Source organism: Spermophilus citellus, assembly GCF_964194105.1.
Source record: "Spermophilus citellus genome assembly, chromosome: 11".
In the NCBI taxonomy this organism is placed as follows: domain Eukaryota; kingdom Metazoa; phylum Chordata; class Mammalia; order Rodentia; family Sciuridae; genus Spermophilus; species Spermophilus citellus.
In genome coordinates this window covers 101,425,547-101,543,718 of record NC_138192.1, presented here as the reverse complement: position 1 = coordinate 101,543,718, position 118,172 = coordinate 101,425,547, and the positions used below count along the sequence as shown (strand labels likewise).

Genomic DNA, 118,172 nt, shown 5'->3' with positions numbered 1-118,172 from the left:
CTCGTGCTGAAATTCTTTCCAGTCATGTATGCCAAGAACCCCGCTAGTCCTGACTTGAGTTTCCCCCCTCTTCTCTGACTCCTTCAAAAATGTCTCCGGAGACATCCCTTCTCCCATGTTAACCTATAATATAAAAATCTTCACATATTGGGCTCACTCCCATGTGTCCGTTTACGTACTTTTTGTCCCGTCTCCCAGTCTTTCCCCTCCCAGGCCCCTGAGCAGCTGGCCAAACCATTTGCTACTCCATTAATATTTTTGACCTTGGGTGCTTCTATTTTCCACATAAAGTGGATAACCAGCTGTGCTACCCAAAGCTCTGCCTGTTGGGAGACCTGCCTCTCACCTCTTCTTAAAGGGGCCAGAGTGCACATAACACATAGCTAGCTTATACCTACATTTGGAGCCAAACCACTTGAACCAAGGCCAGCCTCTCCTCCCCTGTAAGCCTGTCATGAGAAGCCCTCCACCCCATCCTGTAGCTCTAGTTGCCAACTGAGGGAGAGAGGCTGATGCAACAGCAGTGAGGGATTGGGGACTGGGGACCTGCTCTTGCTATTTGCTTAATCCTTACATTCACATAGGAGCTGGATTCTGCATGCTCTGCTTTCCACCTTACCTTACCTCATTGCTTCTGAGCTTTCCAAGACTTTAGGACTTGCATTCTAACAAGATCCTTCATTTGCATTTGCACATTTAACTATAGAGAAGTTAAAAGAGGGTGAAAGTGAGAGCACCTTCCATGCAGAGGACACAGGCAGAGGTTCCAAAGTGAAAAATAGAATGGGAAATCCAAATGGCGAAAGAGAGGGGATCCTGAGACAAAGCTAAAGAGAAGGTCAAGGGCTGGACTACACAGAGCACACATGCCACCTTAGCGAATTGGAATGTTGTTCTGGTGGGATGAATAAGAAGTCATTGAAGGGTTTTAGGCCAGGGCTGAAAACATGATTGTGTGGGCGTGTTCACAAAACTTTAGCTTCAATGTAGAGAATATTTAGAAAAGGAAACAAAATATATGCAAGGAATTCAGAAGGAGACTATTACAATCATCAGTGGAAAGATTAAGGTAGCTTGGAATAACATGGTAGCCATGGAAATAAAGAAAGTGAGAGGCAGATTCAAGAACAGGTGTCTGAGTTGGGATTGGCAGGATGCCTGAATAGATTCATACATCAAAAGAACAGAGCACCTTGAATCACTTCTCTATTTCTGGCTGAACACCCATGCAGGTTGTACTGACAAGGAAATCTGTTTGGGACACATTAAGTCTGGTGAACTTTGAGACAACTAAGTGGCAGTAAAAAAAAAAACCAAGAATTAGGTTTAGAGGGCCAGAGCTAGAATAAGAGAGTGGTTCCTGGCCATAGGAGTAAAAGTCACTTACTAAGAAGAAGGTGGGAAATCCCAACATTTATACAGATGTGATAGAGGGGGAAGAGTCAGCAAAGGGACAGAAAGAAGACACTCACCAAAGATGGGGGAAGAAAGCAGAGAACTATATCTCCCGTCTACCCCAGCTCTCCTCTGGACTATGTCAACTCAGCACTCGAGGTGATCCCATAAAACAGAAGTAAGTTTATGTTGGTGCTCTGCTCTGCATCCACCTAAGTTAAAAGCCCAGGTCCTCATAATGACCTGCTCCCTCTTCACTCGTACCAGTCATGCACCATTGCTGCTCCACAAACAGGCCAGGCTGCTCCCTCTAAGGAACTCTGTTCCACTGCTCTCTGTTTCTGGAATGTTTTTCTTCTGGACACCTGCTTGGCTCACACCTCCACCATCTCCATTTCCTCAGCAAGGCCTTCTCTGACCTCATCCAGCTACACGCTGCCTCCTGCCCCCATCCCACCCCACTGGCCTTCACCTGCTTTATTTTGACTTTTCCCCTTAGCGCTAATCGCATCAATCCCACTCCAAACTTACTTGTTACGTTTTTTATTTTGTCTGTGTCCCCTGAGCAGAATATGATTTTTCCAAGGACAGGGATCACTGTCTATTTATTTTTCTACTTATATACCCTGAGAGCCTGGAACAGGGCTTGGCATTGAGTCAATGCTCCATAAATCATTGTGAACAAGAGAATCCGCTCTTTAAAGGGAGATACTTATGGACCCTAACAAGATGACCTCAGTCATTAGTCTGAGCAACCGATGAACTGCTATAATCTCAACCTGACCCTGAGACAATTCTGTAGTTGAAGATGTCAGAGAAGAAGCTATGACAAGATGTCTCTAGCACTTTATATCTATATGGGGATTCCTCTCATGGCTATTAGTGGGAATGGGGTTTTTCGTCGATTATATCTTGCTGTTAGCCTCCCTTTGAGGTTTCCATATCTCTGACAACAGTGGAATAAATTTCTTATGATACTCATAACTTCTCAAACTTTTCCAAGTTTTCTTTTTTTTTTCTTCTACAGATGCATTTCTAAAAATTTGAGATATGATACAGGTACCATAAAACTCACCTTTTTAAAGTACCCAATTTAGTGGGTTTGTTATATCAAACATTACCACTAATTGCAGAATGTGTTCAATACCACAAAAGGAATCTCATGCCCAATACAGTAACAGTCACCTCCCCACCTCCCCTATGCTTTATCTCCTCAGTCCCAGGCCACCACTAATCTATTCTCTGTCTTTCTGAGTTTGCCTATTCTGGACATTTTATATAGATAGAATCATACAACATGGCCTTTTGTGTCTGTTTTCTTTCATTTAGATAACATTTTCAAAGTTCCTGTGTGTTGTAGCTTATATCTGTACTTTATTCCTTTGTAGGATTGAATAAATTCCCTTGTATGAACATAACATATTTCTTTTATCCATTTTTTAGCACTGATGGAAATTTAGGTTGTTTCTACTTTTTGCTATTATGAATAATGCTATGAACATTTGTGTGTAAGCTTTTGTGTGAACATATGTTTTCAATCTCAAGTAGTCATATGGCAATTATATGTTTAACTTTTTGAGGAATGGCCCAACTATTTTCCACAGCGTCTAAACCCCTTTTTATTCTCTCCAGCAATGGATAAGGGTTCCAATTTCTCTACATCCTTGCCAGCACTCACTATTGTCAATCATTGATTATTTCCATCCTCGTGTGTGTGGGTGTAAAATGGTGCCCATTGTCATTTTGATCTGCATTTCCTTAATGACTAACAAATTTGAGCAGCTTTTCATAGGCTTATTGGCCATTTATGCATATTCTCTGGAAAAGTGACTATTTGATTCCTTTGCTCATTCTTCTATGTTGAGTTATTCTCTTTTTACTGTTGAGTTGTAAGAGTTCTTTATATATTCTGGATATGAGGCCTTTATCAAATACATGATTCACAAATATTTTATTCTGTGGGTTTCTTCTCAATTTTTGGTAGTATCCTTTAAAACACAAACTTTTAATTTTCATGAAGTTCAATTTATCTGGTATTTTCTCCCCTTTGGTCCCACAGACTCCTTAGATACAGTGTCTATATCCATTATGACAAGAAAAGGGGGGACATACCAGATAGGAATAAATGAAAAAAATGACAACTTCACAGTTCATATTAATAAAAAATTATTTATAAAATTGCCTTTCACTAGACAGTATAATTGCTGTTGATGAATATAAGCCAAATATGAATCACTTATAAGTCATTATCTTTCCATTTAGCTGGATGGATCCAAGGACAGAGCAATGAAGACTATCACCCTAGAGAAAGCCAATTAGTATTTATACTATTTCAAAATATAATTTATAAATGGCTTAATCATAGCTTTCAAAATCTGAATGGACTATTTCAAATCAGCCTTCTATAAAAGCAGTGGAATGATTAGAGCACAGAGAGTGGATTGATCATTAGGTGGGAAGAGTTGTCCCATCATCTCCAGAAGTCTGCATTTGATTCAGATGTATACATTCCAAGGGACAAAGGACCCAGGCTCATCTCTTGGAATCTAGAATAAAAGAATAAATTTGGGAAGTTCACAACTTAGAAAAAGTTTGTGATTTAGGCAAAAAAAAAAAAAAAAACATAAAGTAAGACCATAAAGTAAGCCAAACCCATTGGGGGGCAACCAAGACAACAAGGGGCTAGGGAACAACTGGTGTGTGATAATTCTAAGACTCACTTATTACACACCATAATGGAACAGCATGTGAAATGAGGAGGGATCCAGGAGAGGATTCAATGAGGAGGAGTTACAAGCCATCATCTCACACTCGAGGGACTGATGAAAAAGTCTGCCTCTCCAGTGTAAAAGAGGTGATTCATGGGGGCTTGGAAAGACCATAAGGGATGCCACCTAGAGCCAGCACAAGAGTGTAGGAAGGGTTTCCCCTCAATGTGAAAAAGAACTTTCTTATAGTCAGAGGAATAACTGAATGGTATGACTTTCCTCCATAATTAAAAATCCTATCACTGACTATAACCAAGAAGACCCAAGCTGTATGCTCCACAGGGAGGTCATGGGAAAGACTCCTGTAGTCACCCTCTCCTGTGTGGGGCAAAAATGGAAATAGATTATTGGAGCAGCTTACTCTTGGCCCAGGAGTCCTAGGTTCTGAGGACAGTCCCTGAACTCTTGTTTCTGACACAGATGTCTTGGGAAGGACAGAGAAAAAGAAAATACATAAAAATAAGGGGAATGAACCTCCATTTTTCAAGTGGCATAGAACTGGGCCCCAGAACAAGCCAAGCAGGGCCAGGCTGAGGGAAAAATGAAACCGAAGGGGTCCGTGTTCAAGGGCCATTCTGCTCTTCTCCTGCTCTGATGCCCTCAGGATTCCAGTTCCATTTTCTTCCATGGAAAAACCACAGTAGTGGGTTAAAGAAATTTATGGTTACCAATATGAGTCCCAAATTTAGAATTTTATCATTTTTTTCTACTAGGTAGAACATACCATTTTTGTGAACTTGTCCTCACAAGCCATTCTGATCCTCTCTGGAGTCAGTGGACTATTGAGCTTCAGTGGTCCAGACAGGCCCCTCTCCTGTCTTGCTGCACTCACTGCATCACGGATGGCGAAAAACACGGAACACCCCAGAAACACTCCAGACTCTCCCAGACCCTTGGGACAAACAGACCAATCAGATGATGTCTCTTTCTCTAACTCTGCACATAAATATATAGAACAAATGTGACTGTATATTTGTGAAATGTTATATATGTAATTTTTTATTTAAAAAGTAGATTAATCTTTTGACCCAACAGTCCCATTCTTAGAATCCTAAGAAAATTATCCCAGGTAGAGAAAGCAGATACAAGCATGAAGATGATCATTGCAAGATGGAGAATGAGACACAACCTAATGGCACTAACACTCATGTTAGGCTCCAAGATTTGCAATATTTAAAATGTTTCTTATTATGTTGCTAGATTACTTTATACTTAAAATGTTTAATAGGGATGTTTTCTTCTGCAATCCTGGTGAAAACACCAAACAAGAAAGAAGTGACGGTAGGCCTCTCTCTGCTCAACAGATATCATATGAACGTGCATTTATTCACAGCTTACCTTAGATGAATACAGGGTGTTTGACTTTTCAGATGGAGGCAAAAAAGAGATGTGCAGCTCTGTAGGGATGTCACAGATGGCAGGAATTTTATATTGGTTTGGACCACGTGTGTGCAGAACACCCTGAGGAGAATATTTCAGTTCCTCTATTGTATAAAGTCCCATGCCTTGAATAAAGGCACCTTCAACCTGAGGCAAAAAAGAAGAAGAAGAAGAAGAAGAAAGAAAAAAGAATTTCCACATATGAGAATATTTTCAACAGTAAACAGCATTTCAACCTCATGCTGTTTGTTTGAATTTTTAAATTATGGTTTAAGAGGACTTTCAGGGTGTCTTAGAGCATGTTGCTGAAAGTCTACCTTAAGGAATTTCTATACATCTCATCTGGAGCTAAGTTTCAAAGTCAAGTGACTTGGATTGTAATCTTGTCTAACAGTTAAAATTATAGCTCAAGGAGAGTCCTCACAGAGCCTGTCATCCAAATACCCTCATTTTTCTTGCTACTGAGGCAGGTAAAGACCTCTGACTGCCTGGTCTACAGTGAAAGGCTCTCAGGGCTCCAGAATCCCATCAGGTTGCTCCACATCCCCACTCCCAAGGGAGCCTCACCTTTATGGACTCACTTTTCTCCCCTATAATGAAGAATTTGAACTATGTGCCCTCTAAGCTTCCTTTACAACTTTAAAATGCTCCAGTTCCTAGACATGGACTCATGGCCAAAAGCATCTTCTGACATTCTTCCTCATTTCTGGGTTTCTTCCTCATTTACTTCCTTCCTCTGACCATGGGGAGCCATCATGATGTTAGTTGAGACTTCCTAAAACTCCAGGACATTTCCCAAGCATATCACCTGCATTCACTAAGCTAACTGCCTGTCTTTGGAGACCCATCACTAACCAGTTCCTCTTTGACCATGGCTCCAGTCTCTTTGCCTGCTGCTCCCACAAATGCACCACCATTCTCAGCCCTGGACCTGTGCCAGCCAGGAACAGCATGTGATTCATTCCATGTCCTTCTTTAGGTTGATTTCCTCTAGTCTTTTTCCACCTGGAAGGTCTTCTCTTGGTCTTTCCTTGACAACCTGGTCCAAGCTCACTTCTCCCCCTGAAGCCTCTTGTGACTCCTCCACCCCACAGATTCTTCTCATTCTCCAGGGCTGGAGAGATGCTACACTAGGCTCTATGTCATAGGTAGTGAGCTGAATTGGCCACAAGTTCAAGGCAGGTAAAGCAAGCGTGTGAAGATTCCAGGTGGGTTCTGTGTCATTGGTGAGTGTGTGACTTCCCAAAGATGCAATGAATCAAACCCCCTGCCTTATAGAAATGCAGGTCCAGCATTGGCAAAAATTTTTGTTTTCAAGAGAAGCTAGATATTTTTGAGTTTTCAATCTTGTCAGTTATTTCAAATTTAAATGAAAACTGTCTGTGGCTAGAAATCAGCCCACAGGCTACCTGTCAATAGCTACTGTTATAATTATTTGAAGTGTGGTACTCTAACCTAACTTTAAACTCTTTCAAGCTAGAGCCATCATATGCCCAAAGCTCAGCATTCAGCACTAGTTCTTCTTATATCTAAGAGGTTTGGGGCCCATTGGGCACCTGTAGGCTTGGTCTTCCTTCAATCAAGCTCCCCAATCAGACCATATATGTCTTCAAAAACTATCTAAAACACCGTGTTTCCTTCCCCCTTTAAAAGTAAGAAATTTGATTCTGCAGCTGAATGAACAGACTTTGACTAGATGGGTAAGAGAATAGGTAAAGCACACAAAGCCACATGGAACACTTTCCCTGCAGACCTTGAAGCAGCTTTGGCTTGTATGAGGAGGAAGAGGAGCAACTGAGTTACATACCTGGCCAATGTCAAGGGCTGGATTTATACTGTAGCCAACATCCATGACAATGTCTGTTCTGATGTTCTAGTAAAAAAAAAAAAAAAAAGTTCAACTGTTTATTTTTACTGCAGGTAACTTAGAAGAAGCTGAGGCAACTTCCTGCCTGGCTGGCTTTGGGATAAAACCTTTCTTTGGGTCATATTATTCCAGGAAAGAGAAGCCATGGCAATTTTATTATGTGACCAAGTTTTATTATGTAAAACTTTTAAAGTTATACAAATACTCCTGATCAGCTGAAGCACTATTTTCTCTTGGAGATGGTAAGAAAATAAAATATTTACTTGATTTTGATTCAAGCTGAGTGATGCAGCAGATTGAGCTTAATCCACTACAACAAACATAACAGATGACATGATAAAATAAAACATCTATGGCCTTCAGATCCCTATTGCACAACTTTATGGCTACTACACAACCCAGTATCCAGAGTTCAACTGACTGAGTGACGTTTACAGAAACACAGAGTTCAGGATGCAACAACAGAAAGTCTTTGGACTGTAATCTGCTATTCTAGATTTTTCATTTTGGGAGTGGAGAAGATAATAAATCTGACATTACAGCTTACTCTCTGATAACCTGTAAATGAGGAAAAGAGCAGGCCCAGCCAGGGTGCTGCTAACACCATTTTGCTCTTTAACAAGTCTGTACCTTCTTTGATGTGACATGATGGTCTCTGCCATGACAAACAGATTCTATTTATAATTATTAATGGAGCAAAGGGAAGTCATCAATTTTCTTGTTTGATCTGGGAGTTTCATCTAACATTTTTCTTAAGAAAATTAGATAATGATTGAGAATGCCTAACTTCAGGTGCTTACCTCTCTTATTAAAAGATACAATGAAATGTAAAATTCTCTTTGGCACCAGTTAACAAGACTGCTCTTTCAGGAGGCAAGCAGTCTCAACTGGAGTTAATAGGAAGCCATCTGAAGTCCAATGTCAGTGAAGGTTCTGCTTTCAGAGGTTTGGACTTGATACAGTCTGTCATTGTATTCTGACCGGGCTGGGCAGTGGGTCTAGACTGTGGTATCCTGCCCCCAAGAAGGCCCTCACTTATCCCCACCATCTGGTATTCACATTCTACACAGTCCTCTCTATTCCTACTCTCTAGGGTCAGTCTTGTGACCATTAGGATGCAGCAGAAGCAGTAGTACAGTTCTCTGGGATTAGGTTATTAGATTATTGCTCTCTCACTTGCTCACAATCTCTTTCTTTTGGACTAGCACCTCTGAGGGGAGCCAGTGGTTATGCCCTGAAGCTTATGCAACCTACAGACAGGTTCATGCAAGGAATAAACCTCTTATCAATAACAATGTGATGATGTTGGGTGCAGTGGTGCATACCTATAATCCTAGTTTTGCAGGAGACTAAAGCTACAGGACCGCAAGTTCCAGATCAGCCTCAGTAATTTAGCAAGACCCTGTGTTGAAATACAAAATAAAAAGGGCTGGGGCTGGGGCTCGGGGAAGAGTGCTCCTGGACTCAATCCCTAGTACTGGGTATGATGGGGGACAATGTGATAGAGTTTAGAAGCAGACTCTCCAATCCCTACTGAGGCCACCAAAATCTTGACCATAGCTTCATGAGAAACCCTGAGACAGAATCACCTAGCTAAGCACTTCCAGATGTCCAACCCACAGGAGTGGTGTGAGCTAATAAACATACGTTGTTCTCAGTTGCTAAGTTTAGGAGTAATCTATTATACAGTGATAGACAACTAATATATAGAATTTTGCAGGAATCAGAGAAATTCTATTAACACAAGAAGAATGGCTAAGAAACAGGTCTCCAGGGAAGACTTCTGGTAGAAAGGCACATAATGGCCTTTTGCCTAGGGGTGACACCTTCCCTGAGCATAGATCAAGCTTTTATGATTAGACTATTTAATACATCTCTTAAGATTGTTCAAATAAGTTATACGAACACATCTTAAAAGCTAAGACCAAGGTTAATTATTACTTTGTTCTTGGATCTTGACAAGGCCAAGGCATATATACAAGGTATAAGAAAATCCAAATGGTTAAATTTTCACTAACTTTCTCTTTGAGGGAAAAGGGATTTAGAAATCAGTTAGTGTGAGAACTCTTCCGGGTGGAGTGGGACAACCACTCTTGGATGAAAGCCATGCTTACAGGGATCACTGTGTTGTCTCAGTCCAAAGTCTCCAAAAGGGAGATAGTCTGAGTTAGAGCCCAGGCAAGCCAGATACTGGAATAGGCAAGTACAATACAGGTAGACATAATTTTAAAGATCAGATTGACTATAATTTTTAAAACACACATATTGGTGACAAAATAAATAAAAACTTACATGTGAGCACAATTCAAGAATGTAGGCCCAAGGGATATTTATTAACATCAAGAATTAAAGCTTGCTTCTGGGTAAGGTTGGGACAGATTAATACTAATATTAATACTAATTAATACTAAGGTTGGTCCATGACGTTAGTGAGAGTTATTCCAGAATCCTTTATTATTATTGATTATGTATTATTATTTATGATTATTGACACTGACCAGTGAATGACTTCTTTAACTCCAGAATGTCCAAGTACAAAAAGACAAACTGAATTCTTGAAGCTGGTGTGTATGTGTGTGTAAGAATCTAAGTGTGCATCTCTTCATAGAATCCCTTAAAAACCCAGGGATGCACTTAAATAATCTAAAAAGAAGGACCTTTTTGTTGTTGTTATTACTAGGGGTGCTTAATCACTGAGCCTCATCCCCAGTCCATTTTCATTTTTTATTTTGAGACAAGGTTTTGCTAAGTTGCTTAGGGCCTTGCCAAGTTGCTGAGGCTGGCTTTGAACACACAACCCTCCTGCCTCAGCCCCCAGAACTGTTGGCATTATAGGTGCGCACCACCATGCTTGGCAAAAGAAGGACCTTTAAAAAGATTTCAAAAACTGGCTACTGTCTGCCCTTGATTTTTCTGATACAGAGAAATCACCCTTAGCCAAAGGCATGGTGCAGTCACCCCACACTCAATTACACTCCAACAGATGACATAGGTGGAGTCTAGATGCATCCTAAGTGCAACCTGCAAAGCTTCCCAGTGGGTACTGACCTTATGATCCCCTGTCAGGCAGTCCACTTCAACCTCTGAACAGGCAGCTCCATAAACAAAGTATTCGAAGGGATGGCCTTCGCCTTTCTCCCAGTTCATGTGTGATTCATAACCCCTGAAGGAAACAGAATCTTGAGGTGCATTGTTAAGCAATCAAGTCCTATAATCACAAACCATAATGATCAAACAGACCCATACGGAGCTGTGCAAATCAGAGGGACATATTTGTACAGTGAGAGCCCAGCATGTAACGCATGTTCGACAAATGTGCTAAGTAAATAAATATTTAATTCTTTCCTCTTCAACTCACATTGTCTGATAAAACACTCAATTACTTCTGACCAGTGAGTGAATCCTTACTCCCATAGGTTCGATATTGACTTTATGATTATTTATCCTACAACCTTTAGCTAATCTTTTTTGTCATCAGATTGGGGGAATCCCATCTGCATTTTACACCAAACACTATTTCAAGGGTGCACAATTGCCTGCTTTGTCTCACTTGCTGGCTTCAAAATTCAACTTCTTTGCAAGAGTTGGGGTGCATGGATTAGATTTCTTAGCTCTCATTCTTTGCCTCTGCCATCTATGATGGCCTGTTCTGTTCCCAACTCTTCTTTCTTTAAGGATACCAGGCAAATGTTAATGATACAGGACAGAAGCTTGCCAGTCCTCTCTAGCCTCTCTACCCTGCTCCCGCAGCTGGAGAAAGCCATTGAAAATGCTCCCAGTGCCTATTCCCAATCTTTAGTCAGTGGCCCAGAACTCCTACAACAACAGCAAAGTGACAAAATCAGGTAAGACTCACTATATCATCCTACTCTCCAATGGCATTAATTCTTCACTAAAATAATTTGATAAATTATTTCCCAAAGTATGCTAGTTCTAATTGCTCCATATCTCGACACCACAGTTATTGTCAAGTTTCATTTTTTGCTGCTCTAGAAGATGCAAATGGTGTCTATGTTGTTGTGCATTTCATTTGCATCCCTACCTTTGTTTCTTAACTTAGGGGTAGATTGTGTTTTCAACAGTCAGCCAGCCACTGCCAGGGGTTCCAAGCACTAACTCCCAGAGAGCCTAACTATTGCACCCAGGATGAGCTGAGTCATTACTAGGTTGAATTTCATTTGTATGCCTATTTTGCCCAGCAAAAGCCTTTCTAGACATGGATTAACTAGCTGCTAAAATGTTCTTTATAATAGTGGATTAATTAAAGATACAAAATCAATACTTTTGTCAAAATTGCAGACAGAACTGAAACTCTTCCTCATAATACCACTTGCTATTTTCCATAATCACAATACCACTTGCTAATTTCAATCCACAAGTGATTGAAAGGACTACTTACCTGAAGAATCCAACAGCTGAAAGACTGATACTTTCATCAAAAGCAGCCTGTGCCTGTGAAGAAGGAATACAACGTGATGTAATAAAGATATCCAAAGAAAGAATCCCTCAAGACTTCAGTTTTAATTTTACTAAGCATTACATTCAGCTACCCAGAGCAATAACTAGGGAGGACAAGATTAATTTATTCCTTTCAGCAATAATTTATTCCTTTTATCACTCCACAGGCATTTGTAGTTCACTGCAGGTGGTAACTACATTTGTTCAATGTGTGTGACTGTAATAAATGACTACTATGGTATGTTACACCTATAGACCAGACTATATTGGGCAACCCATGTTCTGCTTATAAAAAAATTCATTCAGTCATTTGGGAAGACAGCCTATCAACAGAGGGCATTTTAGGAAACAATGGTTGGTTAGATGTTTAATTGTAACATCATGTATCCATAACAGTTTCAGTTGAAGAGAATAATTTTGCTAAATCACACCATTTTTACTAAAAGGTCTTCTCACTAACAGTGCACACAGTTGGATACTACATAGAAAAATTAGGATTAGGTCCACATCTCCAGGATGAAGAGAGAAGATGAGAAGTGCAACCCATTACAGGAGACAGTGGGCGGATGGCAACATTCTGCAGTGGACTGCAGAGGACTACTCTGCACTGCATCTCTGCAGCTTCCTCCAGCCACTTTCAGCCTTGCTGGACTCGGGCAGCACCAGGCAGAGAGCAGAAACATTGAAAGCCTTTTAAAGATTTCATATCCTTAAATATGTCCAGAAAAGACCAAAAGCTTCCATAAATATGAATCACAGAGTTAGTCCTTACTCTATCAAATAGCAGGAACATTTGTCGGGGGTGCTGGGAATTGAACCCAGGGCCTTGAGCATGCTAAGCATGCACTCCACCCTGGGCTATACCCCCAGCCCTGGAATCATCTAAGTAGATTCCCTAAATATTATCTCACTAAACCTGTGTTTTGATGTTGCAAAGTTGATATTTTAGAATAGTATGACACATGCTCCCAGTGTTTATGGATGTCTATTCCATACCATCTGATACTTTATACTCTATTATTTTGAAAAGTTTGCTAGTTGACTTGAGAATGTATATTCTCTTCCAACTAGACTTTAAGTTGATCAAAGGAAGCAGCTGAAGGCCTACTATTTCTAAATGAGTGCCTATATGATTTTTACTTTTATGGAATTATTCCAGTGCTGTTTTTCTATTTTAGGAATGGTGAAACCTGAAGGAAACACATTTACAGATGTTATCCAAAAAATGCCTAGGTTCCATAGAAAGAAACATTAATTAATTCTAGTTTAAAATAGGAGTTTTGTCAGAAAAAAAACATCTCTTTCTCCAATAGAAAATTTTCCAGATGTGAGAGTTCCTCTATCATATTATGATAGGACCTTTACATACGGAGAGCCAAAGGATCTCTCATTTACAATGAAGCAGTGGTGGTGCCATTTGGAGTGCCTTCCTGAAGACATTTAATTCACACATATCCCTCTCACACACACCCTCCTGTTTTTCTAACATAAAATACAGAGAACCAGTGATTCTCACCCAGTCCTTCCAAGTTCCTTGAGGATTCTTGCTGATGATGGGTTCAAGGCGTTTTAGAAGAGTTTGACAAGCATCCTAGGGGTCATTTTTTAAGTTAAAAGATGATAACAATTTCATGAAAACACCAATTTTAAAACAACATGATATGTCATCCCATAGGCTTATCTGAAAGGTCATAGGAAGACAAGTAAGAGACCAACCCTGTAAGAGGATGCTGTGAAAGATCTCACATGGGTACACACCACACGTGTGTCAATGTGAACAGGGTTTCAAGATGGTGATCTTGAAAGCCATGCTAAGTCAGTGCCTAACAGAAAAACTGTGGGCAAACCACTGACCACTGTCTTCAAACAAGGTCAGATTTCATTTGTGGGAAAGTTCATTCAGGTAGCATAAGACAGAGTGAGAGGAATGAAACTGAAGTAAGAGACAGAAGTCTTACCATAACCCAGGCAAGAGGTGAGAATCTGACTCAAAGAGATATTAACACAATATGGAAATGAAAGATATAAAGACAGTTTCAGGTAGAATTAAAAGGACTTGCTGGCCAGCAAAATGTCAAAAGTGAGGGAGTGTGGAAGCAACCTAGATGCTCTTCAATAGATAAATTGATAAAGAAACTGTGGTATATATACACAATGGAATATTACACAGCATTAAAAGAGAACAAAATTATGGCATTTGCGGGTTAATGGATGGAGTTGGAGAATATCATGCTAAGTGAAGTAAGCCAATTCCAAAAAACCAAAGGCCGAATGTTCTCTCTAATAAGTGGATACTGATCCATAATGAGGAGGGAAGAGGCATGGAAAAAAATTGAGAAACTCTGATTGACCAAAAGGGAGGGAGAGGAGGGGGGAGGGAATGGGGGCAGGAAAGATTATGGAATGAGATGAATATCAGTACACTAGGCACATGTATGACTGCACGTATGGTATGACACTATATCGTGTACAACCATAGAAATGTAAAGTTGTGCTGCAGTTGTGTACAATGAATCAAAATGCATTCTTCTGTCATATATACCTAATTAAAATAAAGAAAAAACAAAAAAGTGAGGGAGAAAAAGGTGGCATTTCCAGTATAGGAGAACTGTGTGCTGTGAAACTGACTGAGCCCAAGAGTCGGGTAGGAGATAAGAAATGGATGACTCAACATCTTCTGAGCTCCACTCATATATTTGGTCCTAGAGGGCTTAATGATTTTGATGCCACTACAGTGACATTTACCTTTACTGCCAACCCATTGAGATCTGCCACTACGGATCCTCCAGAGATATTTGTATTAGGAACGGTTTCCGTGCTTGTTCCACGCAGGTGGACATTCGACATTGGCATCCTTAACTCCCGACTGGCCACCTGGATTTTAGAAGAGAGTTTCTTTTCAAACATTTTGGTGAGCTGTAGATCTGTGCACATGCCCAGGTGGTACAGTATGTATGTGAAGCCCTTTTACACACCACGGGCACAAGGAAGCAGGACCATAAATGCCTCCCTCCAGTCACAAAAGTTTGTCTCTTCTAAAAGTCCTATAGTTTGTTCAGGCCCCAAGTTATGAAGACACTTTATTTTTCTTTGACCTACTCATGTGCAATAGCATCAGGAAGAGGAGGTAAGGACCCAGCCCAAAGCAGGAGGAACTGCTCTACTCATGTCTTTATAGTCATGAAATTAATGCCTTTGAGGCTGCTCATCCCACCATACTGCAAAATTCTAACGAAGTCAATGTTATCAATAATAAATGCTTATCTACTGTGCACATAACTGTAGATGCTCCATGAAAAGCATCTCTCCTGAGACAGGACAATGGCTTTGAAAAAGCAGCAACATAGACATCACAAAAGAAGAGGATAATGCTGGGGTTGAGTGCCAACATGAGAGCTTAGTAGGCTGCTTTGTTCTTCACTTTTAGTGCTGGAGACAATTATATTGTGAACTCTAGTTAATCCAAAATTCTCCTCTTTTCTGCTAGCAGTACAGCTTAATAGAACTTGCCCAACACTCCAAGGACATGGGTACATGGAGCTCTTCCACAATCCTTGGCTCTCAGAAGAGCATGGGCACAGAGTGCACAGGCCCACAAGGTAAAGGTGTCTTGTGGTCTCATAAGGAAAACATTAAAATCTCACCCACAAATGGGAAAAGGAATGACCAGACAATTCTCAAGTGATTGCAACATAAAAGAAAATATGTACTCAACATGTCTATAATTAGAAAAATGTAAAGTAAAATAATAATGAAGCATTTTCATTTATCTAGCAAATTATCTAAAATTTTTCAACAATCCATCATATTTAGTGTTTGTTAGGATATGATAAAATGGATGCTTTCTGGAAAACAATTTGGTAATACATGTCAAGCAATTTAAAATACTTATATCCTATGACCTACTAATTCTATTTCTGTAAGCTTTTTTGAGAAAACAATTACTTGTAGGATCATAGGGTAATGTACAAAAACATTAATTGAAGTGTTCAACAATTGGGGATCGTTAAATAAATTACACATACACCCACATGCAGCCATTAAAATCATGATTGTTAAGAATTCTTAATGACAGGAGGAAGTGGTCACTAAAAAGTACATAAATAACATGTCACTAATCTTTTGAAAAAGAAAAAAAGGCAAAATTCAAAGATGCCAAAATGGCAAAATTATGTAGGATCTTTTTCCCCCCAATTTTCTGCATCTTTGACATGTTTCATAGACTCTAATATTATGATCATAATTAGCAAAATAGAAACAGTAGCTTCAAATTAATCTAAAACAAGTGAGCCAAAAGAAAACCATTAGAGTTTGGTTAGAAATACTGAATGTTATTTGTATTATCAATTGTTCAGAGCCCTTACCATAAAAAGGGCAAGAAATAAAGCAATAAATAAGAATTTGCAAATCTTTTTATTGCCTAGCAAAGATTTGAAAAAAGACAACTCAGTTGTTTATATATATATCAACAAATAAAACATGACATTCTTTTAAATAAAAAACTTGAGTCCCTTCTACTATATTCTTTTTAGGGCCTCAGTTATAAAATTGGTTTATCTACCCAGTTTCTGCTCATAACTTAGCAGCTTATCTATCTCTTATCCTTTAATTTGGAACAGAAAATATACATTCACAGTTTTCTTTCATGAACTTATCAGTGAGGACACACCCAACAGAATACAGTTATTGGTATTCTTACCTGAATCATTTTAGTGTGAACACCCTGCCCCATTTCAATCCCGCCATGAGTGACCAGCGCAGAGCCATCCAGATAAATGTGAACCAGGGCAGCAGCCTAAGCAGAAGAGATGCAAGCAGATGAAACAGAAGAGAATTTTTTTGACTGGTGTTATCACATACCATGTCAATAAAAATGCTTTCCTCAGAAATGATCCTTTTCCTTCCATCCCCCCTAGACCCTGCCAAATATATGCACAACCAGAGCAAAGTCATGGCAATGGTGGGGCAAGCAATGCCTTGTGATCACTACACAAGAAGCCATACTGTCCTAGGTGGGTCTGGGTCTGAGGCAGGACTATGCACCTTAAGTTACTGTTTCTTAGTTAGGGCCCTTGAGCACATGGGTATCTCTAGGGGCCCCTCTCCCTGCCTCGGAGTGGAGCTTGGGGTCATATATGTGTGCACGCACAAGCCCTCCATTTAAAAATGCTCAGTTAAATATATGTAGGTTGAGGGAGAGAGAGAATATTCTCATAGTTGTAAGCATACTGCAGAGAAGAAAAAATGAAAACCCAACTAAGAAGGACAGACAGACATGATTTTTTTTCTTCAAAATGAGCTAAGCCCATCTTAATTCATCTTGGCACAGAATTACAAGCTTTGGATTTGAAAAGAAACTTGCAAGGAATCTTATCTAATTATATAGCTTCCCACAAGGACCCAGAAGCAACCAAACTGCTAACAAAATTAAAGATTCCTCTAGAAACACCAGTCTGCAAACTAAATATGCTTTACCATGAACAAGAATGTGCTTTCTTGCAAGTCTGCAGGTGCTAAAGTATGGAGCCTCTAGCCCAGGGGACTGCAGAAAATAAGGATGACTTCTTCAGGGAGTCTCCAATATGAAAGTAACATCAACACCATACAGTCTACAGTCTAAGTGCTTCCACCTGGTTTCACTGTGGTCTAGGAAGGCCTGAGAGGCAACCTGTGCAGCTGTTCATGGGGGTGTGGGTGACCACCACTCGTGGGTCACTAAGGCTCTGTGAGCTGGGTTCCTTAGTATCTAAGTTTCTGTACAGAGTGGCATAATAATCTATGATTTGAAAAGAAGATCTTGAGAAAATTCTGGTAATTTCTGCTTGATGAACCTCATATTTTATTACTATTATATTATGATTTACCTACTTAGATTACTTAGAAGCAACCCTGGTTATAAGTGAAAGTTAAAGGAATTGCCTGTCAATCACCAGATAAACCCAAGAAAAGGATTGTATTTCTCGGCCAATTCTCTGCCCAACAGAAGGACCTTCACAGACATTTTTTGGGCTGTGAACCACACTTGGGGAACAACTCTTTTTTGATATCCAAAGGTTCACATTACTCCAGTGACAACCAGAAGCCCCCATCATTCCAAATATGACACTTTGGACAATAAAAGTAGATTTTTCAGCTAATCAGCAGGTGTAAACTGGGGATGTATTGTCAAAATGGGGACACCAAAGTACACTTTCTCTAAGAACAAAGGCACATATATTCATGGTCCAATGGAGAATTTTAGACTCTTGTGCCGTAATAATCATATCTGGGGCCCTGAGAAGATGTAATGGGTGATTTACTGTCAACTAACATATGACTTCACCATCCTGTGCTCCTGGCTGCATGATAAAGAGAAAGAGCGGTGTCCTCTACCGATGGCCCAGAGCTGGCTGCTCTGGGGGTGTGCATCAGATGCCAGGTGGTGCCTAATGTCAACAGTCACTTCTGGGCTTTCTTCTATTGCACTTAATTGTACCTTGCTGGCATGTGAGCCCAGGAGAGGTAAGAGCATGTCCTAAGGCATCCCTTGAAATGTGGGGTGGTGTCTTGCCTGTGGTAGGTCCTCAAGAAGTATCCAATGAATGAATTTGCAACAGCATAGTGATTTGATTTGTTTCTTAAGTTTGCAGACTCTGTATTTGGCCTCCTTGACTCTGCCAAGCACGGATGGACTTAGCACCTGTGACTAAGCTGCAATTACAGAGGATTGTGCCTGTCCTCCATTGTGTGAACCTGCTGGTGACTGTGCTCTGCCTGTGGGGTTGGGGCAGTATTTCTATTGTAGACCCTGATTAATTTGTTCCATGTGGCGCTGCAATCTCCTCAGGCTATTAAAAATGTCAAATTTGGTTCAGTTAAGTGGCACCACTGGATGGTTCATTGTTAGACCACAAAAGATAATTCCACAAAGCTTCATCTACAAAATTGGCACAACTGGAGCACTGGAACAGATGGCTCTCCATTATTAATAGAGAACTTAGTTGATACAATTTAAATCTTCAAGCTATGACTGCTAGTATTGGTGAAAAGTTAGTTCTAATCCTAAGATTCCCCAAAGGCACAACCATTCAACATTTGAGCTCCTCTTCTATGCCAGGTGCCTTAGCAAGGCCCCAGAAACACAGAAGTTAATTAGATACTGTCTGTGTCCTATTAGTGTTCCCACTCTAAGAATTAAGCCTACTGTAGGTGAGTTACATAGAACTCCCTCAGCTGGTGCTTCTGCTTAGGGAGGCAGTATGGGACAATGAAGACCCATGGGACCTGAGACCAGACAGGTCAAATCTTCGTTCTGCCACCCCTTACTGCATGTCCTTGGGCAAGAGAGCAAATCTCTACCAACTTCAGTTTCCCCATCTATAAAACAGAATCACACGTACTCAGTAGAGACAAGATCAGGGTAATCAAGTGGGAGATTACAAATCCCACCTCAGGGCCTTCTGCAGAGAAGGCGCTCAAATATTTCTAGCTCCCTTCTCTATTTTATTTGCTTTAGAACAGAATCTTTCAGGATGTGTCTTTCGGGAAGCAGTTTGTGACTGATCTCAAACTCTTTTGATTTAGTCCTAAGCAAAGCTTTTGAGCACAGCAGTTCTCTGGCAAAGACTTCCCAGTAGCCTCTGAGAATGAATTTGTATTGCTGGCTCTCATCTAGTTTCTTCTCGGCCGAACTGAATCCCAGCTCAGTTCCCATCAAAAAGTGCTCCAGGCAGAAGGTTTCAGAAGCTGCCCAGACCCGAGTTCCAGCCCTAGCCTAGCTTCTACTAGCTGTGGGACTTTGGGCAAGATATTTAAACTCTTTGAGTCTTAGTTTTCTTATTTATAAAATGAAAATACAAACCTTATAGGCTGCCCTGAGGGTTGAATGAAGTAAAATCTTAAAGGACTTATAACAGTGGGTACTCAACTATTATTACTTTCATCTACTTTTTGAGAAATTTCTGATGAGGGAAATGATACAGACCTGGTCTAGACATTAAGTAATGGAAGCCACTAATTAGAGGCAGCCTGTCATGTTTCCCCACAGCCTAACACTCAAGATTGCCAGAGGATACTGGGTGCAGTGGCACACACTCAGTGGCTCTGGAGGCCGAGACAGGAAGATCTCAAGTTCAAAGCCAGCCTCAGCAACTTAGTGAGGCCTTAAGCAACTTAGCCAGACCCAGTCTCAAAATAAAAATTAAAAATGGGCTGGGGATGTGGCTCAGTGGCTAGTTCAATACCCAGTAACAAAAACAAAAACAAGAAAAGATTGCCAGAGGACCCATAAACAATAGAGTTGTGTTTCTTGACAATCCTTTCCAGTCTGCTTAAGGACTGACTAACTTCTTTGCTATCTGCCAACTAATAAGTTTAACCCCAAATTGTATACCAAGATTCATTATTCACAAACCCTTTTCTCAGTTGTAGTCCTCTCCCCCACTTCCTTTTTAATAACTTTGTTTTTGCCTTTGTTCCTCAACAATGGCCTCTTGAATATCTCCACCAACCCCCTTCCCCGATGTCTGAGTAAATTGTGTACAGATGGCCAAATGGCTCTCTGTTAATTTCTGTCACTGCAAACAGGCAAGGAATGAAAAGGCTGCAGTAGGACAACCACTTGTAATGAGCAGCCACTTGCCTACAATCAAATCTGCATGAAAATGGTATAAAGATTACACCAAAGTTCAACTAGGCTAGTTAGGTGTATGGATGGACAAGGGAATGGGGCAGGGACCTTTTTACCACTTTTCCTGTCTATTTCCTCAACCTATACACTGATGCTCCTCCCACAATCTATCCACCCTTATTTTTTCCTATTGCATCTTCACTTAACACACCTGCCACTGTACCTTCTTCATGGCTCATTTGAAGTGTGAATCCTGCAGAGGAAGAATCACCAAGCTCTGTGAGGGCCCTGCTGGATATCTACATACATGGAAATTTACATTATGGAAGAAGAGAGAAAATGGGAGTCTGCATCACTGCTGTCCTCAGTGAGTCAGAATACAGCAGCCCTTTGCCAGCTGTTAGGAGTATTTTCATTCCAGAATGAAGAAGTGGAAACAACTAGTGGGATTTAGCAACCAAGCAAGGGGATTTATTTAATCAGTTAAAGAAACTATAAGAGCATATTCTCAGTCTTTCTGTTTATACTTTTAATAGCTAGGAGGGGGAACAAACTCTTAAATTTGTGTTTAAAAGTTATTGAAATGATTTACTTTTCTGGGTTTAGTTTACTGCAATCCACCCATGGGAGTTGAGGCACCCCAACACCTTGCAAGCCTCCATTTCCATTTCCTCTCCAGAGACACAGAACCACAATAGATGGAGGAGTCCTGGAAGTCATTGTTCCTACCCTCTTACTTTCCTCATGAGCCATCTGGAGCCCAGAGAAATCGTCTCAGCTGCTTTTTGACAGGGCCAGGAGTAAACCTCAGGTTTCCCAATTTCCCAGCAAGAACGTTTTCACCAACCATGGGAGCTCAGTCTCCTCTGGAGCAAAGCTGATGTGACTAAGCACAACTCTGGTTAAGTTTAGCAACTGGAGACAGCAATCACGTGGCTGGTGCAACAGAATGGAAAGTTCCTTCCATGCTCTTTGTTTTGCCTGGGCCACCTCCAGATGGCACGCCCCTGTGTTTGAACTGACCTGAGAGAAGGCAACCGAGCCAACTCCAACAGGATACTTCAGGGGAACCATGGCCAGCCCTTTCTTCTTCCAGTAATTCTCCGCATTAAATTTTTCCACGGCTGCTCTCCTCACGGAGAAGGAAGACTTGGCCATACATTCTTTCCAACACTGGCTGAGATTCTTGGCATTAATCTCTTGTTTGTAGGGTGTCTGATCTATTTCTTTGTACATATTTATCGTTCGAACCTAAGAAAGGAGATTAAAAGTGAGAGGAAGTCAGAATATATGGTCTCATCCATGTACCATCTTCCTAGTCCAATTCTGCCCATCCTGTGCAGTCCAAGCTGAGTTCTCCCTGGTTCTTGCTGAATGAAACCTTTCACAAGACACTGAGTTCTCCTCTTCCCCACCTGGAGCATCCATCAACGATGTGAGCACTGACTTGTATGTTTCTATGCTGTTCTTGTGCAAGTTTAAAGGAAGGAATCCTTCCCTGAGATTTCTTTATCTCAACACTACCCAGGTCCACTCGATTCTAGTTGCCCTTGTGGGTATCCGTTGAAAGTATTTGGCTAAATGATTTGGTTTATTCAAAGGCTGTGTCAAAATAAGACTTACTTCCAAAACAAACAGGAAAGTTTGTTTACGTATAACTGACATCTAGGAAGAAGAACAAATTAGAAGACTCTATTCCAAGATATCTGATGAGCTGAGTACAATTCTTTCATCACAGAATTGGCAATGAAGACTTCCCAGCTGAGAACAAAAGATGCCAAGTACCTTACATTCTCAGCTGAGAAAACTCACAGTTGTGACCAGGCCCCTCTCCAAGCTGACAGGGGCTACTACAGAGATACTTGCCTCATTCTATCCCCCCTAAAACTTTCTCAGATCATTATTAGAGGAAGACTAGGAATTAGTGAGCTGAGCCATTGCAGGGAAAGCAGAGTTTTTAAGAGGTTATTCTCTGGAAGAGGAAGGAAGGTCTTCACATGATTCTCCTCCTTCATGCTATCAAGTATGACAGAACATCAAAGAGAGAAGCTGGGTGGGGGGACAGGAAGGGAGGAACAAGTTCCAGAGACAAGGATGACTCCTATCTGTGGCTATAGAGTCCAACACTGTGAAATCTAGAGGGGAAAGTAGGTACATGAATTGGGGACTGGGGCATGGGGCAAAGAGGTGTGGTCACTAGAGGAATGCTAAATGAAGTGCCAAAGAGAGGACAACACTCACTGGCAGAAGTCACATGGGGAGGGGCCATTTGTATTCCCAGGTCCTTCTCTTCTTCCTCCCTGCCCCAGTGTCACAGCAGAAGGAACAAGGGAGGGCGGGAAGAGAGCTTACCACATCTCCCCACCCAATTCCACTCTAGGATCTGAGGGTGGAAGAGGCACCAAGGAGGGAAACATCCTTGATGATGACTGAGCTGAGACTCAAAAATCACCAAAAGAAAATCATGTTAGCCACTGAAATGACAAACTTCATGACAGCTGCTATCACATTAAGGAAAGAAGACTTTGACAGAATTTGGTGGTAGGGATTATATACCTGCTACAGTTTGGATGTGGTTTAATCCCCCAAGAGTTCATGTGAAATCTTGGTCCCCAATAATAGTGGTGTTGAGGTGGTAGAAACCATCAGAGATGGAGCCTAGTGGGTTAAGTCATTGAAGGGTGCTGCCCTCTGAAGACATGAAGGTAGTTCTTATGGGATCCTGGTTAGTTGACATGAGAGTGAGTTATTATAAAAGAATGAGCCTGACCCCTGAAGTCAACACCATGCTCTTGAATCTCTAGAACTGTGAGCTAAATAAACCACTGGCATTTTGTGTATCAAAGGAAAATAAACTAATAGAGCCCACCAACCAATGGAAAATTCTCACTAAACAGGTAAGAATCTATTGCTTACTCCTCAATGTACCCTGTTTCCTGGATTTTTGAGAAGATATCTGGGTATAGCAAGCATCATTGAACTTTGGTGTCCTGGCTCTATATTAGCCAGTTGGCTAGGTGACCTCAGGCAAATCATATATCCCTTTGGATCTCAAATACCTCAAACTGAATGATTCTCGAAGGCCCTCCCATCTCGGATATTCAACACCTTTTATATGCAAGACTAAAACAGTGTTACCTTCTCAGGGGACAAACCGCATTTGGCTGCAACTTCGACAATACAGGACTCGGTGATCAGCGCTGCCTGAGGAAAGCCAAACCCACGCAGAGCTGTGTTGGAGGGAAGGTTGGTTCGGCATGCCCAACCGCGGCAGCGCAGGTTGGCAAACTTGTAAGCATTGTCCATTTTCAGAAGCCCCATTTCTATCACCTAGAGAAATCCAGAGTTGGTGTGATAAGGGCCTTGTCCTTCTGGACCTGTTTGACCATCCTGATATCTCAGACCAAATCAGTCTGGAAACAGCATCCTCTCTTCATATCACATCATACATGCTAAAAATATGCCATGCTCCCAATTAAAATGCATTTTACTGTTAAATTATTCTAAAGAATTTGAATCATTTTCTTTTAAAATTATTATTTTTGTATTTCTAAGTTTTAGAACAAATGTATTATTATTTTTTTAAAGAGAGAGAGAGAGGGAATTTTTTAATATTTATTTTTTAGTTTTTGGCAGACACAACATCTTTGTTTGTATGTGGTGCTGAGGATCGAACCCAGTGCCACGCGCATGCCAGGCAAGCGCGCTACTGCTTGAACCACATCCCCAGCCCCAAATGTATTATGTTTAGGCTTCAAATATTTCCAGAAGCCTTGGAAATGTTCATAGGCCCTAAACCCTGGGGTCTATGCATTCTACAGAAGGCAGTATTCTGGAAAACAGGGAAAATGAGGGGTGGGGGGGTTGGCATTTATTTCTCCATCAGGATTAATCCCTCCCTCCACCTCCTGAGAACAATTGGTGAGGTCTGGGGCTAGTTTTGGTAATTAAGACTGGGGGGGTGAGCCCACCAGTGACATTTACTGAGTAGAGGTCAAGGATACCCACACATCCTCCTTTGTATAGGGCAGCCCCCACAAGCAAAAGATATCAGTCCAAAATGTCAGTCTGGCTAGAGAGGAGAAAGTTGGTCAATGCTTGCATCTGAAAACAGATCTAAGTATGGAAGGACAGAAATAGCACACATATGGAGACTTAGCCAAGATCTCTGGGCTTACTCTGTGGGTGCCAGTGAGTGACACTAGGCTATCCCTGCAATAATAGACTCTATGCTTTTATAATTATATATTATTTAATGATTGAACATTTTTTCTGATATAAATCATATTACATAACACTCTTTGAAAAATGCAAGAAAGCTTGCTTTTTAAAACACTTACCCATAATGATTCATCGAGGGAACAGCCCCCATTGTTATAGTGCTCCATGTCCAGGGCCAAGATTCTGCCATCGTTCATGAATCCAACCTGTGCAGAGAGAGCTGATCTCTGATACTGACACTAGAAATCAAATATCTAAAGTTTACTTTGTCACTTGTGAACTCTCCACATATGGAAAAAACTTTATGATGTAGACTTGGCAATAATTTCTTGGATATAAAACTAGCTCTGTGACCTTGGAAAAGCCATTTACCCTCTTAGACTACTTTTGAAATGGAAATAAATAAAGTAATACATGGAAAATTACAGGCACATAAACAACACAGAGCAGATGTTCTACATATAAATTATTAATATTACTATTATAAATATTAATATTATCTCTTGTTATCACAGTACTCTCCATTGGAAAACATTATCTTCTCATGGTTTTAGTCACCGCAGTGGTGATAACTTCTATAATTATAATCTAGTCCTTTCAACGAAGTCCCATATTGGTGAAGGACATTTCTGTTTCAATGTCCTATCGTCACTTCTTCTCCAACATTTACACAAACCAGCTCATTGTTATTCCAGGTTGGTTCTCCTTCCAACTCGACTCTTTCTTCTAGAAATTTCCAAGTCATGTTTGTGGTTTTTATTCTCCATTGTATTTTGCCAAATTTTTCACCAAATCCTATCTTATGTTACAGAATAATGACTCTTAGACTCATCTCTTCTGCCTCTTACTATCATCTCAAATGCTTCATGTCTGAATGCATTAGCTGCTTTCTACTGGTCTATCTGCCCTTCTTCCTCTCTCAGGCCATCCTGCGCTTTCTCATCATGTTACCCTCCCTGATGCACCCATGTTTAGTTATGGCACTTGACTGAGCAAGAATCTATTCAGTCTTCCTGTTTCTTGTGAGAGAGTTTAAACTCCCCATTTTGGAACTTTAGGCCCCTCTTGGTCTTGCATTATCTAATCCAACCCATCTTATTTACACTACCTTCTGGTAATTGCTCTGTGTTTTAATGCACCCCTCCCCTTACCCCTACCCCTATCAAACATGCCATGCTCATTCCACCTCTGCATTATTGGTTCCACCACCTAGTATGCTTTTTTTTTTGGTACCTATTCATTCTTGAAGATCCATTTATGTTTCACCTGTTCTAAGAAGTCTTCTGTACATACTCCAACTTATATTCACCTCTCTTCATAGATTTGCTACATGTACCTCACCTTTTAACCTTCAATTTTTAATGTTTGCATAATGATATCATGTGTGTAAGTTTTATTCCTCTCCTCCTTTCGCCAAAAATAATCTCCTCAAAACAAAGTTCACTCTAGCAAATTCTTTTGAACTAAACTGAATTCAAAATGTAGCTTAGAGTAAAATAGATTTGTTTGCTAGTTTCTAAAAATATGTGTTCAGGGAGACATTTGTAGAGACCATGATATACATTCAACAAATCCTGTGGTCCCCATCCTGTGCACACAGGAAGATGTATTTCCAGCTACCTTTTTAGTTAGGGGGCAAAGTTCTGGCCAAAGACACCAAGGTCCTTGCAAGGTCCACCTCTTACTGACCTGGTGTGAGAAATACCTTCCACATCACTCCATGTGCTTTCGCTTTCCTTATCTACTGCAGAAGACCCTGCAGAGGACTCAATGTCCTTGGGCAGAGTTATCCAGTAGAACTTTCTGTGATGATGGCAAGGTTCTGTGTCTATACTATTCGATCCCAACCACATGTAGCTATTGAGTATTTGAAATAAAGCAAATGCAACTATGGAACGGAATTTTAGTTTAATTTAGTTCACTCAAATGTGAATTTCAGTGGTCATTTAAATGGCCTACTGGCTACCATATTAGATTCTGCAATCCAAAGGGATGGTGGTAGCACTACTTGAAAAAAGCTTGAGTCTCTGAATAGTTTTGTGGAACAGAGTCCTCCTTCCTCTAACCTCTGCTGATTACACTGGGCTGTTACTTGATCAAGAAATAGCATAATAAAGGCTTAAACTCCTGAGAGTTTTTAGTTGTTAGAGTAGTTAGCTCACTTTGATAAGTAAAACTACCTCTTTTAAAGCAAAATAATAATCATTTTCTACTATGGAAAGTTTTCTAGGAATTTCTAGAGCACAGTTTTACAAAAATACCCTTGATACGTTAAAAAAAGAGGACTCCATTTGCAAATAAATGCAATTTCACATAACACCATTGTTATGAGAATTATTCTATTTTTTACCTCTTTTATTGTGTGAGTGAGTAGTTATTAGACCTACTTTCATAGACACATATGCTCACAGGTTTTCTAATTATTCACTGTGTAATGTCCAATGCCAGCTAGTCCTTTTTCTCCAATTGACATCTTTGAGTGAAACAGAAAAGCTTCATTGAACCAGCCAGTAATTAAACAATCAGCACAAGGTACAGAAAGTTAAATAGACGCGCCATTTGTTAATTTGTTCATTGTTACTCCCCATTAGGGAATAGATAAATGCCGCCTCTGCATTTCTGTCATGTTCTGTTTGTAGCAAATCCTTCCCTCCACCCATCTTCTGCTCACTTTGTACTTTGCAAAGTATGGGTTTCGGCCTCCAGTTATCAGCATGTCTTCTCCTCGTTCCAGAACACAGCGGACTGCACGACCATGTCTGAAACAGAAAAAAGGCATGAGAGGTAAATTCTTACAGTGAAGGTTAGATAGCTCCTAGTGAGACCTTGAGTGGCATTCACTCACATCACAAAACACAGAACTACTACCCACACTTGGCCTCTGCTGACCTCCAGGAAATGTGGTAGCCTCCCCTCCCTTTGGTGAGAGCATGACATCTGGCATTTGCTACTTGTCAAGGAAGTCTCCAGGGTATTCAAGGGGACATTTCCCTTTGTCATAAAGACCTCTGGCCATAGGTAAAGTCTCAAGGTCACACTTCAATCTGGTTACAAATGGAGAAACACAGGTGGGGCCTGACTGCCAAGTACTCCCAAATAGGACAGGTCTAGAATCAAGGTTTCTGCTCCTGGGTTAAAGGAACTGACCTACATTACTCTGCAAAGGAATTAAGCCTTTTAGATGTGCCTCCTCCAAAGACAATTTCTTGACCAAGAAATAACATAATAAAGGCTTAAACTCCTGTAAGTTTTTAGTTGTTGGAGTAGTTATCCCACTTTGATAAGTAAACTACCTCTTTTAAAGAAAAATAATAATTATTTTCTACTATGGAAAGTTTTCTAGGAATTTTTATTGGTCAAGAAATAATTGGTATTATTATTATTATTTCTTAGATTCTCAAAGGAAAATGACAATATAAATAAATAAACCTAACAAAAGCAAAGTCTGTTTAAATCAATCAAGAAAATATACACCTAAGCATACCTATACACATAACTATACACACTTTAAAAATGTGTGTGTGTGTGTGTGTGTGAATGTGTGTTTACCTCAAAAGGTGATACACATTCTTCTAAAGGTCTAACAGGTGCTAAGAACAACTAGCCCCGTTCATTCAGGATCTGTTTCTGTCAACTTTCCAGGTATTCTAATGATTTTTCTGTGGCTTTCATTCTTTTTAGTAATTGATTTTTATTTTGGTTCTTATATGGATATAGCTTGACGATAGAGAGAAAGAAGTTGCCATAAGCTGGCAGCTAATTTGGGTGCTTGTATATCATGTGTGATTTTTAAATAATCTTGGCCTAAATTCTTCCTCATTAATCCTGATACTGAAATTTTCAGTCTGACTTTATTTTTAATATATTCAGAAGATTTTTCTCCACTTACTTGCTGGCAGCAAGCGCAGTGATGGCTGCCATTGTGCTGGTTTTGAGCACCTTTCCCCCAAATGCCCCACCGACGCGTCTTACGTGACACATGACCTTATTAGCTGGGACCTTCAAGACTGAGGCAACTACATCCTGTAAATGATAACAGATTTCATTAATCTGATCTATCTTCAGCAAGGACTTAATTGTGACCACCACGCACACCCATAACCTTAGCAAAAAGAAACTGTTTCCTGAAACAGGAGTGTGACAGCCACTTTACATTTTGATTCCATCATGTTGTATATGCTACATAAACTGTGTGGCTATGCTAAATGATTAAAAAAAAAAGCCCAATAACCTTAGCATGCATCCCCAGTTGATCTCAGCAATATTTGGTTACAATGGCATTGCCAAAACTATTATTAAATAATTCTTGCAATAACAATGGATAATTTGGGACTATCAATTTTTTTTGCCTGTTTTCCCCATGAAACACCCAAAGTATCCTTTTCACACTATCCCTAGGGATGTGTTTCCTGAAGCTGTAAGATTTTGTGGCTTTCTGAGCCTCTCCCAGCTTGGAGGTTTCCCTTCATTCTGCTGTCTCCACTGAAGCATGCACACTTCTCACCCCATCTGTATTACTGTGAAAGTGGACCCTTTGGTCTTCCCTGGATGCAGGTGCTATTCTTTATGCTTTGAGGTCTTAGTCTTAACAACTGATTTTGACAGATGGGGTGCCTGAGACAGACGGGCCCAACATCACACAGGGAGTGAAGAGCAGATGGAACTGGAACGGAGTTCATCTGACCCTTTCTTAGTGTTCCAACTTCTGTGAGGCCTCATTTTCCACTGTCCATACTCTGTTTCCTGCTCTTCTGGTAATAGCACTGGCTCTTTTGAACCTGCTGGATCAAGACCCTTTGCTTTCCTTACTTTCACCCTGATGCTTACACCTAACCTCCCCGTCTTGCACTCTCTATCCCAGCTCAGAAAGTCATTGTGCTGTTCCTCCTTGCTGGCATGCATGTTGCCGGAGAGAGGGGACACAAGCAACAACTGTTTGCAGAGGATATGAGTAGTGAATAGATGAGTGGCATTTGATCTCGCTGTGAAACGGCATGGAAATGCCCTCTCTTCTCTTACCATCTAGACAAACTTTACTCTGACTATAAATCCAGATTTAAGGCTCTCTCTCTCTCTCTCTCTCTCTCTCTCTCTCTCTGTTTGTGTGTGTGTGTGTGTGTGTGTGTGAGAGAGAGAGAGAGAGAGAGAGAGAGAGAGAGAGAGAGAGAGAATATGAATATCCTGGGTCATTCTAGCCCTCAACAAACCCCCCCTTTCTCTTCATTCCTCCACTCATGTAAATTTTGACTTAACTGATTTAGCACCTTGATATACTTTTTCCAATATGGCTCCCTAACTGTTTCTTGAGAGTTGGGTACTATAAGCTTGGGAAGATAGGCCTTTCTCTTTTTTCTCAACAGTACTAAGGGCAGAGCAAAAGAGACCTGCTGATTACATAAATGGTTTTAAAGTAATAGATCTATAAACAACAACAACAAAATAGTTTGGAAATTACATGGCTCTTAATTCCCTAATCAATATAGCTACTAGTACTGAATATTTCCTTGGTTCCTAAAGAAATGACATTTTTGTGCTTTGTACATTTGATCTTGTGACTTTTTTGACAGACACAATTTAGCTATGCCCCCTTCACAATGGCCCCATATTACCTGTATGTATTTGGGACTCTGTGTAGACACATAGACATCTATTTCTTGATCCTCTCCTTTGGGAACAACAAGCATGCTTTGGGTTTCCATATAAAAATGTTCTTGACCTCCAATGTGTATTTCACCTATTAAAGGAAAATTCTTGGAAGTGAAGGAAGCATTCACAAAGAACAGATAGTGCCCCCCAGCTATATCCTGTTTTTCAGGAACTCCAATGACAGGCAGTTTGCTGGGTAGTGAAGGGTAACAATTAACAATGTTTAGCTTTCTGCACGTCTGCAGAGTTGAAGGAGAGTTCTGTAGAGAAATATGTGGTGTCTGCTGAGCCAGGCCACAGAGCCCTAGGGAAAGATATGTGACTTTCTAGAGTCAAAAACTGATAGCTAGGCAATGTCTAGTTCCAAGGAAAGATGGAGTCGCTATAGTTCTCCCTGTTCCTCCTGTTAAATACACTATGTATAAATCAACACAAGAAGTATGAAAGCTAATTACACAAAATGGAGTCATTTTTTATGTCATTCCCCAAGTGATAACAGTGTCAAGAGGCCAATGAGGAGAAAAGCTCAGGTCATAAATGCCTGTCTTGCAAGCTCAACCCAAAACTACAAGGGACTAATTGTAACCCTAACATTGAAAGATTAAAAGTCTAACCTACCAACCACTGACATTTGCCAAAATCAGAACACACCAGCTGCCAGTGACTCTGCTGTGCCTGGGGGCTTACCTTTAAACAGCCTGTGTAACCTCCTCTGTCCTCAGTAAAACCTTAACATTTTCCTTCATCCTCTGACAAACCAAAGGCCACCTCTAGTTGGGTGCATCTCCCAGACTTCAATTCTTCTTCTTGTATTTGATTTCCCAGTAAATCTTTTGCTTGGTGATTTGTTGTTGTTGTTGTTTGTTTGTTTGTTTTGTTTGATTTCAAATTGACAGAAGACTTAAGAGGAGAGAAGAAGATAGACTGACTAGGAACTCTGAGACAAAGTGTAAATAGAGCATTGGATTCAGTGGGTTTTGCAATCATTGTAAATGCTTGCCACATGCATACCAGCCTTGGATCTAGAGAAGCCAGCCATCCAAAAATATCAACGGACAAAGACAGAAAAAAAAATACCTGTGAAAGTCTGCTATTTTTTTAAGACAAAGGATCAAGAAAAGGGAAGCCTCAGAAGACAAAATACTTTGAGACAATAAACACTCTACCCCAACCAAACACCACAGAAAAATCTGCAGCCTCACCTCTACCTGCAAAGGTTAAGTGGGAAGCCAACCTGTAATGAGGCACCCCAGCCCCTCTGCTGGGCTATGTCTGCAGATACATGGGGAACCTGTATTCCCACTCTCTATGGGCAATAAAAAGACATCACCCACTTGTTTTCCACCAACAGAGTCAGTTCTAGGAAAATAGAAGATTTAAATAAGATCCAGACATTATAACATGATATCCAAATGTCCCAGATACAATAAAAAATGGCATATCACTCCAAGAACCTGGAAAACCTCAACTTCAATGAGAAAAGAAAATCAACAGATGCCAACATGGAAATGATACAGATGTCAGGATTATCTGACAATGATTCAATTAGCAATAATGAAAATATAGAAAGTCTTAGCAAAGAAATAGAAGGCATAAAAATGTCAAATGGAAATTTTAAAACTAAGAAATAAAACAAGCAAAATTTAAAAAGCTCCTTGGATGGGCTCACCAAGAGACTAAGGAGAACAGAGGAAATGATTATTGAACAAGAATACAGAACAAGAGAAACTGGCCAATCTGAATAACAGGAAAAAACAAACTGGAGAAAAAAGAACAGGGCTTTGAAACCTGTGGGACCAAAACAAAAGATCTGACATTTGGGTCACTGAAGTCAAGTATTTGAAAAAATAATGGCTGAATATCTTCCAAACAGCAAAAGACATAAACCTACAGATCTGAGAAGCCAACTGAACCCTAATTGGATAAATTTAAACAAATTCCATGCCAAGATACATCACGGTTGAACTTCAGAAAACTGAAGAAAAAAAGCAATATAAACAAAAAACCGTCTTGAAAGTGGTGAGAGAAAAATACTACCTCATCTGTAGGGAAAACACACTACCAAAGAAAACAGGTTGGGCTGGGGATGTGGCTCAAGTGGTAGCGCACTCGCCTGGCATGTGCAGGGTGCTGGGTTCGATCCTCAGCACCACATAAAAATAAAATAAAGATGTTGTGTCCACCGAAAACTAAAAATTAAACAGTAAAAAAATTTCTCTCTCTCTCTTAAAAAAAAACAAAAGACCACAGGTTTCTCTTGGGCTAGGTTGCACGCACCAGTAGTCCCAGCTATTCAGAGGCTAAGGCAGGAGGATCCCAAGTTCAAGGCCGGCTTAGGTAACTTAGTAAGACTGGGTCTAAGAATAAAATAATAAAAATGGTTGGAGTGTAGTGCAAGGCCTTGCATTCAATCCTCTGTCCAAAAAATAAAAAATAAAAAACCATAGAGACCAGAGGAAGCGGCACAAAATTTTCTAGCTCTAAAAGGCCTATCAACTTAGAATTCTATCCAGTAAAAATATTCTTCAAGGATTAAATGGAGACCATGTCATTCTCAGCTGAAGGAAAACTAAGAGTTTGTTTACAACTGACCTACCCCAAAATAATAGCTAAAGGAAGTTTTTGGAATAGGTAGGAAATGACTTAAAAAAAATAAAAGGAAACGGGAATATCTGTAAGGAAGAAACAACTTCAGAAAAAATAAAAATACAGGTGAATATAACTCTCCTCCTGAGTTTTCCAAATTGTGTTTAAAATATAATTATAGCAATACTTTGTGTGGTTCCCAATGTATGTACAGGAAATATTTAAGACAATTATATTATGAATAGGGAAGAGTAAAAGGATAGAAAGGGAGGTAAGGTTCACACTTAAACTAGCAAAATGTTGATATTATATATAAAATATCACTGACTGTAAATATATGTGATATATAAATATATCATGGTTATTACATATAGGATATATATCATAGTTATACATATATATTTATACAGAGAGAGTTTTCACTAAAAAAGTCTATACAAGGAGATATACTCCAAAATACAGATAAATCAAAATGGAATTCTAAAAGTTGTTCAAATGAACCCACAGGAAGGCGGGAGGGGGGTGATAAAAATCAGAGGGAAGTGTTGGATGGAAGGTAGAACTTTAAAAATTTTTTAAATGTACCCAATAACAGTGACTTGTAAATTGTTTGAGGAATATTCCCAAGGAAATACTTTGTATTTCACTAGAGAGTTCCTATCTTATCCAAAATCCGAGTAAAGAAAACCTGAGCACAAAATCTAATATGTATAGTAAATATCACATATACACACACACATACACACATACACACACACCCAAAGAGAGAACAGCAGAATGAACAGACTGCCTCATTTACATAATATAAACATTAAAATTTCGAGAACTCAGATCTTAACTTCCATTAAAGTTTTTTTACAACTTATGAGAACCCACACATAGCCACGAGGCTTGAGTTCAGGGCTTGCAGTAGTACTAGTTTATTTTGTTCAATATTCACTTCATTTAAAATAAACAGAACTGGAACAATATTAAATAGAGCTGATCTTCCTTAAACCTGTAAAGTTGGCAAAGTTTGTTTTTGATACTAGGGATTGAACCCAGGGGCACTTTACCACTGAGCCACATCCCCAGACCTTTTTATTTTTTATTTTGAAACAAGGTCTCACTAAGTTGCTTAGGGCCTCACTGAGTTGCTGAACCTGGCTTTGAACTTGCCATTCTCCTGCCTCAGCCTCCCAAGCAGCTGGAATTACAAGGATGTGCCGCTGTGCCCAGGAATTAACAAAGTATTAACACCCTGTTTCACTGTCTGCCCATCCCTGCAGCCCCATCCACAGCCCCCTCCCTTCACCTTAGGGTGTTGATCTCAACTCTCTAGGATGGAAACCAACTTGATCAAGTAATCTCTGAGATTCAATTTTATCCCACTATTGGCGTAAGAATGATTTCTCCAGGCACATTTACATTTTCATGAGGTCCTTAAAAACCAAAAAGCCACTAATATGAAAGTGTCTAATGGTACTTTGCCTGACAGGACAGGGTTAGGAAAAATAATCTCAGTTTCAGGGTCCCTTGTAAATCCCCAAAGAAACAGGGAAATCCATATGTGAATGAAGTGCCTGTTTCCAAGGGCAACACACACTGAGCCTGTCAGGTGATTTTTAGAAGGCAAAGGAAGGCTTAAATTAGACCTGCTCAAAAGGCTTTCCTGGTTATTTTCTCTCCCCCTATTTTTTTCAAATAGTTTTACCTTCAAGAATTTGATCAACCACTTTAAATGCTTTATCGATATTTCCATATTCCAGTTTCCTTTCTGTCTTGAAGAAGGAGTTATGTCGTATAGCATCCTAGAAAGAGAACAGAGAAGGCTGCAAGGCTGCAAGAGATCCAGTCCTAGGGCACTAGCCACACCCTAGGGTGCCAATCAAGGCACTTTCCCACAATCCTGTGAGTCTTGAACCAGGCCTGGAGACTCCCCAGCCAATGGAAATCTGCCTGTTGGGTCCAAAGAAACAGTATATTCAGAAAAAAACCTGGCACTGAGGCAATCCCAGAATGGAACTAGTATTTTGCAGGCCAATTATTGTCTTCAATCCACAACATATTTTATGTATCCAGGGCCACATAGCACACTGGTTCAGAAATGCGGCTGCACCCAGAGTTATATCGATTTTCTCCACTTACTAGTTGTTTTACTGTGGACTTTTACTTCCCCTCTATCATCTGTAAAATGGAAGTAACAGTTGTGCATATAGGTCCAAGGGGGTTGTAAAATGAAACATGTAAAGGGCTTGTATGGCATATAGTTAAGTGTTCAATAAATGCTAGACAAAGACACTAATGATTGAGATCGTGGTGGCTTTGCCTGCTGGTCTCGCCCTCCTCCTTTGGGGACATAAGCACTTCATTTGTAGAGGGAAGTGGAGCACCTGGAACCACTAATCCTAGAAGTAAGTCTCTATTATCAGCCTTGTCCAGGTGCCACCAATCCACTTACACACTGGCTTCCCTGGTCCCCAGAGAAGGAGTGCAGTGGTACACATAAATAAAAATGTAGCTACAACAGCCTAGGTTGGTTTTTTGTTACCCAGGATTTTCTTACCTATCCCTGGGAATTTATCTTACTATGATCCATGTGTTTGTCGGTGAATGGGCCATGTGAGTTCCTGCCAGCATGATCCACCATGGATTATCATTCATCCATGAAATTCCTACCTGCTGGCAGTTGGGGGTTCTCCTAACTCTGGATCTCTCAAGCCATCAGTATCTGTCTGGACCTATCCTGTCCACACACCTTATAGGGATGTTCTTTTGTCATCCTGTCATTTTCTCCACTGAGAAAGTGGGCTGGTTTGTTTTTTGCCACTGTGAGATCCAGGCTGTTGGACAAAGTGTTTGTTGATTGCTATTACAGTTAGCAATGTGACCCTGGGTAACTGTCTTTGAGTTTCCTCATCAGTATGGTCATTGCAGTTGTTTGGCATCATAGGATTGCTGTGAGCATTTAGTGAGGTCATGCACAAAACCACCTTAGATCCATGCCCCACACGCAGAGCTCTTCAAAGCTGCCAGCTGATGGAGCTGTGGATGATAATGCTTAAGGAGAAACTCTAGTGGGGAGCACATTTTTTTCACCAGGGCCCTCAGCTTTCCCCCCACCCCCGCACATCCAAGAGTTTTGATAGAGTTTCCCAATTCAAACTACCAAAACCAGGCATAAGCCAGGCTCAACTTTAGTGTTAGTGACAGATATATTTCTTGTTATCCTATTTTGTTCTATAACATACTTCATACTGGAATTAATTCACACTCCAGTGCTTTTCTTATTAATTGAAGATTCAGATATTCCAAGTTGAAGAAAGAAGCTACCTTTGTAAACTCCACTTTTTAAAATTTAAGCTTTTTCAACTTCACTTCTCCTTGCTCTTTTAATAATTTTGAGTCAATTTCCTGAATATTCATTGGTTAGGAAAGTGTTAGCAGGACTTTAATGTGTAGGGAGCCAGGCATAGCTTCCTACTATCAACTTGGATTAAATACACTCTGATCCAGTTGACTGACCTTGGAGAATTTTATCTCTGACCAAGAGGGAGGTAACTCTTTTCCATAATTCTGATATTCTCTGGCAGACAATCAGGTATCTGCTGGCTGAAGTGGGAAATTCAGGGGAGGAGGGTATCTATTTATTTATTGGACTTTCATTTGGCTGGAATGTGGGGAAGGGAAGGGTGGATACTCAGCCACTTGTATTGGGAAAAGAATTACCAAAAAATGTATGGGGTATTATGTAAATAATTTCTTAAGAAGTAATCCTAACTCAAAAGCAAAATTTGGGGAAAGGAATACATACAGTAAGTAGGAACAGCAGGCAACATAAGAATGATAGGGCCTGAGAAGGGAATAGAATGTGTGAATTTGAAACTGGCCAGGGACATCTGCAAGGCCTCACTCAAACTTCTGTTTTTATCTTCTTAACATTATTTTATTGTAATTTTAAAATGCTAAGTAAAATTTCCAGAAAAAAAATGCCATGTTCCTAGGCATAAAGTCTCATGACAGAAAACATCCTCAAGGTCAGGTTCTCATGATGACACTCACCTTGGCCAAGTCATTTCCTCTTTCCATCTCGGACCATGCTACTCACCTAGAGAACCATGTGCTCATTATATTGTGAGGGTAACACTGTGTTCCCAAGAGTACATGTAGCCTGCATGGACTGAACCTATTCTACTCAGGAGGTTTCATGCTTTCCTTATTATAAGAAGCAATGGAATATTCAGAACACTTACCATTTCATGGAGATGGTTCTTACCACCTCTATAGATTTCCAACGTCTGTCTAAAATTAGGATAGAAAATGCAACTCTCCAATTTGTTCAAGTTGCCAAAATTCCTGTAGGCATTTTATGATCTATTTCCACATTCATTTAAGATATGCATTTAAGAATCTAAAAGTAGTATCTCCCAGATTTGCTTCATAGAAGATCTAATCAGTCCAGATCCTGAGAGGAGGTGAATCAGAGCTAAGGATAGACCCACAGTCTTGGACATTGCTAGCTGTCCATCTAGCATTCTTCTCACCTTCCCCTTTCCAAGCAATGCTCAGATTTCTGTATAGGTTTCCTGCACTCCCTCTATAGCCCATGCATTACCAAGAAATATGACCCCACCCTCAGTTTCAGTGTTAACAAACAGCTCCTACATTTCTCTGACCAGTCATTAATTCACCATGTGACCCAAGTGGCCTAATTAGGGTTGTCTCAGGACATGTGCCTGGAATGCTGAGACAATAAGGTTCCTTTTGTCACTGAACATGAACAAGGAAACCCATGTTTCCCCGCTGCCATCTGTGTGCACAAGGGATGAGCCTATACTCATCCCTTGAGAGGCAAAAATAAATTGGAGAAATTGCTCATACTGATCTAGTTTGAGTTGATAGAGTCCCTGTGTTTTGGAAAGTCACTTTGAATCAGGTTCTACTGTTACTATACCAAAAACATTTTAACTTTTAACTGATATACTTCTGATGTCTGCTCTTCCATTCCCTAAACTGGCACATCTCAAACTCATTACCTCAATTGTTAGGATCAGTGGCTCCACGTCTTGGTAGACAATCTTTACTTGCTTAGCAGCTCGTCTTGCCTGAATCTCAGTATCTGCAATCACGGCACAGACAAGCTGACCCACACAAAATACCTATGACACAGAAAGACCTTTGATGTCAAGGAGAGCAGGTATTCATTCATTATCTCCCTCCCCCCCCCATAGCACAAGGCTTGATACGCACAATAAAGGACCCCTCTCCATCTGCCCATGCCTATAGAACCTGCTGACTCTAAAGCACTGTACATCTCTGTGCTATATCATGGGCAGAGGCAGCTGCAGAGGGGGAGGGGTGATGCAGCCTTGAGCGGACTCAGGCTCCAGCACAGTCAAGGGGGCTTCTTGAGGGCCAGCTGGCTTATGAGAACCAAGCTATGATTGGCCTGTGGCTGTCCCACCACATTTAAGGCCAATCTGCAGAAGGAACCTTCTGTTTTCAAAGACAGGGAGAACCAAGAATTTGTAGCTCATCTACAAAAGGGGGTGATTTGGGAAAGAGACTTCTCATGTGATTACACCACACTGCTGGTGAGCAAGTCACTGCCTACAAACTGTCCTGGAGCTCAGGCTTCTCAGGAAGAGATGTGAAAGACTCAACTGCCAAGATATGACCAAGCACAGGGCATCGCTTCCCTGGGGGGCTGCAGTCAATATCATGTCACCTGCAGATGAGGTAGGTGGACTGGGGAGCTCACACAGGGACCAGGACAGAAAGCTGGATTGGGTGGGGGGAACAGATAACTAAGGCTCACGACAGGTAAAAATAGTCTGAACTGGGTGATTTGAGTTCTCTCTCCCACCTTATTCTATGGTTCACACTCAAATTTAAATATTCATTTAAAATATTCTACTTTAGACCATTGTGTCTTCCACAGTGAACACAGAAATGTTATCAGAAAAATATGATACCAGGGTTGGAGAGCTTAGTCAGTAATAGAGAAGTTGCCTAGCATGTGTGAAGGCTTGGGTTCAGTCTCCAGCAGCGTGCGCGCGCACACGCGTGCGCGCACACACACACACACACACACACACACTAGTATTTAAAACATTAGTGTATAGTTGGGTGTGGTGCACTGGGGGCAGAGAAGAGAGAGAAGTGAAACATGTTGATTGTTGAAGCTGGAGGATGCTTCTATGGAGTCTCTATTTTGTGCATGATTACAAAAATGTCTGCAGTGAAAAGATGTTTAAAAGTCATAAAGTGCCATAAATGAGTGTTAGAAAAGGAGTGAGGCCAGCTAGGCAATCCTCCAACATGGCACTACTCTCCACAGATGCTCAGCTTTGCCCCTGTGACCTGGCACATCAATCCCTAAGATGCTCACAGTCTGCATAAGCACACTTCAGAGAGCAGGTTCTAAGGTGCAGCCAGGAAATCCCGCTTGTTTAGTTAACATTTATGCACGGACTGTAATTCTCACTGCCCCCTGCCAGTGATATACAACCCTACCCCAGGGGAGTTTCAACCTTGAGTTCAGATTTCTGGTCATCAAGCTTTCATTTTTATTCACTAAATCTTCCAGCAAGAGCCAGAGTTAGGGACTATTTCAAAGGATGAAGCTCTTTTGTGTAACTATTGAACTGAGAAGTCTGAATTAGTTATGCAGAAAACCTGCTAACCACTGTCCTTGCTGTATTTTCTAGTAACTTGACATACAGTAGACCAAGTTAAAGCTTTCAAATGGTAATGGTGTTTTCACTGGGTTTTTTTTTTTTTACTCTTTTACCTTGTTACACAGAATATGCAGATGGCCCCTCACTCAAGAAATTATATTAGGCAGGGGGAATAGATAAGACACACAAATAAATAAGCTTAATGCAAGAAGAAAAAAAAAGTTCATTGAAAGTCCACTTCTTAAAGACAGACGTGAAGCTCTCTGAGGGCAGGGACCACATGTCTTGTTCAGCTATGATGATCATATATAATAGATCCTTAAGAAATGACCACTGAATATATGGTAGTGTGACAGAATGAGTCAGAATTAGTTCAGAGAGGGAAAGAGAACTTCTGAATTCAAGGATAAGAAAAGGCTTCAGAGTTACGATACCAGTTGAACTCAAAATTTGGACACGGTGGGACTGGGGTAATGACAAGAGATTTGCTAGGGGCAGGGATTTGCAAGTAAACCTTGCCATAATCCTCTGTTCATTTATTTTTTTCATACTGTGAGCAGCATACTATATAATTATTACAAAATATAAAACGCCAAAGTATCTTTCATATAACTAGTAAACTTCTTATGTGGAAAGGAATATATTTGAGTGCATTCAATATCTATATTATAAGATAAAAATATCTTATTATATTTGATAATAAGCATTCAAGAATATTGAATACTTTTATGACATATCAAATTAGATGGTAGCTTTAAGAAAATATGAAGTGCCATGAACTGAGGAAGTCATTTTTCAAACAGAAAGCAAAAGTGAAATACCTCATCTGTCGCCAGCAATGTCTCTGTGGAGAAGGAATTTACGTCTTGAAGATGATCTGCAGTCACAATGTCCACTACACCTGGCAGGCTGAGAGCTTCTGATAGATCAATAGACCTAGATGACAACACACACCACAGGCTCCTCAGAGCAGCCACACACCCCACAGACCCTTGAAAATGTGGTTAGTTTGAAAATAAGGTATGAGAGAGGTAAAAATATGTTAAAGAACTACTCCCATAATTCTCTGCTAGACAATTAGAAAGAATTTGGGAGACACAAAAGTTATTACATGGAGGGAAAATTTGTAGTAAACACTAAATTTCAATCCTATTGTGTCTCCAGTCTACATTGGAAAAAACCAACAAATAGCTTACCCTCTTTATACCATTACTCTCCATTAATGTGACTGATTTAGATAAAAAGGCAATCATTAATGCCTTTTGAGTAAGACCACTTACACAATCTTAGCATGAGCTCTTGAACTAGTTACAAAAGTCAAAAACAGTTCCCGGTCCACTGCAGGCATGTCATCACAGTAGATGGCTTCCCCTGTGGCATGCTTAATACCAGACAGATGCATGATGGGACGGCCAATTGGGTCTCTTGGAAGCTGCTTTGGGTCTACATTCTGTTTAATAAATAATCAACATATAATTTTTACATTTTTATAGAGAAAACAAGAATAATCATATTCTTGTTCATCTCCTATAAGAGGGTAACAATATGGTTTACACCCAAACCAGAACACTTCAGGGAATGAAAACAGTCACTATTCACAATAACACCAGGAATAATAAGCCTATTACAATAATTAGATAGGAAAACCGGAATATGTAGCCATCATGTGGTTTTTAGAGTTTTTCACTTTTTTGAATATAGATGTCAGACATCTCTAATGGAAATTCTATTTGCATATGCAAATTAATTTAAATATTTCTTCCTGATAATATAAAGTTATGTTCTTTCGCTAATGTTCATGTATTTCTTTAAATTTTATTATCAAATGTTCCTACTTACATATGAACATGATGCATGTAATATTTTGCAAGAATGTGATGATATGGTGACAATCTTTATAGAAAATATTGAGAGTATGTTTTTAACCAGAAGAGCCCCACCATCACCACCATTTTGAGTGAAGAATTCTAAGAAATAACCGGTAAAACTCTTAATTTAGACAATTTGGATAGACAATGGACTTGAATTTAAGTGATTCATTGGTGTTTGAGTGATTGACTGGTGTTACTCTTTTTTAGAGAGCCATAGAGTAAAATGACTTGCTCCTGGTTCTGTGAGTACCTTGAAGATGTTGCACCAATCAAAACAGAAACTAAGCAACATGACATCTCCCCTGACATTTCAGATACAAGAGCTGTTAGCAATCCTAGTTGGGCCGGTACTGGGAAGAGAAGTGGAGGTATGAAGAAAAGAGGAGAAGGGGTTACAAGACATGATCTAGGCTGAGCTTAGAGACCAGGGTAAAGGCTGTGGCTGAGGAGCTGCCTGGCAAGCAGTATTGGGCAGCCTCTTCCATAACTCAATGTATTTGGTGTTGAGCTGAGGCCAAGTTCCCCAGAGGCTTCCTTGGGGCACACAGTCAGGTCAGTAGAGTGAGGTGTAGGCAAAGTTAGGGACATCTCCCCTTCCTGTCTCACCCACTGCCCCATTCTGCATTCACAGGGTCACCCTGAACTGTGGATCAAGAAGGGATTCTTCTTTTGAGATAAACCCATAGCACTGGCCTATATTATACAGCAGGTGGGAAGAGAGAAGTCACAAACAGAACACATACTGGTTGAAAACCTTGACTGGGAGGAAAAAGAAACTCTACAACCTGACCTATTTCCAACTTAGTATAATTTAAGGCATCTGAGGGAAAGAAAACCTAGATGTTTTTGTACTCAATTACCAGAATGTGCAGTTTGAGAAAATCCGTTCAGTACACAGTGGCAATGAATGAGATGTTTAAGTCCTGTTTCATTTATAGGTACATATTTTCCTGGTTTGAAGTGATTCCTGGTTCAATGAAAATGCCCCAGGGCTCTTGTTCTATGGAAGCCAAGGGAAAGTTGTCTGAGATCCTATGGATCCAACATGTTTCCTTTTCATGCAGACACCTGGCTTTCTTGTCTTTTTTGAATTTGGATTAACTGAAGAAATCCCGTGAGTGGAGGAGAGACATGTTTACAATGGAGAACTTTATGTAAAGATAGCTATGAAATATACAATTCCCCCAAAGCCCTCTCCCACCCACGGGATTAGAGAAGAATGGTCCTCACCTACTGACCACCCACTGGAGGCACTCAAGGAAAGAAAACTTCAGCTTAAAATAGATCAGAAATTCTCCAGGCAGATAACAGGCCCAGAATATCACAAGGGAAAGAGAGAGTGGTGTGCATAATTTGGGAACGTGTTGTGGATCATCTGGGAAATGAAAATAACCCAATTGTTTTCAAAATGTAAATAAGAAGTGAAATGTCAACCAAATTTGTGCAGAAGTTGGAGTGCTTTTTATAACTGACTTGGCATAAGATGTGTAGAGGATGCACTGAATTTATTTCTATTTTATAAAAATGTACTGTTTTACAATAGAATAAAAGCTGATCAATAGCATTTATTGTTTTAATATCCATGTTCACTTTACTTAAATGCAAACTTCAATTTGTAGTGACCATATTATACAGCACCAAAAAGGAATACTGGCTCAGTGTTTTTGGTTCTTGTTGAGTTCATCCTGATTCATAAGCTAGAAAGCAGAGAATTATTTTTAAAAAAAAGTAATTTAGGACTGGAACCATGCACTATTTAATCAGTCTATGAATGCAGAGAAATACAGGAAAATGAAAGAAAATTTTACATGTGGTGGTTCAGATATGAGCAGGGATTTGAAGAAACCCCAACACACACCAACTCCACTGATAGAGCTCATTGCTCCCTTCCTATGGCCAGAACCTTTCAGTAATTCTCTTCTTCTTCTTTAGGGAACTGAGGTGATGATCAAAAGAAAAAAAATGTGAATCTTTTATCAGGTATGTTTTTCCAAATGGTACAGATAATAGGAATTGATTCCTCTATAAAATATCCCCCAAAGTGCTGAGTTATCATACTACATTGGGCTCTCAGCTTGCACAACATTTGAGTGAAAAATTACGTTTTTTAAATCCTAAGAGTTGTTTTTTTTTCATTCCCAAAAGTAAAATGTTAGGCAATTCATAAGTTTGGACACTAAGAAACACATTCATATGAATCTATAAAGACTCTGGAAACTTTCTATTACTAACACTTTTTTTGGTTTTAAAAAAAAGTATCATAGCATTAAAAAAGTCTTTTGAAAATGTTCTGTGTAAAAGCTACCAAAAGATCGAGGGAGAATTCCAAAATATGTCTTTATCTTATTGAGTAACCAAGTATGAAATTATTTTGGCTGAGTTTATAATTTTTTCCAATCGGTTGTGATGAATATACTGGAGAAAGGTGGTGCTGCATGCTGTATGCTGTAGTTTAGGTCTGGAATGTCCCCTAAAGTCCTATGTGATAGAGGTGATTGAGAAGCAGGGAAACTTGAAGAGAAGGGGCTGAGTAGGAGGTTTTTGGTCATTGGGGGTACGCCCTTAAAGGGGATGTGGGACACTAGTATCTTCCAAAACCAACTCTCATCTGTGTAGGAGATATACTGCATCCAAACCTTTATTTTGCAATCTATAATAACAACTTCCTTCAATGTCATCCACTATGTGAAGATTTTCAGTTTTCTTTGGATGGCTTGAATGCCCACTAATTTGTTTCTTGCTGAAATGTATTCCATTGCCATGGCAATCTTAGGGTATTTATAAGTTGAAGATTGTGAATACCATATTTTACAGAACACCAGGGAACATGGCAGTTTTCAGCTTTCAAAATATTCACTTCCAATGCTGTTTGGCATATTTGCATTTTTGAACATATTGAACCTAAAACCTCAAGGGGTATACAGCAACTTCAGTGTTTGTTATGACATACTATAAGTTTTATAACTGAATCTAACAACAGATTCACTGAACTGATGTTTTAAAGACACTCTTCCTGTTTTTAACTTAATACAACTCTCAAAGTCAAATTTCTTCATAATAATTTCAAGGAAAAACACATCAGATTGTATCCAGTTTACCAACAGAATGACTGCTGGTGATATTTTTAGGATGTCATGGCAGAAAATTCTATTTGAAAGATGTGAGCAGCTCTGTTTCCCCATACAGTCAGCCAATACTAAGAAAACTTGAAAATAGTTCTTAGAACTCCTGTGTGATTCAACTCTAAAATGGAACTCACAGAAAAATCACTTGGACAGGTGGAAGGAACTGGGGGAGCAAAGGATCTCCACGTTTGAACAAAACAAATCAGTAGCTCTCATAAAAAGTTGTCATTGAATTTTCACCAGCCTCCAAGGACTGTCTTCTGTTCCTCTGGAATAAAACCAGAGCAGCCCACAGTCCTGACATGGAACGCAGCTTTGATTGAGCTTTGACAACCACAAAGCCAAGGGCAGAAAGCACACAGCAAGCTAGCAGCTCGTTCAAGTCAGCAGCACAGGCCACAGTACAAAACGTGTGGCCTTGAAAATCAAAACACATTATTCTTTAAAATAACCATTGCTAAATCTGTTTTTAGTAATGATTCTTCCTCATTGGTTTACAATTCTTTTTCTTTTCATGATACTGGGAATTGAACCCAAAGCCCAACACACGCTAGGCAAGCACCCTACCACTGAGCTACAGCTCTGGCCCAGTTCTGGGCTTTTAATTAGTACTCCAGGAGGCTGGGAGTTCACCAGAAGGAGCACTTGGGCTTATGAAGCTTGAGAGTCACTGAGAGACTCTGGGAACCTCCCAGAGTGCTGTAGCACAGACTCTGAATTTAAAAAGAAAACATAAAAGGCCACTAACCTGGTACTGTAACGTACTCCAGTGATGTCTGGAATGAAGATCTTCTAAAGCACTCTCATAGTTGTTTGCTAAGCTAGGATAGTGACCTGGGTCCTGAAAAGGAGAACCATGAGAGATATTTAAATGCTCTCGAATGTTCCAAATTGATTTTAGAAGGGAGGCTAGAGTTATTCTTAGCAAGTATCTACTTAGGATTGAACCCAGAGGCACTCAACCACTGAGCCACATCCCCCACCCTTTTTTATATTTTATTTAGAGACAGGGTCTTTCTGAGTTGCTTAGGGTCTCACTAAGTTGCTGAGGCTGGCTTTAAACTCATGATCCTCCTGCCTCAGTCTCTAGAACCTCTTCAATTACAGGCATGTACCACTACCCCCAGCCTTAGCAAGTATTTCTACTCTGAAGTCTAACATTTATTAAGTACTGAACCCTGGAAGTACAAGCAACTCCCTGACTTCAAGGACATGTACCCTAGAAAGTACATATGCATCCACCTAGTAGAAAGAGCCCAGTAAATATAGTAGGTCACTGGCTTCCACCATCTCTACATTTCTTGTTCTCTACACACTTTCCTAAATTATTTGAGGACTTACACACCAATATGATAGGAAGCTAAATAAAATAAAAAAGAATACTTAAGCCAGGAAAAAGTCAGAGACAAAGCACACAATTGCAAAAATCATGAAACCTTGCCATGTGGGCAGAAAAGGGGTACAGAGGCAGAACCTGGCCACCACTCCACAGGAGGAAGAACACCCCTAGGAACAGAAGGAAATGGGGCATTTGGGTTTTTACACAGACTTTAAGCAACACACCTGGTCATTTTTTAAAACTTAAATAATTTCAATAGAAAATAAAGTTAATAAAGGCTATTATTTTTAAAGAAAGGAAGTTTGATGGAAGGTATAAAACATCAAAAGGCAGAAGTTTTAAATTATATCACTGATTCACCAAAAAATTGTATTCGTTGGCTCTTAATTAAGGGAGTCTACAATTGGCTATATTTTTCCCCATTTTTGATGATCTAGTGCCAAATCTCATTTATATATGACTTCAGACTTCCATTCTTAAAATTCTGATACAAACTTTCTGGTTCTTAGTTGTTCCCATTCATAATAAGAAGGTACTTTCAAAAGCAATGATAAGAGAGGACTTTGTGTCTGTTATTTAAGGTGAACACACTTTCCATACCACAAGAAGAGTCATGGCTTCCAGTCTCATCTCTAAGGCTGGCTGTAGCAGAGGGTTAAGGGAGGCCAATAAAGTTCAACTTTCCTTGGGTCCTAATGAATTTATTCAGAGAATTTATTTTCAGTTGTGTCCTCCCTAGCCAACAATCTTGCAACTAACTGTCACAAGGAAGACCAGGCAAGAGAATGCTAGGATTATCACCACTATCATCAGGACCACCACTAAGTGGTTCCTCTGAAGCACCAAGGATCATATAAGCCATTTTTCTATGATGACCCATTTCACAATAATCTTGGACAGTGGCTGCCACCATCACCATATGGGTGCGAAAAATAGAGCTGAGCCCAGAAAAGAAAACCAAACATGGGTGAGCTTCAATAAGTGAAAGAAAATGTATTCAAATCATTAGCCAGTTTTCTAAACATTATCTAGAAAAACAACAGGTCAGAAACAAAATAACCGAGTGGTGTTAAATAGAATCCTGCATAACACTGTGCTCCACCTGCAGTTCTTCCCCAAACTCACACCCATCCACAGACAGCCAGATGGAAACCTAGTAAGTCCTAGCATTTCTGATTTGGGTCTTCTTTCTATTCTACTCAACAGAGCATTTGGGTGCCCCTCAAAGCGCCCAGTCTTGGGAAAGCTAATACATGACCAGTTCCACTTACCATCCTCTTCAAAATCTGTAAAACTTCCAGGTAGAACTTGAAGAGAAAGCTGATGATGAGGGTCCTTTTGAACTCCACCTTCCCACCTGGAGCTGAGCCCGGAAGGGACACTTCCTCCAAAATGAGCCTGCAAGCTGTATCCAGCATCTCTTCACTCCATGGCCTGGGAGAAGCAAGTTCTGCTTTAAGCACTGTATATACATTCTTTTGTTTAATCATCTCAACTTCCCTATGAAGTGGATATGATTATCTCTCTTTGACAGATAAGGAAACTGAGGTACCATAAAGTTAAGTAAGATGACTGAGCCGAGTGTGGTGGCGCACGCCTGTAATCCCAGCAGCTTGGGAAATGGAGGCAGGAGGATTGCGAGTTCAAAGCCAGCCTCAGTAAAAGCGAGATGCTTAGCAACTCAGTGAGATCCTATCTCTAAATAAAATACAAACAATAGGCTAGGATGTGTCTCAATGGTCGAGTGCCCCTGAGTTCAATCCCCAATACCCACCCCTCAAAAAATGATGACTGAGATCATGTAGTAGTGCGGGGCTGAGCTGAGAGTTGGATCAGGCAGTCTGGCCCACCAATAGTTTAAAGCTCATGTTTTAACCACTATTCTCTATTAAATGCTAGTAAATGCTAGTAAGTGCTCAAGAAATATTAGCTATTAATGTTTTTTTAAGAGAGAGAGAGAGAGAGAGAGAGAGAGAGAGAATTTTTTTAATATTTATTTTTTAAGTTTTCGGCGGACACAACATCTTTGTTTGTATGTGGTGCTGAGGATTGGACCTGGGCCGCACGCATGCCAGGCGAGCGCGCTACAGCTTGAGCCATATCCCCAGCCCCTAGCTATTAATGTTACCTGTAAATATAAGAAGTCAGGTAAGCAAATACATTTAGGAATTAATTTTAGAACAAACTCACATAATCTATTTCTCATCGTGGTAAATGATCCCCTACAATAAAGAATGTACATGTACTATAAGAATATTGGCATTCTCTCTCCCTTCATCCCTCCCTCTCTCCCTCCCTCTCCATCATGACTCTCTCTCCATCATGCCTACTTGAGAATTCACTAAAAACAAGACATGGAAATAATCATGAAGTATTATTGGGATTCCCTGCCATAAAATAGAAAGGTACTAAGCATTTTTCTTCTCACAATTACTTCTCCCCATAGATTGGGCTGCTCTGTTACTTGGGGTCTAAGGACATGATGCCTTACCTGCCGATGAGTTTCTGGCAGGAATTCTTGGCACTGATGATGGTCGGACCAACACCCCCATACAGGATGGACAGCTCTCTGATAATGCCATCCCCTTCTCCAAAAAGGACCCTCATTCCTGAATTGACTATTGCCAGTGCATTCTGCTGCCGCTGGGCCTGTCGGAAGGCTGACACAAATTCCCACTGAAAGAAAAGTTAAATGGCACATGTAGAAACATACTGAAAACGATCTGTACCAGGAGGAAGTATGTGTATGTTGCCTTATATGATCCTTGTCACATCCTCTTTTATGGGCAGAATTATGTCCACCCCAAATTCACATGTTGAAGTGTCCTTTGAGAAGAGGAATTTTGCACATACGAATGAAAGAGGGAAGACCTTGCAAAAACAGAAAGAGAAGAAAGCAATTTAAAGCCCAGGTCTGAGGTCTTAGAAGAAATGAACCTTGCTGATGCCTTGATAGAAGACTCCTAGCCTCTGACGTTTGTAGAAAATAAATCTATGTTGTAACATATGCTCAGTGTGTGGTTCTTTGTTATCACAGCCCAGCAAACTAATATATCCTCTGAGGCAGGTGTAATCTATCCCATTTTGCAGATGAGGAATCTAAGGCTCAAGGCGATTCAGTAATTAGTTCGGGCCTTGAAACCAGGTCTGAAATCTGAGTCCATCTGTCTCCAAAGCCCTTGTTTTTTCTAAATTCTACTGCAAATATATCTTTTAGCCTCTTTCAAACCCCAACACACAGGCAGAGGTATATTCTTTGTTTTTCATTTAGGGAAAAAGTCTTATGGGACAAAAAAAAATTTTTTTAAATGTTAGGAGCAAAAGGAACTGTTCACAGGTCCTGTAAGATAAAGACCTCATACCACTTTCTAAAGTTGATTTTTATCTTCCCTATCAACACTCAATGTTTTTTCTTGGCCCACCCTATGCTGGAATAAACCACTGTGGGCTCACAGGCAACACTAAGGCAAGAAGGACCCTCTCACCTTGCTGGAGTAAGGGATGTTCACTGAGATCAAGATTTCTTGAGGCTTAAGATCTGCACTGGGGTCCTTGCTGAGAAACTTCTCATTTAAAGGGATCTGTCGTTTTCCTTCTGTGGAAAGAAATGACACTTGCCCTGAAATCTCCAGCCTTTATTGAATAAAATCACAGAACTTGGGAAATAATTCTACCATATACCTGGGGAAACTGTTTCTATGCTTCCAAATCTCTTACCCTCTGTGGGCATCTTGCAGCCCTCCTTCCAGCCTATTCCCACCGTTTTCGCCTTCTCTGCTTGCTTACAGGTAGAAATACCTGGTAAAGAGCAGCTCAGAATTTAGAGTAGGACAGGACCTTAGCAGTCCTCTTCCTGCATGGCATGATTCAGCTTGAGCTTCACCAATAGGGAGTAGATATTAATATTCCTTTTGATATTTTGATCAAGTCATTCAATAAACAGTTACAGTTTATAACTAGCAACCCTACTAGGTTCAGTGGTGGATTTTAAAATTCCCTTTAATTAGTTTATATACCAGTGAGGTGTTGTCTTAGTTGTTTGTACCTTTTCCCAGCACTTATAAAAATTCTGTTCTTTAATCAAAATATTGGGAGATGGAACAGTTTAAAGCCACATTAAAACATGACCTGGGGATAAAAACTAAGGAACTTTTGATGGATGTAGTCCCATGACAAAACCTGCTTCTCATGGTATGACTTTTTAAAGTGATATTACCTAAATTGAAAACTCTGAATTCAAACCTTCTTAAGATAATTTAATAGGTCAGAGGATATGAGGAGTAAGTATTTCACAATGCAGGTAATAGAAAGTTCATAATTTTAAGAGAAAATACCTCTAGATTTATAAAGGATCAATTAGAACTTTTTAATAATTGTTGCTCAAATTGGAATAAGAGAAATAAACTTCACAAGTGAAGCACAATATCATGTATATCCACAAGACTGTGATCCTAATTAGAATAAGGTATATGCCATGTTTGTATAAATATGTCAAAATAGACTCTACTGTCATGCATAACTAAAAAGAACAAATAAAAAAGAAAAATAAAACTCCTGGACTTAGTTTCAAAAATCAAATAAATAAATACATAATGAGGCCCAGCCATTGGTTGGCTAGAAAAGACCTGTAGGCATCTATCAAGAACAAATTAAATAGGAGCCCAAAACATGATGTGAATGCAACACACTCCTGCACCCTTGAGGGATCTCTCCAATAATAGGGTCCAAGATTTCTCAATGGTTTATAGTTCTTTCCAATAATCAAATCACATTAGGACATTAACCAACACAAGCATGTTCACCATAGGGTGGTCAGTATGTGAAAATATCTATCACAGGATCTCAAAAAGAAGCAGATGAGGTTGGGAGTGTGAGATTAAGACAAGACTGACCATCTTTCCAGCCTCCAGAAAGACAGACAGAAGCATTAACATTATAAGAAAGAGTCATTTCCAGAATTGGACTTTCTGCCTCCCCAGAGAGAAAGAGGGGTCAGAGGAGCAGATTTAACAATCTCCAACTAGGAGCTGTCACTCACCTTTGGACAGCAGGTTAAGGGTACAGTTACCCACAGCCAGGAGGGGATTCAGATCTGAATCTAGATGCCTGCTCACAATGTGGCCCCCTAAAGACTTTTAAAAATAATAAGTTATTTTTACTTTAATTTTATAATTATAAAAACATGAGCACAAAATAAGGATTAAACAAACTTTGGAGAACTATTCTTTTTGTTTGTTCTTAAAGAACAAAATGTTTCCTGAGGGAATAGTCATCCACCAGAGTTTATTGCCATCAAATACATACAGCCATGTTCCTGATCTGGGACCCAGCCAGGGTTCTCAGATGCTTCAAGAGAGCATGGTACATCTTAGTGTTCTCTTCTGGGAGCTTCTGGACCATATCAGTCAGGATGTCCTTCACCTGAGCCAGGCTGAGGCCAGCACCAAGGGTCAGTCCTAAAATAAGGTCATGCATAAATAATGCCATGTGATCACTTCTTACTTGAAAATGTCCAGTGGACCAAAGCTTCAGACAAGGAGACTTTATAGTAGATACATGTTGTCCTACTTATATGTGGTGGTGGTGGTAGTAGAGGTGGTGATGGTGGGAGTGGTGGGGCGATGATGGTGATGATGGCAGTAGAGGTAGTGGTGATGATGGGTGGGGGTGATGATGGTAGAGGCAGTGATGGCAATGGAGGTGGTGGTGGTGACAATGGTGATGACAGAGGTAGAGGTAGAGATGGTGATGGGTGGGAAGGTCATGGTGGTTGTAGAGGTGGTGGGATGATGGAGGTGGTAGTGGTGATAGAATTGACTGTAGAGATGATGAAGGCTAAATTCTTTGAACACCCACTGTATCAAGCACTACTCATTCTATCATGCTTAATCTCCACAAATCTGAACAAATTTATGATATATTAATTGCCATAGTAAACAATTAGATTCCAGAGACTATATTTCAAACCCACACTCATGTTGCTTCTCATCATTGCCATTAAATCAACTTCCTTTCAGGAATGGAGAGGACAGTGCATAAGCTGCTTGATACATAAACTTGCTTTGCCTGCTTCTGGAGAGCAGAGGTTGTACCCTTTTCATCTTTCTCTTCTGTTCAGTACTTAGCCCAGAACCCTCATTGAGTAATTCTTACCTTCTCTGGTGTTGCAGACAAGGAAAGTTCTTCAGTAAAAACATCTGACTATTCAGACAATTAATATCTGGTATAACTTTAGAGAATTCTTCCTAAGCCCCTCTCCGAATGTTATCATTCTTAGAAGAGAATTCCTATTAGGAAAAATTCTGTCTGCTTGTTTGCAATAACAACTAAGTTGAGGGGCTGGGGATGTGGCTCAAGCGGTAGCGCGCTCGCCTGGCATGCGTGCAGCCCGGGTTCCATCCTCAGCACCACATACCAACAAAGATGTTGTGTCCGCCGAGAACTAAAAAATAAATATTAAAAATTCTCTCTCTCTCTCTCTCTCTCTCTCTCTCTCTCTCTCTCCTCTCTCACTCTCTCTTAAAAAAAAAACAACTAAGTTGATTAATGTGTCTTAACTAAGAGAGCAAAGGCCTTAAGAACTTACCATTGCATGAATGATTCACAATATTTAGTTCTTTAATTCTATCAGGAGAAATTATAACTGGGTGGAAGACACCTTTAAATTTCATTTCAGGCCCTAAAGAATTAGGGAAAAAAAACCAAGAAGATTAGAATAAATGGGGGCTAACTGTCCTTTTAATTTTGAAATTACAATCAAAATGATGATTTTAAACATATTAAAGTTATATATCTACTGGTCTAGTTATTGTCAACCCAGACCCAGAGAAAATGGCTGGGTACATTTTCATTAAAATTGGAGGACTCTTTGGAATTATCAACCCTAAAACTTGGGCCTTATGGCATGCTCAGAATTCTCGTTGGAAAGACTCTGGGGTGGGGGTGAGGGCATGTTCTTAATGAATGGGGTAAACTGAACCTACATTTGCTACCACAGAAGCCCCTGAAACTGCAGCATCAGTAAAACATATTATCTTCATTGAGACACCACCCAGAGAAGGAACAGAGAGAGAAGCTTCAAGATGAGGCTCAGATTAATTCCCAATGAATTGCAAGACAACCATCCTCAGCCCCTCTGCTGCTGGCTTGCTACAGAGCTAGCTTGTGAGGCACAACTCTGGGCACTGAAGGACACAAGGGATTTACTTCTGCCGTTATAAAAAGTCTCTTGAGGGGCTGGGGGTGTGGCTCAGTGGTAGAGCGCTTGGCTAGCATGTGTGAGGCACTGAGTTCAATTCTCATCACCGCATCTAAATAAATAAAGATCCATTGACACCTAAAAAATATTTTTTAAAAAGTCTCTTGAGCAATGATGAGGAAGTTGAGTCCAAAGGATTAAAAATGCTATTCCAGATTATTATATTTGAAAACACACATATATGAGGCTGTTTTCCTTCTAAGTCCTTTCCCTTGATTTCCCCATAAGAAGTCCCTGGGTGTCTACATACCCACAGAGGTGTTCCCCATGACAATAGGGGCCTGGGGATACTTGAATTTAGCTTCCAGAAGTTCCTTCAGGGTCACCGGGGAAATCCATGTCATTCTATCACCATGAAAAACCCTGGTTTGGGGGGGTTGTTTCTCAGCCATTATCTATTGAAAAAGCAATGGGGATTCAAGATACATATGACAACATTTCCACCCATTTTTGCTTTATCATTGTAGGAACAAAGAAAAGAAATACAGATTTTCTGAAAAACAAAATAAATGACCTAAAAAGTGGAGCTTTACAAGGAATCAGAGTTCGAGATAAAAATATGACAGTATTTTTCTCCTTCTAGAGGCTCTCCATGTAAATCCCTTTGGTGCTCTTATATCTCAAAGAAATTCATTTTAATGTTAAACATGCTGAATTTTGTCAAATCATCCTATGGAAGAATGAACTACAGCAAAACTGGAAGCAGAAAACGTGTCTACATTTATAGGCATTGTGACTGCATGGCTTTTTACAGACACCACCAGTTCCTTCTTTCAGTCAAATGACCCCTCCACCCTCATTCCCCCACCTCTTCCTTGGTCCACACTTTTTAGACCTTGAGATAAGGATGACAAAAAGGTGTTACCTATTTGCTAGTCAGCTTCTGAAAGAATCCAGAATTCCTCTATAAATCAACCCTCTAGACACAACATTGCCTATCTTACCATTAGCTCTGGAGGAAATATCAGCTCCTGGGTTGGATCCAATGGCAGAAACTCCTCTTCTGAGAAGAGTTTTGAATTTGTCTTAAAGAGAAAAAGTACCGGAGGTTACAGTAGTTCCCACTTTTCTAGAGGGATATGTCCCAAGACCCCCAATGGCTTCTGGAAACTGTGGATCATATTGAACCTTATATATGCTGTCTTACTCTATTCATTCTTACTATAAATCTTAGCAATCGCAGCATACAACTTTCTTTCCTTATTTTGTTGAGAACTTTCACCTTTTCACTTAAAGGAAGTACTTTATAGTTACCATTTGGTGTATCTAAATTACCAGCATCACTATTCTTGTGCTTTGGAGCCCTTATTAAATAAAAGAAGGGTTACTTGAACACAAGCAGCACAATACTTTGACAGATGACTTGACAACTAAGATGACTACTAAATAAATGACAAATAGGTGGGTAGCATATACAAAGTGGAATACATTGGACAAAGGGAAGATTCATATTCTGGATAAAATAAAGGAGGACAGTATGAGATTTCATCACACTACTCAGAATGGCATGTAGTTTGAAACTGCAGGATAACTGACATACCTATCACCTCAGATATTTATCACTTATTTGTGTTGAGAACATTCAAAATCCTCCCTACTGGATATTTTGAAATATTCAATTAATTGCTGTCAACCATAATTATCTCACTGACTATTGAACAATTAGAACATATTCCTGCTATCTAACTGTACCCCTGTACCTGTTTCCGGTCTTCTATCTGCCTGCTCCTTCCTGGGCTGATTTTTTAAAAATAGAAATGAAGTGAGAATGAGAAGGAACATGTTAACACAGCTTGGGGAAGAAGGTATTCTTTCTAAGAGCAAGTCAGTCATTGCACATGTCCTGAGAAAACTTTAAAACAACTTTACATTTCACTCACTTTATTTCCTTCCTCAAGTTCTGGTAATCCGTTTATTCCTTGATCCAAACAGCAAGTCCCATTTTCTTTACCTCGACAACAGCCAAAAGTCTAATGAGAAAAAAAATCAATAGGAATTTAATGCTGATCCTACTAAATATTAAATAAAGTGGGTAACTACCAGATAAACCTCATAATATAGAATCATTATGATTAGGTGTCATAAAGGAGAATTGTTTGTACTTAAACACATCCAAACTAACTCTAATGAAAAACCTGAGCTTATAAGGAATTTGGAATAGCAGTGTACATTAAACAAGTTAAACTATGTGAAGCTCTTATAACAAAGCCTGGCACACAGCAATTACTATTATTAATGATTAATTATTAAAATTAATAATATTAAATATTTCAAACATTTAACAATAAATATGCACAACTATTGGCATATAAACACTCTGTTCTTATCTATGACATCATTCTTTCACAGGTTAACTTCCAAAAGGCTGTCTTTTGTCTTCCATTCCAAGGTTGTTTGTTCATTTACTCATTTAATAAATATTGATTAACCACTCAATTAGAACATGGTGACCAGCCATGGAGACATACAGCCTCTGCTGCAAGTAGCACACAGTCTAGTGAAGAGATGGGACAGCATATGGGCAATGGTGCCACACTATCACCAATGCTATGCAGGGCATGCCCATATACATCCCAGGTGCAAAGGAGCTATAGGAGCTCCTGGGAAGGTACCTGACCCAAACAGATCAGGAATGGCCTCTTGCAAGCAATAACTGCCACCAATGTCAAAATGCTTAGGTGCTCACGATGAAACTACTAAGGCAAGCTCAATGAATGAGGGTAACCCTCCTGCCCAAGGCTAAAGAGCAAATAACAATTATAGACCTCGAGATAGGAAGTAGCCCTGTATTACAATGGCTATTCCTCTAATCACACCTGATGAACCCTACAACTTTGCTTCATTGGGGAAAAATATACTCATTCACAAGTTCTTTTCTACTTACTTTACAGAAAGTCTTGCATGTGTCAATTATGGGCCTGTATCCAGTGCAGCGGCACAGGTTACCTGAAAGAGGAAACCCCAGCTCTGTTAATTGAGTAACCTAGACAAAAGCACAAGCTGTCAAACACACAATAAAAAGAAGGACCTCATCCCAGAAGGAAGTTCTGTTGGACATTTCAGTCTACCTAATCTGCACAAATTATTACATCAGCAACTTGGGATATTTAATTGAGAATCCTGAGGTAGATTTTAACAGCTCAGCTACCTAAGTTTCCTCCTGCTGCTTATTTGTTCATTTTTCATTCATGCACTCAGTCATTCAATAACAAGGATACTTAACAAAAGATCTGCCCTCTTAGCAAATGTTTAGGTATATAATACAGTGGTGATAACTATGGGCACCATGCTGTACATTATCTCTCTAAGACTTATTTATCTTGCATAACAAACTTTGACAATCACTCATTTTCCCTTTCCCCAGGTCCTGCTAGTCACCATTCTATTTTCTGCTTTGCTGAATTTGACTATTTTAGGTTCTTCATATAAGAGGGATCATGAAATATTTGCTCTTCTGTGTCTGGCTTATTCCATTCAGTTAGCATAATGTTTTCTAGGTTCGTCCATGTTTTTGCAAATAGCAAAATTTTATTCTTTTGTTGGTGGTGATAACTGGGGATTGAACTCAGGGGTATGCAACTACTGAGCCACATCCCCAGCCCTATTTTGTATTTTATTTAGATACAGGGTCTCACTGAATTGCTTAGAGCCTTGCTTTTGCTGAGGTTGGCTTTGAACTTGTAAACCCCTATCTCAGCCTCCAGAGCCACTGGGATTATAGGCATGCACCACCACACCCGGCTTTTATTCTCCCTTTTTAAAAGAAGAAAATCCCTTATTATTAATACTTACTATGGCAATTATCAATTTATTGCAAGAGAGGAGAAGAGAGAGATGTGTTAAGAGAGTATGTGTTAAGCTTCAGTTGATAGAAAGATGGATAATGTTATATAGAAGCAAAGGTAGTTATTAAACTTTGGAAGCAATTGGGCCCATAATTCATTTATAATAAATCACTACCAGGTTAGTGTTTCTCTCACAGTGGTCTCGTAGGCTTCCGCCACCCCCATCTGACATATAATTTTAAAAAAAACAAGACCTTAGAGCCAAATTCTATGGTTGTGGGTTCCAAAATTTTTCATTATTTATAAATTTCCCATATATGTCTTTACCCTAAAATTTGAGAACCCTTATCAACTGTTTACATTTAAAAACAGCCATGAAATCAAAGGCAGGATGAGACTAAAGGAAATTAGACAGAATAAAGTTCATATACTGTCTCTTCTGATTCTGTTTGCCCTAGTTTTCCCTGGAACATTCTGCAGAGGAAGTGTAGACATGAGCTTCAGTCTCATGCTCGGTGAGCAGAGAAACAAGGTTTTCAGGAGGTCAAAAACAAAGACAAATTGAGCCATGGAGAGTATCAACAGACATAGGATTTGAGAGGCTGTGTTTTTGTTTTTGCTTTCATTTTTTGTTTTTTGGTACTGGGGATCAAACCTAAGGGCACTTAACCCCTGAGCCATATCCTCAGCCATTTTTATTTTTTATTTTGAGACAGGTCTTACTAAGTTGCTTAGGGCCTTGCTAAGTTGCTGAGGCTACCCTTAAACTTGTAATCCCCCACCCTCAGCCTCCTGAGTCACTGGAATTATAGGCGTGAGCCAGAGCCTAGCTGTTATTTTTTTTAATTTTTGTAGAATCTTGTTGATGAAGACCACCCCCCGCATGCACACATATACACTGAGATCTTGAACTTGATAAAATCTTTCCAGAGTGGCCTCAGACAGTTCTCTGAAATAAGAATCATCAGAAGATCTTTTCATGCAATGTTCATCAATGGTCTTCTGATTTGTGAGATGTTGCTGAGATCACCTACCCTGAGCAGTAAGAGAACAACTTGTAGAGGTAATTGGTTTCTTTCCAAGGGCAAATGAATAACCTGGCTTTTTAATGATTATAAAAATAGGCAAACAACTGATAAAAAGAAGAAAATCTTAAAGACAGAAGACTGAGAAATACATTGGCCAAATGCGATGTGCGACCTAATTGAAGCTTGATTTCAACAAACCTACTCTTCCACACCTAGGTGGCATACTTTAAATGACTGTCTCCAAACTTCAGCTTCTCCATCTATGAAATGGGGATACTAACAGTACCTGTCGTATAAAGTTATTGTAAGATAATCTTAAAACAGCACTTGTGTGGCACATGGTAGGGTGTCCAATATCAGCTGTTGTCATCATCATTACAATAACACGCACACACACACAACCTACCACCAAGGGCTTCCATTAACTGATCAAGAGTGGGCTCTGGATGGTTCCTGAGCAGCGCGTAGATGGACATCACCATTCCAGGGGTGCAGAATCCACACTGGGTGCCGTGGCACTTGGCAATCCTCTCCTGGAAGGACATAACATTTACAAATGTAGATCTTGAGCTCCATTCCAGACCTACTAAACCAGACCCTCCATTTTAGAAGATCTCCAGATACTTCTGGGCATATTAAATTTGGAGAAGAGGCCCCTGAAAGCCCTTCTTATCCCAGAGGGCCTAGCATCTTTGGCCTGGGTTGTCAAGATCCCTGCTTCTCATCAGCTTTTTTTAAAATATATTTTTTTAGTTGTAGATAAACACTATATCTTTACTTATTTATTCATTTTTATGCGGTGCTGAGGATTGAACCCAGGGCCTTGCGCGTGAGAGGCAAGCGCTCTACCACTGAGCCACAACTCCAGCCCTCTCATCAGCTTTTAAGCTTCACTTACAGCGAGGTTCTCAGCCTTTGGAATCACCAGGAGGGCTCAACACTTCCAAGGACCCAGCTGTACCCCAGACCAATTAACTAAGAGACTGTGCAAGTGAGGTACAGGAATAATATCTTTTAAAGATTCCTAGATGGTTTCAAGGTACAGTTGCAGTTGTGGGTCAATTATATCAAGGAAATCCTTCAGAGAAATGAGTCAAATTACACTCAAATTGAGAAATTAACGAAGAAAATTTTTCTGAGTATTTCTTTCTTTCTTTCTTTTTTTTGGGGGGCTGGGGGTGGATATCAGGAATTGAACTCAGGAGCACTCAACTACTGAGCCACATCCCCAATCCTATTTTGCATTTTATGTAGAGACAGGGTCTCACTGAGTTGCTTAGCACCTCCCTTTTGCTGAGGCTGGCTTTGAACTCGCGATTCTCCTGACTCAGCCTCTCGAGCCACTGGGATTGCAGGCATGCGCCACCACACCCAGCCTCTGAGTATTTCTTGAGAACAGTTTTATCTGCCAACTACTGTACTGATGCTGTTACACACAGTTTACAAAGGCCACCACTAATCCAGATGAGGAAACAGGAAGTACTGTCTTAACTGTTCTGGTACTTTTTGCCCCTCTTTGGAGTCTAACTTCCAAAGGACAGGTCCAGTTTGCAAACTGCCTTCTGGCAACATTGTGAAGATGGGAGCTCAGCAGTAGTTGAGGATGAAAGAGTTTCCATGCTTGTATACAGCCAAGTCTCACAGGGACACCCAGGAGAATCCTCTCCCACTAGCTAGTGAGGTTTCAGAGAAATAAACAAAATTCCTTCATGTCTAGAGAATCTGAAGCTAGGCTATTTTCTAGGCTGCTCCCATGTTTTACAACTTTTGTCCACTTCTCATAAATGACCTTCCTTAACTTAGATCAAAACAAGTATGAGTGGCCCTTTGGGGGTTCTGAAGGTATCTTTCACTTGGGGGACAAGCTCTAAGGAGATTGTTTTAGGAGAAAAATCACAAAATTCATTGTCGGGGCCTCTCAGCTGTCTTCTGAACAAGCCCTATGTTTAACAAATCTTTTTGGTAGCTGATACTTCCATGTAATTTTCCACTGTACAAACAAAAACAAGAAAAAAAGAAAATTATATCCCTCAATGCACATGACTCTTCTTCCTTTATGAGTCTGGAACATAAGATGGTCAGGTCCCACCTAATTAAAACAGAGAAAACATGAGAGGTCATGTCAGTATTTTTTTAGGGAAAAGTCAGGCACATGCCTGTAATCCCAGTGGCTTGGGAAGCTGAGGCAGTAGAATCATGAGTTGAAAGCTAGCCTCAGCAAAAGCAAGGCACTTAGCAACTCAGTGAGACCCTGTCTCTAAATAAAATACAAAAACAGGGCTGGAACTTGACTCATCAATTGAGTGCTCCTGAGTTCAATCCCCGGTACCTCACTCCCCCTCAAAATAAGGGAAAAGTCTTCCAATCTTCCAAAAGCGCCTTTCCAAGACAGTCACAAAGTCATATCACAGCATGCCAGGTTTTACTCTCAGCTCCAGCTGGGTTTAACCTGTTAGCAGTGACCAAGCAGCAGGGCCCAGATGGCTCTACTCTCAATCTCGGGACTCACAATGTCATTCGTGGCTTTCCAAGCATAGAGACCCTGTGAGAAAGAGGCACATCCACACCTGAACAGGATGAATTCTGGTCTTGGTGCTTCCTATGCCTTCAACCGTGGTGATGGCGGCACCGTACAAAGAACAGATGGGGGTCAGGCAGGCATTGGCAGGGTAGTGTCTTCAGGATGCAAAAAAGAAGAACAGAGTATAAATAGCATCATGTCTAGTGGGAAAGAGGACTGGGTCCTCATGGTACCAAGTCCTCATTTTCTACAGGGCAGGTTTTGTATGACCTCCCCAGGCTTAGAATCTGCAATTGGTCCTTAGCTCACACTCATTTTACAGAAGTATAATCTGAGGTTCTGAGTGATTTACTCAAGGTTACAGTGGGAATGTGGACAGCACAGTTAAAATTCTGCCTCCTAACTCTAATTCCAGAATAGCTTCAGCTAATCTTAGTTGTTTTTCTTCTTGAATGAGGGGCTGACATTCTCTAGTTATATGTAACTACCTATCCACCTAAGGCCTTGTTCCACCTTCCAGGCAGATGCTGGGCTAAGGTTGTTGGTCAATAAAGTGCACTTTGAGATCATTCTTCAGACAGATCGAGTGTGGGATACAGAACACTTAATCCCACAAAAGCAAAAAAAAAAAAAAAACTGCTAGAAAATGTCTAATTCAAAATGACTCCTACAATGTTCTTATTCACCAAACAGAATTACAGGTGGCCATGAACACTTGCTGTGTTCCTCAAACACTTGAAGTGAACCTCAAAAATGATCACGAGGGACTCAAATTAAGCAATGAGAAATACTGTATTATCAAAGAAAATGATAAATGTTTTTAAAAATTATAGAATCTATTATCAGCAAAGATTTGGAAAAATGGGATTTATATACTATTTACAAGAATGTAAATGAAGCTCTCCCAAAGTTCTTCTGGAAGACATTTCATTGGAAAACATTTTTAAAAGCTTTAAAATATGCATACTCTTTACTCTGCAATCCCACCTCTATAGATGTTTTATAAAGAAATAATCACTGACACAAATATAAGAAGTTTCATTGATGTATAGCTGATATTAATGAAAATTAATACAGTCTAAGTTATTCCTATTTGGGGATGAGTTTTAGTCCACCAAAATGATAGAACATACATAGCCATTGACATTTTATTTACTAAAACATATCCATGAAAAATTAGGCAAAATATACAGGTATTTAAACACTATGTGCAGTATGCTTTCACATGATAAACACAAAAGAAAGACTGGAAGGAAATTATTTATTGATAAGTAAATATAAATATTCATTGAGTGCTTACTATGTGCCAGGCAGATTTCTGGGTGCTAAGATTCATTCACAAAATAGAGAAAATCCCTATAGCTGCAGAATGTATATTCTGGTTGAAGGAAGAGGAAGAACATGTACATAGACAATACACGATATACTTTGTGCAATCGAGATGATGAGAAGTGCTGTGAATAAACTAGTGCAGGCTAAGGGAATAGAGAAAGTTGTGAAGGTGAAGGGGGCACACAGTGAAAGAGAGATTTTTGAATATTGGCTTCAAGGCAGCTGAGTTTGCAGTTCAGATGTAGAAAGTTGTAAGAGACCATTATTCTTGTTCTAAAGCCAAAACAAGCTACAAAAACATATTTAAAAAAAAAAACCTCACCCCATACTGAGTATATAAGAAACCTAAATAAAATCTCTTATGGGACAAAATCTTGTAAGACAGAAGACACAGCTGCTGTCATCCCTAAGGTACAGTTGTTCTCTTCCTGAAATGAAAGAAGAAGGAGGAGGTGGAATCTGCCTTAGACAGGAAGGAGGAGAAACCAGACTGACTTTTTTTCTTTTCACATACAAAAGATCTTCAACAGGATCTTTTCCTAAAATTCTAATTAGTTATATATGACAGCAGAATGCAATTCAATTCATATTATCCAAATACAGCACAATTTTTCATGTCTCTGGTTGTACACAAAGTAGAGTCACACTATTCATGTTTTCATATATGTACTTAGGTTAATTATGTCCGTCTCATGCCACCATCTTTCCTACCCATATGCCCCCTTCTCTTCCCCTCCTTCTCCTTTTCCCTATCTAAAGTTCAAACCAGACTGATTTTTAATAAGCTATCAATGGTCACTTGTAGGTGGATGTTAACAGATTAAAATACAAAGCTAGACTGCATTATCCCCTGCTGGAGGTAGAGACCAAAAAATGGAGGTGGGGAAGGAGAGCTGAAAGAAACTCTCCAGGCAAAGAAAGAAGACTGTGGAGGAAGAAAAAACTTTAGGCACTCCACCTTCATGGAGTGTAGGATTGTTGCTATACTTTAGAGGCTAAAAACAAAACAACATGGATGCAAGAGACCCCCCAGAGCATGGACAGGAAGAAAGGAGAGCAAAGAGAACTCCCAGTGGCCTAAAAAGCTGGCAACCAGGCTGAAAAGCAGGGTGAAATCTCCCCAGAGTTCAGAAAGCAGGTGGCTTGGCTATGGTGCACAGGCATACCTGAAATCAAACCAGTGCTAGACCCTTAGCCCACATCCAAGCTCTGTGGAATAACATAAAATGTCTTAACATGTATAATGGGAGTTGCAGAAGAGGGGGAAGAAAAATAGCAAAGGTAAAAATTTGAAGAGATAATGCCTTGAGAAGTTTCTAAAGCTGATGGAAGACATCAACCTATAGAGCCAAGAAACTTGGTGACCTTGAAGGACACACACCAAACACAGAGATGTTAAACATAATGGGAAGCTGTTGGTGTGCTTTAAGCAGAAGCAGGATAGGATCTGATTCATACTTTGAGACAGATCTCTCAGCTGATGGAGAGAGAATGCACTGCATGGGAGCAAGGAGATGAATTAACAGGCTGTAAGAGTTATTCTCCTCTACCATTTCCACCTGGCCTTTACTGCCCAAACAGCAGAGTGAGTCTAGCCTGAAAATAATTGTGCTACATACATAGTAGGTGCTTGATACATATTTACCAAATGAAGACATTAAACAAAATTGTAAAAATTGAACCATATCTGCACTTTGCTGCAAGGCACCTTATCCTCTTGGTGATGGGGTCATACTGTGAGATCATCACTGTGCAGGCACCGCAGCCTCCCCCGCCACAGCCATACTTAGTCCCTGTGAGTCGGACTGCAAGAAGCATGGTTAAGAACAATGTGTTTTCCGTGATTCTTTTTCTAGAATAGCCCTGACCTTGTCAAACAGCACCTTCACAGACTCTTAACATATTTCTAAGTTCAACACATTTGTCAAGTGATATACTTAGCTACTGTTTTAGTCTTGTAAATCCTTGATTTCCTTGTGTGTCTTTATAGCATGTCTTTGAAATAAACTGGACCTCATGTTGCCAAAAATAGGGCCAAACTGAAACAGAAAGAGTCTATACATGTACAGCTTTGAGCATATTAAGGTATAAGGACACTTCACATTTGTTCTCATCTTTATTTGAGTCTGTAATGACATACAAAGTAAATGTTAAATTATGAATGACTTATGGACTATTTGTGTCATATTAGCCATGTTTATCTGCCTTTCAGGGGCAGAAACTGCTATTTGTGACCCCGTATCTGTTCCCTCATTATTATTCAATAGTTGAAACCTCAAACTTTAGACACATGTATGGCTGTCCAGAATCAAAGTATACATTTTTCCAGCCTCCTCTGTCACTACATGGGGTCATTAACAATGCTAGTCAATGGGAAGTAAATATAAGTACTATGTATGATATCCACAAGAGAAGTGTACTCAAAAGAGGGGTGCCCCCTTCTTTGTCCATTGCTCCTTTCTCTCTGCTGGAATTCAGTTGTAACAACTGGATCTCAATTAGTCACCTCTATGAGGTAAAAGCTTCATGCTGAGGAGGGTGGAGCAGACATAAGCATTCCCTGATAACTAGGTTCTCTGATAACTTTTTGGCACTCCTTCTTAATTCTGATCAATCTATCTTTCATTTCCTCAAGGTGAGCATGACAGTCACGGGAACAGACTTTCTTCAACAGGGGATGGTGACTGACTAAGCCATCCGGCTGCTGTACTTAGGAAGTGATCACCACCACTTTCATGAGATTCAAACCTCCCAGGGGCTGATCTCCACAAGGGACTCTGTGTTGTGGAAAGACGTGGATTCCATGTCAACCATCCCCAATGCTTTGATGTCCATGCTTTGTACTGACCAGAAGCCCAGAGCCCTTCCACTCAAACTTCCCTCAAGGGGTAGGGAGAAGGACTTCCTTCCTTGGGAAGGAAAAACTGCACTTTACAAAGGCTCCCCAAGCCTTCTCTGAGTCACTCCTTACCTCCTGTCACACAGGCATTTAACCCTCACATATTTAGCTTTATTTTTGGTGTCAGCTTCCTGGAGATCCTGAACAAACACAATGAGAAACAAATACACTTCTGTCTTCCATCCTGTCTACTACTATTTGGGTTTTCTGTCACTCACAGTGAGCCAGACTTCAAATATTACACATAGGAACTATGGTTGACTAGGAAGTCAGCATTCATTGTTTTTATGTTTGAAGATCTTGGATGACTTTAGGAACATGCTCACGTGTCTGAGATTTCAGGTTGAATTTCTCCAATTTTATTTTACTTTCATTTCATGAGATTCCTGTGCTTTATTTTGTAATGGAAATGATGATTAATCATTACAGACAGAGTGAAATCTTGTGTCCCTAAAGGATATAAAGGATGCTTAATTAATCCCTTTTAATATCAACTGCTTTAATTCCCATTGCTCATTTCACTGTTTAAGCCATCTACTTAGTGCTAAAATAGAGATCAGAAAAAAACTTGGTTCTCTTGACAGCCACAATTGTGCACTGACTATAAAACTAAGATGTAGGACTTCCTCAAAGATGAATATAATAGTAGGGCATATGTCTCGGTGTAGTTCTAAAAACATTTGAAATATCATCTGATGAGAACACTGCATCTAAACATATACAAGCATGCACGTGCTTTCACACACACACACACACATTTGAAGCAAAGAAAAGGATACGATTCTTCCTCAGATACGGTAACAGCATTGTTTCTGGATTGACATTTTTTTCTATGACCTGTACAATAGAGAAAATCAAGAGTTATACACGCAAAATTGAGAGAGCTACTTTGGTAGGCTCATGCAAACTTGAGGAAAATGCACGGTTTTTTTTTTCATTTTCTTTTTTTTATTGGTTGTTCAAAACATTACAAAGCTCTTGATGTATCATATTTCATACATTAGATTCAAGTGAGTTATGAACTCCCATTTTTACCCCAAATACAGATTGCAGAATCACATCGGTTACACATCCACATTTTTACATAATGCCATATTAGTAACTGTTGTATTCTGCTACCTTTCCTATCCTCTACTATCCCTCCTCCCCTCCCCTCCCATCTTCTCTCTCTACCCCATCTACTGTAATTCATTTCTCTCCTTGTTTATTTTCCCATTCCCCTCACAACCTCTTATATGTAATTTTGTATAACAATGAGGGTCTCCTTCCATTTCCATGTAATTTCCCTTTTCTCTCCCTTTCCCTCCCACCTCATGTCTCTGTTTAATGTTAATCTTTTCCTCCTGCTCTTCCTCCCTGCTCTGTTCTTAGTTGCTCTCATTATATCAAAGAAGACATTTGGTATTTGTTTTTTAGGGATTGGCTAGCTTCACTTGGCATAATCTGCTCTAGTGCCATCCATTTCCCTGAAAATTCCATGATTTTGTCATTTTTTTAGTGCTGCGTAATACTCCATGGTGTATAAATGCCACATTTTTTTTATCCATTCATCTATTGAAGGGCATCTGGGTTGGTTCCACAGTCTAGCTATTGTGAATTGTGCTGCTATGAACATCGATGTGGGAAAATGTACATTAACACTCACGTTTTCAAGTTGATTTCAGGTTTACGGAACCTGTGACACACCAATTTGCCTCTCAAGTGTAGAGTTTAAATCTTGCCCCAGCCCCCAGTCCCCACCCTGCCACTGCCCTTGGTCCTGAATTATCACTGTTCTCTAAGGTAGTGGTTGTTTCTACTAACAGGAACAGCAGGGACTTCTGTCCAGATTCTCCTAGAAACTCTGAAGCAGCTGAGAGGAGCTGATGGAACAGATGAGTCTCTGAGAAATCAATAAAGTTAACTAAAAGACTTGTTTGTTTACCAAATAATTAGCTTCCACAAAGAGACCACAACCAACCATGGCCCCAAATCAAAGAAGCCAAGGAGAAGATATGATGGGTAGGCCAGCGATGCCAAGCTGTGTGGCAGGGCACACCTGAGCAGGTGTGTGTGTGAGCTGCAGCACAGCATGGGACAGCCATAGGAGTGGCATGACTAAGATGTCACCATCGGTCATGTTTTTCAAAGTGAGACCATGTTATCTCATTTTTCATTAAAGGTTGGAGATTTCTTTTAGATTAACAGAACAGATAAAAGCATATTTTGCTTCCCAGATTCAGAAGCCAAAATCATCTTTCATAATGTTGTAATGTTGAGTAGTTTGCCCTTCGGGGAGGAAGGTAAGGAGGGGCAAGAAGGATCTCGGGCTGCCTCCTCACTCTCTCAATTCTGATAGCCATAGGGCAGACAAAAGTGAGGGTTATGCCAATTGCCACAGTCTATACCCTAGGGGACTCTGCAATACAGAAAGAGAGATGTGTGTATCACGCACGCACATGTACACATTCTACAAGAAAAATGTGAGGTATGTTCCAGGCATCCTCCAGATAACTGGCCCTCCGTGGAACTCTTTGCTTTATTTCCCCAACTTCTTTTTTCCTCTTCCTCAATCTATTTTGTGGCCTCATTATCTGCTGGGTCATCTAAGCTTAGAAACCTGAGCCATTTTCAATTTTTCTTCCTTTCAGCCCACTGCGATCAGTGTCACCTAGTTCACACCTCCAAGATGATTCTCTAAACACCCTTCACTTCTATTGCCACCACCTGGCACGAGCTCTTACCACCTTGAGTCTGAACAATTAGTCACTGCCTAGTGTGTCTTCCCACATCTACTTCTTGGCACCTGCAGTGCCTCCCTGTACCCCACTACCAGAGTGATCACTCTAAAACCCAAGTCCTATCATTTCATGTATCTGCTTAAATTCAGCATAACTCCTGGCTGCCAGACTGCCATTCTGGGACTTACTGAATCATCCAGGTGCTTGTTAAAATAAAGCCCCTCTGGAGAGAGGATTTCTGGGAGAGAAAACCAAAAATATGCATCTTTAATGAGCAAGCTGAATGGGTCTTAGTGAATTTATACTCAAGAGTTCCCACAGTCCTAGAAGAAATTTAAACTCCTTGGCAATGTATCTCTGACAAACTGCCCATCATTTCACGCCAACTGACCCATGTATCTTGAATCAGATACAAGAACTGGCTGGTCCCAGAAGTTATATACTTTTAATTTTCATTTAAATTACATACAGGTTTCCTTCTGTCCTGAAAGTCCTCTCTCTCTCCCCTCTACTTGGCAGAATTTTGCATGCCATTCAATGTCCTGCTCAGAATTCTCTGTGGAGAGTGCTGCTACCTAATATACCTTCCCCACTCCATATGGCAAGGAAGCATCCTCCTCTGTGAGCTCCTGGTCAACGACCTCACCTCTCATTGCACTGTTTACCCTGCATCATAATTATCTGTGTTTGTACAGCCTCTTTTGATCTTGGGAAAACTACCTTATGTTATTCTTTTTTTGCTTCAAACACTGAGCTCCATGCTGAAAATATATCATAGGGACATAATTAATGTTAATTAATTAAATAAATAAATGGCATATGATGTGTCCAATTTGCTATGAGAACTCCAAGGAGGGAGGGATGATGTTTTACACAGAACAGAAGAAAAGAAAGGATAAAAGAAACAAAAGAAGTTATTAATGGCAAAGACTGTTTACAATCCCAGGGTGCTTTCTCCTTTTTTTCCTTCTATCTTCCTGGAATAGGGACGAAATGGCTGGAACTCAAGTGGCTTTCATAGATCAGTGGGAAACAGAAACGTGGGTCCCAGATAACACGATGAACCTTCTGGAACACCCTCACTACTTGTACCCACGTATATACGTTCTTCAAAAAAGGAAAATGACTCCTATCTTATTTGAAATACTCTTACTTATTTTTTTTAGTTATAGGTGGACACAATATCTTTATTTTATATTTATGTGGTGCTGAGGATGGAACCCAGTGCCTCATGGATGCTAGGCGAGCGCTCTACCACTGAGCCACATCCCCAGCCCAACTACTGTTACTTTTAAGCTTATACCACTGAATCTGAAGCTAATCCTAATTTATATATATGATGGTGAATGTGCAGAAGCCCAGTTTTAATGGACAGAAAGGATCTGGTTAGCCTGGAGAGTAAAGCATATTAGGCTTGAGGACATTGACATATTTTAGGAAAAAATTAATAGAAGCAACCTTGCTGGTTTGGAATATTTATTCTAGTAAGTGTTTGAGGAGATTACAAAGCCAGCAAGTATCCTTCCTGTAAGCTCTTAGAGTGAAACAGGGAGGTCAGAACTACCACGGTGGCCAGGGGTGGGGCAGGGTGCAGAGCAGAGTTATTCTCAAAGACTCTGGACTAGAAAGTTAATTCTAGAAGGGCCTGGCTTCACTCAGAAGTGAAGTCACAGTCACAGAATGTATCTATCTCAGCATAACTTTGGATGTTGCAAGGGTGAAATCTGTCCCTCTGTACTTCTGCTAGTTCTTTCAAGAAAGTCCAAGTTCACACAGTACAAGGCTTGGCCAGATCTAAGATAGAGGCAGAAGGAAGAAAGAGAAAAAGGGGGAAAGAACAGAAAATAAGGAAGGGAAGGAAGAACATGCAGAAGGACAAGGCCTGAGAGATAGAGGATGAGGGGAGACTGAGGTGAACATTGTAGGACACAGTAGAGAAGGACAAGAATCCACAGCAGAGAAGAAGACGTGAGGCACAGGCAGTGAGGACACTTGGGTTGTTTTAAAATCAGCCTCACTTGCTGCATCTTGCTGCCTCATCTGCATCCACCCCTTCCACTTTTCTCTGAAGCACTGCAGCCATCCCAGCATCCCAGAAATTTCTTTTCTCTTCCCGGTAAATCAAGGACACTAACCAACAGAGAGCACTTTCCAGATTTCTGCGCTAACGCTAAACAAGTAATGAGCAAACCGTGCTTATGACCACTTGTCTGTCTTCCTGGCTCCTCTGAGCAGATGCTGGCTATACTAAGGAAGCCGATTGCTTTCTAGCTCAGGTATTAACAATAGTTCACGCCTTGCTAACCATGGAATTAATTTTCATCCTAGTTCCACAGGAAAAGGTATGGTTATTAGTTTCATTTTGCAGAAGGGAAGGCTGAGACTCAGAGATATGAAGCACCTTGCCTGAGGCCCCAGAGCTGTCTAGTGGTGGAGTAGCTACACAGTTGAAGAATTCAAACTTATTTATGCCTTGTTAGTTCCAAAGCCTACACCTTGGGTCTCTTAGGCTTCACTCCCTGGTGGAACAAAGTGCTTCAGTTTCCTGGTTGAGATTAGAAAATGGTATCTACAGTATACTTGATCCATGGGCTTTTCCTCCCTTAAACTCATGTTCAATGGGTCACTGTTCTTCTGGGGTCCCCTGGAAAAGTGAAGACGGTTTCATAAATTTCTCCATAATTAGGTCTCTAGGCAATGTGAGCTGGCTTTGTTTTCCAGATGGCTTTAGCTCCTGCCTGATGACAACTTTTGGTGACATGGGGAGATTTTGCAAAAATCACAGACCAGAGACCAACCACATCACCTAAAAACTCTTAATTAGCTTCCAAGATTCCTTTTCAAAGGCAATGTTTTAATCCCAGAGGTCTTGTTTCACTTTAAGACACCTCTTTCTTTTGGGTGGTTTCTCTCTCACACCATTCTCCACAATCCCTCACTCTTGGAATCAGAAAGTTTTTTCTAATTCTATCCATCTAGTAATTAGGCTTGCTTGTCAACGTTGGAACACCTAACAGAATTTGGAAGAGAAAGAAAGGGTAGAAAAAGGCTAATGTGATTTTTCTTTTAAATGAGGTAACTGCAAAAACTGAACTAATATCTCCAGAGTGTACTTTACAAATTATCTCAGGACATTTGGCCTATAGATAGGGTGGGCCCATTGATAAGAACAAGTCTATTCTTCTTAAATATCAATGGAGCACGAACTTGTATTAGTCATGATGTTAAAAATCCCAATACTATTTGTTTGGAAGAAAGGGAGGAAAAAAGGGGAAGAAGATGTTAGATTCGAAATGCCTATTGCTTCACTTAATAAAAACTTTTTTTAATTATTAGAGCTTTATAGTTACACAGAGCATTTGGGTTCATCCCAACAAACTCATACATGCCTGGAATTCAATTTCAGTTTGTGATCCCCCTTTTCCCTCCATCCTCCCTCCTCTCTCCCATTCTCCTTCCTCTACTAGAGTTCCTGTGGCTCGGCTATTATTTTGTATTTGATTGGTTCTTTATGTAATCTTTTTTTTTTTAAAAGAGAGAGTGAGAGAGAGAGAATTTTAATATTTTTATTTTTTAGTTCTCGGCGGACACAACATCTTTTTTTGTATGTGGTACTGAGGATAAACGCATGCCAGATGAGCGCGCTACCACTTGAGCCACATCCCCAGCCCTCTTTATGTAATCTTATCCTTCCCTTTCCATTCCCTATTTCACTCTAGCTTCTGCATAAGAGAGAAAATATTCAAACTTCGAGTTTCCGAGTTTGGCTGATTGCACTTAGCATGATATTCTCCATTTCCATCCATTTGTCAGCAAATGCCATCATTTCATTCTCTTCTTTGGATGAGTAGAACTCCATCATATATATAGACCATAATTTCTTAATCTTTTCATCTGTTGACAGGCATCTGGGTCGATTCCAACACTTAGCTATTGTGAATTGTGCTGCGTCACTACAGTATGTCGTTTTTTAGATTGGTGAAATCACTAACTAAAACCTTTATCACCTAACACTCCTCTTCTAATCTGACCTTTGGCCCTGCCTCCAGCTCTACTGACCTACCCCATAAACACACAGAAGTCCTCCTGATCCCAGATCTTTTACCTGCAATGCGCTCTGCCTGAAATACTCATTCCCTGGTGTTTGCTTGCCTTACTCCTATTTCCTCCCTGTTGCTGCTCAGATGTCACCCTGAGAGGCCAAAATGTCCATCCCATCTCAAGTATCAGCTTCTGCCTATCTCCATACTCTCCCTTTGCTTTGTTTTCATACCAGCACCCATCACTGCCTAACATCCTACATTTCTATTTATTTATTTGCTGTGGTCTGTTTCCCCCATGCAGTGTAAACTCCATGCTTACAGGAACTTTGTTGTTTCCCACAAATGTGAACATGGGCTGGCATAATGTAGGCCCTTAGAAATAAAGCAGATTAAATAGTCACTCTTTATAACGTGTATTGTCCCCTTTTAGGAGAGGGGCTGAGCCTCTGAAAGTCCTGGTTGGATCAATGAGAGAGCTGGAATTGAATCCTTGTTTGAGTAAATACCATCACTACCACCAACAGGATTGTGTCTACTCTACCATTCTGTCATAAAAAAAAAGGGGAAAAAATGGCATGCTGTCAATCTACCCCATTATCCTAACTCTCTCATATTAGTCATGTGAGGGATCCTAAAGGTCCCTCATTACAGTTTAGGAAAAACCAGCTTATTTTATCTGCTATGGAACCTAGGCAACAAGGGCTTAAAACATGTGTAATTTGGGGGATCCTCTTTTAAAAAATATAATACAAAGCCAGCCACAAATACAAAACCCCTCAACCTTCCTGCCTTGGTTTCCCCCTTCAAAGTGTGTCAGACAGTGCTGAGAAAACATTCAGAGCAAGTAGTCAATGCCAAGTCCAAGGAATGTTTCAAAGGATGCTCACAGGGCTCTATTATACCTGAATGACTCAAACCCTGCCTGGATCAGTCCCAGAGTCAGAACAACCCGACAGAGCCTCAGGGCAGAGGGCCCTACGAGGACATTGGTAGTCTCCAGAGTCTGGCTTTGCTAAACTCTGCCAGGAACTTGCTGTGACTCCGGAAGGTCATAATTTCTTCATCTGAGAGACGATGGGGAGGGCTTTGAATTAGTTCATCCCTGTGGTCTGACTTGAAAGGCTTTCTGCTCAGACACGCTGAGAATTAAGTCTCCTCCATCTACTTAGATTGTTCTCAATCTATTGGAAGACATTCCTTCTATCAGCTGAGGTTTCCAGGAGCAGAAGATTTGGAAGTGTTGGCCTTGATGGGTAAGAGAAACTCTTTTCTCCTTGTTTGAGGAGGGAATGGGGTTAGTAATCAGATTGTGAGCCTGGAAAATAGAGGGAACTGGCACATCCGGGGAGTAGAGGCCAAAAGACAGGGCAGTCCCTGAAAGGCTTCCTTTTTCTGCCCCCATGTGGAGGTGGGGACCAGAAGGCCCGGCCCGCGCATCGTGCCCTAAGGGACCAGGAACTTGTGGCAGGAGCCACTACAGCCCCGCGGGCGCGCTCACCTGGCGGCCGTTCACGTAGAAGAGCAGCTCGGGGGCCGAGTCCATGGTGGCAGCCGTGCGGTCCCAGTCCGGGTTTGCAGAGGACAGCGGATCCCGGAGGCGCGGCAGCTGGACGGGGTGGTACAGACCGCCAAGCCAGACGGGTTTTAACGGAGCCGAAGGTCCACCAGCCCTCCGGACCCGGGCCGGGCTGCTGAGGCCCCGGGCGCAGAGCTTTAGCTGGGAAGCCACTCGGGTTAGCACGTTTGTGGGCGTCCCCGGCGCTGGGTGGGCGGAGGCCTTTGGCCCGGAGGGGACTGACCCTTTCAGGCCCTCGGGGGTGGTGCTAGGCGTCTGCGTCGCTCCCTCGGCAGCCACTGTGGGTCCAGCGACAACGCCTTGGTCGTTTTAGGGTGATATTTTAGGTGCTTTCCCACTGATTTGAAGTTCTCCCCTCCCAGTTCGCCTGCTGCCATCTGGTACTCTTAATGGTCAACAATCTCACACTGATTATTCAGATCGGCAAGAAAGCAACGTGATGGTTTTTTGTTTTGTTTTGTTTATTTGTTTATTTCAGGTACCGGGATTGAACACAGGGGCACTTACCAGCCCTTGGTATCACAAAATTTTAAGTTGCTTAGGGCCTCACTAAATTGCTGAGGCTGGCCTTGAACTTGGGATCCTTCTATCTGAGGCTCTGGAGTCACTGGGATTGCAGGAGTGCGTCACCACGCCTGGCAACAACGGATGGTTTTTACAACTTTACCTTCTGTCTTTACAAATAATTATACAAATTTATGATTTTTAAGCCAAGAGCTACTTTGATATGAACTTTTAAGAAAAAGTTTTATCATAATTGACAAGATATCCAGTAATTAATCATAAAATTTACCTGACAAATGACAACAGATGTAAGACATATTGGAAAAATTCAACGACTTGGAATTGAAAAGTACAAAAATTAAAAATCATCCAAAAACAAATGCTGAGAATTTACCAATGTTAACATTTTTGCTCTGTTTTGCATTTTTAAAATCCACATTAAAACTTATTAAAACTCAAATAGGATCAAACTCATTATTTCCCAGACTTCTTTTTACTTAACATACTTAGAATATTTTCCTATATGGTTTTATTTATCTAAACACCAAAAAAAAAAATTATTGTGAAAAATTTTTAAATCTGTATGTCGAAGAGAAGTGTATAAGTAGCATCTCCCTCCCTCTGGCTGAGCTGTAGCAATGGTCAACACTTCATTTCTTTCTGCAATTTTTAAAACCGATCCCAAACACATCTTTTTACTTCAAAATACTTCAGGATACATTAAAAACACACACACACACACACACACACACGCACACACACACACAAGTTTTCTTATTTAGGCATGATACCATTCCCCATGTCTAAAGAAAGTATTTTTACATTTGATTTCTTTGAATCAAGCAAAAGATACTCAATGTATTTGCTTGTGGTCTCTTAATCTAAAACAATCTCCTCACTCCTCCCCTTTTTCATAGTATTTTTTGATTGACCTATAATAATTGTACATACATCCAATGTGATGTTTTGATTTACTGATTCATTGTGTATCAGTCAAATTAGGGCAATTAGCATATTTATCACTTTAAAAATATCATTCTTTATGGTAAGCACATTTAAAATCCTTTCTTCACACTATTTTGAGATATACAATACAATATATTATTCTCAAGTGTTATTTACCCTAGAAAACCAGAACTTACTCGTCTTTTCTACCTGTAACAATTTGCTAGAGGACCCCATACTGGCCTCCCTCTCCTGTCTGATTATCCCATAGAAATGATCCACATTTTAAATATAACTGATTACTTCTTCCTGGAGTTATTTGTTCTTCCATACATACTACTTATTTTCTATACACTGGATATTAGACCCAAAGCCTTGATTTTATTTGGGTTCAATTTTGTGTGTGTGTGTGTGTGTGTGTGTGTGTGTGTGTGTGTGTGTATGTCAAGAATACTTCATAGGGGGCTGGGATTGTGGCTCAGCTGTAGAGCGCTCGCCTAGCACAGGCGGGACCTGGATTCGATTCTCAGCACCACATAAAAATAAAGGCATTATGTTGTGTCCATCTACACCTAAAAAATAAATATTCAAAAAAGAATACTTCATAGGTATATTGCAGCACACCAGGAGGTGTATGAAGTCTGATTATCTCATTCTTAATGACACTAATATTTATCAATGAGTTTAATAAGATATCTCTGTCTTGATAATGATTTTCTCTTCAACATTTCACTGGTTTCACATCCTTCGTTGAATATTGCCAGTTGTTATTATATATTGCCAGTTGTTATTATGAGGCGGTTGCAATTTTTTTAGTTCTAGCATTCCTTCTGTATTCATCAGCTGGAATTCTTTTTTTTTTTTTTTTGACAGGGAATACTTTATTTAAAACTCATCAGAGAAATGGCCAGCCTGCGTCTGTGACATAGCATTCATGTTTTAAAGCATGGGTCAGTAATTATATATGAGAGCATACAATGCTACATACAGATTAATTGATCAGACCAAAACTTTTCAATGTTCAAATCAGAATAAGCTTCCCTGTAAAAGCAGCACCTTTGGGACATTTTAACTTTAGTATTCCTTTCCTTATTCCTCACCCTCTCCTTCAACAGAATCTACACCAACCTCCTCATAATCTTTCTCTGGGGAAGCCATGTCCTCATGAGCCCCAGAAAACTCTCCTTTCTCCACCCTCTCACCCACGTAGCAGTGAACAAAGGCATGCTTGAGATCAAACTTGAGATCTAGGCGAGCCCAGGCCTCAGCAATGGCTGTGGTGTTACGCAACATGCACACAGCGCGCTGTACCTTGGCCAGGTCTCCATCAGGCACCACAGTGGGAGGCTGGTAATTAATGCCAACTTTGAAGCCAGTGGGGCATCAATCCATAAACTGGATAGTACGCTTGGTCTTGATGGTGGCAATGGCAGCATTGACATCTTTGGGGACCATGTCACCATGGTACAAAAGACAGCAAGCCATGTATTTACCATGGTGGGGGTCACATTTTACCATCTGGTTGTCTGGTTCGAAGCAAGCATTGGTGATCTCTGCTACAGAAAGCTGTTTATGGTAGGCTTTCTCAGCAGAGATGACAGGAGCATATGTGGCCAGAAGGAAGTGGATGCGGGGATAGGGCACCAGGTTGGTCTGAAATTCTGTCAGGTCAACGTTCAGGTCTCCATCAAATCTGAGGGAAGCAGTGACGGATGACACAATTTGACCTATGAGCCTATTCAGGTTAGTGTAGGTTGGGTGTTCAATGTCAAGGTTTCTGCGACAGATATCATAAATGGCCTCATTATCTACCATGAAGCATGGAATGCTCCAGGGTAGTGTGGGTGGTGAGGATGGAGCTGTAGGGCTCAACTACAGCTGTGGAAACCTGGGAGGCTGAGTAAATGGCGAACTCCAGCTTGGACTTCTTGTCGTAATCAACAGAGAGATGTTCTCAGGTGAACCCAGAACCAGTTCCCCCACCAAAGCTGTGGAAAACCAAGAAGCCTTGAAGACTTGCGCACTGCTCAGCCACCTTACGAATTCGGTCCAAGACAAGGCCAATGATCTCCTTGCCAATGGTGTAGTGACCTCGGGCGTAGTTATTGGCAGCATCTTCCTGGCCGATGATGAGCTACTCAGGGTGAAAGAGCTGAGGGTAGGTCCCAGTGCGAAACTTATCAATGACGGTGGGTTCTAGGTCTACAAACACTGCCCTGAGGACATGCTCGCCAGTGCCTATCTTGCTAAAGAAGGTGTTGAAGGAGTCATCTCCTCCCCCCCGCCACACCCCATAGTTTTGTCACTTGGCCATTAGGCTGGATGCCATGCTCCAGGCAGTAGAGCTCCCAGCAGGCATTGTCAATTTGGACACCAGCTTGGCCAACGTGGATGGAGATGGATTTACACATGGTTGCTGCTTTCTGGCTGCAGAGCAAATAGTGGAGAGGAGAGGAGGGAAGAAGTTGTTGCTTCATAGACTACAACTCTTAGGCGGTCGATGTAAGAGAACCTGCCATCAGCAGGGATTCTTTTGAATAGAATTTGGATAGTAGGGGATAGGAAAGGTAGCAGAATACAACAGTCATTAATATGCTATTATGTAAACATGTGGATGTGTAACTGATGTGATTCTGCAACTTGTATTTGGGGTAAAAAAGGGGAGTTCATAACCCACTTGAATCAAATGTATGGAAGATGATATGTCATGAGCTTTGTAATGTTTTGAACAACCAATAAAAAAACAGAAAAAAAAGAATTCCCTATCCTTTCCTAGAACTATTGACAATGCACAAATTAAATTCATCAGAAAGACAAATTTATATAACTTTTTCTTAAATTATAAATTTTCAGAGAATCAGTTAGCATCCTATTAACCTACAGTAGTATCCAAAGTGTTTTATCTCTCTTCCCCTTTTATTATATCAATTTATGATTTTTCCCATAGCCAGTGTTTTAATCAATCACGGTTATTATTCCTAATAATGCTGTGTGTCCCATCTTTAGCCAATGGACGTATCTTCAAACTACAATTTGTTCTTTTGATGAGATTGCATGAATTTTTGAAAATCTTCTTGCTTTCTGGCATAACAAAATGTCCCTTCTCTATATCCTGTCCCAGACTTAAAATCAGACAATACTTGAAAGAGCCCTGGTTTCTTTGAATGGGTAATAATATTGAGAAACCACAATCTGGGAGAGGTGCTCATTGCCAATGAGTTGCCATTGTTTATAGGCATTTTCAATGGATAGTGCTAGAAAATATAAAAAGTAGTAAAAGGGGCAAAAAAAAGCATAAGTTCACATTGATATATCTAATTAAAATTCAAAATTGCAAAGGTTTAAAAAAACGTTGGATATGCTTTGAATATAGTTTGTCTCTACAAAAATGATGTTGAGGCAGCAGCGTTGGGAGGCAGGGCCTAGTAAGAGGTGTTTTGTTTAAAGGATAGAGCTTTCATGAATGAGTTAATGTCTTTCTCACATGAATTCTTGCTCAGGACTAAATTAGTTACCACAAGGCAGCCCCTCCTGATTTGCCTCTTCAGCAAATACTCACTTCCCTTCCATTTTCTGTGGTGAGTTGAAACAGCTCAAGGTCCTCTCATAAGCCAAGTAGGTGCTAGCATCATGCTCTTGGACTTCCAGAATCACGAGCCCAAACAAAACTTTTTCCTTTAGAAATTACCTATTCTCAGGTATTCTGTTATAGTAACAGAAAACAGACTGATTTACAATCATACCCCTATTCTCTTGTGTCAATAATCTTGGTTCTAAAATCTTAATAGTTTATCCTGTTCACAGATATATTTCAAAATAAGAACATTAATATTATGATAGCAATAAGACTAGTAAGTGAAAGTTTTAAGTTTTCTTTAAAGTTCCTTTTTTCCTTAGAGTATACCCTACAGAGGATGTAGATTCGAAATATTTTTTTCCAAAGTTAGTTATCTATCTCAGTTTTCTGTTATGAACTTGATAGGAAATTTTCATTTCAATCGGCTTTCAAATAAACTGTCCCCAGTTGATGGTAACTAGATTGTTCTTTTTTGTTTGTAATTACAAATCATGCCATAATGATATTTTAACATTTTTGCAAGGGATTTTTGGTATACTTTAGAAAAAGTGTGATTTCAGAGTCAATTATATAAATTTTGTTGGATATTATCAAAATCTTTTCTATAGGCTTATACAATTTTTCATTTTTCTAGCAATGCATAAGAACCAACAAGTGTAACAAAGGGAAGTTGGGTTATTAGAACCTAGAAACTTTGAAGGAGACCTCTAAGGGAGGGCACTGCTCAGCAGGGTAGGATTGAGATCTCTAAGGAGCAGGTAAAGCAAGGATGTTGCTGATACCTCAGGAACTAAAGGAGTCTTCCTATAAAGGCAGGCCTGAAGCCTCTGATGAGGAACAAAACCCAACTAATGCTAGTATCTCCAACTGGTGACTGGAACTGTTGCCGTTGGATTAGATGTCATTACTGAGATGATGCAGACAGAAAAGCAAAGCCACAGGAAGGAGGAGATTAAATTCCTTTTCCTTCTTTCCATTTTTTCCATCTCTTTCTAGTGATCCTATTGGCAGAGGTTAAAAAAAAGTCAGCTAGTAAAGCAGAAACAATGTAAAGCAGAGTTCCAATGTCATATAGTAAATCATGGAGTCAGGCATAGAGTTGAGACCATAACTGGCATATATTAAAAGGTGAGATTCATTTCATGAAAACAAGGTTTCAGTATCATCAGATCTGTGAATACAGTTCATCTCATTAACACATTTAAGGAGAACATTCATAGATCACTTTTGTGCTATTAAGCTATTGCGTCTCAGATTCAAATACACACGTATCCACTGTTTTGCTAAGGCCAGGTCTTTGCAAATAATTATTTTCTTTTTCTGGGCTTCTTTTTGGTCTCTACCAAAAGAGGGTATTAGAAACAAACAGGAAGTATGGAGGAGGAAGAATAATGTGCTTTGTTCCTGGTTGCACCATGCAGAAATGGTTCACTCTGGCAGGAGTGATTGACTTTAGTACAACAGCTGGCTTCACACTTCACAGTCTTATCATGTCCCTTTCAGGAAACCAGCATCAACCAACTGCATGGACCTGGAGTAATTGAATCATGAAGGCTCTAATGTCATCAATAGATTAACCTATTAATAGATTCATGGCTGAATGGACTGTTGGGAAATGATGGAAATTATAGAAAGTGAGATCTAGTTCAAAGGAGTGGGTAAATCCTTAGAGTTATGCCCTTGGGGACTGTATCCTGTCCCCTGCACCTTTCTCTCTCTGCTTCCTGGTTGCCATGAGGTAAGCAGATTTGCTCCACCATGGCCTGCTGTCTTGATGTGTTGCCTCTTCAGATCCAGAGCAATGGAGACAGCTGGCTGTGTGGGCTCTCTCTCATCCAGCAAGGAGGTCCATGGAACAGGGTAGAAGAGAGTGTGACTGCAGAGTCGCTAATCAAGACCTTTGGAGACCAGGCAAGAAGCAGGTCTGATTTTATTGCACAGTTACCATGTACATATACTCAGGCAGTAGCTAAGCAGCTTACAGACAGCCACCAATGCTATTTCTGATGCCTTTGCAGTGACCAATCGAGGAGCAGGCCATGGAGCAAGCGCAGGGACTGCAACACATGGCTTCACGCCCAGGGCTGTGCCCATGGGTTAAGTGACCTGCCGCTCACACACTTAGCACAAGGGGAGTGGCCTGCCACATTATGCACCTGTCCCCACAGCTATCCATAGACTGAAACCTGTGAAATCATAAGCCAAAATAGATCTTTCCTACTTTGTTTTTCCCAGGTATTTTGTCATAGCAATGGAAACCTAACTAACAAACAATCATCAATTAGAAGAGAGAATCAACGAGAATGCCACATTTATACTATCCAGGTAAAAAAGATAGAATACCTTAGTACAATTTCATCAAGAAATGTGCAAAACCCATGAGGAAAGCTTTGAAACTCTCATTCTTTATAACTTTGAGGGTATAGTACTGGTCATAAAAAATACAAGGGCTAGAAGACATAAGAAAGTCAATCAAAGAAATTTAAGCGCACATGGGAATATAATATAAAGTGGCACTTTAAGTCATAGTAACATGGTCTTCTTAATTAATGGGGAGTTATATGGACAAAGGTAAAAATTACAATCATACTTCACACTGTGTATTTTTTCTATTACATATCATACTATGTAATAGAAAAAAATACACATGAACCAGAATTTTAAATGTAGGGGGGAATAAAACCAGAGGTACACACATTTACAATCAGGGAATAGAAATTCTGTGACCAAATTCCACCAAGAGTAAAAGCTCAATAAATGTGACTATATAAAATGAAAAATACTTTGCATGGGAAAGAAATAAAAGGACAAATCTCATGAAAAGGAGAAAAAAAATAGAAATAATAGGGAACCAAAATATAATACCTTAGTGAATTTAAGAGGTATACAAGTCTTAAAATAATAGTTCAGGAAAGTGAACAGAGACTATGAGGTGCCAAGCTCTTAACCACAGTGTAAACTATTGTTTTAAGAGTCTTGTTATGGTTTAGATATGAGGTATCACTCAAAAGCTCCTGTGTTAATGCAGGAATATTCAGAGGTAAAATTATTAATTATGAGAGTTGTAACCTAATCAGCCCATCCTAGTTTGGATGGACTAACTAGGTGGTAACCATAGGCAGGTAGAATGTGTATCACTGAGGGGTGTGGCCTATAAGGATTTATCTTCCCTATGGCTCCTCCCCTTGTTCCTTGCTTCCTGGTTGCAAGATATGATCAGTGTTCCTCTTCCATGTCCTTCCACCATGATGTTCTGCCTTACTTTGGGCCAAACCAATGGAATCCACCTACCATAAACTGAACCTCTGAAACTGTGAGATAAAATAAACTTTTCCTCCTCTAACTTGTCCTCACCAGGTATTTTGATCACAGTGACAAAAAACTAACACAAGGGGCTGGGGGTGTAGCTCAGTGGTAAGGCACTTGCCTAGCACATGTGAAACTCAAAGGTATTGTGTCCATCTACAACTATCTATCTATCTATCTATCTATCTATCTATCTATGAAAATCTAACAAAAGTATCCCTCCTCTATCCAACTGACATACTGACATTATTGGGTGGCTATTCTACCTTAGCAGTAGAAATGTCACCTTTAACATTATGAAGAAGTTTCGTGCCATTCTATATTCCTCTAGTAGTCTCCCTGTGATCTTAGGACAATTAGCCACAGAACTACCTGAAGCATTGGTTAAAAATGCAGATTTCTGGTCCTACCCCTGTACTGGTGAGAAATTGTCTAGGACTTATTACTAGAATAGTAAGCAATATTTAAAATAAAATTTTAAAAACCAAACTCAAAAGGGTCTCAAAGGTTAGTTCCCTCCCCAAAGTCATCAGATTTTATATGTTAAAAAAAAGTAATAAACTGATCCCTAACAAGTATTTCTGAAAGTAGAAGAATGAAGGATGAGAGAAAACTGGCCAGGGTAGGAGGTGATTTTTAAACCCCTTTAAATGTTCACATGTATTGAATGGCTCAAAACAAAACAAAACATGACTTGATATACAAGATAACCAATGCAAAAGTATTTATTAATATACTTTATTGGTTAAAAGGGTAATAATTGGTTTGGTTAAAGGATATTAGGTAGAAAGAAACTTAAATGAGCAGGAATATGATGATCAAAATGATTATGAAATTTTAAATATTATAAAAACTGATATTTTATGTACATTTTTCTAAATACAAGAATAGATAGATATAGTAACACTCCAAAAAAGACAAAAGGCCAAAAGAGAATAAAACAAAAAATATATCCTCAAGTGTTTCATCTTCTTGATCCTTGTTTTATTTCTTTTCTGACTTGTTATACTTTGAGAACTCTGGAAAACTAGGATCCATATATTTACCTTATCTTCTCATCTTTCTGCAAAAAAAAAAAAAAAGGAAGATTAACAATAATAATAAGTCCAAACTAATTCCTTTTCTGTGAAGTGTAGAGAAGAAAATTGCCTCATACTAGAAGAAAAGCAGGCTTTGCCATGCAGTTGAAATACCCTGATAGTGGGATTTATAAATATGGTCTAAGAAAAAATAATCAACAGATTTTATACATAATTTGTTATATATTTCCTTTTTATTATGAACTTCAGCATACATACAATAGGTGAGTGTAATATACAATTTAAAGTTTCTAAATGTACAATTTAAAAACAATAAATGTTTCTTAACCTACCCCTCAGGTTAAGAAACATATTACCACACCTAAGAAGTCATCAGTATGTCCTTGTCTAATCACATCTCCTTCTTTCCCCAAAAGTAACCAGCATCATGCATTGTATTAATCATTTCTATGCTTTTCTTCATAGTTATTTTTTAAACCTCTGTGACTGTACTCCTAAAAAGTCTATTGTTTGGTTTGATCTACTTTTGACCTTTATATATCAATGAAATCATGCTGTATGTGCTTTTCTGTGACTTCCTTTCTTCCTAAACTACTCATTTTCCCAAGCCTCTCCTTATTGAAACATTAAACATACTCATAGTATATTCTGTATTTGATTCTGCTATCAGTCATTTCTGTTGGAACTTAGTTTCCTTGTGTGTGTAGTGTTTTCTTTTACTGTGAGCTAGCTGTTTATTTCCCTTGGAACTTAGCTGCGGAAAATGTGTTGAGGCCAAAGTGAAGGAGGGTTCCTCCAGAAAATATTTGCATTTGCTTCTTCAAGACAACAAAAGTGCTATAAGTCATGGGGTACTTGTACTACATCTTCCACTTCAAGTTTTTTGTGTCTTCCAGATATTATGAATTCCAGCTGTGATTTGCACGAGGTCTTGATTTTGGTTATTAATTCTCAAAAATATTTTTTTCCTCCTAAATTCAGCACCAGAGTTACTTTCTGGGGTTGAAAAAAAATTAGTGGGAAGTTATTTTTGTTTGGTGCTCTACTGACAGAAGAGCTCAACGTTATTTAAAAGGAATCTACTATTAGTCTCTTCATTTTAGCTAAACCCTAGGATTTGTGTTCTGTTACTTAGAAAGTTGTAAATTCAATGTTAGGTTCACTTAGTTAAACAAATGCCTTCTGGCAAAAGCCAGGTTCAGGCTCCAATTACTGTTTTGTGTTCTAGTTCTCATTCAGTCTCTGCTCTGAGCTTTTCTTGCTTTCCTACTAGCTAACAGATTCATTTGAGTTATTTTTTTCTTCCTTTACCCAGTAATTTTATTTTCTCACTAAGTTGGTTGATCCATCTACTTAGTATGTAAATTAGGTTGCAAAAAGTGGTATTGTATTTTTTCTTTACATGCGTGCATACGTATGTTTTTAGAAAAAAAAAAACATGCATGCACACAATCCCAAATTCAGAAGAAAAGAAAGGTTAGATGGAGAGTGGGTCTATTTCTCTGTGCTGTACCCTGTTCCACACACCATATAATACTAGTTGGCAAATTTTCTAAGAGCAAAACAATCACAATGTACATTCAGTACAAATAGTTACAGATGGCAACCCAGCTGCCACACTTTTTCTTCTTTCTTTTTTGAATTGGAAATGGAATGTAGCAGGTATATCATAGTTTCTGGTTAACCCCCATGAGAAAAGATTCTAATTGAACTGCTTGCTCTCACAGAATGGTCATCATAGATATCTGGGATAGGAGTGGCAAGAGTAATCAGGAAAGTGATACAAATGACATATTTTAAAGTGTCTACCTTTTAAGTTCCAAAGCACTAAACATGATGAAACAAAACATTTTTAATAATAAAAGCCAGAATCCATAGTGAATATATAATAAGTATGATATTTATGTAACAAATAGCAAAGTGACTATCTTTCTGGAAAAAAAAAAAAAACTACTACAGGAGATACATGGAGACATAGGGACCCAATAATAACAGACTTAAACACACTACTCTCAGATCCTCTATAAATTATCTTAGAATGTTGTAAAGGAAGGAGAACTTCTTGATTCTCTTACTGAAGCAAATGTAATACTGATAACCTAAACCAGATAGACAGGTCAAATAAGAAAAATGGTAAATCCATGTTAATTATGAATATTGACAAAAAAATTCTAAAAAAAAATTAGCAAATATAATCTGATATCACAATAGGAAGAAACACATCATGACCCATCATGATCATGGGATTTATTCCAGGAATTCAAGGTTATTTCAATATTAGAAAATCCATTATCATATACCATATGTTAATAAATCTAAGGAAATAATGCATATGTTTATCTCCACATATGCTAAAAAAGACTGAAAAAATTCATGATAAAACACTCAAAAGGCATTGAGGGACACTTTCTTAATATGATAAATTAAACATAAATACCTTAATCCTAAAGCCAGAATCATTAAATGAGATAATAAAAATATTTGCTCTAAAATAAAAAGTAAGAATGTCTTCTATTCCTACCACTATCTGACACTATAGTGAGGTATTAGCCAATGCAAATAGACAAGAGAAATAAATTAGAGGCATATGATGGGCTAAAGAAGTATAACTATCTCTATTTTCAGAAGATTTCATAGTATACCTGGAAAACTTCAGAGATGAATGACAGAAAAATAAAAAATATAAATAACATATATACTGACTGACACAAATTCAATAGTCTTCATATATACAAAACAATAAACCGAGCATGATTTACATTTCCATTTAGGATAGTAACACAGAAGACTAAATATTTACAAATAAATGCAACAAGAATGTGCAAATTCAATGTGAAGAAAATTTTAAAACACTTCTAAAAGTCACATACAAAAAAATAATTTACACAAATAGAAAGATATTCTCTGTTTTTGGATAGAAAAAGCCAATGTTCCACAGTTTAGCTATTGTGAATTGTGCTGCTCTAATGAATGGATAAAAAAATGTGGCATATATACACAATGGAATATTACTCAGCAATAAAAGAGAATAAAATCATGGCATTTCCAGGTAAATGGATGGAGTTAGAGAAGATAATGCTAAGTGAAGTTAGCCAATCCCAAAAAACCTAAATGCCAAATGTTTTCTTTGATATAAGGAGGCTGATTCATAGTGGGATAGGGAGAAGGAGCATGGGAGGAATAGATGAACTCTAGATAGGGCAGAGGGGTTGGAGGGGAAGAGAGGGGGCACGGGGTAATTAATGATGGTGGAATGTGATGATCATTATTATCCAAAGTATAGGTATGAAGACATGAATTGTTGTGCATATACTATGTATACAACCAGAGATATGAAAAATTGTGCTCTAAATGTGAGAATTATAATGCATTCTGATATATTAAAAAGAATTTAATAGAGAATGAAAAAAAAGAAAAAGCCAATGTTACAAAGATCAATCCCTAAATTAACATATCAATTCAGTGAAATCCCCCCCAAAATAACAAGCTAGACCAGTGGTTTTCAACTCAGTGACATTTTACAACACCTGAAGATATTTTTTGATTATTACAAATGGGGGGATGCTACTGACATCTAGTGGATGGAGGTTAATGATACTTTAGTAGTATCTTAACAATGCACCCAAACTGCCTCTCACAAAAAAGAAATATCTAACCCCAAATGTTAGATAATCTAATCTAACAAAATGTTAGTGTTGAGGTTATAAAAATCTGAGCTAGACAAGTCAATACTGAAGTTCATATGGAAAAATAAACATCTAAAAATACCTGGGAGTTGGTCATGATGGCACATCCCAAGACACTTGGGAGGCTGAGGCAGAAGGATCACAAGTTCCAGGTCAGTCTGGACAACTTAGTAAGAACCTGTCTCAATATTAAAATTAAAGGCTGGGGATAAAGCTCCATGGTAGAATGCTAATGCTTGTCTGGCATGTGTGAGGCCCTGGGTTCAATTCCCAGTGCTGCAAAAACAAAATAACAACAACAAAAACCCATGAATGGGTATTATCTCTACCAGACTTTAAAACATACTAAAAAGTCCCCATAATAAATAAGTTGACCATTGCAGTATAATAAAAAGTCCAGGTTAGATCCTCCCAAAATTCACATATAGGAATTTAGTATGTAACCATGACTAATAACTCAAGTCTCTGATAAAGACACATTTTTATTTATTTAATTTTGGTACCAGGGATTGAACTCAGGGGAAACTCAATTACTGAGCCACATCCTCAGCCCTATTTTGTAATTTTATTTAGAGACAGGGTCTCACTGAGTTGTTTAGCACCTTGCCATTGCAGAGGCTGGCTTTGAACTCACGCCCTCCTGCCTCAGTCTCCCGAGCTGCTGGGATTATAGATGTGCACCACCATACCTGGCCAAAATGCATTTTTAAATAGTGGTGTTGGGACAGGTATGTAGCCATTTGGAAAGAAGAAAGGCTTTCCAACTATATCTCAAAATTCAAAAAGGATAAAAGAATTTATTGGTAAATTTGACTACTTTGAAAATAAAAAATTTTAATGTAATTAGAACACAAAGAAGAAAACTGATAAATGAAAAAAATATTGACAACATATTCCATACCACAAAGGACTAATTACTCCTAAAGAATACCTAATATCTGATGGATAGAGGATCATAAACCCAATAGGAAAGTAAGAAAAAGACATAAACCGACCAAAAAAATGATATAATGATAAACAAGAATATAAGAAAAACACATTCAGTTACAGAGAAGTGCAAATTAAATGACATGGAAATAACTAATTTTTATCTATCACAGCACAAATTTTTAAAATATGACAATACATTCTGTTGATGAGGTTGTAGAAAGGGCATTCTCTACCACCCTGCTGATGAGACGCATATTGGTACAATGGAATGGAAATAATAACACATGAACTTAATCACATGACAAGTGAATAACATAACTTCAATGAAGGAAATGGGAAAGGAAAAAACTAATCTAAGACAAAAAAAAAAAACCCACACATTATAATCTAGCTAGTTAACATGTTTCTCACAGGAAAATGGACTAATGATTCTAAAATTACTTGTGTATACACTGAATTGAACAAATATTAATAGTGAGAATGAAGCTTTTCAGTGATGGGGAAATTATGAATAAGCAAATGGGGAAGGCTAAAATGAACCCTACGGTATTGGACTGGAAACAGAACTACTAGTATAAATTCATGATTTTTACTATACATATAGATAAAAAAAATATAAATGTATGTGTCTATGTTACTATACTATACATGTATTTCCTAGCTCTGTCTATCAGAAGGTCTAACTGCAATGATGTCTGTGGTAGACAGATCCTTAAGGAGGATTTCCCTATAATTCATGTGTACTGGCACTAATGATTTTGCATAATCCTATTACCTTGATTATTGGCAGGAGTTATGATCTGTGTCTAACCAATAGAATGTGACATGGGTGGCAGGCTACCTGGCTTCTGAGAATACATTTCATTGTATAAAGCTCCATCTTACTAGTGGATTTCTCTAGAGACTCTCTCATAGCTGACTTTGAAAGAAGTGGCCTGGTTGGGAGGGAAGCTGAGAACAAGTCTATATCCAACAGCAAGATGCTGAGGCCCTCTGTTCTACACACATAAGGTAATGAGTTTTGCCAACCACCCATGCTGTCTTCAAAGCACATTCTCTCAGTAGAGCCTCCCGATGAGAACCAGTCTGGGTGATACCCTGATTGTAGCTATGAGACCCCAAATAAAGGACCAGTTAACCATGCCTAGATTCCTGGACCACAACTGAGAAGTAATAAATGTATGCTGTTTTAAGCTTCTAGATATGTGGTAATACTGTTATGCAGCAATAGATAGCTAGTCCAATATAATATAAGCAATAAGCATACTTTGTGCCTAGACCTTGATTTTGGAACAAAATTCTACAGTCAAGGGAATCAGGTTTCTTGAAGAAGTGCTAGATTCTAGGGCCAGGCCAGAGAAATGATAAGCCTAGAACATCTTGTGAATCAGAAAGTAAGTAACTGCTCAAAATATTATGAGGTCTTGTCAAAAGGAAAAAGAAACCAACCTGAAGGCATTTTTAATACCAAAGTTGGGATAACTTGAATAACTCAAGATTTACAGTAATGGGTTTTCATCTATAGAATAAAATAGATATCCATGACTCTACACTTATATGAATGAATAAATAAATAAATAAATAAATAAGGAAGAAAAAACAATACTTTCTTATAGAAGAATTTCAAGTAGCATAGAAGAGGGATATAGAAAGTATTAGCCAAACATCGAAGTAGTAATCGTTGCAAGCATGACTCACTACCAGTGGATGCTAAAATTAGTAAGTGAAATTTTGAGAAACAAGATACATAAATGTACCCCACATCCTTCATAAAGGAAAAGATAAAAACTACAGTGGAAAAACCTGGCAGACACCACTGCAACCAAGTGATCAAGCTTACCTTACCAGTAGTGAGACATACTGACATGATGAATCCTTGATATGATGCAATGAGAAAGACACATCATCTGTAGAGTTATCGCCCAAAATGCATGGTCACATTGTAATCATGAGAAAACATTACAAAGGCCTAAATTGAGGGTCATTCTATGAAATAACTGACCCATAGTCCTCAAAAGCATAAAAGAAAAGACCAAGGAACTGTCACAGGTTTGAGGAGGCTAAGGAAAAATCAAAACCCTGGGACCCTGGGTAGGATTCTAAAAAACAAAAGGATGTTAGAGGCAATCTAAAGTTTTGTTAATAGTATTGTACCAATGCTAATTTTCTAGTTTTGATAACTGTAATGTGGCAATATAAATTGTTTAAATTAGGTAAAGTTGTGTAAGGGGTCAATGGGAAACTGTGCTATTTTTTTCAACATTTCTGTAAATCTAAAATTAATTCAAAATACAATTTAACTTAAAGTTCAACTAAATAAAGAACAAAACATCTATAGATATTTCTCCAAGGAAAATATACAGTAGTCAATAAGCACATGAAAAGATACTCAAATATCATTGGTCATTAAGGAAATGCAAATCAAAATCATTGTGAGATACCACTTCATACCCAGTAAGATGACCAGAATCAAAGTCAAATAATAACAGATACTGGTGAGAAGAAATCAGAACTCTCTTCAGTTGGTGGTAATGTAAAATGTTATATCAGGTTTGGAAAACATTCTGACATGAATTTTTAAACAGCTACCATGACACAGCAATTCCATTCCTCAATGTATAATCAAAAGAAATTAAAACATGATCATGCAAAAACTTACACATGAATTTTCATAGAAGCATGATTTATAATAGCAAAAAAACAAACAAAAAAACCCCAGGAAAACAAGTGTTCATCAATAGATGAAACAATAAGCAAAATGTGGTATATTCATATAATAGAATACTAGTCATAAAAAGGAATGATTTACTGGTATAGCATACATAACTCCTGAAACATACTGCTAAATGACATGTCTAGAACAGGGAGACCTATAGAAACAGAAAGCAGATAAGTGGTTTCTTAGGGCTGGAGGGTAGGGGAGTATAGCTAAAGGGAATAAGTCTTTTGGGGGGCACGGTGGGGGGGGTAAAGAAATATTCTCAAATTGATAGTTGCACATATCTGAGGAATATGGAATATGCTAAAAAGCCACTGAATTACACAACTTAAATGAGTGAAATTTATGGTATGTCACTATAAAGAGCTATATTCTATATGTTGATAAATCTGTTTTTAAAAAGCATTGGTCCTTTATTTCACTCTTTCTTCTTTCACCCTCCCTTATGTTGCTGCCCTCTGCTAGTTATTTTTTAAATACCTGTCAAAACCATTAATGTCTCAAATTTTATAAAAAGAGCAAATACTGAAACAATGCAAAGGAAGTTTTAGTATATTTTTCTCTAACCTACAGAAAACACAGCTCCAAGAATGATTAGATTTTCTAAAGTAGCATATTTGATTTATTCTTAAAAACATGAGTTTTTGAATAATACAAATGTAAAGGGAAATCTGGTCATTTTGATGCTCATTAAGGAAATTTTAATAGGGATTGGCTTTTAGTTGACAGGAATTATTGACAATTTTGTTACATGTGATAATTTTCATCTAGTTTTGTTAAGAATTTTATTAAGAAATTCTCAGTATTTAGAGATGCATACAGAAGTATTTTAGAAATTAAATCAGTATTAGGGACTTACTTTAAAAAAACAAAAAGAGACAGATGAAGCAAATATGGCAAAATATTGATAAATATTGAACCTGAGGAATAGATAAATTGATGGGAGGCAATAGCAGTCTCTTTGTTGAGGTATATATAAAGTTTACACAAAAAAGAAAAAGTAGGGCTGGGGTTATGGCTCAGTGGTAGAGCACTTGCCTGGTACGTACGAGACCCTGGGTTCGATCCTCAGTACCACATAAAAATAAATGAATAAAATAAATGCATTGTGTCCAATACAACTAAAAAATAAATATTTTTTAAAAAGTATTATTATTCTTTGAGACCAAAGGACACAAACCACATTGACTTCCTCCAGAGAATAAGGTGGAAAATAAATAAATATGGGTAATAGATATAGACAACATTGGCTTGTAAATCATAGGCAACACATATAAAAATATAATTATCAATTTACAATTTAAAAAATGGCAGTAGTAGAATGGAAACTAAACAAAACAAAACCACTTTAAATTCAAGCCCCCATTCTCTCCATTAAAAAAACAAACAAAAAAAAAAAACCCTGGTTAAAGAATACATTTCTTTACATCTACCCAGATTATACTGTGGCTGTTATATGTCAACATTATATGTTTTACTGATGTTTAGGAGTGTTCTAATACTAATTTGGCATAATTTTTTTCTTAAGCACCTATTTTATAATAGCATATTGAAATCACTGAAATACTTGCTTTTTGAGACTTGGCTCTTTGAAACTCGCAGGAGCACACCTCCTTCTTCTGCTTGGCATCTCTAAAGATAGATCTTCTAAGTCATTTTTAGATTTAGCAGTGTTATTTGAAACAAAACTGGTATTTGTCAAGTCCTGTAATGTTCTGCTACCTGCAAAGCATTATTTTCACAAATATTTGTAAAATTGTACACAGAGTTATAGAAGTGGGATATATGGCAATTTGCAAATCCATGGCAGGAATTTTAAACCTGATGATTCAATTTTGAGAGTAAAAGAGGACTAAAATTGGAAACAAATTATCAAAAAAAGCCTGCAGCATTTTTATTATAAAATCACATACAAAGCAGCCAGGCGTGGTAGCACATGCCTGTAATTTCAGCTACTCAGGAGGCTAAGGCAGGAGGATAACAAGGTCAAACCCAGCTTCAGTAACTTAGAGAGACCTTATCTCTAATAAAATTTTAAAAAGGGCTGGGCTGGAGCTGTGGCACCCCTGGGTTTGATCCCTGGTACCAAAAAAAAAAGAAGTCATATACCAAAAATTCTTCATGGTTCAACTCTTCACAGAAACACAAATTTCTTCACATTCATTCGACATAGATGTCACTATTGCTCACTGTGAAAGGCACTATGAGAACAGAGGGATGAGAGGTTGTTCCCCAGCCCTGAAACATATCCTATAACTCTAGACTTTGTACTTCTTTTTCTTCAGGTGGCTTTTACCTGAACATCCTTATCCATATCAAAATCCTAGTGTTCTACATACAAGTTTTGAAATGTTACTTCCCAGTAGAAAAAATTCAATTGATATGAGAATGTATCACCCTTACCTGTGCCTTTTTAAGGTTGACGCAGTGCTTTAAGAAGCTAACACAGAAGGGTAAAGCAAACCTCCATAGAACCCAGAGAAGAGATTGCAAAACTCTTCTTTGGATCCTGCCTGGAGTTACCAATGAAAAAAAAAAAAGAAAAAAATATGGGAATGTCTAATGTTACAAAATTCTAATAACAAAGGAATATCCTTAGGATTCAATGTTAATGAAAAAAGTGAGATAAGTAAAATCAAATATAGTATTATTTCAAATATGTATTTTAAAATCTGCAGATTCAAGTTTTCAAGCATATGGCAAAAGGTTGACTGCCATTTTTTATTTGATTTGATTTTTTGTACCAAGGATTGGACCCAGGGGAACTTAACCACTGGGCCACATCACCTTTTTATGATGTTTTGTTTGTTTGTTTTGTTTTGTTTTGTTTTGGGTCTCACTAAGTTGCCTATGACTTCACTAATTTGCTGAGGCTGACTTATGAACTTGCAATCATCCTGCCTCGCCTCCGGAATTGCTAGCTCAGCTTGACTGCCATTTTTCTGGGTGACTTTTTTCCTGGTTTTCTACTTCATTATTTGAATAACTGGGGAAAGAAAAAACACTAGCAGAGTAAAAATCTTACCTATTCTGATTAATTAATAATGTCTTTGCAAATTCCTCTAATTGAAATTTCCCCTCATTATATCCTTTAGCATAATTTACCTGCTTTTATTAGAAGATTTTTATTTCACCACTGTATTTTTTTTTTACTTTCACATGCATTATGCATTATGTTCTAAGGAAAGGATGCTGGTCTTACTTTTCAGTCCTTGACAGCACCTAGAATAACTCTTAGATCACATGCTATTGAATGAAGAGTTGCACTCTTAAGAAACTTGTAATAGTCTTTGGCTATTATAAGTAGCCAAATAATAAAACCAATGCCATTCCTTATAATATACATTTAAAACACTCAATTTCCTTCAAACACATGAAAAAGGAAGTTTTCTACCTAAAGCTATTATTAGATAACTTTGTGGTAAAGACCAAATCAGCATTTAAGGTTGTAAATGTCCCTGACAATACTGTTATCTTCTCAAAGCACTAGAATTTAATTCGCTTAAGCTACACAGTTATATACTGTTTTAAAATTCCATGAAAAAGACCAGTTATGGGCTGGGGATATAGCTCAGTTGGTAGAATGTCTATCTCGCATGCACAAAGCCTTGGGTTCAATCCCCAGCACCACAAAAACAAACAAAAAACAGTTATAACATAAAATACTTTTACTGACTAACTGAAAACCAAAAACAAAGACATACCACTTCTACAACTTGATCACCCCAGGTATTGACCTACCTCTTCCTGATTTTCCTGTTTGCTGGCTGACTTCTTTTATCTTCTCATGTACATCATCGCTTACTTGAAAGATGGATAAGTTCTCCAAGGGAAAAGTTTCTTTTATCATCAGGTTTTTACTGGAAGAAATACTCAAAGGTATTGAACTTTCACAAACATTGTCAAAGGAAGAATCTTGTATGTTAGGGGAATATATCTGAGCTAAAGATTTAAACACATTTGTGTGAAAGTATGGCTTAATTTTGATAGTACTATCTTTCTCCAAATAGTTTTCTTTATTAGCTTGTTCAGAGTCAAATGACTTTCTGTGATCAATGTCAGGTATTATCTCCACTACATCACTGGTCCCTGAAGAATGATCTTCGAGGGTCTTCCTTTTCTTTGATTTGGATGTCCTTTTATTTACTTTTTTGACCTCGCACTTTTCTTTTATCACTTCCACAAAAGTGACATCTCTTTTTGTATTCAGAGTTATGGTGCTTTGCTTGTGATTCTTAGGTGGCTCAGTCTGTTTTCCAGGATCAGAATCTGCTTCATTAGTACTATGTTTTAAACTAGACAGTGAAGAATCTGTTAACTGACAAATTGATTTGTTCTTATCTCTTATCAAAAAGTTCTTTGCCTTGCCTGATGATTTTGTTTTATGCTTGTTAACAAGTTTATAAAGATCTGGAATTTCATTACAACTTTCCTTTTCATTATTGTTGATTTCCATATAATGTCCACTGATAATACCTTCACATTCAAGTCTTTGTTTAGATTTATTTGCTTTCAAATCAAGATCTTCTGTATAGCTCTTTTGGTCATGCACATCCTTATCATTAGGCTCATATAACTGGTTCACTTCAGAAATTATTTCAGTCTTCCTATTTACTTTCTGCTTACGTTTCTTATTTATTTTTGATTCATTTTGTTGAACAAGTTGCATATTAGCAACAAGCTTTTTCAAATCTAAATCGTTCTGTATCTCATAGTCACATAAATTCCCACTATCTTTGGTGGGAAAATCAGCTGCTGGAAATTCATTTGCAACTTCTAGGTTTTCAGAAATGGTTTCTTTATACTTTGGGGTTAAAGAAACAAAGTTACCTTTTTCTAGGTCATGCATACCTTTGTCATCATTCTCACATATTTGGTTGACTTTAGACATTATTTCTGTCTTTCGATGTGCCTTTTGTCTAAGCTTCTTGTCTACTTTTGAATCATTCTGACAAGCAAGTTGCACATCATGGATATGCCTTCTCATCCCAGGAACATTCTGAGTTTCATACTCACATAGTTCTTTACTCTTCTTGGTACAAAGAACAGGTGTTTGAAATTCACTTGAGTCTTTTAGGTTTCCAGGAATGGCTTCTTTATCCTTTTGTAGGAAGAAAGGATCACCTTTTTCTGGGCAATGCACACTTTTGTCATTTTCAAAATGATTCACTTCAGAAATTATTTCCGTCCTCCGAATTATCTTCTGCCGAAGCTTCTTATTAACTTTTGACTCATTTTGTTGAACAGGGTACACACTGGTGATCTGCTTTTGCAAACCCAATACATTCTGGGTCTCATAATCATGTATGTTTCCATTACCTTTCATGAAAAGAGCAGGTATCTGAAAGTCTTTTGAAACTGCTAGGTTTTCAGAAAAGGTCTCTTTAACCACTTGGGTTTGGGGAAAAAAGTTACCTTTTTCTGGGACATGTAGACCTTTATCATTAGCCTCATATATTTGGTTCACTTCTGAAATTATTTCAGTTTTCCTATTTACTTTTTGCCTAAGCTTATTATTTATTTTTGATTCATTTTGCTGAGCAAGCTGCATATCAGTGTCCAACATATTCTGGGTCTCATAATCACAAAAATTTCCATTATTTGGGGAGGAAATATCAGCTCTTTGAAATTTATTTGCAACTTCTAGGTTTTCAGAAATGGTTTCTTTATTCTTTTGGTCTAGGAATAAGTTATCTTTTTCCAATTTGTGCATCACAAATGTCTGTGTAGAAGCTTTACTTTTATTATACGTTAGAGAATCTTGACCCATATCCAATTTGCTGTCCTGTAGAAATTTATGCTCATTTGTTACATGCATTCCTCTCTCCTTTTCATTATAGTGTGTATTTTGTCCATCATCTTGATCAAAGCTATTCTGAAGGGTTGTTTTCTTCACTATGTTTGCCTGTATCAGGTGTTCAGTATTGCAAATAAAATTTGGATCCTCTGAATCCCTTTTGCCATCTAGGACAACAGATTTTTCTGGTCTATTTTCAATCCTTTCCTCAACATCTACATCTGAACTCTTTTTGCATTTTTTCTTTGATCTTTCTCTCTTTTTATCAGAGCTTGAATCTTTTACTTTTCTGAAAGTTTTTTTTCCACAATCATTTGGTTTTATATTACTTTTATTTTTAGTGCCTCTTGAAACTGTAATAATTTTGCTTATTTCACTAGCAGTTAAATCCATGTCATCATCATACACAGTTTTCTGCTCCTGAAGGTCATCATTATTCTTAACTGGACTCATGCATTCTGCACTAGGTTTGCTGGCAAACTCCAAAGATATGTCAGGAAGGCATTGTCTATTTCTTTGTACTGTAATATTTTTTTCATTAGTATAATCATTTATCTCATTATTCCACTTTAGTTCTGGACTTAAAATCTGTTGCTGATCTAAATCTGTCACACAGGGAGTGTCTTCAGGAGACTCCCAAGATGACCCACACTTCTTCCTTTTGTCCACATTAGTAGGAGATGGTTTCTCCTTTCTGTGGCTAACAAATGGGGCATTTCTCATCTCACTCACTAGTAAACTCTTAGAATGCTGATCTGAGTGAGAACAGCTTTCTATAAATAAAGAAGAAAAAAATCAGAAATAGGTAATAAGTTACTTTAAACAAATTAGAAAATGAAGCTATTTCACAGAGAAGATTTCTGACAATATATTCTTGCCAGATCCTTATATTATTAAGAATCTATGCTGATAAAAACTTAAATTTTAAAAGGGTATCTATGGAAAAATATATACTACTGGAGAATTCATACTGCCTCAGCCCCAATAGTAGAGTGGAGTAGAGCCAACAGTAGAACCATTAACATATGATTTCTAAGGGGAAGGAGGCCAATGAATGAACCCAAATATCAGAGATAACTCTGATACGAATTATTATACAAAAGCTATTAGGCTATGTATAAATTGTCAGAAAGGACAAATAGTTCTAAGCTCTGAATTTAATACAGTTATGACTTTATATGTCAATCTGAAAATCTATGACAAATATGTGAGTGTCAGATATACCACAGGATAATTATTTAGGAATACCATGTAAATAAAATATTCGTGCCATCATTGTTTGTTACTCAGTCATTATGCCGGCTCAAGAGTTTGGTTTACCACTATTGGGTGGTAAAAGTCACTGTAATATCCACTTAAGCTCCCAATTTTCAAGTTTATGAAAAGAAGAGGAAAATAACTTACTTAAAAAAATTATATATAAAAATATATAAATATTTATATATATAAATATTTATTTTCAAATCATAGGCTAAGGTACCAAGAAAATCTTAGGCTTGCTCATTTTTAAATATTGCTTCTAGAGTAATAGGCAATTATGGATATTACATTTGTCAGCATATTTCCTTTAAATATCAGCAGTTTTAAATGAGAGAAGTTAGCACATTTGTAACATTAAGAGATCTAACTTACTAACTACTTACATATCATCGTCCTCAAGAAGAAAATCTGATGAATGTAACTAAGCTCAAAATGAATTTTTAAAACAATCTCACCTTTGGGAAGTACATCAACAATGGAAGAAATATCTTCTGAATGATCTAAATCATTCACATTCTGATTATTTTCTTTATGGAAGGACACATCCAAATTACATTGAGTTGATAAAGTTTGTCCTATTGATACTGAAGAGAGAATATCAGGTGATGCTTTTGATACAATTTTGTCATCATTCTGCATTTTCTCTTTATCATCATCATCATCATTCAAACTTAATGGAACCCTTAAAGGCAAATGAGAATTGAGAAATTTTTCTTTTAAAAAATTATTTAGGAAAAAAAGAGAATACTACTATATATCCTACACGTATTAAGCACATAGCCTTATGCCTTTATGAATAATTTTATGTCAATAATTCAATACTATAGATGAAAGAAACGGAAAAATTCTTTAAAAAATTTTAAAAGTCTGATAAGATATAACTTTATCCTAATGGTTGGGTATTAGGTAGTGACTAGAAAAGAGCACAAAGGTGCGGTATCTAAAGTAATATTACTAATCTATTTCTTGGTCTAGGTATGGGTCATACAATGCTATTCACTTGTGAAATTTGCCAAATTCTAACGTGTATTTATATTTTATTTCAAACAAAAATTCACTGAAAAAAACACTATGAAATTTGTATGTGTATACGAAACAATATATGTATAATAGTTAACATATTTTTGAAAAAGAACTAAAGCCCTACAAAATAATACATTTTGCCATTTTAAAACTACAGTAATTAAAATGTACTGGCATAAAGTGGTAATAACATACATAATAGGCAAATCAATGGGATAAACTAGAATGAATATAAAAATTGAGACAGTATGAGAATTTTTAAACTATAATTACAACTAATGTTTCAATATATAAGTGCATTTATTTGTCTAAAAAGCATAAAACCTATAAATTACATAACAGAAAGAACATTTTTGGAAAGAAACAACAGGATTTCAGTCAAAGCTATTAGTTCATTAAGTCATTTAACTTGTCTTGGTCTTGATGACTTTCTTTTAACTTGACAGGTTTGATTGAAATAAGATGCATTCTATGACTTATAATAAAATTAAGGAATGAGAATTCTAGACAGGAGGAAAATAGAAAAGATGAAAGTTAATTATAAAGCTTGAGGTAGTATGATAAACATAGAAACAGTTATCAGATTTCCCCAGCAAAAAAAACAGAGGTCAAAAGAAAGAAAATAAATTAAAAGTAGGAGGATACTACAGATGAACTTGATTACTGACTTAAGGGTTAAGTTTCTTTGGAGTCCTGAAGATACTGCCTATACAAGAAGACACCACAAACCATTCTCATTCCCACATTAATAGGCAACTACAGATTGACAAAAAAAGACTGTACAATGAAAACATTGATTGTGTTATATAAATCCTCTGTGCTCTGAACCAGTGAAATCAAGCCCATGTAACCAAGAGTCCACCGCGGTGCCTCTTTCTATTATTTCAAGGTTTAAAACCGAATGCTTTGAGAATATCTAATTTCCTTTACTGGTAAAATGTTAAAAATAAATTTCATTATTTATTTTTAAATGCTTTTCTATATTTTAAGAAATAAAACCAAATAAAAACTATTCAAGGTCCAATCTGCCTTATCCTAATGTAGAAGTTTGCAAGTCACTATCTAGCCAAGTTTTGAAGCAATTACCTTGCAAATGGAAGACGAATGGACTTGCACTGTTTACTAATCCATTTCTTCTTGCTAGCTGGCAGTAGAAAAGAATTTTGATGGAACTATCAGAAAAAAGAAAACAGAACAAAGAAAATTGAAAGTAAAGTTTCTAATTTCATTAAATGATGTTAGTCCTTAAAGTAGCAAACTATATAAGGACATGCATGAGTAGTAAAGGGCAATTTTTGCATTAGTATTCAATAGTTGACTGAAAACAATATGATAATAAGATTAAAACGGTTCATCCTTAATCATACCACCCAATAATTCTGTTAAGTAACCTTCCAAATATTTTTCTATGAAAGGAATAAATATTCGTACATATATAAGATTTTTACACTTATATGCATACATTCATGTCTACATATTATGTTATATATATATATATATATATATATATATATATATATATAATGTATATATCATCATATAATATAATGTATAATACATTGGATCTATCATACATATTTAAAATTCTGGTCTAGGTGATTTTAACCTTTTATATTTTTGAATAGCTAGACTTTCTGAATTTTCTGAAATAAACATGTGTATTAAATAATTTTAATAAGGACCATAAAATTACACAACATACAACCATGCTATGAGGCAGCTTTTATCAACAGGTATAATTAATAGAAGCTGCCTGAGGAGCCTAAACACTGGTCCCCACCTGGCAGTACGCAGTACCTCCTCTTAACCATCCACATGAAGTCAGAGGAGATTTGTTAAAACAGAAGACTTTGAGGAAAATAATGAGTTTTATAACATAAGACACCTAATATATCTAAAATACAACAGAAAATCACTCATGTACCAAGATTCAGGAAAACCTAATTTTTTTTTTTTTTTTGAGAGAGAGAGAGAGAGAGAAAAAGAATTTTTTTAGTATTTATTTTTTAGTTTTCGGCGGACACAACATCTTTGTTTTGTATGTGGTACTGAGGATGGAACCCGGGCCGCACGCATGCCAGGCGAGTGCGCTACCACTTGAGCCACATCCCCAGCCCTGGAAAACCTAAATTTATAAAAGAAAAAAACGAACTACAGACACCAACTCTGAGATAACAAATATTGGAATTATTTGACAAGAATTTCAAAGCAACCATCAAAAAATGCTTAAACAAAGAATTATTAACTTGCTTAAAACAAGTGAAGAAAGAGACTCAGCAAAGAAACAAAGTATCAGAAAACCAAATTTGGACAAAACCAAGCAGAAACCTAGAATTGAAAAATAAAAAAACAAAATAAGACAAACTGAAATAAAAATCCAGAGAGCTCAAAAGTAATAAAAGACAGAAGGGGAAAAAACTCAATGAAAGTGAACACAGAACAATAAAAATCACCCAAAAAGAACAAGACAGAAAAGGGAATGAAAAAAAATTAATAGAGTCAAGGATTTGTAGGACTTTCACAAAAGACATAACCCTCACATTCTCAGAGTCCCAGGAGAGAAGAGAGAGGGCAGGGGTAGAAACATACCTGGAGAAGTAGTTCTGAAAATGAAAGACATCAACCTACAAATCTAAGACACTGAATGAACCCCCAAAAGGATAAACCCAAAGAAATTCATGCCCAAACACATCAAAGTCAGAATTCTCAAAACTAAAGACAATGAAAAAAATTCTGAAAGCAGTAAGAAAATGACACCTTACCTACAGAGTTAAAGAAACAAGCATTTCTAAATAAGTTAGAAAATTAACATAAAATAAACCACAGAAAAACAGAAAAACTTATTAAAGAAAAAATGAAAACTAGTAGGCTTAAAACACCAAGATAGAACTCAAAATTAAATTAAAAGAATGATGCTTTTAAAGGAACAAAAGAAAAACTACAACTACCTAATATAGTGAAAAAATTACAGGTCAAATACACAGAAGTAGTCAACTGAGAAAATACAATAGACAAAATTTTTTAAAATGACATAGTACTTTGGCCAACTCTATGCAAATCAGTTTAAAACACTGGATAAAACAGATAATTTTTCCAAGAAAGGTAATTAAATAAAACTGACCATAGAAGGAAGAAATTTTTCTAAGTAGATCAATATCTATAGAAAAAAAGTTGACAAAGAGATAATCACTCCTATTAAAAAGGTCCCAGGTCCAAATGGTTTCACAAAAAATTCTACCAAACCTATAAAGAGAAATAATTCTAAAACTATATCACTTCTCCAGACAATAGGAAAAGAAAAACTTCTAAAATCTTAGTATATATGATATTTTTATCAATGCCTAAAGCCTGTATGGAGAAAAAACTACAAAGAGATCTCACTTACTGGCAAAAATAACTCAGTAGCATGAGTTAAAAGAATAATAAATCATTTCTTAAGTTTATCCCAGAACTATGAGATTAGGAAAACGACTAAAATAAGTAATCAGTTGAAACCTAAGAAGAAACACCATATGGTAATCATGGTAAAAAGTTTTGTTTTGTTTTTTACATTATTTAGCATTATTTTTATTAAAAATCTCAAAAACAGAGAGATTGCAGGATAATATGTACCTTGCTTTTTGGAATTACAAAAAAAAAAAAAAAAGGGAGCTGGGTACAGGGGCATACACCCCATAGTCCCAGTTCCTCAGAAGGCTGAGATAGGAGGATAACTGAAGCCCAGTTCAACAGAGCAAAGCCCTGGGCAACAAAGTGAGACCCTGTCTCAAAATAAATCAAAACCCTCGAAAAGCCTCAATCTCAATGAGAAAAAAAAAAAAAACACTAAACAAATTAACTGCATTCTATTACGTTTTAGACATTGTTCCTGCATGCACACAAAAATCCTTGTAATCAAGTTACATTCTGGTGGGATGAATAAAACAAAATTAATGGGTAAAATTATATATTATATAGTATAAAAAGTGGTCAAGGAGAAAAACTAAAGCAGGGAAGCAAGATATAAAATGAAGGGTGGGATGGGCAAGTGTTTAAATTTATACAGAGGAGCCAAGGAAAGCTTCACACGGGAGCTCACAAATATTGGAGCCAATATGTGAAGGAAGAACAAGTATGGAGGTGCTCAAAGTGGCAGCTCATCTGTGCTCGAGGGAGTGGGCGGAGGTCTGCGGATTGAAGAAGTTAGAGTGGATGGAGAGGAGAGGAGTTTATGAGATGTGAGAAACAATAAGAGTTTCAGTTTTCAGATCAAACTGGGCAAGAGATACGATGAAGTCACTGGAGGGTTTTAGGCAGAGACTACGTTTTAACAGCATCACTGTGGCTTTTATTTTGTCTTGAGAAGAGTGCAGAGCTAAGAGAACAGAAGCAAGAAGCTCAAGTTGGGATGCCTTTACAATACTCAGGTAAAAGATGGTGGTACCATGGCCATGGGTGGTGAAAGAAGGTTGTGAAAAAAGGTAGAATTCTGGACAGATCATAAGGACAAAGCTAAAAGGATTGGCTAAAGGATCAGAGATTGGGCAAGAAAAAAGATAGGAAAATACTTCAGATAAAGACCTCAAAGAAACCAGTTTGGTAGCAAAAGTGAAATTTGAGATACCTTTCAATGGCCAAATAGGTGTCAAGCAGGTATCTGGATAAGTATCATGTGGAGTTCAGAGGAGACAGCCAGGCTGGAGCCGCAAATTCAGGAGTTACCAGTACATGGTGATAAATAAAACCATGAGATTGATGAACTAAGTCAGGAAAATAAAGAAGAACCAGCAAACAGGATGAAAAATAACAGCTAGAGAGTTAGGATAAGACATAGGTATGTGTGGTCTTCTAAAAGTCATAAACGGTCAATATTAAGACCAAGGCTTATCTGTAGAGTTTTACAACATTGACATTAATGGTGATTTTCAGAATAGCAGTATTAGTGTTATGGTGGTGAAAACCTAACAGGGGTGGTACAGGAGAAACTGTAGACAGTATATACAAAACTTTGCTATATTCACACATAGGATGCATCTGTAATCCTAGCTACTTGGAAGGCTGAGTGAGGCAGGAGGATCAAAAATTCCAGGCTATCCCTGGGCAAAATAGCAAGACCCTGTCCAAAAAAAAAAAAAAAAAAAAGGTTGGGAATGTAGTTCAATGGTATAGCACTTGCTTAGGTATAGAACAATCTCTTCCACCTAACTTGAATTCACTAGCATTTTCTTCACAATTTTAATGATTCCCTTGTTTACATTTAAATCCATCTAGAATTTATTTTGGAGAATGCTATAAATAGAATCTGCCTCTAATTCCACCCCACAAATAGTTTTTCCAATTGTTTCTATCTTTTATTTTTAAAATAATACAAATTCTCCCTAATTTGAAATGCCTACCTTTCTATTAAGTTTTTATTTCTGAGTCTGTTTAGAAGCCATTGTATTTCAATGAGCTATGTAACCCTATTACTTTTAATAGATATCTAAATTTTATGTAATAATTTCAATAACCAATTACATGAAATAATGTGCTGTTAGCCAGTTAAAAATGGATATTATCACTTCTTTGCACAAGGTTTAAAATATGAATCTCTAACCTTGATGGTATTTAGCTATTCTCAATTATCCTCAATAATGCTAAAAAATGACATTATCCTCACACAAATTCACTTACCTCAGAAAGACTGCTCATTTCAATTGCAGTTATTAAGTTATTGTTCATGAGTGATTCTATTTCAATAAGCTTCTTATTCTGTACATGTAAAATAAAGAGAGACCTCTTTTAATCAGTTAAGATTTGGAGTTTATTATAATACAATACATTTGTGAACACTGTCAATGTGAGAAGACTCAACTGTTTTCTATGGAGATCACATTGAGATAAAAAGGCATTACATTGAATAGTCCAAATAGTCATATACACAGACATTTTGAATGCTTTTGAGATATCAACTATAAATTTTCCTACAAACATTTTTCTATCTTCTTATAATAATATATCACCTAGCAAATAAACATAATTGATCAGAGATATTTAACCTTTGAGTATTACAGGTCACTTCTCCATTTTAAATTAATTTCTACTCATTTTAGATTTAGATCTATAGTTGCAGCCTAGCTGGCTCTCACTGCCCAGCCTATGGACAGAGAGTTGAAAGTTCAAAGAAAAAGTAACAATTACAACCTTCATTATATTTGGTTTGTAGCCAGGGAAATGCTACCATTAAAGGAGAATACAAACACCCTGGGAGGGTCCTCATTTCATTTTCCAGGAGGAATTTAGCTCATCCTTCTATAATGTACTAAAGCATCAAGCTTTGCTTTGCTATGATAATCAAATGTGCATCACAAAATTATACTGATTTGCAGAGCACACAGCACACATTTAGAATTAGACTGAAGTTAACTATTTTATTACCCATTAGATGTTGTCCTTTAACACAAATTTACATAGCATATTGATTATCAATGCTTCTTTGCAAAATCAAAGACTTAAAAAACATTTTTAGTTTCTATAATAATGCAATTAAAAGGTTCTAATTACACGTTAGAATTCAAAAACAATATAGTTTCCATACCAAGTTATTTAGCTTTAGACGGAGAAATGCATTCTCAAAATTCAGTTTCTCCACTTCTTTTTGCAACAGCATCTTTTCAGTTGTAATTCTTCTAGAATTCTCTTTTTCTCTACTAAGAGCTTGAGCTAATGCTCTATTGTTGTGCTTTAGAGAAATTTTAAAAATACTAGAATTGTCTGTAAAAAAAATTGAGTTAATATTAAATTTATGCTTTAAGAAATTTTTATATTCCTTAGTAAAACTATTTTTAAAAAATGTATTTCAGTTTATAAGTTTGAACTGAATGCTAGAAAAAAATAGCAATACAGATGTCATTTTGAAAAAAAATTGTACCCAGAGTTTAAGATGAAGAAATAAAAGCTACACAGAAGATGAAGAAAAGAGTTGCAAAGAGAGCAAAATGTATATAAATGAAGTTGAGAATAAGAGAAGCACAGTAATACAGACCCAGTGTCCTAGATAGTTAGATCAACCATGAAAATGAACTCTTGATACTTATTGCCCTACCTTCTTTCCTACTTTTGAATAGAAGGTAAAACAGAAAAGCTGATCCCACAGCTCTAACTGGCAATGTCTCATAGGAATTGAGATAGTCAATCTGTGAAACATTAAAAACCAGTTTCTATAGTTCCAGAACTGGATAAATAATTTTATGTTCCCAAAAGTCCATTTTTTAAACCTCAAGTGGAAGCCAGGCAAGGTAATGAATGCCTGTAATCCCAGCAACTAGGAAAGTGAGGCAGGAGAATCACAAGTTTGAGGCCAGCCTCGCAATTTAGCAAGGCCCTAAGCAACCTAGCAAGACCCTGTCTCAATCCCTGGTACCAAAATAAAAGGGGGAAGAGGGATGATGGAGATGTGGCTCGGTGGTTAAGCACCTGTGGGTTCAATCCCTGGTACCAAAAGAACATCAAGTAGAAGGCGGCATCCTTACTGTAATTTTGGACAATAGTCAAAACTATGGGATCTCCTACTTACATCCAAAAGAGCCTATCTCTTATTTTTAGGCAGGGACTGCAATCTAAACCTGACCTGTATGTTTTAAATGACTATGCAAATATGATTCAAATCACTACTGAAATGCTATTCTGTTGGTAGCAAAGAAATTTCAGTGTGTATTCTTTGGTTTAACTCATCTTGAATATAATATGTTCCCTTTGTACACTTAAAGCATAATTATATTTTTATAATTTGGATTTATATCTTACCATATGCCAATAACATATTCCACTGGATAAAAGTATAGTTTATGTAAAATATGCTTTATAAAATGTAATAATATTTTTAGATATTCAGAGAAAATTTGGGCAACTAAAAATCAGGGTCCAAAAAGTAGCTTTATCTTTGGCATTGAGAGAGTAGTTTCAGATAGCTCTCCTTGGTAGAGCTGGTGGAAAAAGACTGGAACCAGTTCAAACTTTCCAGAAGCTAAAGGTAATAACAATTTTCCTGTTGTATTCCTCAAGCACAGCATATCCCTTATGATAGGGGGTGCACAATGGGTCCTGCCAAAGAGAGAAGGACTCAGCCACTATAGGAGATGGGCTAACATACAAGATGGCCCTAGAGACCTAGACAGGAGCAACATCATGATTTAAAGATACTCAAGGCTTATTTATTTCATAACACAAACACAATTATCTTTCAGAGGAGATATAGCAGCAGGAAATGTAACTACAAAGGACACTTCCTCCATTCCAACTAAAATGGATATAAACCAATTCAAATAATTTATAGAATTAGTGAGAATTTATTCTGGGGAGTTTCTCCTGTATCCCTCCCCCAGCCCCTTCATGAATTCATGAAATCCCATTCCCAAAGCATTTAGTATCTTCATAGTGAGCTTTGGCTATATAAAATAACCTACTGAGCACCCCACTCTATGCCAACGCCACTCTAGGTTACCATCCAATTGCCACAGCATGCCAGAACAATCTATTACTCTTTTTAGCTCTTTTCCAGAGAAATCACTTTGGTATTTTCTTTGCAGCATAAGATGTAGCTGCCTTGGGTCACCCAAACCTCACTGTTGAAAATGCAGCTGTCACCACTAAGAAAAAAATCAACAAAACTACTCAATTAACAGGAGCTGAAGGACAGAGGAAGGATCAAATGGGGGAAAAAATTACAACTAACAAAACAGTAGGTTTAGCAATTTTCTGTTCTTTCAGACAGGATCTCACTAAGTTGCTAAGGCTGGCCTCAAACTTGTGATCCTCCTGCCTCAGCCTCCTGAGTAGCTGGGATTACAGGTGTGTGCCACCATGCCTAGCATAATTTTCTATTCTTGATGAAATAAGATAGCAAATATATCAATTCTCCAAGAAAAGTAAAAGTGTGAGTATACTTGTGGTACTTACTGATTATTTTTGTTTTGATTTTTGAAGCAAGAGAAACGTTCAACTTAGTCTTTGAAATTCTTCTGTCTTTCACATTTCTCTTAATTCCTGAGGTAATTGAGTTAGCTTCCATCATTGGGTACTCCATCACTGAAATGAAAGAAAAAGAAAGGGCAAAGGATGGGAGGTAGGAGTTATTAATAATAGTATTAATACAAGTAAAAGGAACAGATCACCCCAAACCAAGATACTTCAATAACAGAATCCACCAACACCACAGGAAAGGGTAATATAATCACATTCTAAAATTTATGCCCTTCATAGATAAGTATCTGCAAAATTCTTCACATAAAATCTGAATGTATGGAAGCAATAAAAAGTAATTTAAAGTAGAATCCAAAAAGGTAAATGACTATCTTTTTTTTCATTCAAACCTATATGCCAGGCACTAGACTAAGTACTGAGAACAGAGGACAGGTTATGATCTCTGCTCTCAAAAAATAAATAATCCAGTGTGGGAACAGACTGTTTTAATACAATGTAGGAAGTTTAATGGAAGCACAGAAGACATATGCCTAATTTGAGAAAAGGGAGGGGGATTAGAGAAATAGGAAGGAAACTTTAAACTTGTCTATTTGTCTATTAGATTTATGGCCTATTAGACCTTAAAGTCTAATTAAAAACTGAAAGATAAAGAAATAATTCAATTATAGTATGAAAAGAACTGTGGTTCTAATGCACAATACACAGAAGTGATTAACTCTACCTGGGCAGAGGAAAGGATCAGAAAAAGTTTTCAATGAGAAAGTGCAGTTGATGTGGAGCCAAATACTTGGAAAAGACCAACCTCCCAAGCCTGTATTCCTTCCCCAAGTCTCTCAAACTTCACCCTAGAAAAACCCCTGTCATCTATTGTTGAGAGCCACAGCCAAAGGGGCCCCAGCAAACCTCCAGCTGCCGGCTGATGATTGGCTCACAGCGGCCCCAGCAACATCTAGCTGATTGGCTCCTCTGCGGTGATTTTCATTGGGCTGTTTCCCTGCCCTTTCAGACCACGGAGCTGCTCATTGGGGGACTTCTTTGGCTCCGCCCACGCGACCCAGCCAATCGGCCTCAAGAGCAGGAGGATTATGGGAGGTGGAGAGGCTGGTGTTGGGGAGAGAGGCTTGTGGGAAGCCAGTGGTGGCAGTTGGGCTCTGAGGGTTTTTTCCTGAGGAGCTGTTTTGTTTTTTACTAATTTCTGATCCCGTATTTCTACTATAATACAACCCAACAAGATGACGCCAAACAAAACCGAGACAGAATGAAATAAAAATGGAACCATACAAAATCATTATATCAGCCTTTCTATCCTCCTGAAATGTCCATCCGTCCTTTCTCCCTATCTGTTCCTCAGACGCAAATAAAGTTTTTCCTCAGATGTGAGCGGTTTTTCTTCCATCTCACTCATCTCCAGGGACAGGCAACCTCAGTCGTTCCCCGTACAGGCCACCAAATGCCGCAGTCTGGCTGGGCACAATTCAGGAGCCACTTGTCAAAAGAAACTAACTTTATTTTTAGGACTACATACGCCAAACAAAACGCACCCCAGCAAAGATATGTGGTTCTAAACTTGATGTGGAAAAAGACTCTTTGCAGATTTGAGTAAATTGAGGATCCTATAAAGGAGAGATTCTCCAGGTAGGACTTAAATACTGTTCTCAGAGGGGAGAACAAAGATTGAAGCAATGCTGCCACAAGCCACAGATGGCCAAAGCTGAAAGAGGCAAGGAATGGATTCTTCCCTAGAATCTCTAGGAGATCAGCTCTGCAGACATTCTGATTTCAGCTCAGTAAATAGTAGAGTTTGGACTTAGCCTCCAGAACTCTAAAAAAAATAAATTTCTGTTGTTTTAAACTACCTTGTTCGTAGTAATTTGCCTAAGTAGCCACAGAAAATGATTGTGGTCTCCATTTCTCCCCATGCCCAACTCCTTAAGTCCTCTGAAACTCACAATCCATTGTTAGCAAAACCTCTCTAGCCTCAATATTTTTTCTAAATGTTCACTCCATCCTCTTGAACCAGTCTCTCTCCAGAGGATGCAGACTTTCCAGCAGCCCTGGAGAATAGGCAAGGGCTACTTTTTGTCCCATCTCCCTTCTAGAGGCCACATCATATTCATATTTGCAGACCATTCAAACTCCTTTCTCCCTAAAAATTCCCAGTCTTGAATAGAATATCACTAGATTCCATTACTCTGTACCCCTCATTGCTATTGTCCCCTACCATCCTCTGGGTCACTTCTTTTTCTTAGCTGATAATTTCAAATCCTGGCTCACTTTTATTTTCTCTGAGAACATTGAAGTAAAGTGGAGAACTTTCTCAAAATTCCCATTACAGTGACCTACCCCTGTCATCCCATCTGTCTTCTCTCCTGTAGCTATAAATGAACTGTCTGTGTTCCTATCTAGAGCCAAGCTTGCCTTACTTAGATATAAATATATGCACTGGATCCCATGCCTTTCCACCTTCTCAAAAACACAACTCCAACAATTCTCTCCTCTAAATCCATCTCCGCTGGATCATTCTCATCAACATGTAAGTGCTATTTCCCTCATCTTAAAGAACCCTCTCATTCCCACTTCCTCAGAATACTACTCCAATTGTCTTCAGATCTTTACAGCAAAAATCTTTGAAAGAATTATCTATGTGTTTGTAATTCTCTCAAAAACCTATTTCAACCACACATTTACTCTATTACACCTAAACTGTTTTTGCCAAGATCTCTAATGACCTCTGCACTGCTAAATCTCAAGGTCAATTCTCAGTCCACATCTACCTGATTTATCAGGATCTATATGAATTTGATATGGTTAATTCCACCTTACTCAAAAACACTTTTTCCTTGACTTCTAGATACCATACTCCTGATCCTAAACCTCACCCCACCCCCCAGCCATACATGCATACCTAACTAGCTTTTCCCTCACAGTCACTTTTATAGGTCATATAATAGGTTCTCTGCTGGACTTTATATGCACTATTTCATAGTTTCATAGTCCTCATGGCTTAAAATACCATCTGGATAATAAAACTCTCAGAATTTATGTCTCTAATTTTGGATCTCTTTCCTGAACTTCCCTGGATTCAAATAGCCAACTGACTATTCCACAATTCAACTGAAAAACCAAAACAAGTTATCCAATATAGGTGTATCAAATTTAACCTAGCCAAAACTGCTCTCCTAAGAGCCTTCCCCATTTCAGTTAATGGCAACTCCATTCTTCCTGTTGCTCATGCCAAAACTTTCCCTCACATCCCAATTTACCTTCACAATATATTTAAACTCTGACCTCTTTGGTATGTCCACTGTTACTAACCTACTCCAAGGCACTATCTTGTCTCACCTGAATTTTTGCAATAGGCTCTTGGCTCCCTACTTCTACTACTGCCCTCCCTACAGCAGATAAGTTTATATATTTTGAAACTTTCAAATCATTCCTATTATTCTCTAAAGTCTTTACAAGTCCAGAAGTCTCTCTGCCATCTCCCCTTCTTCCAATCACTATATCTCAACTCTTGTTTCTCTCCCTGTAGCTCATTCCTGTCAGGTCACATTGGTCAGCAAGATCCAAATATTTCTGACATCTCCTAGGCACTCTTCAGTCTCAGGTCCTTTGTATTGTTTATTTTTTATTTAGAATAAATATCCTCTATTTAAAAAGTTCTTCTTCCAGATATACACTGTTTCTGCAAGTCTTCGTTTAAATGTCACCTTCTTAGTGAGCCGCTTAAAACTAGCTCCTTCCCCTAGCATGACTGACTGATCACTCTTACACTTGTCTATTTTTTCATAGCAGTTAAATAACTATTTAACATACTATAGAATGTATTATCTGTCTTCCCCAACTAGAATCTAAGTTCCATGAGATCATGCATTTTTGTATATTTTATTCAGATATGGTTCCCAGCTGAAAGAGAACAGTGCCTAGTGAATGCTATGAACACAATAAATATTTGTTGAATGAACAAAACTTTAAAAACTTGTCAGGCATCCAGATTAGGACAGAAATTGCAGGGAGAAAGAAAGGTATGTGCAAATGCATGAAAATGAAACATTTTAAAAAATACAAGTGGTCCCTTATACTGCTCTATACCTGCTATCTCTAATTCTTCCTCTCCCAGTCTTATATGATGCATGCTATAATGATTTTTCTCCATTACTTTATAGAAACTCTTCATAAGGTCACTAAATTACCATGTTGTTAAATCAAATAACAGTGTTCAAAAGTCCAATTCTCATTTAAATCAGATCATTCCCTTCTTTTGACATAGTTTCTTTCACTTAGCTTCTAAAACAGCACATTCTTCTGGGTTTTCTCCTGTCTTAGTCTTTTCTGTTGGTTATTCTTTATATCTTTAATAACATTGGAGTTACCCAGATCTCAACTCTTGGATCTCATCTCTTCTCTATTTACATATTCACTCTGGGGCTATTATTCAGTGTCCTGACTTTTAAATCTTTATATATATATATATATATATATATATTTAATTGTAGATGGACACAATCTTTATTTATTTTATGTGGTGCTGAGGATCAAACCCAGTACCTCACATGTGCTAAGCAAGTGCTCTACCATTGAGTCACAACCCAGCCTCTGACTTTTAAATCTTAATGCTGATGATTCTCACATTTATATTCTCTATCTACATTCTTCCCTGAACTTGATTAATTCATCTGCTCACTCCTCATCTCCTATTTAAATGTTTATTATTATTTCAAATTTAACATGTCCTAAATTCCCCCTACCCCAAACCTGTTCCACCATGTTCTCTTCATTCATTTAATGGTAACTCCATCCTTCCAGTTGCTCAAGACAGAAACTTCTCTTTCTTTCACATCCACATCCACTCTTATCATCAATCATGCTTTCAAAATATATCTCCATGGGTCACTTACCACTATATGTACTGCTACCACTCTGATCCAAGATGCCATTCTCTTTCATATACATTACTGCTACAATTTCCTAAATGGTGTCATTACTACTATCTTCTCCCTCACTGTCTATTCTCAAAGCAGCAACCAGAAACATCCTACTAAACTTAATAAATTCATATAATAACTCCTACGTTATAAAATCCTCCAGTAGCCTTCCATGTCACTCAATCTTTTTGATAGCCTACAGAGTACTATACAATTTGTTACTTCTTCCCTTTCTCAACTCCCCTATCTACATACCTTTTTTACCTTTTCACTAAGTTCCTGCCACTTGGGCCACTTTGACACGCTTCCAGTGCTGAGCCAATGCATTCCTTTTTTTCCTTTGTATCAACTCTTCCTTCAAAAACTATAGGGGTTGCTCACTTCCTTCAAGCCTCTGCTCAAATATCCCTTTCTTAATAAGGCTTCCCATTCAAACTATTTACAATTGCACATCTGTCACCATTTCCCTTTCCTGATTTATTTTTCTCCATTGATTTATCAGTCTAACAAAAACCTAAGTAATTTTCTTATTTAATGTGTTATCTGTTTTCTCTTACTGAAATGTAAGCATAGTGGGGTCATGAATTTTTTTATCAAGTTTGTTTGTTGCTCTATTCTCAGAGCCTAGAACAGTTCCTTGCATACAGCAACTACTAGATAAACATTTGTAGAAAAAAAAAATGAGTAGGGATGAATGAAAGAACTTTCCAATAGTAAAATCTGCCCAATATTGGAATGGACCTATTGAAAGCACTGAGCAGATGTCAAGAAAATAATGGGCAAATAATTTTAGAAGGAATTTCTACAAGAGAGAAGAAGTTGATAGAGGAACGCTTTTAATATTAAGGCTTGGGACTGGGATTGTGGCTCAGTGGTAGAGCACTTGCCTGGCATGTATAAGGTACTGGGTTCGATTCTCAGCACCACATATAAATAAGTGAATAAAATAAAGGTCCATCAACAACTAAAGACATTAAAAAAACTAAGGCTCAATGCAGCTTCCAAAAATTTCATCAAAAATAAACTTTAAAATCAAAGATCATGGGACTGGGGTTGTAGCTAAGTGGTAGAGTGCTTGCCTAGCATGGGTAAGGCACTGGGTTTGATTCTCAGCACCACATATAAAAAAATATAATAAAGGTCTATCAACAACTAAAAAAAAAATAAAAACAAAAGATCACTCTCTATTCCATTGGCAGTAAAACACAAGAACACAGAACCTCCATACAAACTACCCCATCTCACATATCTGAAAGATAACCTAACATAAAAACCAAGTCCATTACTGAAAAACAAAAAACAAAAAAACAAAAAACGCCAGTCAGGAAAATCAAATTTCATTTTACTAATTAGGAAACCACAGCTGAACTGCCCTCCCCCATAAGCTGATTCTTACACAGTTCCTAAATTAATAAACAGAGCTCTCACCCATACAAATGCTCATGCTAGAAATCAGGGACTCTTCCTTAATATCTTCCTTAACACTGTCACATCCCATATCAATGACCTCACCAAAGAGCACCACAGAAATCAGAACCACACCACTGGAATATCCTTCCAGGGTGAGTTACCATCTAAACAGACATTAGAGACAGTGGTTAGAACTCAGTGGAGCCCCAGTTTCAACATTTCACAGCTAAGTAATTTCAACATCTCTTAAGTCTCAATTTCCAGATTAACATAATTTTATACTATATAAAATTATAGTATATAAGGCACTGAGCCCACGTATGTACAGTGACTTGTATGCGACCTGCTACATAGAGAGCACTCAATATCTGTAGCTCCTAGCCAGCCCGCATCTCAGCTATCTCTAAATACAAAATATTCTGGTCCACATCCAATTCTCCTGAATAAGATCCTTCATCTAGAAACAGCATCACTCCTATTTTACTTAAATCCTACCCGTACATCAAGGAGACCCAGTTCAAGTTCAAGTTCTCCCCAGTCTTCCATCACCCTTCGCCTCAGGCCAGCTTCTCTTCTAAAGGAGCGCTCCAAAGGAGTGAGCTCCCTCCCTGGAACCTTTAAGCCAGCATCCCTAACAATCAAGTTTGTATCGAGCACTGGAAATCTTTATAGAAGCAGGGAATCGAGCAGTCACAAAGACAGAAACCCTTTCCCTCGAGGAGCTGGTGGCTCGAAGGCCCCCACCCTACCCCGGCCCAACAGGGCGTTTAAACCCAGCAGAGCCTAAGAAAAGAACCAGCCCCCCTTAGCGGGGCAGCGGCAGCAGTCGGGATCCGGAAGGGCAGAGGACGGGCCAGAGACCAGGCTGACAGACCCAGGAGGCGCAAGCTCGAGAAAAGCACAGACTCTGCCATTCTGGGGACAGCCACACCAGAGTCACAGGTCACTGACTTACCGCTTATTTAGCGTGGGGAACGGCCACCCAGGTCCGGGAGCTCGGCGCGCAGCCGCCACCAGAGCTCAGGTTTAAATTACACAGCCGTTAGCGGTTGCCGCAGCAGCCAATCACGTTCCGAGAAGGATGTGAAAAGACGCTCGGTTTCCAGGAAGTGGGCGGTGGAAGGGGCGGGGCCCCGCTGAAAGCGCTGAGGGGGCGTGGCTAGGGGAACTGGACTACTGGCGTGACAGGGATGCCCTTGGATTTTGAGCAGGTGACGTGCCTTTGTTTTGAAGTGTGGTTGAAAAAAGGAAACACGCCTCTGACAAAATACCTTTATTAATCAGACTTCGGAAAGACTTGACAGCCGCCTCAAGTCTGCTGAAAGGTTTATATTGTTTACATAACTGGGAGACTACCTGCCTACATCTCACCATTTTTTTCTGCATATTTTCATTCCCAATTGTGATGCCAGACTCTTTAGCGTTCACTTAAAAGCATTCCTCACTCAACTTTTTTGGGGGATGGGGGTGGGAGTGTACTGGGGATTGAACTCAGGGGCACTCAACCACTGAGCCAGAGCCCCAGCCCTATTTTGTATTTAATTTAGAGACAGGGTGTCACTGGGTTGCTTAGCGCCTTGCTTTTGCTGAGGCTGGCTTTGAACCTGTAATCCTCATGCCTCAGCCTCCGGAGCCACTGGGATTACAGGCGTGCCCCACCAGGGACGTCTATCATCAGTTTTTGGTTTATTTGGGAATATTTGAGAATCACAACTTTCCATCTTTGAAGAATCTGTATAGTCAAGTGATGCAAGAAGTGCTTTTGAGTTAAGATATTTTGTCTATTTATAGATTTAGAGGTCAGTCTTCCTACAGATCTGAATCCTACTTACATGAATCTTCTATAAATAGAAAAGTATTTAATGATTGACCAGTTGAAAAAAATACAATAAAAACTTGAGTAATAACAGTTTCAAATGTAATATGTTGAATACGGAAATTTCTGGTTACCTAGGAGTTAACTAGCACTGTATTTTGTTTAATTAATCTAGAACATTAAATTACTCAATGCATATTTTGTTTCTTTAAATGAACCTTGTCATGGCTCTGCCATTTAATGGTTATTTAATTTTGACCAAGTTATTTAATCTTTCTAGGCTTCTGTTTCCTCGTTGGCAAAATGGAGATTGATAACAACATCCAATATATTTTTATGATGGTTTCTTTTGTTCAGAGACATTATAAAAACGCTTTCCTCCTAACACACTAATTTTGTAGCTACAACTTCAAAACTAAAATAAATAGAAAAAGGAGACAGGGAATTCAGAGGAAGAAAAGATGTTTTAAAGATAATAGGACAAGCTGGGGGAGGAGCATGGTGGCTCATGCCTGTACTTCCATCACCTTGGGAGGCTGAGGTGACTTGGGAGGCTGAGGTAGGAGGATCTGGAGTTCAAAGCCAGCCTCAGCAATTTAGGGAGGCACTACAACTCAGTGAGACCCTGTCTCTAAATAAAAATTTAAAAAGGACTGGGGATATGGGTTAGTGGTTAAGAACCCCTGAGTTTAATTCCCAGTAAATAATAATAATAATAATAAAAATAGGACAAGAATTCCAACACATTTTTAGAAAAATACTATCTTATCTTTAGCAGTTAAGATGTAAGTGCTTTGTAAGTATAAAATGCTTTTCAAAATGTAAATTCTTATCACACAAATATAATTAACTGGGCTGAATTTAACCTGATCTTAGCTTGCTTTCCAGTCATTTTTGCTTTTTGATATAATAGACAAAGGCAGTAGCCCTGGATTAAGAGTCAAGAAATAACAGTTGTAGTTCAGCCTTTAGTTCTATGTTCCTAATTACAAATTCCTTATCTATAAAATAAACCAATTAAGTAAGGTCACAGTTTTATTGTGATACTTTCCTGCACTGGATACTGATTTTGTTCCTTTCCCTGTTTTCCTTTAAACTCTTTACCTGATTTTTTTCCTACCTAAGGCTGAATTCCAGGCAATTAAAATTTGGTTGTCCTGAGCCACACACCTCACATTTCAAAAAAAGCAAAGAAAACAGAGAACACAAAAAGCTGATTGCTAAAATCTTTTCTAAAATCCTCTTTAACAGATCAGCATTACTGAAACAAAAATCATCCAAGAAAAATGATCCCTGAGAAGGAGCCAAGCAAAAGTCACTGCAAATCAATAAACCAATAAAACAAAGTAGAAATAGTGTACCTTCATTTTATTAAACCACCTGATCTGATCATGTGTGCCATTCTAACTGGATGAATTGCATCAAGAAAAACTAACCAAGGCTGATAGAAGCAGAAAAAGTTATTGGGTGGAGAGAATAGAGATACAGTATTTGCAGCATCCTGTTCCAGACCTCTGGAGTGGCATAGCATCCTAGAAGTCTATAGTCATTGCCCTACACCTTCCAGGAACAGCAGAGCCTTGAAGACAGATCAACCTATGAGACTGCTCCCCCAAGCAGAAGCAATCATCTCAGGGGAATTGAATTGCCCCCTTCCAGGATCATAAGTCTGATAGATAAACATTTTGAGCAGCAAATAAAAATTCCTTCCTCTGATGATAAAGATTCTCTGGGGCCATTTCAAACAGACCACAGTTAGACCAGACGGTTTAATTATGCATACTCTTTCCTCCTGCTCCAATTCTTCCTCCAGTTAAACCTAAAGCTCATAGCACCCAGAGGTAAGGCTGAGGTGCTTTATCTCACTTTACCTTTCCAATAAGGTCATATTGTTTGAACTTTATTTTTTCTGTTTTTCATCATTACAGAGTCTGTTTGTTGTGAGAGAGAATGATTGGATCTAATTTGTTGGAAACCCTCCCCCATAAAAGTCAGGCATCTGGCCTGAGATTCCAGTAAAAATCTTAACTCCCCTTCATTCTTCTATTTTTTTGCTGCCAATGCAAAGGAACAGCAGTTGTAGAAAACAATGAATTCTGCTATTTGAGGTCTTTTTAGAATATATAGATGGAAATCCCCAGTAGATACACAGATAAATATGGAGTTGAAAAGAGATGGCTAGATTTGAGAGTCATCATGTAACAGTGGTCCCTTCACCTTCTGAATATAGCCCCCATTGCTCTAAGGTTCCCCCCCCCCTACTCTTCTACCATTTTCCCCCTCCCTAACTAACAAAATTAGAAAGACAGTGTTATCTTTTCTTCCCCTAGTTAATTGCCCTTGAACACATCCAACATAGGCAGGAGATGCCTGCAGAGAATCTGGGAAACTAATATCTCCCAAATTAACCTGTGAATCCTAACATGCCCTTGGTGCACCCTGGGAATCCCTACCAGAGCACACCTTGAAGAGGGTTATATTAAAAGCCCCCTGTTCCTCCTGAAAAAAGAGTCACAGCCTTTGGAACAGGAGTCGCCATGTTTCTCCTTTGCTAGCAAAGCAATAAACCTTCTTTTTCCTTTTTCTCAAAAAAACTGTGTCATTATTAAATTGGCATTGATTGGCTTTGGTGACAGGGACTGAGTTTTCAGTTACAATCAATGAACATCAATAGAATTCACAGGTTTAGTGGTCAAGTTCCCCTGAATTCAATCCCAGTTACCAAATAGAAAAAAAAAAAATGAAAAGAAATCACAGGCATCGATTACCCTATGGAGAAAGAGCAAGTGGAAGCACAAAGAGGGTGGAAGGTGAGTGAGTACATGAGCATATGAATGAGGGAAGCCTGGAGCAGATCTTCTATCAGCAAGCTTCCCTTTATTCAGAGTTGGGGTCAATGGACCAAACACTTGATGTGGCTCATTTTCAGAGATAAAATGGCAGCTGGGCTTTACAACCAACTTTAGCAGAGCCAGCAGGGGCGGAGTTAGTTACTTTTTATGGGCCCTTTTGGCAAGGGGGGGGGGGCAGGGCCAGTTCTTGGAAGGAGTTTTGGCAGTAGGATCATTTAGGGCAGCGGGAAGACAGGTTGGTAACTCTGTCCTTGAATGTGGAGCCCCAGTGAATGTCAATGTTTGGAAGAATGATGAGAGGGTAGCAATAGGTAATGAGAGGTAGGAGGTGACCCCCTCTTCATGGAGGCCTGGAGA

At 38.6% G+C, this 118,172-nt stretch overlaps 2 protein-coding genes and 1 pseudogene across 4 annotated transcripts; all 3 read right to left on the bottom strand.

The window, feature by feature from the left end:
* Positions 1-3,327: 3,327 nt before the first annotated feature.
* Positions 3,328-73,498, bottom strand: AOX1 (aldehyde oxidase 1). 2 transcript variants are annotated; one of them, XM_081261425.1, is made up of 35 exons: positions 73,008-73,498; positions 65,526-65,583; positions 63,556-63,652; positions 60,562-60,670; positions 58,401-58,527; positions 56,066-56,127; positions 55,062-55,151; positions 54,126-54,206; positions 53,432-53,576; positions 52,510-52,602; positions 51,228-51,379; positions 50,962-51,055; positions 49,409-49,518; positions 48,415-48,599; positions 47,195-47,357; positions 45,333-45,425; positions 40,869-41,038; positions 40,410-40,524; positions 37,945-38,067; positions 34,623-34,719; positions 30,307-30,431; positions 28,587-28,720; positions 27,369-27,456; positions 24,817-24,903; positions 23,615-23,806; positions 21,500-21,727; positions 16,568-16,663; positions 14,614-14,742; positions 13,385-13,459; positions 11,810-11,862; positions 10,459-10,573; positions 7,351-7,416; positions 5,502-5,690; positions 4,888-5,055; positions 3,328-3,941 (listed from the first exon to the last, which is right to left on the bottom strand). In XM_081261425.1, the coding sequence occupies exons 1-35, from the start codon at positions 73,050-73,052 to the stop codon at positions 3,891-3,893; spliced, it is 4,005 nt and encodes a 1,334-aa protein (XP_081117551.1). In that variant the 5' UTR covers positions 73,053-73,498; the 3' UTR covers positions 3,328-3,890. The 2 variants fall into 2 exon arrangements, with proteins under 2 accessions (XP_081117551.1, XP_081117552.1); XM_081261426.1 differs by lacking the exons at positions 58,401-58,527; positions 60,562-60,670; positions 65,526-65,583; positions 73,008-73,498 and having other exon boundaries at positions 63,556-63,629.
* Positions 73,499-75,565: 2,067 nt separating this feature from the next.
* Positions 75,566-76,945, bottom strand: LOC308630986 (tubulin alpha-1A chain-like; annotated as a pseudogene). The gene has a single exon. The product of its transcript is annotated as a tubulin alpha-1A chain-like (transcript).
* A 5,275-nt stretch (positions 76,946-82,220) lies between these two features.
* On the bottom strand, positions 82,221-106,915 carry SGO2 (shugoshin 2; the record flags this gene model as incomplete). Its single annotated transcript, XM_081261691.1, has 8 exons — positions 82,221-82,476; positions 91,360-91,514; positions 93,534-96,362; positions 97,305-97,531; positions 98,959-99,044; positions 103,525-103,602; positions 104,429-104,604; positions 106,789-106,915. The coding sequence occupies 8 exons, from the start codon at positions 106,913-106,915 to the stop codon at positions 82,465-82,467; spliced, it is 3,690 nt and encodes a 1,229-aa protein (XP_081117817.1). The 3' UTR covers positions 82,221-82,464.
* Positions 106,916-118,172: the final 11,257 nt, after the last annotated feature.

What these genes read in the sequence shown, in the direction of transcription:
- AOX1 (XM_081261425.1), bottom strand. Translation starts at nt 73,052, where the DNA reads ATGGACTCGGCCCCCGAGCTGCTCTTCTACGTGAACGGCCGCCAG. An exon ending in TCAATGGGTTGGCAGTAAAG is followed by an intron (nt 13,460 to 14,613) that starts GTAAATGTCACT and finishes AATGACCCCTAG; the next exon opens with GATGCTTGTCAAACTCTTCT. An exon ending in AGGACAAGTTCACAAAAATG is followed by an intron (nt 3,942 to 4,887) that starts GTATGTTCTACC and finishes CTTTTATTCTAG; the next exon opens with ATTCCAAGAGATGAGCCTGG.